This window comes from Martes martes (assembly GCF_963455335.1).
Source record: "Martes martes genome assembly, chromosome: 6".
NCBI classification, from domain to species: Eukaryota; Metazoa; Chordata; class Mammalia; order Carnivora; family Mustelidae; genus Martes; species Martes martes.
The window spans coordinates 21,887,606-22,031,784 of NC_137893.1; the positions used below are offsets into that span (position 1 = coordinate 21,887,606).

General features: G+C 43.8%; 2 protein-coding genes and 1 pseudogene across 5 annotated transcripts; all 3 read left to right on the forward strand.

The window, feature by feature from the left end:
• Nucleotides 1–32,357: 32,357 nt before the first annotated feature.
• SLC22A16 (solute carrier family 22 member 16) lies at nucleotides 32,358–74,163 on the forward strand. Its single transcript, XM_080806932.1, has 8 exons — nucleotides 32,358–32,471; nucleotides 45,905–46,384; nucleotides 55,422–55,539; nucleotides 60,030–60,561; nucleotides 63,811–63,938; nucleotides 66,916–67,025; nucleotides 68,062–68,161; nucleotides 73,728–74,163. The coding sequence occupies exons 1-8, from the start codon at nucleotides 32,419–32,421 to the stop codon at nucleotides 73,935–73,937; spliced, it is 1,731 nt and encodes a 576-aa protein (XP_080663058.1). The 5' UTR covers nucleotides 32,358–32,418; the 3' UTR covers nucleotides 73,938–74,163.
• Nucleotides 74,164–75,242: 1,079 nt separating this feature from the next.
• LOC308344288 (U6 snRNA-associated Sm-like protein LSm3) lies at nucleotides 75,243–75,550 on the forward strand (annotated as a pseudogene). The gene has a single exon. The product of its transcript is annotated as a U6 snRNA-associated Sm-like protein LSm3 (transcript).
• A 3,577-nt stretch (nucleotides 75,551–79,127) lies between these two features.
• Nucleotides 79,128–102,092, forward strand: DDO (D-aspartate oxidase). Of its 3 annotated transcripts, none has more exons than XM_080806933.1 (5): nucleotides 79,128–79,201; nucleotides 83,335–83,510; nucleotides 86,549–86,657; nucleotides 90,588–90,764; nucleotides 100,383–102,092. In XM_080806933.1, exons 1-5 carry the CDS (start codon nucleotides 79,194–79,196, stop codon nucleotides 100,948–100,950), a joined length of 1,038 nt encoding a protein of 345 aa, XP_080663059.1. In that variant the 5' UTR covers nucleotides 79,128–79,193; the 3' UTR covers nucleotides 100,951–102,092. The 3 variants fall into 3 exon arrangements, with proteins under 3 accessions (XP_080663059.1, XP_080663060.1, XP_080663061.1); XM_080806935.1 differs by lacking the exon at nucleotides 79,128–79,201 and adding an exon at nucleotides 81,461–81,504; XM_080806934.1 differs by lacking the exons at nucleotides 79,128–79,201; nucleotides 86,549–86,657 and adding an exon at nucleotides 81,414–81,504.
• Nucleotides 102,093–144,179: the final 42,087 nt, after the last annotated feature.

Consider the following 144,179-nt stretch of genomic DNA (forward strand, 5'->3'; position numbering starts at 1 on the left):
AATCCTCGGGCAAGGGGTGGTACCTGTGCCCACTGTCACTGGCCCCATGCCATTGCACCGTCCATCCCAGTGACTTCTGCACACCCCGCCCACACCTCTGTGGGTGGCCCCTCTGGTCTGTGCCCCCCAAGTGTTTGCACCCCGACTAACCGGGTGGAAAGCCTTTCCCAGGGGGAGGCTGGAAGAGGCAGCTCATAGTCTGAGGACAGGAGAGACTGCCAACATGGTGTCAGCTCTGCCCATCAGTCTCTAGTGCATGGAGTGAATGCCCAATATCCTCTTTTGCTTTTATGTTTCTAAAGGAAATGTACTCTTTCCAACTTAACTCCTATCCCACACTACTTCCCACGTGGAGCATTTCATCATGCAAGAACACCAAAATAATTAAAAATTTTTTAAAAACATGCTTTACTGAGGAGCTTCTGGCTAAGGTCTCTGAATGTGTGCCCCAAGGGCTCCAGGGCAGGACTCCAGCTGGGCGGTGGAAGACTTGCTGTCCTCACGTGGGTGGCAGTTGCTAGAACAGGGACTGTTTCGTTTCATTAACGGAGCAAAGCATGCTGTCAGCGGGCAGCAGTAGCCACGGGACAAGATGCAACCAAATCCGACTCTGAAACATCCTGTCCTAGCCTCAGCCCACTTCCCCCGTGGGGGTTTTCCAGGGGCAGGATGGTAATCAGACAAGGAGGGCCCCTTTGAATAGGAATTCTGTCAAAGTTGATCTAACATGTTCCGGACATTCAGCTGCCCCCCAAACTGCCCCAAACACTGTTTGCTACAAAGCAAAGGGGTCCAGGATCCAGAGGGACCATCTTGGACTTCGCCCACGAGTTTCGTTTTTGAAGTGCCTACGGGATGGCCGGTTATCTCTAGGGTGAGCGTGAGATCCAGATCCCAAAGCATCGTGTGGTCTGCGGGAGATTTAACACCCTGCTTAGGAGAATTCAATAGAAAGAAAAGACTGTTCAGCTGGAGGAGATATATCTAAGAAGCAAACGTTTCTTAAACCCCACTCATGTGCAACCTCAAGCCACAACTGGATTCAATTACCGCGTGGAAAGAAAGGCATTTTCTCATAAAGCTGCTCTGTTTCCATGCCTGGCTGCGAGCTGGGTCAGTCATGACAAAGACAAGCCTGTGTGTTGTTTTTGGTTGTTTTTCTTTTCAAGCCCTTCCACCGGTACTGCCAGGCCCCAGGCCGTTTGGATCAGTTCTGTGGGGGCCAGTTTACTTGTTTTGGCTTTCGGCCTCTTTGTCCAGCGTTGATGACAGAGGAGCGCTAAGCCAGTGTCCTGGGTGACCGCTGGAATGGAGGGGCTACACGGCATGATTCCGTGGTTGCCCGGTGCCTGCCTGGCCCCCAGAGAACAGCACTGGGGGGAAGGTCAACATTTTATGGGAGGAGAGCAGGGGAGATTGTAAGGGACTTGCGAGGGGCCTCGCATACATCAGCCTGGGTGTATCTGTTCTCAAATATTCACAATGTTAACTGGCAGATAACTGGCTCCCCAGGGGCTCTGTGCTACCTGGTCTGCAGAGCTTTACCGTGAACTCCTTAGTCCTCCCAACAATCCTCTGAAGCAGGTACTGTCATTATCCCCACTTGCAGAAGGGAAAACCGAGGCACAGAGAGGTGATGTAATTTCCCCAGCTGACGCAATCAGTAAGTGGCTCCGAGCCGAGGCTCTTGTTTACGACATTGTCCCAAGGTATGCTGCAGAAATTTTACACCACAAGTGGCATTTATTTAACCACTAAACCTATTCATTGTTCATTATTCTTAATTCATTCCTACAGTATTCTCACTTCATTATTTTCCTTGACACAGCTAAAAGACCCATTTGTATTGTTAGATGTACATTTTAAATAACCAGACTGGGAGACCCGTTTGGCCCATCCTGCCTTCGGTAGACCAGAAACAATTCGTAAGGAAAGTCAGTGGGCTTTCGTAAAAGCTCTTGCACGCAAGGAGGCTGAGAACCAGCTCACTCAGCTATCTGCTCAGCAGCCCAGGCTCCCGGCACAGGCTTGGCTCTCTGATAGGAAATTCCAGGCCTTCCAACCTGGAATGAACATAGGTAGAGCCATCAGCTAAATTCCTTGCGGAAGTTGCCAACTGGTCACCTATCACGTCCCAATTCACCCTTGCTCTGCAATAATGGACCAGGACCCTCTTCGCGGCTCTGCTTTGCCAGCTAGTGTGGTGTGCGGTTCTGTCAGTAGATGGGGACGTTGGGAGAGGCTGGGGCTTCTCTGTCTGGTTCCGGCGGGCTTGCCTTGGCACGCTCCTGTGGCCTGCGTGGCTCTTTCTGCCCTGCCAGCTGGCTGGCCACAATGGGGCCTTCCTGTGGGCAGCTTCCCCGGGGCCATCCCTGTGAACGATTCCTGCTGGAACCCCCACCGGAGGGTCACAATAGAGTGCCAGAGGTGGGCTACCTCACATTGGATGGCTTCCCCGGCACCCCACTGGAGAGCTCTGTCATGATTTCTAGGACATGGTATCTTGTTCAATGGATGGTTTCCTCACTACTCCAGACAGCAGGTCTCTGGAAAGTCTCACCAGTGCATCCCCTTATGAACTCTTCCAGACCGCCATGGCTGTACCTTCTCCAATAAGGTCTAGATCTTAGCCTTAGGAAGAGGTGGTCTCTTCCTGAATGTTCTGTCTCAGCCAGAAGGGTGACAGCTATTCTCTGTGTCTGTTATTCCTGTTTTCTGTAGAGCAGTCTTTACTTCTTACTAGCCAATCTCTTGTACTCCAATTCCCTGTTAATAATTCCTTATAGTTAACTTCCCTTGTAGATTACTGTGTGGTTTCTCTCTCCTGTTTAGACTCTAATATATTTACCACAATATATATATATATTTTTTAGTCTGCCATTTTAAATAAGGATACATCTCTTCTATGGAAAAACATGTAAAAACTCATGGAGCATTGGAAACAACATAAAAACCCTTTCACTATAAATTTACTAATAAGTAACAAATTATTAAGTTAGAAAAATCTGTATCTTTTCTTAATTCTTAGCCCTCTATCTGCATGACCAGTTGTAACCCTGGTGCACAATTGAGTCTGTGATCTATGTTTATCAGTTTGACATGAGTTTACATAAGCAGTTGGATGCAATCCCATAAGCCACATGGACCCAGAGTCCACAGAGGCTTGCACTTGTCATCAGCCATGGCAAGATCAGATTCCATTTTTTTTTTCAGATGCTAAAGTTTGCTAAAATTTGCTTAGCTGGATCCTAACTGGTGGAGACTTGGGTTGGTCCCTGCTTTTCCATATTACAAAAACTGCAGCTTAAAATATCTTCGTTGGACTTGTGTCAACCCCAGCTAAGTTTTGCTCTTGTCTCCCCCTTTCTCTTCTCTTAACAGCTGAGCTCACACATTTCCCCACTAGTAGACAAGAGATTATAGGGAAAGGAATGAGAAATACAGGAAGAATGTCTGCCCATGTTGGAGCTTTTTAGGGAAGTAAAGGCTTCAAGAAGCACTAGGTTGTATTCTGGAGGTATCTTTTGTCCAGAATAGAGCCAGTGTCAGAGGTAGGGGACAATAATTGGTTGGGTGGGAGGGTTGGGGGGACAGGGGACTAAGTATTGGGAAGAGAGTCATTCCAGAGACCAAGACTGTCTTTTCTTGAGTGTCTCATATTATAACTTGTGACTAATGCATTAGTCATACTGAGCACGTGGAAACTGCACAATATATACTAGAAAAACATTTAGTTCTCAAGAATAGCCTAAAAATCAGACAATACTTGAAGTAATTGAGAGTGGGAAGCACATTGTGATTACTGCTCTCTGACATTTTAAACCACCAATAACTCAATTGTTTCCTGAATTCCCAGGGAGTCAGGGAACACCAAAAACCCTCTTTGTCACTCAACTAAGTAAATGTTAAACTCCTGCTTAAATCTTTTTTTTTCTTCACAAAAAAGCATTCCTGGTATGATGCCCAGAAGGAGGCTTAAGCATAGCATCCTTCATATTGTTCATTTTTTCCTTCATATATCATGTTTATCTAAAAATGATTTATTCCACACTCATTCTTTTTTTTTTTTAAGATTTTATTTATTTATTTGATAGAGATCACAAGTAGGCAGAGAGGCAGGCAGAGAAAGAGGGGGAAGCAGGTTCCCTGCTGAGCAGAGAGCCTGATGCAGGGGCTCAATCCCAGGACCCTGAGATCATGACCCAACCCCCTGAGTCACCCAGGCGCCTCTTCCATACTCATTCTTAAAAGCAGCTTTTGCCACACATGCATGTCTGGGTTCTTTTCTCTTATCACTTTGAAGATATTATTCTACCTGTTTTCTGGTTTCCGTTTCTCTTGACGCCTTTATAGGTTTCTTTGTCAGTGATCTGCCTTTTTTCCTGCTTGTTGCCTTTAAGATCTTCTTTTTGAGTTTAGCATTCTGCAGTTTGACTACTATGTGTCTTAGTTAGATTTAATTTTTTTTTAAATCCTGCATAGTTTCTCTTGTGCTCCCCTCTCTGTGGATTCCTATCACTCATCAGTGTTGGACTTTCTCATTCATTATCTCTTCGAATAATGCCTTTCACCTATTGTCCCTAGTCTTTTCTGGGGCTCTTACGATCAGCATGAGAATGAGTTAGAGCTCATTCCGTCCTCCATGTCTTCACCCCTCTTTCATATGCTTCCTGTCTCTCTGTGCTGCATTCTGGGTAATTTCTTCAGACACACTGGTTCCCTGATTCTCTTTTCAACTGTGTCTTAGGTATTGTTTACTCCAGCCATTGAGTTGTTAATTTCAACAATTATATTTTTCATTTAAAAATGTTTTACTTAGCTCTTTTCCAAATCTGCCTGGACATATTTCATATATAGTATTTAAAAATTTGCATTTGATAATTCCAGTACCAAAGTCTTGGAAGCATGAATTTGTGCTTTCTGCTTGCTCTTACCTGTTGTGGCTTATTTTCTTGCTGTCTGGTGATGTTTGATTCTGAACTCATTTTGCTTGATCTGTGGGAGTGCTGAGGGCCTAAATCAGAGTTACTTACTCCGAAAGAGTTTTTCATTTGGTTCCTCCGGGACTCAGATGACTGATCTAGCACCATCGACAGTCAGAGTTTACTTGAGTTTGGCTTCTGCACCTTGCAATGGGCCAGGACGTAGGGGTCGATTTGGTTCTGTACTCACCTTATCACTCCTGCTTTGCTTTCAGCTTGCTGCTCATTTCTTTGGACTCTGGAGGGTTCCTTTGCTCTCTGCAGGCCCCACATTAAAAATGACATTGTGTTTAGGATCTAATAGATTTGTAGCGGGAGGGCCTTCAGAGGGTCGGCTCTGCCACAATGCTGGGAGCGGGTATCATGTGTTTATAGTATTCAGGTCATATGGACACAGAAGCAAGATATACACACGTGGAAGCAAACATAGCCTGCACATCGCCATTTTAAGATAAAATAAAGATATGGGGCGCCTGGGTGGCCCAGTGGGTTAAAGCCTCTGCTTTCGGCTCAGGTCATGGTCCCAGGGTCCTGGGGTTGAGCCCCACATCTGGCTCTCTGCTCGGCAGGGAGCCTGCTTCCCCCGCTCTCTCTCTGCCTGCCTCGCCCCCTACTTGTGATCTCTGTCTGTCAAATAAATAAATAAAATCTTTAAAAAAAAAAAAGATAAAATAAAGATATGAGAAAGAGAACATTTCAAAGCTCTCTCTGTCACTCCTCACATACACGTATGTGTATATACATATATTACACTTTTATAATAGAAAAGTTAGAGATGAGTGAAGAGCTAATACCCAATGTAGGTATAATACTTCCTTTAAGGGACCGAAGCCGGTGTTCAGGGTGGAGTAAACAGCATTAACAGAGGCACCGAGAGGGAATAAGTAAGGCCTTATCTTTGAGTCTCTGTTTATAAACCAGGCCTCGCCTCACCGTTATTTTATTCCTTTGGTTTCATAATTATAAGACTTAGCTAGTAATTTTTCATCTGAATATCCCTTTTAAAAGTTCCCTGTAATTTCCTTATTTACAAGATGGGTGCTCATTAGAGTCCTCCTGGTCTTATCAGGTGGCTTTCATATGTGGACAACAAAAGAACAAACCATGTCATTTACTCTCCTTGATGATTTTGTAATTCAGGGTCCTGAAATCAAACAACAATACCTCAAAGACACACACCTTGTTTCCTACTTCTTTTTTTTTTTTAATTTATTTTTTTTTAAAGATTTTATTTATTTATTGGACAGGCAGAGATCACAAGTAGGCTGAGAGGCAGGCAGAGAGAGAGAGGAGGAAGCAGGCTCTCCGCTGAGCAGAGAGCCTGATGCGGGGCTCGATCCCAGGACCCTGGGATCATGACCCGAGCCGAAGGCAGAGGCTTTAACCCACTGAGCCACCCAGGTGCCCCTTGTTTCCTACTTCTGCATGCAAAGTGAACATCTCTTTCTTACAATATGCAGTTACTGAGGAGCGTTTTGAGAGGACTGGCTTCTGGCTTTTATTTTTTTTTTATTTTTTATTATTTTTTAAGATTTTATTTATTTATTTGAGAAAGAGAGAGAGAATGAGAATGAGAGGGAGAGGTCAGAGGGAGAAACAGACTCCCTGCTGAGCAGAGAACCCTATGTGAGACTGGATCCTGGGACTCCAGGATCATGACCTGAGCCCAAGGCAGTCGCCCAACCAACTGAGCCACCCAGGTGCTCCTGGCTTCTGGTTTTTAATACTAAAATTCCCTTGGACACGTATATGCCTTCCCCATGGCATGGCAAGTCTGTTTGGCTCAGCCTCCATCCAGATCTGTGCAGTCACACTAAACATTGTCCTTTTCTCTGGTCTTCAAAACAAGACGATCCAAAACAGAACCTACTTCTGGGTTGGAAATTAGTTGTAGAAAATCTGGGCTCTGAACAAAAACCACATTTGAAAGAGTACGTCTTTTCTTTTATTGGCTTTTGCTCTAAAAAGCAGAGGCTGAAAAACAGCTGTTGGCTGTTTATACAGTATTTCTGATTTAAGTGTTAGACAATAGCCGTTTTCTTCTCCCCTTAGAATGACACATTTTTTCTCGGGCCATCTAAGTCCTCTCTCCGTGTGGCCACAAGTATTGGTATGTACCTCCTCCCTCTCCCTGGGTTTCTGGAGGAGATTAAGGGTTCTTTTCTCTTTTTTCTTCCTTCTTTCCTTCCTTCTCTCTCTCTCTCTCTCTCCTCTTCTCTCTCTCTCTCTCTCTCTTCAGTTTCTGTTTTTTTCATCTCGAAGTCAGACTTTGGTTTCTCAGAATAGATGGCTGAGTTTCATGGCGGGTCACAGTTCTGTAGGTTACCTTTTAGGCCAATCTGACACAGGTACTCACACAAGACACTCTAGAGGAAGTTTCTATAGGTGCAAAGTGTCTATAGGTTTATGGCTAGATCACATGAACCAAATTCAATATATACTGAGTTATTGTCATTTATTCTTGAGCCCTGAAGACTGATGGTTGGTTTCCTCCATTTGGAATTCAGATGGTAACTCCTGGCTCTCCCCACTTACTCAGACATGCTCTAAGGACAATATTCTTCATCATCACCCTCACAGTGCAGAGCAGAGCAAGATCAGCAGGACTCATGGAAGCCTTGTAGATCGGTAGGGAGCACTCCCTAACCTCCAAATGACCCAGCCAAAACATTTTCTTGCATGCTCATCTCCTGCGTTACCATGGCAATTATTAAAGACAATGGTAACGACACCTAGTTACGTTTTATTTCAGGTCTTCCTGATATCAGGCAGTCAGAGCCTGCCTAAAGAACATGTAACCTCTTCATCTATCAGTTTATTACATCATGGGGCAGGCAACCTCTAAACCAGTTTTTAGAACTTGGGGATTCTTACAAGATGACATCTGAGAAGCATTAAGAGCTCGTTGAGATATAGATGCAGCTGCATGAAAAGCAATTTTTGTACACTTCACTAGAACCCTGGGTATTTGCAAATGTATAGGGATAATGCTATCTCCAACCCCCTAAAAACATCCTAGAGGTATTCCTCAGTCTTATTTTTTGGTCACATGTGAAAAACCATTTTTGCTCTTATTTAGTAAGGAATAACACTTACCATTTTAAAATTAAATTATTTTTATTTTAATTCCAGTATAATTAACATACAGTGTTATATTAGTTTCAGAGGTACAGTATAGTGATTCAACAATTCTATACATTATTCAGTGCTCACCATGATAAGTGTGTTCTTAATTCCCTTCACCTACTTCCCCTGTTCCCCCACCCACTTCCCAGCCTTATACCCTCTAGATCTATCCATGTCATTTCAAATGGCAAGATTTCATTCTTTTTTGTGTCTGAATAATATTTCATTATATATATACACCACATCTATCATTGGATACTTTGGCTGCTTCTGTAAATTGGCTATTGTAAATAATGCTGCAATGAACATAGCGGTCATGTATCTTTTTGAATTAGAGTTTTCATATTCTCTGGGTAAATACCCAGTAGTGGAATTACTGGATCATATAGTAATTCTATCTTGATTATTATTATTATTATTATATTGATTTTTTGAGGAACCTCCATACCATTTTCCACAGTGGCTGCCCTGGTTTGCATTCCCATTGATAGTGCGTAAGGGTTCCTTTTTCTCCACATTCTCACCAACACTTGTTTCTTGTGTTGTTGGTTTTAGTCATTCTAACAGGTATAAGGTGATAGCTCATCATGGTTTTGATTCGTATTTCCCTGATGATGAGTGATGTTCAGCATCTTTTCATGTGTCTGTTGGCCATCTGTGCATCTTCTTTAGTGAAATGTCTGTTCATGTCTTCTGCCCATTTTTAATTGGATGATTTGCTTTTTTGGTGTTGCGTTGTGTAAGTTCTTTATGTATTTTGGATATTCTCCCTTTATCATATATGTTATTTGCAAATATCTTCTCCTATTCAGTAAGTTGTCTTTTCATTTTGTTGACTGTTTCATTTGTGGTACCGAAGCTTTTTATTTTGTTGCCGTCTCAACAGTTTATTTTTGCTTTTATTTCCCTTGCCATAGGAGACATATCTAGGAAATGTTGATTTTTTTTTCTACCAAAATGGCTGCTGTCAGAGAAATTACTACATGTGTTCTCCTCTAGGATTTTTATTGTTTCAGGTCTCACATTTAGGTCTTTAATTCATTTTGATTTAATTTTTGTGTATGGTGTAAGAAAGCAGTGTAGTTTCATTCTTTTACATGTAGCTGTCCACATTTTTTTCTTTTAGATAATTGGTTCAAATTGGATGATTAGAAAAACAGTTCCCTTGTGTGCAACTTAAAACACTAGGTTTGTATGACATTATTCCAAAAACAGGTTTTGTGGTAAAATAATCTCTCCCTTTGGGAGATATAAATTTTGGCCTGTGAAAGACTCTGAGAAATCCTGTAGTGGAGAAAACTTTGTGGAACTCCATTTTCACAGGCCAAAATTCACCTCTCTTGGTATATTCATTGGGAAAAAGGGGGTCCTACAGTCCATCTTGAAATTCATGTTGTCAGCATCCTCACATCCCACTCAGCAACCCAGGACTAGGAACCACTGGGGATCCTACTTTCAACCGCCCTCTCTTATTGCTGCCAACTCTCCACTTTCCTTACCAACTCCCTTTGCTTATGGGGCAGAGCTCAAATCAGGAGCCAGTGCCCAATAATGAGACCAGTCAGACTCCCACTGACTTACCCAGAGCCTTGACTTTAGAGGAAAGTCCTGATGGTGGTAAAAGAACTGGCCTCTTCTCCATGGTTGTCTTCATCTGCCCTCTTGCCTGCGTGAAACTGTTTCTCTTTTGTGGCACATCTGCACGCATTACTAATTATTGTGTGGCTTTTCTCCCACCTGGTGCTAGATGGGTGGACCTGTGTGGTCCTAGGGTCAGAGCCGTAGCTGGTGTGAAAGAGAAAGATGTAGAACCACAACTACTCTCACAGAAAGGGGCAGACATTCCCAAAGTATAGGGGTAAGGATATTTATCTTCAGCCATGTTAATGCTGGCCAGGATGAAGTCTAAGTTGAGACGGGGAGTAGCAGCCACAAAGAAATACATGTGACTTTGCAAAGGGATAAAAGTAGATAGTGACTTAGGCCACGGCACCACAGTACCCAGGTGCCAACTTCTTGAGTGTGGAAACATCCATCTCAGCCTGGAGATCAGAAACCCTTATAAAATAGTGTGCCAAGGTTCTGCCCACTCACCCTCTAGGCGTCTGGGTGCAGGGTAGGGGGAGCAGAGGGACAAGAAGGAGGAGGAGGGAACTGGCCAGTCATTCCCTTGAGCAGAGGCCAGGGAGACTTTTCAGGAGAGGGGGATTTCCATTTGCCAATGAAATCCATCTGTGCGTGCATCACTTTCACCACGCATGCCACAGATTGCATAGTGTTGGGTCACGGGTTTATTTGGTTACATTCATGCCCATAGCCACTGTACATTGACACCCTTTGCAAGGAGGAAATAAAAAATTAGAAATGGGTTGCATAACAATCATTAGTTTCATAGCCGAGTAAGTTATGCATAACAGTGCTTTCAGCTGTTTTGTTACCAATCTGCCCCCAGGAACAAGATGAAGCTGATAAAATGTTTATGGGCTAGTAAATTTTTTCCTGCTAATTTGCAAGGCTATAATAAAACCCATGAACTTGATGGCCTGCAGGAAACATAACAAGAACTGGGAATATACAGTAATTTGGAGCTAGAAGGCCTCTTAAGGACCTACAGGAAATGACTCCAGGAAAAGAGATGAATCACTGCTTTAAACAGAGAATGATGCTAAGTTTGTACTTAACCAGTTATAGCCTGAGAAAAGATGTTCCAGAAGGAAGGGGTGGAAATATGCTGCTTTCAATTATTCTTGCTTTAAAGAAGAAAATTAATGCAAGTATATAAAAACAATCTTCAAATGAAAATGGTTACTGAGGCAGAGTATCTGTTGTGTAATACTAACCTCGCTTTCATACAGTAGACACAGTCACACTGTGCCCCCTTGTGGCAGAAATATTATTATAATTAGAATTCGGAAGATGCTCTGACCTATTTTAGTTGTTCATCAGATTTATTTTTGGCAAAGTTTATTCAAGGGAAAAGATGGTTTGCAGAAAAGGGTCATTGCTGGGGCACCTTACAGAATGTACATTTGAGTGGGGTTATTCTTACACTAAGGGGAGCAGGAATCAAAGAAATATCCATCACAGGAAGCTGGCATTTTAATTATTTGCTTAATGTTAACATGCACTCATTTTACATCTATAAATAACAGTAGATTATATACATTAACCTATTTTATCTCAAAACTGTGGGGTTATAGAGGGAAACTGAGGCTCAGGATATTAAGTACTGTTTGAGTTTACCTAACAAATAAATGGCAGAGCTGGGATTTGAATTCATCTTCCCCTTATTCCATAAGCCTGCATACTTTCTCCATTGTGCCAAGTTGACTCTCTACCCAAATGTTTCTGGAGTGTTTAAGACATGTGAGACACTGCTGCTGGGTGCCTTGAGACTGATAAAGTGTAAGATACTCCTCATTCTTCAGGAACTTATAGCCTAAATAGGGAAATAAAAACCTACATGGACACTCAACAGTGAAAAACTCAAAGCTTTACCTTTAAGATCAGAAACAAGACAAGGATATCCATTCTTGCCACTTTTATTCACATAATATTATAATCTCTAGCTGGAGTAATTAGGCATGAAAAAGAAATAAAAAGCGTCCAAATTGGGAAGGAAGAAGTAAAACTGTCATTATTTACAGATGACATAATATTACATACAGAGAACCCTAAAGACCATACTCAAAAAATCCATTAAAACAGATAAATAAATTCAGGAAAGTTGCAGGAAACAAAATCTGTTGCTTTTTTTTTTTTAAGATCATCTTTTTGTTTGTTTGTTTTTTCTTTTTTGTTTGTTTTTTGTTTTTTAATTTATTTATTTTAATAAACATATAATGTATTTTTATCCCCAGGGGTACAGGTCTGTGAATTGCCAGGTTTACACATTTCACAGCACTCATCATAGCACATACCTTCCCCAATGTCCATATCCCCACCACCCTCTCCCATCCCCCCTCCCCCCAGCAACCCTCAGTCTGTTTTTTGAGATTGAGTCTTTTATGGTTTGTCTCCCTCCCAATCCCATCTTTTCATTTTTTCTTTCCCTACCTCCCCCCAACCCCCCCACATTGTATTAAGATCGTCTTTTTAAGTAATCTCTGTACCCAGTGTGGGGCTTGTTCTTACAACTGAGATCAAGAGTCACATGCTCTATCAACTGAGCTAGCCACATGCCCTGAAGAAATCTGTTGCACTTCTATACACAAATAATGAACTATCAGAAAGAGAAATTAAGAAAACAACAATTCCATTTACAATTGCATCAAAAATAGCAAAATATATAGGAATAAATTTAACTAAGGAGATGAAAGACCTGTACTGACAAGAACAAGACATTCATAAAAGAAACTGAAGACCACACAAATAAATGGAAAGATATTCATGTTCATGAATTGGATGAATATTGTTAAAATGTCTGTACTAGGGGTGCCTGGGTGGCTCAGTGGGTTAAAGCCTCTGCCTTCGGCTCAGGTCATGATCCCAGGGTCCTGGGATCAATCCCCGCATCGGGCTCTCTGCTCTGCAGGGAGCCTGCTTCCTCCTCTCTCTCTGCCTGCCTCTCTGCCTACTTGTGATCTTTGTCAAATAAATAAATAAATATTAAAAAAATGTCTGTACTATCCAAAGCAATCTATGTTCAATGCAATCTCTACCAAAATTCCAATGGCATTTGTCAGGGAAATAGAACAAACAGTCTTAAAATTTGTATAGAACCAGAAAAGACCCGGAATAGTGAAAGCAGTCTGAGAAGAACAAAACTCAAGGCATCACTAACCCTGATTTGAAACTATATTAAAAAGGAATAGTAATCAAGACAGGAGGGTACTGGCATGAAAAGAGACACATAGATCAATGGAAGAGAACAGAAACCCAAGATATAAACCTATGTATGTACGGAAGATTAATATATGACAGGAGGCAAGAACATACAGTGGAAAAAGGAACATCCCTACAATAAATGGTGTTGAGAAAACTGGACAGCCACATGCAAAAGAATGAAACTGGACCACTGACTTATGACTTACACCACACACAAAAATTAACTCAAGATGGATTAGACTTGAATGCAAGACTTGAAACCATAAAACTCCTAGAAGAAAACATAAGGATAAGCTCCCAGACATCAATCTCAGTGATGATTTCTTGGATTTGACACCAAAAGCAAAGGCAACAAAGGCAAAAATAAACTACATCAAACTAAAAAGCATCTGCTCAGCCAAGGAAACCATCAACAAAATGAAAAGGCAACCCACTGGGTGGGAGAAAATATTTGCAAATAATATATCCAATAAGGGGTTAATATCCAAAATATATAAAGAACTCATATAACTCAATAGCAAAAACCCAAACTATCTAATTAAAAAGTGGGCAGAGGATCTGAATAGACATTTGTCCAAATAAGATACATAGACAGCAAAAAAAAAAAAAAAGATACATAGCCAATGGGTACATGAAAAGATGCTCAACATTACCAATTTTGAGGGAAATGCAAATCAAAATCATTGTGAGAAAGTATCTCACACCTGTTAGAATACCTATTTTCAAAAAGACAAGAGGTAACAAATGTTGATGAGAATGTGGGGTAAAGGGAGCCCTTGTGCACTGTTGGTGAGAATGTAAATAGGTGTGGCCACTGTGGAAAACAGTTTGGAGGTTCCTCAGAAAGTTAAAAATGGAGCCACCATGTGACGCAGCAATTCTACTCTGGGTATCTATCCAAAGAAAACAAAAACACTAACTCAAAAAAGATCTAATATGCACCACCATGTTCTCTGTAGCATTATTTACAGTAGCTGGACATGGAAACAAAGTGTCCATTGATGGATAAAATGGGCAAAAAAAAAAAAATTGCGTCAATTGTATACAGGGCACCTGGCTGGCTCAGTCAGTAGAACATGGGACTCTTGATCCTGGGGTCATGAGTTCAAGCCCCACATTGGGCGTGGAGCTAGCTTCAAAAAATGTACACACACAAACACACACACACACACACACACTCACACACACACAGAGATATTATTCAACCATAAAAAAGAACAAAATCTTACCATTTGTGACAACATGGATGGAACTTGAAAGCATTCTGCTAAGTGAGATGAGTCAGACAGTGAAAGACAAATATTGTATGATCTCACTTACATATGGAATCTAAAAGAAGGAAAACCAAGTTTATAGATACAGTGAACAAATTGGTGCCAGAGGTAGGGTGAATGGGGGTTGGGAGAAAATGGGTGAAGGGAGTCAAAGGTACAAACTTCTATTTATCAAATAAATAAGTCACAGGGATGTAATGTACAGCATGGTGAGTAAAGTTGATACTATATTGCGTATTTGAAAGTTGCTAAGAGAATAAATCTTAAAAGTTCTCATCACAAGAAAAATAATTCTGTAGTGGCGATGCATATTAATTAGACTTATTGTGGTGATCATTTCCTAATAAATACAAATATTGAATCATTATGTTGTACACCTGAAACTAATATAATGTTGTATGTCAATTGTGCCTCCAAAAAAACCAACAACATACATAGAAAAGATATCACCATACAGTTCAGTATAAAAGAAACAGCAATGTAGAACTATTTTTTAAACAAAGGATTTGTAGGGTCATGCACATTTTTTCCCCTATTAGTGCAGAAAAGCTATATACTTTCTTTAATTGTTCAGTTGCTTTTGGCCTTGAGTATAGATAGGACCTATGGCTTGTTTCTCATCAACAGAATATGGCAAAACTGATGAGAAATATGTGATTACATGATTATGTAACTTAAAATTCTAACATCCACTTTGCTGGGGTCTCTTTCTCTCTGGCTTTGAGGAAGCAAGTATTCATTTGGAGAACCCCGCATTGTAAGGAACTGTGGCGGGGTGGGGGGCGTCTAGTTGCTAAGGGCAGCCTCTGGCCAATAGCCAGCAATATATGGAAGTCCTCAGTCCTACAACTGCACTGACTTCTGCCAGGAACTGCCCCTAGTGGAGCCCTGAATGAGACTGCAGCCTGGCTGACATGACTGCAGTCTTATAAGACCCTAAGCAGAGGACTCATTACCGATGCCTGGACTCCTGACCCGCAGAACTTATGAGATAACAAATGTGTGTTGTTTCAAGCCACTAAGTTGGTGGTAATATTGTTACTAGACAATAGCTAGCTAGTACAGTTGTCTTTCAGAATTCATAGAATTCTAACTCTTATGTGTATGTTTTTGATCCATTTCAAGTTAATTTTTGATAGATCATCTTTTTTTTTTTTTCTTTTTTGCATAGGACCATCCATTTATCCAAGCACCAGTTGGTGAAAACATTATCCTTTCCCCACTGAACTGCTTTGGGACATTTGTCAAAAGATGATTGACTGTATAAATGTAAATCTATTTCTGGACTTTCTGTTCAGTCACTCTGTATGTCTACCTTTATGCCAACATGCACTGTCTTCATTCCTGTAGCTTTATAATATATCTTGAAATCAAATAATATAAGTTTTCCAACTATGGTTTTTTTTCCCCCCCAAAGATTTTTGGCCATTCTAGTGCTTTGCATTTTCATATAAATTTTCGAATGCAGATTCATGTCGATACAAAAACACTCCGCTTGTTTGCCTTGCTGCCCTGGACCTCTACCTTTAGCTTCCTCACCCATGAGTCACCTGTCCCCTGTGTCTCACAATTTCTGGAAACGCATATCAAGCTAAGAGGTTTCCTGGAAGCTCCTCTTACCAGACCTGGGAGAGAGGCCATCACCCCTCACAGCATTGTGAGGCTCTCACCAGTGAAGTCTTCCCACAAGCCCACCGCAATGGGGTTCCAGGTGGAAAGTCACTGCACTGTTTTTCGTCTCCAGTGGCTTGTATTCTTGGTCGCCTGTGATGAACATCTTCATCTTGGTCTGTCTCATAACTGGTTTGGTGCCTGATATTGATTGCATTTTGGTGTCTCACTCAAAACTCCCAATTTAACATTTTCTTACATATTTAAATTTAGGTAAATTAAACCACTCAAATAATTTCATCTAGCATTTTTAGTTGGTGTGTAGGGGGAGGGCTGTCCAGAGAATTGAATCTGTAATACAGAAGTCTGCACTCATTTTCCACTGCGTGATCGCTGCTATTCTTTTCCCGTTACCATTATGGTGACAGATTAATTGTAGGGAATGTACAGAGCCTTTCTATGCAGCGCGATCACACCGTAGAACACACAGAGAACTTACCTATTTGGAAGGCCAAAGAAATAGAGCAGGATTTTGCCTTTTGAATATACTGGGGAAAAGAGAAGTGATTGGAACCCAGTAAAAGCTGAAATTTTCCAAGTCTTTTTTAACACTGAGATCAGCTCCTGTGGGCCCTAGGCCCACCTGGCAGCTGGGAGTGTTATGCAGCAGCATTTAAATGGGAGATGAACAGTCCTAACCACATGCTGGTTCGGAGGCAGTTTCCTGCAAAATGACGCTATAAAACCAGGTGAATACTTGTTAAACACACAGTTATGCACCCACAGAGCTGGACTAAAAGCACATCAGCAGACAAGGAGCATGGTGGGCACAGTTTCTCAGGATTAAGAATATGGCTATAAAAGAACACATATATACTCATGGCAAAAAGTTTGCGGCACCCAAGTGTAAAGTGAAAAATAAAGGTCCTCCTCTTCATCTAACCCCTATGTTCTGTTCCCCAGAAGACACCAATTTATCCATCCTTTGTGTAACCTTCCAGAGATACTCTGTATATATTTAAGCATATGCTTATAATTCCTTTTCTTAAAGGACATTTCTACTAGGCAAAAAGGATCCTTCTGTTTACCTCTTCACAATATATCCTGAGCATCTTTTCATTAATTTTTATTTTAAAAATTATTTTATTATTTTTTTGAAAAGATTTGTTTATTTATTTTAGAGACAGTGAGAGGTAGAGAGAGCACAAGCATGCATGTGTGTGAGTAGGGGGAGAGGTCCAGGTAAAGGGACAGAGAGACTCTTAAACGGACTCCCCATTGAGTGTGGAGCCTGACGTGGGGCATGATCTCACAACCCATGAGATCATGACCTGAGCTGAAACTGAGAGTGGGACGCTCAACAGACTGAGCCACCCAGGTACCTCAACATCTTCCCATTTAGGACTTATTGTTCTACCTACTCACTATCATTGTATGGATGTGTCATAAATTATTTAACCACTTTCCTAAATTGCTATTTTTCAAAGCAATGTGTTTTCAAGATCTTCCTGTATCTCCCCTATGGATCGCCCTCACTTTTCCCCTCTTGCATGGTATTCTGCCGTAGGAATATGCCACAGTGTATTTCTCCACTGACAGGTTGGTCCCAATTTTCCTCTATCACAAACCATAACATTTCTAGTACATGTCCTCTTGAGAGAGTTTCTTTAAGGTAGCAGTTCCATATTTCCAAAGAATTTGGCTGTTGTGTTGTGAATTGACTGGGGTTAGTGAACACGAACAAAAGCAGGGAAATCGGTTGAGAGGCCACTTCAATAGCCCAGGGAAGTGGCAAGGATGGTGGTGACAAGTGGTTGGAATGGGGTATATCTGGGAGGTAGAGGTAGCATGATTTGCTGGTGCTTAGGTGTAGCAAAAGAGAAGAAAAGAAGAGTCAAAGGGATTCCAAAGTTTGGGGACTAAGTAATTAAGGGATTGAGGGTACCATACACTAAAGTTACCATTCACTAAAATACAGGACATTGGGAGATGAACAGCTTTAGGGAAATCAATGGTCACAAATTTTGTTTCGGAAAAATCAGGATTCAAGACCCATCAGATTTTCGAGTGGCGTGTCAAGAAATTGGAGTTCAGGGAAAAGCTCAGGGCCAGAGATCCTGATTTGGGAGCCACAGGTGTAAGGATAGTATTTAAAACTATGAGACCTGTGAGAGAGTGAGTGCAGAGTGAGAAGAGGTCAATGAACTCTTACAGCAATCTAACATTTAGAAATTGGAAACAGGGAAAAGATTCAGGAAAGGGCACGAGAAGGAATAGCCATCAAGACAGGAAGAAACCAGGGAGTGAGGATGCTTGGTTCATGATATTGGGACATTCTTATATGCAGATGAGAGATCCCAAGCAGAGAGGGGAATGTGGGGGAGAGAGAAGGTAACTGCATGACTGATGACCTTGAGTAAGGGAGAGGAGATGGGGACACAGCTCACAGGTTGCAGGGGTGCCTGAGTTGGAACAGAGTCTGTCCTTCACAGTGGTGAGAAAGCAGAGTATGTGTATGAGGCAGGAGAGAGGTTAGATGTGGTGCTGGGAATGTGTACAAGACCTTTACGAATTCTTCTCTACTGTGTCCTTGGTGAAATAAGAAGTGTCAGCTGAGACTGAAGGGCTGGGTGATTGAAGGCAGTCACACCAGGGGTGAGGGAAAAGTTCTGCCTATGATGGAGTCCAGCTGGTCCAAGTTGTGTCGTAGAAGATAAATGAAATGGCAAGTAAAAGACCATTGTGCCTACTGCAAGGCAGGCTGGTGAGCTGTCTTAGGAAACCCAAGAAACTGAAGGCCAGCTAACAGGAGGAGCCTTTACTTGGAAAGTCAGTTACCTTTTGTAGCACGGCAGTCGTTCCACAAACATTGGCTGAGGGCCACCACCAGGCTAGGAGGTCAAGACATGATGGTGGATGAGATCCCTCCTGGAACACATAACCTATGGAGGTATATTTTCCTGTAAGAATAAATCTCAAATTTTGTAACTGAAGTAACTGGGGGAAAGGGGATATTCTCAGGTATCTGCTGAGGGTAGGTGGAGAAAAGGAAGGTGGCAAGAACTGATGGAGAATTTGCAGGGGGATGGGAAGCACACATTCTGTAACTTGGAACATTTCTCCTTAAGCTTAACTATCTCTTTGACCAAGGTTACACAGGGTTAGTTACTGCCCACTGGGCTACCAACTCACAGCGTGGTCTTCAACAAGTCCTTTAATTTATGGGCAAAGTACATTCTAGATGAGGTGCTCGCTGAGGCCCCACCCCCCGGTGCTGTGATTCTGCCAAGGAACCCATTTTTTCATTATGAGCAGTAACTGGAGAAGTTGTTTTGCCAAATTGCTGTAAAGAAAATTCATCCCCAATATTAACTGTTTTTGCAGACCTCTCAAGTTATCCTGTCCTTTTCTCCTTTTTAAGGTTCTAGGCAAACACAAGGTCATCATTAAATGAACCGTAATTGTAGAAGACATGCTAAAACTTAGTGTGCTTTGCCTTCTCTGTTATTTAGCAGGCAGTAATTAAGCCATGAATCCCAGCAGGATTCCTTTCCATCATATTCTGCAATTATTGTTTTGGTTTCTTTCTTTCATTATTCCAAACAGACCCATGCTGAGCTCACACAGTTTCAAAATGACCATTTGTTTCCCCATACTGCAAAAAGTTGTATAAAGTTTTCTATTCAGAGCTGCTGTTTTCCCACAGCACATTTATGTTTCAAAGCTATATTACCTAATGCTTGTTTGTATGTTATGATTTCTGCTTGCTGCTTTCAAATGTTCTCACTTAATGGATTTTAAGTAAATAGAGTTTTAGCCAATTAAACTTTTTCCCACTTTTTTTTCATCTTTACACAGATCAATTATTTCTTTATTCCATTGGAAATAAAACAGTATTAGGCAATGATTAATTCTAGGCAACCACATCAAAGGTGCCATTTAACCATTTCTCATTAAGTGCTAATTAATAAGTACTTAGCAAAGGCAATAACAATCTTTTTGTTTTATTGTTCTGGCCTTACAAGTGTTTTTATTCTCTCATATATCCTTTGAGTGATTTAATTATATTTATTGTGCTGTACTAAAAATTAAGTGATTCTAAGTTCTTTCTGCTAATGGAGGCAATTGTATGATTGCACAAATCATTCTATATTTTGTAAGCTGTGCTTTGCAAGTGCTTTTCCTTGTGCATGGAGATCCATTTACCCTTAAGGTTTATTATGAGTTTTTCATTATCTCTGTATCAGTTAGTATCCTGTGTTGCAAATAATTCCAAGTAGCTTAGACAACAAAGAGAAATATTGGCTTATGTAACAGAAAAGTCCAGATGTGGTTACGTTCAGGTAAGGTTTGATCCAGCACACAACATTATGGAGGATAAAAGGATTCTAAAGAGTGTCAGAGCATTCAGTAATAAAAATATTAGGTTAGTTTTTGAGATTTTGTTTTTTTATATTTGTCAGCTTTTTGAAATTTGTAATGCAAGATGCATTGAATTTTTTTTCTCATTCTAAATAATTTTTTTTATCCTCTATAGTGGTTTCTCCAAATTCCATAAACTTCAAATTTCACAAAACCTGTATCTATCCCTGCTGAAGGAGGGGTGAGAAGGTTGCTCCCGGAAGAAAGTATTTTATAAAAATGAGGGTGAAAGGACATCTAGTGACACAAACGAGACATGACCACTAGGTTTCAAACTTATTTTGAATTTTCTTAGCTTTCAGTTCTGCCTGTATGGGTCTGATGAATAGTTTTGTTGGTAATGAAGCTATTTAAGGCAGGTACTGTGTGTTAAACTTCTCTCATTGTGCCCCCAGTGATCAGCAAAGTAGTTGTCATTGGTCTGGAAAGGTGAAGATCTTACTCTCATAGAATCTTCGGCTTCTTCCAGAACTTCTCCATTTGGCAGTGTGGGTGACACTTCGGTACAAGTAACCATAGTTTGGGGCCTCTTGTGGTCTAATGGGAACAAATTCAAACAAACAAGCTCCCACCTTGTTTGTACTTTGCTGTTTGCCAAGTTGCCTCTCTCAGCACAGTGTTTTTATTAGTAAAAAGCGTGGGTTGTTCCAGAATGATCTCCAAGGTCAAAGCAGCTGCGATAGTCTGTTATTCTAGATCCTACTATAGGATATATATATCCTACTATAGGATATATATATGTATATTCTATAGTACTCTATATAGTATATAGATATTCTCAGACAAATGTTAAAGGCTTGATTAACACAAGTCCTGGAAATTCAGAGCTGCTGCACTAGGCAGCCCAGCAGATGGTGGGTACTCAATTTCCAAAGCGGGGGGTGGGGGGGTGGGACTAGAAAATACTTTCTACTTTCGCCAGTGGTTGGTACTGGGAGTTTTATTTGGGTAGACTAGAGCCAGCATTCTGACCTTTCATCTGGTTAATTCTATAAGGGTTCTTGTTCAATCCTGAAATACTGCGTTTCATCCATCTATTTATCTATTTGCCCATCCACCCTACTATTTTATAATCACTCTAGGAAAATGGAAACTACATGTAAATTAAAAACGGGTGCCTGGGTGGCTCAGTCCATTAAGTGACTGACTTGGTTTCATCTCAGGTCATGCTCTCAGGGCTCTGAGATTAAGCCTCATGTGGGTCTCCCCACTCAGCTCAGGTCATGATTCCAGAGTATTATTATTTTTAGATTTTACTTATTTATTTGAGATAGAGACACAGTGAGCATGAGTTGGGAGTGGGTAGAGGGAGGGGAAGAAGCACCCAATGTGGGGCTCAGGGCTCGATCCCAGGACCCTGAGATCATGACCTGAGATGAAGGCAGATGCTTAACCTACTCAGCCACCCAGGTTCCCCAAACATCCAAATTATTTTATATGAAGCCAACATAATACTGATAATATGCAATGATGATCATAAAAGAAGACCATAGAGTAATCAATCCAACAATCCAATATAAACATTAACAATAAAACTTCAGTAGCATATTAAAAGAATACCAACATTAACAATTAGGAATTCCAGGAATGCAAGGGCTATTCAATATTAGGAGATCTATTATTATGATAGGAGAAAATTAGTTATTATCTGTCCAGTCGGTACTAGATAGGCATTTGATAAAATTCAGTATCTATTCCTGGTAAGATGTAGTAAACTTAGCAATAGTTGGATACTTTCTTAACACAATTAAGTAGATCTATCTCTAAAGCCAGCATTGAGTTTAATGGAGAAATAATATGTTCCCATTAAAGTCAGAAATGACACAAGGATGTCTAGTAACACTACAATTATTTAACATCATTCTGCAGGTATTAGCTAATTCAATTAGATAAAAGAGAAGAATTAGAGGTATATTTAAAAAAAAGAAGAGGATAGCATAACCACTACTTGAAAATGAGGTAATGTTATCCTTTGAAAGTTTAAGGGAATCACCTGAAAAATGATGTCAAATGTATGGAAAGTAATTTGGCTTGGTTGAAAAAAATACATGCACACACAGAATAAGTAGCCTTTTAATATAAAATTATTGATTACTGGTGAGAAAAATAATCAGGAGATGCAATGGAAGCCTACACTGTAACTGAAAAAAATAAATAAAATATGGAAGTTCTAATTAAAGAAAAGCTTAAGGCAAACAGCTACATGAAAAGATGTCCAACACTGCTTATCGTCAGGGAAATGCAAATTAAAACCGTAGTGAGATATCACCTCATACTTGTTAGAACGGCTGGTATCAAAAAAATAATAACAAGTGTTGGTGACGATGTGGAGAAAAGGGAACCTTTGTGCACTGTTGGTGGGAATGTAAATTGGTGCAGTCACTATGGAAAATAATATGGAGGTTCCTCGAAAAATTAAAAATAGAAATACCATGTGATCCAGCAATTCCACCAACTGGAAAACATTAACTTAAAAAGCTACATGGACCTCTGTGTTCATTGTAGCATCATGTTCAACAACAGAATTTGGATAAATGGACTACAGTGGGAAAATATCATGCAGCTATTTAAAATAAAATATAGTGACTTGAACTGTTCTCCAGGATACAGTATGGTAAGTTGCAGAATCATCTATGTAAAAAAAGGATGGAAACCAATATATTTACTTTTGCTTGTTTATGCATAAACAATTTCTGAAAAGATACCCAAGTATTGGTCTGCCATAAGAAAATACCATAGACTGGGTGGCTTAAGTAACAGCTTCTTCCAGATGGTTTCAGTGCACCTTACCCTGCAACCCTCCTCTTAGCGTTCCGGGCCCATAAGGAACAAAGTTTAGATGTAGGACTAAGAAAATCTCTCTCCTTCCTTCCTCAGACTTGCTCCTCACTTTCTGAATGCTTTGGTCAGTATCACTGTGACATGTAGCTGCTTCCAGCATGTTCGTTGTTCTTCAGCTCACTCACAGACTTGGAAATACAAACACAGAAACAACACACACACACACACACACACACACACACACACACACACACACCTCTTGCAACTTTCTCCTGAAGCTGGAGAAATCTATCTTCTGCTATGCTCACCATTTCTTTTCTTTTTCTTTTTTTAAAAATATCTTTTTTAAAAAAATCGATTGATTTATTTATTTTAGAGAGAGGGGGAGGGGCAGAGGGAGCCGGTAAGAGAATCTCACACCCTGAGCGCCAGCCCATGGGGGGCTGGATCTCACCGCCTTGAGATCATGACCTGAGCCAAACTGAAGAGTCCCATGCATGCTTAACCGACTGAGCCACCAGGCGCACCTATATTTCTAACACAGATATATTATAACACTCAAGGTTCTTAGCCATAACTTTTATTCATTTCATGCTCTTAAAAGAGACCTACAACGGTTACTCCAAATCTTTTACACATCCTGCAGATCCCGTTTGTTTGTTTATCTTTTATGGCGAAAGGGAAAACATTTCACTCACTTGAATCTTTGTCAACATATTGCATTTGTTTATGAACCAAACCTTTCAAAGCTGTTCCCGCTGGAGCCCTCAGTGGGTATGCCAGTGAAATGCACCAAAGCCTCCGCTTTCTAGGATGAGAGAGATTTGCATCTTTCCCAAAAGAGTAGGGAAGGAGGAGGAGGATGGAAAGAGGAGGAAAGAGAGGAGCCCATACGTCCAGGCCATCATCCTCAGTCACTCAGGCTTGTAAGCGCCGGGACTCCTCATCCCCTCTATGTACTATGTACGTGTCCTCTCCAGGCAGCCAGTCACCAGAGCTGGCAGTTCTGCCTTCTCCGCCACTTGAATGGGAATCCCCTTCATTCTGTTTCTACTATTACCTCTTTAAAAAAATTTTTTTATTATTATTTTTATAAACATATAATGTATTTTTATCCCCAGGGGTACAGGTCTGTGAATCGCCAGGTTTACACACTTCACAGCACTCACCATAGCACATACCCTCCCCAATGTCCATAACCCCACCCCCCTCGACGGACCCGCCTCCCCCCAGCAACCCTCAGTTTGTTTTGTGAGATTAAGAGTCACTTATGGTTTGTCTCCCTCCCAATCCCATCTTGTTTCATTTATTCTTCTCCTACCCCCCTAACCCCCCCCCCCATGTTGCATTTCCACTTCCTCATATCAGGGAGATCATGTGTACTATCACCTCTTTAATTTGCATCCTCAACACTGGGCTCCAAGCGTATCACCCTCCCAATGGACTTTTCTACCACCACTTTCCCATCTTCCTCCTCCTCCTGTCACACCCCCATCATCAGACCAATTTTCACAAAACATACCTTGTTCACCACACGGGACAAAGCCTTCCTTGGCTCCTTACTGCCCATTAACTAAGCTCAATAGTCGCTGCCTGGAATTCAAGGCTCTGAGCACTGTGGCCTTAATTTACCTATCCTTCTTGGCCTATCTTCATAACATTAGCTTTTATTAAGCGCTTACCACGGGTTAAGCACACTGTTAAAAGTTTCTAAATGTTATTCATCTGTAATCCCTTTCCCAGAAGCTGTGCCTCCCTTTTTCCTGAGGTACTGTCTAGCTGTTTCTAATGAGAATCGAACATGTGACATAGGCCAGCCAATCAGAGGATTCCCTGCCCTGCCACAGGCCAGCCAATCAGAGAATTCCCTGTGCCGCCCGTCCGCCAGTGGAGCTGAGCACTCTGGTTTCCCCCACCTCCACCCTTGGCTTTGAAAAATTGACTTGTAGGTGGGAAGGAGTGGATTTCTCTCCTCTGGGATTCAGATCTACGCAAAGAAGCAGAGAAGAGCACAGGAAAGAGATGGAGAATGAGAGAAAGGGAAACCCGAGACATTGTTCTTCCATATCCCATGGCACCTGCAGCTAGCTCTAGCTCTGGACTTCTCCCGCAGTAAGTCAAAAAAAGTCCCTTTCTTACTTTAGTTGGTTGAGTGTGGTCTGCTGCTCTTTGCAACTGAAAGGGTGGCTAGAGCACTTGCAGTTCATTTGACCTCACCGCTGACTTCAAACCTTTTGACCAGGTAGTGATCCCAGAGAGATGTGAGTTGGGTGGGGTTTCGAGGTTTTTAAGTGATGAAGGTGGAATTTACAACCAGGTTGTCAGTTGCAGAGTGTGAGCTCTTAATGATGCCTTCCAAGGCTGTTCCGCGAAATGTTCCCATTATTTTCTGTGTGCCAGGCACGGGGCGGAGCACCAAACACGCCTGCTCTCCTCCTGTCAGCTGCACTGCCGCACACTGTGGCCTCACACATGCCTGGATTTTTATTTCTGGGCTTTTACTCAGGCTACTTTCTCCACCCAAACATGCTTTCTACCTTGCCTCTGCCAGGCAATATTCACTTACCCTTCAAATCTTGGGTCAAATATCAGATTCTTCTGGAAGCCTTCAAGGTTGCCTCGCCCTGGAGCAATTACTTCCTTCTTGGAGCTTTAAAGTCTTTGACTTGAACACCCTGCCGGATGGGTGTCTCTGAGGGCTAATGGCATACTAACGTCAGGCGTTCTTAAGGAGGTTGGGGCAACTGGTGGTTTGAAGTCACCAGATTTCCACACCAGTCATTTCCACACCAGTCATTTTAAGGGTAACTCTGCACAATTCTACACTTTTTTTGGTAACAAGCAGTGCCAGTGTCATGGTTATGAGCAATAATTTTGGAGTCAGACAGAGCTGGGTTGGAATCGGGCTCTGCAGCCCCAGTGTGGACCACCTTAAGCAGATTGCTTATTCTCTTGGAGAATTGCATCAAGCTCTGTGTTCAGCATGGAGGCTGCTTGTCCCTCTCCCTCTGCTTCTCCCTGCCCTGCTCATGCTTGCCTGTGTTCTTTCTCTGTCTCAAATAAATAATAAAATCTCCTTCAAAAATGTGAGTTGATTTGAACTTCATTTAAAAATGCGTTTATGGGGACGCCTGGGTGGCTTAGTGGGTTAAAGCCTCTGTCTTCGGCTCAGGTCATGATCCCAGGGTTCTGGGATCGAGCCCCGCATCGGGCTCTCTGCTCAGTGGGGAGCCTGCTTCCTCCTCTCTCTCTTGTCTGCTTCTCTGCCTACTTGTGATCTCCATCTGTCAAATAAATAAGTAAAAAATCTTTTAAAAAAATAAAAATAAAAATAAAAATGCATTTATGAATGTGTGTAGATATTGGAATTATCATGAAGGTGGTCCCCAATGGCTAGATGCTAAAGTTGGGGAGACACTGATCTCATTTAATATGCATGACCAGGTAGGCACTATTACGACCTTCAAGAGAAAACTTAGAGCAGTTAAAAGAAAACTTAGGTGGAATAACTTGCCCTAGATCACATAGATGGTAAGTGGTGGTTCTGACTCCACCTTTTTAAACTGGAGAAAGGTGTTGGAACTTCATTCAGTTGTCAACAAGGATGAGGCATGAAGCAGCACCTGAGCTGGGTCCTGAAGAATTAGTGGATTTAGGGGCGCGTGGGCGGCTCAGTCATTGAGCGTCTGCCTTCCTCTCAGGTCACGATTCCAGGGTCCTGAGATTGAGCCCTGCCTTGGGCTCCCTGCTTGACGGGAAGACTGCTTTTCCCTCTCCCACTCCCCCTGCTTGTGTTCCCTCTCTTGCTTTCTCTCTCTGTGTCAAAAAATACATAAAATCTTAAAAAACAAAAACAAAAACGAATTAGTGGATTTATCCAGTCAGTGAGGTGGGGACGGATTTCCAGTCTAAAGTAGTGGCATGGGAAGAGGTATAGTGGTGTGAGTGAGCTCCCTGGGCCGTAGGGCTTTGACAAAGGAAGAGGAGGAAGTTCTCCCTGGGAGGCTTCATGTGCGGGGACCCAGAATGGGGGGGGTGGGTGGGAGTGGAAGTGGCACTTGGAGACCAGTCTCAGCAGAGCCCCTGGGGACAGAGGCGATGGGGTCCCTGAAGTCGGAGGGAAGTGAGGTCATGGAAATGAGAGGGTGCCAAAGCAAGCTTTACTCCAGAATTTCCCCTCAGGTGTGCTCTGCCGGGCTTCTGCTGAGGAAGGACTTCAGTTCCGTAGCATGTGGCCGTCTGTCTAGAGCATGGGGAGGAACAGGTGAGACAGAGCCTGTGAGAATTGCCTTGCAAACCTCCTCGGCAGGAACTCTGTGGGCAGCTGCCTGTCCCCCACCACACCAAATCCCCTTTCTGCTCTGTTGGTGATTTCTCAGCCATGGGCAGAAAATCTGTTTTCATACATTTATTACTAACCTTATAATCTGATGCATACTTAGCATTTTATAAGTGAGACTCTTGGTCAGTCTTTTTTTTTTTTTCTTTGTTTTCGAGAGAGCAAAAGAGAAAGAGTACATGCACACGTCCACACAAGCTTGGGGGGGGGTGGTGAGGGACAGAGGGAGAGAGAGAGAATCTTAGGCAGGCTCCACATCCAGCAAGGAGCCTGAGATCAGGGCTTAAGATCATGACCTGAGCCAAAATCAAGAGTCAGGCACCTAACCGACTGAGCCACCCGGGCACCACTGTGGGTCACTCTTTGCCCATCAGTTAACTTAATCACCATTTGCTCATTGATTTCTCTCTCCAGCTTGTGGATACCTCTTAGGGACCTAGATGTAGCTCCAAGGAAACTGAACAAAGTCCAGGCTGAGATGAGGGTTGGGACCTGGAAGCCACGAGGCCACAGGACATCAGAATATTTATTTCCATGCCAGGGATTTCAAGTCACCCAATTCAACAACCAATCCATCTAGATTTAGAAGGATGCACAAGGGACGCCTGGGTGGCTCAGTTGGTTAAGCGGCTGCCTTTGGCTCAGGCCATGATCCCAGCGTCCTGGGATCGAGTCTCACATCGGGCTCCTTGCTCCGCAGGGAGCCTGCTTCTCCCTCTGCCACTCTGTCTGCCTGTGCTCTCGCTCTCTCTCTCTGACAAATAAATAAATAAAATCTTTTAAAAAAAAATTTAGAAGGATGCACAAACGTTGTTTTTTCTTGGGCCCCTGCCTCTCTCCCCTCCCTATTCTACCTTGCCATTTCTGCTTACTTGAAGAAATACATCTGCCCTGTATTTGTGTTAAAATGATCTCACTGGATTTCTAAGAGGATATGTGTGTTGTTAGCGGGCTCCTTGTTAGGAAATCCTAAGACTTGCCTAAGCTGTCGGTAAGGTTTGAGCTAGGCCCTTCGTTGTCTTCCATTCATATGTAGAGAAACTGGTGCTCTTAGGAAATTGCTTAAATTTTGTTTCATTAATCCCCATTTGGATTATGTTCGTTCATTCACTCAACATGTACTTATTGAGCACTTACTATATGCCAAAGTCCTTGTCCTTATAGAGTTCATATTTTATAGCAGTGATATCATATATGTGTGTGTGTGTGTGTGTGTGTGTGTGTGTGTGTGTGTGTGTGTATACACACACACACCTCAGGTTGAAGAAAAATAAAGCAGGGTAGCATAGTAAGGGGCTAGAGTGATGAGGGCTGATGCTGTAGGAGGAGCAGAGAAATATTCCAGAAGACTCAACATCTGAACAGTGACCTGACTGAAGTAAGAAAATGAGCTCCCCAGAGACAGGGAAGTCTTAAGTGTTAAGCAGAGGAAACTGAACTCTTAGAAATAGAGAGTAGATTGGTGGTTTCCAGCAGTGAGGGTGGGGTTAGAAGAAATGGATGAAGATGGTCAAAGGGTTTAGCCTTCCAGTGATAAGGTGAATTGTACACCTTAAAATACCACAATGTTCTACCCAGATTGTTGGTGGGGATGATTGGTTTGTTTTTATTGTTGTGGCTGTTTTATTTGGGAGAGGGCATATTTTTAAGGTGAAAAATAAATAGAAAGTCAAAGTGGAAAAAAAAAGTTTCAAGTAGAGGGGACAGTAAGTGTGAAAGTGTGGGGACCGGGATGTGGTTTAGGATGAGTAAGGAGGCTGGACCAGAGTAGTGGTTGAGAAGGAGGTGGGAAGTGAATCAGATGAACAGACAGGGCCATGTCAGGACTTTGGGTTTTATTCTAATAGTGACAAAAAGCTGCCGAGGAAGGGAATGTCTTGCTCTGAATTGTTATAAGGAGCTGTGTGGGCCAAGGAGGGGAAGCATGGAGACCACTTAGGAGGATGTTGCATAATCCAGCTGGAGGTGATGATTTGGACAAGAAGATTAGCAGTGGAGGTAGAGAGAAGTGTTCAGAATCAGGTTTTATCATCGAGGCAGAGCAACCAGAATTTTCTAATGGAAAAGGGTGTGGAGTGTGAAAACAAGAGGGGGATGAAAGAAGACACCAGGGGTTTTGGCCCAAAGCAACTGATGCAAGAAGTGCCATTTACCGAGATGGGAAATGCTCGAGGTGAGTGGGAATGAAGGTGGCCATGGTAAGTTTGAGGTGGCTTTTAGACCTGCAGACGAGGTATGGAGAAGATGGTGGTATTTGCAAATCTGGAGTTCTGGGCTGAGGTCAGTTTGGACATGTGGATCTGGGAGTCATTAATCTATGAAAGCCGTAGAAGTAGATCATGGGTTGGCAGGCTTTTTCTGTAAAGGGCCCCATAGTAAATATTTGAGGCTTTGTAGACCATACACTCTGCCACAACTATTCAAGTCTGGCATTGTGGTATGCAGGCAAGCCACAGACAATATATGAAGGAATGAGCATGACTGTGTTCCAATAAAACTTTATTGAATGAGCATGACTGTGTTCCAATAAAACTTTATTTGCTAGAGCAGTAGCAGACCAGATTTGGCCTATGGACTGTAGTTGGCCAACTCTTGGACTACGTTATGCTATGGAGAGAGAATGTAAAAATAAAAGAGCTCAGAGCCCTGGGGCCCTCTAACATTTAGGAAAAGTGGGAAAAGGAGGAGGATCAAAGTGACTAAGATAATAGCAAGCAGGAAAATAAGAGGGAAATCACGAGACTGGGGAAGTATAGGTGCCAAAGAAGATGTTTTAAGAAAGACAAACTGGTATTGTGGTACCAGGAAACATTGTGAAACACTTTGAGATGGGAAAAAATTTTTTTTGGAATGCTCTTTGGATCATTCTCGGACTTTTGGCTAAGATCAAGTGTGGAATGCTCTTTGGGGTTATCCTCATGTTTCATTATTTTTGAACTATTTTGTGACTCTGTAAGTTGTAGAAAAATGACAATAATGCAAATGATTCTTGTCCATAGAAATGAATTGTGTTTAGTGGAATGCAACTGATGCATTGGTGGAATTGGTTAGATACAGTTGCCTGGTGGATAGACCATTTCTGCATCTATTTGTAGATTCGTACTAGCATTTTTTACCATGTTTATATGGCAGGGTTGTTGAATTCTTCTTTGAACAGAATGTAATATCTTATTGGTTCCCTTGCTAATTAATGAATAAAGTTACCGACTTGTTCATTTTATATTTTTATGTGAGTCATGATGATAACTTTTAAAAATACCTTTTAAACTTTTTCTTTACAATGAGCATTAAATAAAATAAGGACTGAGAATTGACCATTGGATTTGGCAACATGGAGATTATGGTGACTTTGGTTAGAGCTCTTTTGGAGTAGTAGTAAAAGATTGATTGGAGCAGATTGTATAAAACTATAATAATAAAGACACTTGGGCACAGGGAAAAGGAAATAGATCAATGGAACAGATTCAGAGAGCCCAGAACAAACCCACACATATAAAGAAACTATAGAAGTTGAGGGGGCAATGCAGAGAAAAGGGTAACATATTCAATAAATGGGGCTGGGACAATTGTTTTTTTAAAGATTTTATTTATTTATTTGACAGAGAGAGAGAGAGAGAGAGAGACCGACCACAAGTAGGCAGAGAGGCAGGAAGAGAGAGGGGGGGAAGCAGGCTCCTCACTGAGCAGAGCCCGATGTGGGGCTCGATCCCAGGACCCTGAGATCATGACCTGAGCCAAAGGCAGAGGCTTAACCCACTGAGCTGCCCAGGCGCCCCCAATTTTTTATATGCATAGAAAAAACCCAAAATTGGATCTTCATTTTTTTTTTTAAGATCTATTCATTTATTTATTTGAAAGAGAGAGAATAGGAAGGTCAGAGGGAGAAGCAGACTCCCGGCTGAGCCAGGAACCTAATACAGGACTTGATCTTGGGACTCCAGGATCATGACCTGAGCCAAAGGCAGTCACTTAACCAACTGGATTGCCATCTTAAACCAAACAATCTCTTCTGGTGCATTTAAGACCTAAATGAGAAAAGCCGAAAGCTAAAATTTTTAGAAGAAAATATAATAATATTTTTGTAACCTCATGATAAAGCAAAATTTTTTAAACAAATTACAAAATCACAAGTTCTAAAGGAAAATATTTAGGAATTTGATTTCATTAAAATAAGAAATACCACTTCTGATCACTGAAAAACATAAATAGATTGAAAATACAATTTCTCATAACCCGCAACTGTCAGAGGAGAGGTATCTAGAATATACCAGTAGGTGAGGGAAGTAATTTGGGAATGGGCTTTCCTGTTTTTCAAATCCTGTTCGAGTACAAGTTTCTTATTGCTACTATTCTGCTTGAGTCTCTACCCAGAGAGTTCCTTTGCTTTTTGGGAAACATAAAAGCTTGAACATGGTCTGCCAGATCCTGTCACTTCTCGGGGTCATCACAGTCCATTCTTGAGGCTCTGCTCTTGGGGACTCTGTCTTGGCGCTCAAACGGTTGGCCTTCTCAGAGAAAGCGGTGTTTGTCCTGGTCAAGAGTGTAGTCCAGAGAAGATATAGAAAAGCCAAGTTCTGCAGTACACCCTTCCGCCCTCAAGTTTGAGAGCCAAGCTTGGAAGGCGCCTCTTTTCAAAGATGCTAGGTCTTTGCAGCCCCCAAACCTAACCCAGGCCTGTGCATTCCTGCCTTGGACTGTCTTCCTGCCTTGGCACTGCGTGAACCTCGAAAGAGACGGACGGGGTGTGTGCGGAGGGTCGGACGGGGATGTGGGGCGGAAGCGGGTGCGACGGTGTGCTCCCGGGACCACAGCGCTCCCGGGACGAGGCCACCGCGGCAGGGAGAGCCGGCACAGAGGAGCGAGGAAGCCAACCCGGCCCCGTGCGCGCTGCCCGCACCCTGTGGCGCGCGGGGGACACAGACTACCCGGCTGGCCCCCCGGGGCGCGGCTGGCCGGGGCGGGGCAGAGAGGGGCGGGGCGGGGCGCGGTGCCTGCGGCCCGAGGCTCTCGGCGAGCTCGGAGTGTCCAACTTGGGAGCGCAGTGCACGGCGGCACCATGCGGTCCCACAATTTGGAGCCGATTTTTGACCGCGTGGGGCACTTCGGCAGGTAGGGAGCTGGGGGTGGGGAGGAGGAGGGACGGCTGGCGGAGGGGAGCGGGAGCCACGTGGAGGAGGCGCCGGTGGGGTCTGTTTCTTTCCGTTGCGGTGGGGTTCTCGCGCGGCGCTAGAGATCCGAAAACCTCTCCCGCTGCTCTCGTGGGGAGGTCGGAAGACCCGCGTCCAGACTCCTGACTCTGACCTGGCCTTGTCCTCTCGGGCTCTGGCGCCGGGATCTCCCCTACACTGAGCAGAGGGGCCCCGGGGCTGGCCCTGGGGGTGGTGAGTGCGGGCCCCGGCCGGCCCGCCTGCTGCGACAGGTGGGACCCGGGGCGCGTCCTCTGCGGGAGCCGGAGTCCCCGGGCCCGGCCGGAGACGCCCGGTCACCCTAGTAGAGGAGTGCCTGCCTGTCCCTGGCGGCCGGTTTCTCTGGTCCGCCAAACCGGCTCCTCTTTCACTTTCCCGGACGAGCGGCTGTCCAGCTCGGCCCTATAGGGTCTCCCTCTGTGCCTGGCAGGGAGTGCCCCAGGAACAACCGTTAGTCAGATTTTGTTGCCATTTATAGAAACCTAACAAGTGCCACGTACATTGTGTCGGGTGGTTGCACACAGTGCTTCGTCTGATGCCCTTGCCGAGAAAGTGTTTGCATCCTTAATGATTGGGAAACTGAGGCTGGTCCGGCCAGGGACCCACAGACACTCTACACTGGGACCCACATGGAGCCACTTGACACCCTCCTTTCATTTGTTAAATTAATTCAAGACATTAAAATATTTCATTCACTCGTTCATGGAGAAACGCTCCTCTGTCTGACCCAAAAAGTTTTGGGGAGGAGAGGCAGCGGGGTCCGGGGCCATACAGCTTGACCATCCGAGATTGGAGCGGAGTCTGAATCCTGGCCTGCCTCTTACTTCTAATATGATTCTGGGAATACTGTGCCTCAGTTTCCTATCCCCAGAACAGGAATCGCAGTCATTCCTGCCTTACCTCCCTCCTGGGCTTGTAGTGAGGAGATGACGCAGTGCTGCTGTCCAAGTTGGATGCTGCACAGAAGCTGGCTATTCTTCTGTGTCCAGCCCCCAGAAAGGGGGTTGAGTGGTGGGCGGAGGGGCAAGAGGCCCCAGCTTCCTCCTGCTCTGCTGTGTCAGAAGCTCTTTGTACCTGTTACCTGCAGTCTTCACTACAGCTCCCCGAGGTTGGTGGCATCCCTCATTTTACACAGGAGAAAGCTGGGGCTTGTGCCTCTCTCTTGGATCTAGTAATCCGTGGGTAGGGTTGAATGTCACCGGATGTCCATTGGCTTCCACAGCCCACCCAGTCAACTGTGATGCTCTCCTGAGCACAACAGATGCCAACCCCAGGACTCTACAGGGTCTTTATACATTATCTCGTTTTATCTTTCTTGAAACAGAACAGCAGGGGGATTACAGATCGGCTCTGGGGTTGGATGTCTGAATTCCAGGCCTGGCTCTACCACATGCTAACTCTCTGGTTGTGAGCGTTTTACTAACTACGTCCTTATCTGTAGAATGGGGATAATAATAGCACTCTAGGTATTTATTACAAGGGTTCCACGGGCAGCCTCTCATTACATCCTTGTAGTAGCCCTATGAGTTAAGAGGTACTAATACCATTCTTTCCCTCTGTATTTTAGGGATTAACTCGGGTCATTATATCAGTTGGTGTCTGGCTACCAAAGAGACCCCTCAGTTGGAAGTTTGTCCCTCTCCAGTAACTGTTCAGGGTAGGTTCTGTCCCGTGGGATCATCCAGGGACCCAAGTGGCTGAGGCAGGTCTGTCATCCACAGCATGGGGGCTCTCCCTCTGTGGCTGAAGCATCTGCCCCCATTGTCCTCACCCACATGGGTCAGATGAAGCTCTGCATGGTGGGAGAAGAGGAGAATGGATTGGGGGAGACAACTCTTAGCTCCCCACGGTCATGTACACCAAAGTCTTAACATTCAGGACGTTCTCAGTAAGGCATGGCTGTTACTGTTATCTGGGTCCTCATCCTGTTGGGAACAGTTGGCTTGTGAAAGCAGCATGTAGCAAGGTAAGGGTAACAAGCTTACAGAAGAAGGTTAAAAAAAAAAAAAAACACAGCATGACCAGAGCACAGGACCCCCCGTTTTCTCTGATATTTGCTCTAATTGCACTCTTTATTGTTTATAAGTAGAAAGGGAAGTCATTGTGTTTTGTTATTAGCCTTCTTTTAAGGAAACCTAGTGACAATGTTAAGTAGAGAACCCTAATTATCTTTCATTTCTCATTAGTCATCTCTAGGGTGAAGAAGCACTATCCTAATCACCTTTAAGAGAGGAAAGCGGGGCACTTAAGAATTAAAAAGCCATTCCAGGTCTTGTCCTGCAGCTGTAACTGAAGTTGCATAAATTTTGACTTATGGCCTGGGTGAGAGGGAATTGAGGAATCACACTCAGGCACCTATGCTGGGATAGACAAAGAACCTGGATGCCCAAGTTGTCTTGATTTAAGGAGAGAAAGGATTTGAAATATCAGAGTGGGAATGTGGAGCCTATAGCTGATTTACATCTATGGACATAGGTAGTTTTGTTTTGCCTTTTTTTTCTTTTCCTTTTTCAGTATCTGAAGCTGTTTAGGTTCTTCCCTTTTGACTTTGCCTTAGGAACATCGTAGTTAGCTCTTCTATGCACTGACAGCGTGCCATAATGCTGTACACGAATTAACTGTCTTCAGTCCCAGAACAACTCATTTTTCAGATAAGGAAACTGAGGCAGAGAAAGTTTAATGAGTAAGCTTAAGGAGTTTGTAAGTAACAGACACAAGATTCAAATCTTGGCAGTCTGGCTCTGGAGTCCATACTCTTTTTTTTTTTTTTTTTAAGATTTTATTTATTTATTTGACAGACAGAGATCACAAGTAGGCAGAGAGGCAAACAGAGAGAGGAGGAAGCAGGCCCCCTGCTGAGCAGAGAGCCAGATGCGGGGCTCGATCCCAGGACCTTGGGATCATGACCTGAGCTGAAGGCAGAGGCTTTAACCCACTGAGACACCCAGGTGCCCATGGAGTCCATACTCTTAACCACACCGGGCTGCCACCCATTAGGCTTCTTTGTACAGAATAATATAAATCTAGGACTGACAGTCATTTCTTCACCTGTCACCCAAATTATAGAGGTCCATTTTCTAGGGGTTCTGGTCATCTTTGTTTTCCTTTGCTTCTGGGTTTTCTGCCTATTGTGTCTGTGTGATTGTTTTTCCATTAGTGTGTCTCTCTAGCTGTGAACATGGTGGTGTGTTGTATCTGTTAGTATTATCCTGGAGGGGCCTTAGGTTGGGAGCATGGATAACACCTGATGGACAACAGTCTTTGTAAGGGTGACAGTGATATGTCACAATGCTAGATGCCTAGGGAAGTAGGGTCTTGTTTTTTTTTAAGAAGTTCTTCTTGCAACAGGGAAAGGGAAGTTTGAATTGAAAGGATACTCCGGATCTCTCTGGCACATAGAACGTGTAGTTATGTGAACTAGCTTGGACTGTTCAGAGACTCCTAGATGGTTTATTATTTCTGGATTAGGAAGTATGAAGCTGAGAGAAGGAAGGGGAGAGGTAAGCTCACAATCATCCCCGAGAACGTTTTTGTGTGGCAGGCCAAGGGGTTCAGGTGTTAGGAAGGTCACCTTGCAGAATGGAAGGTGCGTTGGAAGGGTGGGAGTTTGGATAGAGCCCAGAGAAGACCTAGGGAAGAGCCCAGGTGGGAGATAAGGAGGGGCTGGACCGAGGCGGGGGTGGGGGGGATGTGAACAGGGAGGACTGGACAGTTTTAACAGATGAAATTGACGGGACCTCCTGCTCATGGAGGAGAAGCGGGAAGGCCCTCTCGGCTTCCACCCCACGCCCCGTATTTCTGCTTTGTGTAGATGATGGTGTCTGAAACTCAGAAACAGTTGCACGCTCCAGCTGGGGCAGGCTTGTGGCTGAGATCTATTTGAGAGTGTTCTGAGTTCCGCATGGGATTTCTGGGTTGAGACATTTAATAGGCATTTGGATAAATAATGTATTGCTCGGCAAGACACCTCCTTGTCAGCGTGGATTGGGTGGCCATTCGCGGGCTGAAATCCAACTGGTAGGCACCAGGTGGACAGGCTGGGTGTGACTTGGTACCCATTCCAATCGTGCCTCAGCAGGGCGTTGGTGACTCCTTTTCCCGCTCTCTGGGGCTTGTAGATATAAAACGTTTAAGTTGATATATTACATATACACAGAAAAGTATACACCGTAATCTACAAGCTGATGAATTACCATGAAGTACCACCGCCAGACCACCCATTCTCACACCCTCTCCCAAGCACTTCCCTCGCCCCCACCCACTACTGTCCTCATATCTGCTGCCATAGGCAAGTTTTGCCTGATTCTAAAGATTTTATTTATTTACTTAGAGAGAGAGAGAGAAAGAGAGTGTGAGCATGAGCACAGATGGAGAGGGAGTGGCAGGGAGCCTGATGTGGGGCTCGATCCCAGAACTCTGGGTTCATGACCTGAGCTGAAGGCAGATACTTAACCAGCTGAGTCACCCAGGTGCCCCTAGTTTTACCTGTTTCCAAATTTTATATACATAGGGTAAAAAATCAGGTACTTCTGGTCTGGCTTCTTTTGTTCAACAACATATATGGGAGATTCACCCACATTGTATGTCACAGTACTTTGTTGATTTCCACTGGTGGACAGTGTGTCGTGGCATGAATATTCCATGATTATTCATCTGCTGTTAATAGACATCTAGATTGTATCCAGGTTGGGCTTATCACATGTAGTCTGTCTTGTATACATCTTTTAAGGTGTAGTATGAGGGTGAGAGAAGGAAGGGAAGAGGTAAGCTCACAATCATACCCAAGAACTTTTTTTTTATGGCATGCTAAGGAGTTCAGATATTAGGGAGGTCACTTTGCAGAAGGTGTGTTGGAAGGGTGGGAGTTTTGTACCCACATTCTGTTGGGTGCCTACCAGGGAGAGGGAGCACTCTCTTGCTGAGTGTGCCTGTGGTCAGCTGCCAAGCAGAATTGCAAAGTAGTTATAACACGTTATGCCTCACAGGCTGTTTGTGAGAGTTCCAGTGGCTCCACAACAGTTGTTAAGTATTTCGGATGTCAAACCTTGGATCAACAGATTGTTCAGCCGGAGAATTTGATTTCCTAGGGTAGTGTTTCTCATCCATATCAGGATCTCTTAGGAAACTTTTTAATCTTCTATAGAGTTCAGGATCCTACCTCAGACCTGAAAAACAGTCACTAGGGGTGGGAGAAGACAAATCCTAACTTCAGAGGCCTGCCAGGGTGGGTGTTGTGTGTGTGTGTGTGGCGTGGGGGTAGTTCCAGGGTTGACCGTGGGGTTTAGGCTGCCAGGGGAAGGAATTCAAACCAGGAAGGCAGCAATGAAGTAGAGAAGCTGGTGGGATCCAAAGACTGGGCACCCGGTTGGTGCTGGGGTTGGGGTCAACGGGAAGGACTGGAGGAGCTGGGGGGGGGGGAGGTGACGGTCAGCAGAATATGAACTTTTCAATGGTGGAGCCATTCCTAGGGGATGAAACTATTTAGGTACCAACCCAGGTGCTAAAGTGCATGAGCCAACACCCAGTGACCAGGACAAGGCCGAACAAGGTTTTGTGCACATCTCGAGCAACAGGTGTAAGCTGGGGGAGGGAAACGGGAAACCTCTGCTGTCCAAGAACAGGCCCATCTAGAATCTGCCTGACAGAAGCAGAACCACTCAGACGGGATTCTCGAATAGGCCCCTTCTAGCTAGTGATCACTCTTAACAGGCTGGGAAATGCTTCCTGAGAGATGGCCAGGGAGGGAAGAGAAACCTCCTGAATTCACAAGCCTGTTGCCTGGGGGGTCGGTGACCCACCAGCCTTGCCAGGTGCTCACAGGTAGCTCAGTGTGTGCAGGCCAAGGGCAGAGCCTTGACCCTGGGGCTCTACATGACATCTAGCACCTGTGCCTGGGGGTTACTGACCTGGAGGGCTGAGGGGCTCCCGCACTACCCTTTCAAGCTGTGGTCTTAGCCTCTCGGGATCTTTTGAGTCTCAACAGGTCAGGCTTACCTTTCCAGCCTGCTGTTCCTATCCAGCCCCTCTGTGTGGACTCGGTGAGGCAGATTTCTGATAGTCTTTCCTTGGGCAGGGGCACATTTTCTGGAAAAACAGAGTTAGCTCCCCTCTAGCCCCAAGGACTCAAGCTTCGGGGCTCTAGGCTCTTCTCTTGTTTGCCCATCCCCCAAAGACCCTGAGAATAGTATCTGTGTGTTCTCCCTCCCTTTCTGCTGCTAGAAAAAAGTCACTTGATTCTGGATTACCTTTAGCTTTGTGTTTTTCTCTTCTGAACTAGCTGCCAGGACCCGTGCCAGATCCAGAGTTGAATTTTGAAACTGTGGCCAGCTCCGGCATGTGGCATCCTGATAGCTACAACCCACTAAGTTGATTCCATTTTACTTTTTTTTTATCTCCGCGGGGTTCTATGAGAAGTGAGGATGCCACGTAACATCTTGACAGTCGTCCCTGAGGACTTGGGGGGTTGCCTGCTTGCTGACTTCACATCACTACTTCTGCGACTTTGCTTAGCCTTGCCGTCTTGTGATAGCCTTCAGAGTGGGGTGTGTCCACCTCGTGGTGGGCCAAGATGATCTTTTGGAGTACCACAGAAAACACCCATTTTACATATGAACGTGTGTATACAAGTCAATATATATGCGAATTTTTATTTCAATATGCACAAGGTGTTAATTCAATATATAAATATTATATATCCATATATGCTCATTTTATACATCTCTGCACACACATACACACACTCTTTTTTTTTTTTTTTTTTTTTGCTGATGGAGAACCCAGCCAAAAAAATACTTTCTCAAAATTCTTTATACACTGGCCTCTTGAGCACCTCTCTTTACCAGAGGCATTGAGAACACATTAACCTCAGTGCTGTTCACTTGAACCCTGAGGGATTCTGGGACATTCTACAGACACCACACTACACACCAGGCAAGCTGCTATAGGAGATTCAAAAGTGGCTGCATTATAGTTTCTACCTTTATGGGACTTTCATTCAACCTTTTATGGGCCTTTTATTGTTATTGATTTCGTAGAGAAATAGAAAACGTCACCTGGTGTTCTCTAAAAACTCAACATAAAGAACAGGAAGGCACTTCAGCTGTCTGTTGTGGCCAGAGAAGAGAAAGAAAGCAATGGGAGAGAACATGAGTAAATGTATGACAGCGGAGTAGGGGAAGCAAATAGGAAGGCTGGACCTGGGAGAAGCAGGCAGTGAAGGGTGAAGAAGGGCTGAATGGGGAGGTGTTTCACGTGGGGGGGATGAGAAGAGTGGAGAGGAAATACCGCAGCGGGAACAGGCAAGGACAGCAATTCTCACAATGTGCCCTGTGCCATCTCGGTGTCTGCAAGGTCCAAACCGCTGTCATGGTAACACAGACACATTAGTTGCCATCTTTACTCTCATTTCTCATGAATAGACTTCCAGAGGCTAGCTGAAGTGTAATAATGTACCAGATGGAATGCAGACACTGACTGGAGAAACTAGGGGTCTTCTTTTAATCTAAGTGGTGTGTGGGTAGGGGGGTGTTGAAGATTTTATTTTTAGGCAACCTCCATACCCAATGTGGGGCTCAAACTCACAAACCCAAGATCCAGAGTCACACGCTCCACCAACTAATCCAGCCAGGCACCCCATTTTTATAAGTTTTAAATGCAAAATGCCACCATTCTTCTTACTAATTTTGTTTCATTTTGTTTTGAAAACTATAGCTATATGTTCTTTAATGTTAACGTGCAATGGGCTTATTAATATATTTGAGTGGATGAATAAATATTTAAAATGTTCTCCATTTTAATTTCTAATACATACTGGTAACTCACATAAAGACAAGGCCCTTGGGATCCTCAAGATTTCTAAGAATATAAACCCTCTTGAGAACAAAAAGTTTGAGAACAAGGGAGCTAAAGGATGGTCGGAAGCACCTTCCAGGGAGGGGGAGCTCCAGGACCAGGTGGGTGGGCAGCTCTGAGAAGTAGGCAGGGAGATGAAGATCATGTATGTCAACAGTGCCATTTGGCATCGGTGTGCTCTGACGGCAACAGTCTTTGTTTCCAGTTCAGTGGAATCATTGTTGTGTCTCCTGGTGGAAACATTCTTCCCTCTGGAGCTAAGATCTTTGGCTAGCAGAGCATAAGGATGTGGGAACAGGAAGCGACAATTTTGTTAATGGGTCCTTAGGTGTAACAGTGAGTGGTGTAACTCCCATTTCCACTCCTTGATTCCTAGACTCACGAGTGCAAGAAATAGCGCCATATATCGGACCCTGATTCAGAGCATACACAGCTTTCTAGAGAATCTCGTCTTAGCCCTGTATGTTGTTGCCACCTAGCTGGCTTTGTAATTGAGTCTTCAAAAGGCTAGTGTACCGTTCTCTCATATCAACTGCTTCAGGATAGTAGGGAACGTGGTAAGATCAGTAAGTGTTATGAGCAGGGGCCCGCTGCCGTATTTCTTCTGCTGTGAAGTGAGTTTCTTCATCATAAGCAATGCTGTGTGGGATACCCCAGTAGTGGATAGAGCATTCTGTAAGTATCGTAGTTTTGGCCGAAGCATTGTGCAGGTAAGGCAAGTCTATACCCAGTGTCTGTTCTAGTAAGGACAAAGTGTTGCCCACATGGTTCCGCACAGTAAGCAGACACTCACCCCAGCAGTGGTGCCATACTGGGGCTCAGTGTTGGTCTCTGCTGCTGGCAGATGTGGTTCTCAGCGGTGTCTGAGCCAGATCAGCTCACTGAGATGCTGAGCCCATGCATGACCTGTGTCCCTTCCACCATAACCACTTTGTTCATGAGCCCAATGGGCAATGACAGGATGGCTTGGGAAAGAAGCCAGCTAGTACCTGCAGGATGGATCATGCTGTCTGCTTGAGGAGGATTTTAATAATCCCTTTGGTGAGCATTCACATGGGACACAAATATTCTTCACATTTCTTGCCTCTTCCTAGAGGTCTGTCCACGTACCTCCTCTTCAGATTTCTTTGACACCCATTTTCTGATCGTGTGCCCTCCAAGTCCTGACCATCCCGCTAAGCCATCTGCCACAGCTTACGTGTTGATATATGATCACATGTCCGGCTATTTCTCCTTCCAAGCAAAGTGTAACTAGGTACCTTGCTCAAAGTTCTGTTCACTGGGAGGGTTTCCCTTCACGACTGTCCTTCAGGCCTGCGCCAGGGAGGGGCTGTCATGCTTCAGCTGTCCACTTTCGGGCAGTGCCTGCGTATCGTGTGGAACCATCTGTAAAATCAGGCCCAAGTCTTTTACTCCATCATCTGACTTTAGGAACTCCCGGGAGTTGCGCCAGTGGTGCAAGCTGGGAGAGAGAAGGCCGTGTTTAAAGACTTAAACATGAGGGGCGCCTGGGTGGCTCAGTGGGTTAAGCCTCTGCCTTCGGCTCAGGTCATGATCTCAGGGTCCTGGGATCGGGCCCCGCATCGGGCTCTCTGCTTGGCAGGGAGCCTGCTTCCTCCTCTCTCTCTCTGCCTGCCTCTCTGCCTACTTGTGATCTCTGTCTGTCAAATAAATAAATAAATAAATAAATAAAAATCTAAAAAAAAAAAAAAGACTTAAGCATGAGACCTGAAGCAGTAATTCTCCTGGTAGAAGACGGGAAAGCTTCCTGACAATGATGTTGGCACTGATTTCATAGGTATGACATCAAAAGCACAGGCAAAAAAGCCCAAAAATAAACCAATGGGGCTACATCAAACCAAAAAGCTTTCTCACAGCAAAGCAAACAGTCAACAGAATAAAAAGACCACCTACAAAATGGGAGAAAATATTTGCAAACCATATATCTGATAGGGAGCAAATTTCCAGAAAATAAGGAATGGATACAACTCCTAACCAAATAATTAATAACCTGATTTTAAAAAATGGGCCTATAACTTGAATAGACCTTCTCCAAGGAAAATCCGCAAATTGTCAGTAGGTGTAGGAAAAAGCTTTCTTTGTCATTAATCACCAGGGAAATGCAAATCAAAAGCACAATGAGATATCACCTTATACCTGTCAGGGTGGCTATTATTAAAAAACAAACAAACAAAGGACAACACGTGTTGGTGAGGATGTGGAGAAGTTGGAACACTTGCGTGCTGCCAGTGGGAATGCAAACTGTTGTAGCCGCCAAGGAAAACAGCATGGAGATTCCACAAAAAATTAAAAAATAGAACCACCATATGATCCAGCAATCCCACTTCTGGGTATATGTTTAAAAGAATTGAAAACAGGATCTTAAAGAGATATTAGCCCTTCCATGGTTATGGGTATCCCATGGGCAGCCCTAGTCACAATAGCTAAGATGCGGAAACAACCTCCGTGTATATCCACAAATGAGTGGGTAAGGAAAATGTGGTGTGTACCCTACAGTGGAATACTAGTCAGCCTTAAAAGAAAGAAGGAAATTCTGCAATACACAGCAATATGGATGAGCCTTGAGGACATTTTGCTAAGTAAAATAAGCCAGACACAAAAAGAATAACTATTGCATGACTCCAGTCATAGGAGGCATCTAAGATAGTAAAATTCCTATAAAAAATATTTATTTATTTAGTTAGTTAGTTAGTTGAAAGAGAGAGAGAGCGCATGAGAAGGGGGAGAGGCAAAGGGAAAAGCAGACTCCCTGCAGAGCAGGGAGCTTGATCCAGGACTCAATCCCGGGTCTCCAGGATCATGACCTGAGCCAAAGGCAGTTGCTTAACCAACTGAGCTACCCAGGTTGTCCCCAGAAAGTTCATTCTTTAAATTCTGTTCTGTTTAGAACTGTATTTAGTACCAAAATCTGTATTCATCAAGGTCCCCTAGAGAAACAGGACAAATAGGATATATAGAGAGATACAGATGAGAGATGTATTATAGGAATTGACTTACACAGTTATGGAGTCGCACAATGTGCTGTCTGGAGGCTGGGATCCAGGACAGCCAGTGGTGTACTTGTGAGGTCCAACTGGAGGCCTGAAAATCGGGGGGCTGATGATGTAAGTCGTGGTCTAGTTGCTACCAGGCTGGGCCTGAGGACCCAGAAGGAGTCCCGCAGGACCAGCCAAGAGAGTCCCTGACTATGCACAGGATAGAAATCAAACCTGAGCCAGTGGGAGGGGAAAGCAGAGTTTATTTATTGAAAGTATAGAGAGAGTATAGACAGAACTTCTAGGAGACTCAGAAAGGAAAGGAGGAAATCTATTCTTTGGTCAGGGTCTGGGGGTTTTTACTGAGGCTCGTGGTCTGGTGTACGTGTCTTCTTCGGCATCCAGGAACAAGTTAGTACGGAGACGAAAGCTCAGGTGTTATTCCTTAGAGGCAGGGACCTTGGCGTTGAGATGGATGTCTAGCAGTGGTGGTCTGAAATATGCCTATAACAGCTTCATCTGGTTGGTCGTTCTCACCTGGTTCTTCCTTGGATATTATCTATTCTAAAGAAACCATTAACTCTGTGTTCCTTACAAGGAGGACCTACTGTTTGCCTTCTGAGGCATGTATAAAGTGGGGGTGAGGACCTAGCAAGAATAGAAGCAAGGGGGCACCTGGGTGGCTCAGTGGGTTGGGCCTCTGCCTTCGGCTCAGGTCATGATCTCAGGTCCTGAGATGGAGCCCCGCATCAGGCTTTCTGCTCGGCTGGGAGCCTGCTTCCCCCCACCCCCCCGCCCCCCGCCTGCATCTGTGCCTACTTGTGATCTCTCTCCCTCTGTCAAATAACTGAATAAAAAAAAAAAGAATAGAAGCAGGAAAAGAAGCAAAAAGCAGGTTTTTATGGAGTCCTTCACTTTCTGTGTTTGGGTCTGAGTCCAAAACCCTGAGAACCAGGAATTCCAATGTTCAAGGGTAGGAGAAGATGGATGTCTCAGCTCCAGCAGAGAGAATGAATTTGCCCTTCCTCCACCTTTTGCTGTAGTCAGGCCCTCAGTGGGATCAGCATGCCCACCCACCAGTGAGAGTAATCTCCTTTACTCCATCTACCCATTCAAATGTTAATCTCACAGACACATCCAGAAATAATGTTTACCAGCTATCTGGGCTTAGCCCATTCTTGTTGACACATAAGATTAAACAAAACATCATAGACTTGTAGATTTATTTTACACCTTGGGATATACCATGCTATTTATTTCGTTGCTCAAATTGTGAGCTTTTTCAGATTGATTCCTGTGTCCCTGTGACATGCCCCCAACCTTTTGTATTTTTTTTTAAGATTTTATTTATTTATTTGACAGATAGAGATCACAAGTAGGCAGAGAGGCAGGCAGAGAGAGAGAGAGGAGGAAGCAGGCTCCCTGCTGAGCAGAGAGCCCGATGTGGGGCTTGATCCCAGGACCCCGGGATCATGACCCGAGCCAAAGGCAGAGGCTTTAACCCACTGAGCCACCCAGGTACTCCAACCTTTTATATATTTTACATGCCTCTTTACTTTCTGATTCTACAAGATGTTTTAGCCATACTTTTAATTTTTCCTGTTCTGTCCTCAAATCAGCCATTTTTCCTGGTTCCTTTTAATGAAAAAATGGTATTTAGAAAACAAAATCTGGGCACTGGGTGTGCGTGCTGCTATTGGGATGTTGATGCAGGTTGGCCAGGTTTGAGAACCCAGAGGATGTCCTGCAGGATCAACCAGCAGAGTCCTTGGCTTTGCACAGGCTAGAAATCACATGTGAGCCAAGAGAAAATGAGAGCAAGGTTTATTGAAGACATAGAGAGAACAGATATAGACAGAGTCTCTGGGAAAGTCGGAAAGGAAAGGAGAATGAGTTTCATCTTTGCTTGGAGTCTGGGGTTTTTATTGGGGATGGAGGTCTGGTGCAGCATCTTCTTAGGTATCCGGGAACAAAGATGAGTGTTTAGGTGTCCCCCATAAGTCACTGATGCCTTGCAGCCAGGGGTCTTGATGAGTTCGTGGTCTTGGAAAACATTCTTTATAACTCCACCTGGTCACTCCTTAGATGCTATCTACTATGCTGGAAGTCTCCAAAGAAATAATGAACTCCTTGGCCTTTACAAGGAGGATATACATTATCTGTTCTGTAAGGTGCGTATAAGGGGTGGGGTGTAGGTCCTAGGAAGACTAGAAGCAGGAAAAGTAGTTTTTCATGGGGTCCCTTTAGTTCCCCATCTCAATGTCATTGCTTGTGGGTTCACCTAACAGAGTTATATATATATGATAACAAATAACACATATATGTATGGAAACACCTAATTATTTCTGTATTTATCCATCTGTATATATATATATATTAATATATATATATATATATATATATATATATATATATTAAGCTAAATGTGACGAATACCCTTCATATTTACTTACAGTCTTTTTGAACCTGTAGGCCAGATATAGTAACTTGCTTTTTTTTCTCTTTGCAGATTTCAGAAATTCCTCTATTTTATATGTGCCTTCCAGAACATCTCTTGTGGTATCCACTACTTGGCATCTGTGTTCCTGACAGCGTCCCCTTACCATACTTGCAGGCCTCCAGGCAACGTGAGTCAGGTTCTTTTTGGAAATATCTCTATTTGGAGGTTGGAGGACATCTGGATCCTGTTTTTCACAGGCCATAAAGATCAGATTATAGTGCAGCTGCAGAATGGTGAGGTCTGGGAGCTGACAAGTTGTCACCGATTCCGGAGGGATGACAAGTCTGCTTTGAACTCTGATTATAATGGCCAGAAGAGTAGCTTTCCTTGTTTGGATGGCTACATCTATGACAAGAGCAAGTGGGACAGCACCGTGGTGACTCAGTGGGATCTGGTCTGTAACCGAGAATGGTATGCAAGGATGGTCCAGCCCGTATTTATGGTGGGAGTCCTGCTGGGAGCGATGATTTTTGGCCACTTTTCTGACAGGTAAAATGAAGTATTTTGGTTTGTTGCATCAGTGTAAGGCTCATTTTCCTATCTGGTTTTCTTAGAGGTCAGGAAAGTATGTTGAAAATTTTAGTCATATTCACACCTCCTATCTAGATACTTACCTCTTTGCTGATCTGTTATTTAGGGATACACAAAAAACCTAGTAGTTAGAGCATGCGTTCTGATGATAGCCGACCTGGGTTCAGATCTTGGCTCTACCTTACTAGCCATGAGCCCTGGGAAAATTGTATGACCTGTGTTTCAGAAACTGGTTTGTAAGTTGGTGATGAAAATAATAGCACTCACTTCAAAGGGTTATTGCAAAATTAATGCAGAAAAATTACCTTGGACATATAGCGACTCAATAAATACTTGTTATTACTTGAATATATATATATATAATATATATAATATATATATTATGTTAAAAAGCAAGTCTATTTAAACATATATATATTATATTATATTATATTATATATTATATATATATGTTTAAATAGACTTGCTTTTTAATAGATATAGCCTGGTTCTAAGCAGTACTATCTGTGAAATTGTGGATTTGATACACTAGCCATATTTTCTTAAAAAAAAACCACACATAAAAATGGGTACATAACATTTCAATAAAGCAAAGTTCCTCCCTATGGACGTGGACTACACTTTAAGTACCTGTGCTAATACACAGAGATGAATTTATTTGGTCCCATAGTTGTGAATTCTACAGGCATGTGCTGGGTCCTGGGAACCTGAAGGCAGCAGCTTAGGTCAAAATCTCTGCCGTTGGGGTGAACTAGTCTAATGGGGCCCAAAAAGGTGTCCAGAATAAAACTATAGGGCTTTGTTGTAGCCGGGGTCATACTAGAAATGAAAGCCAATGGAGGCAGAGTCTATGGAACCCTAAAGGGAGGAGTGCCTGGGTCTCCCCACCTCTCACTCACATCCCGTGAGATGCTGTTTGAATAATGAAATTAGGGAAGTGGGGTGTAGTTATTATTTGGTGGCTGAAGTTATGTTTCTATGATTAAGAATCTTCTGTTCCATAACTGCTTTCCTGGTAGTTGTGTGGAAGGTGTGGAAATGAGGCCAGTCAAAGCCAAAACACATGATCAGAAGGCACCATGAGTGAGAGTCAGCAGAAGCAGTAGGCAGCAAAAGCAGCCCTTCTGCACCAAGACTTCAAATTCTAGAATTGTCAGGGGTAGCTCAAAAATCCACTATGTTCACTGCTCTTAAAGGAATAGATGACAAGCTTAAAATTATTGATAAAAATCTGGACATTGTATTTTAACAAAATGAGAAAAATTAACTAAATTTATTTATTTATTTACTTATTTATTTAAAGTAAAGTCTTTGCCCAACATGGGGCTTGAACTCATGACCTCAAGATCAAGAATCACATGCTCCACCAACGGAGCCAGCTAGGCACCCCCTGGAAATTGTATTTTAAAATGTTATAAAATAGAAGAATAACTGCCTAGAACATCTAGAAATACAGACCAAAGTAAGTGACTGACAAATTCCTGGTAGTTGTGACAACCTGTTATATACAAGTAAAGAAAGAATGAATAAAATGGATGAGAGCTCAGAAAAAAATTATTAATAATAAACATCAGAGAGCCAGATGGAAAATATGAGAGATTAAAATTCATGACGGCGGAGGGGTAAGGTCTGAAATATACTTGGTATTAGAAACTAATCAATGGAATTTACTACATTAACAGAGTAGAGGACAAATCTCGTATTTGCAACTCAATAAATACAGGAAAAACATTTGATAAATTTCAAATTAATTCATGACAAAAACTAAAAGTAGAAGAATGTCCTTAACCTGATAACAGGTATCTACAAAAAGATCTACCATGAACATCCTAATATAAAATGTCAAAAGCTTTTGCTTTGGAATCAGGAACCTACAAAGATATATGAAACACTGCTTCTGCTTTGTTTTGTGCTGGAGGTTCTAGTACTATAAAGCAAAACAGTGAAGGAAAAAAGAGGGAGAAACAGAAGGGGAGAGAAATGCATAAGCAGAAAGAAGAAAAAAAGTCACTATTTTTAGCATACAATTGTGTATGAAGAAAATCTAGCAGATGAATTGTTAGAATTAATGAACATTTAATGAGTTTGCTTGATATGTTATCAATACATATAAATTAATTATGTTTATATCTACTAGTAGTAAATAGAAAAATTAAAAATGCCATTGCAGAGTCCAGAAATAAAGTCACACTTACACAGTTAATTAATCTATAACAAAGGAGGCAAGAATATATGATGGGGAAAAGACACTCCTTTCAATAAATAGTGCGGGGAAAACTGAGCAGCTGCATGCAAAAAAATGGAACTGGACCACCTTCTTACATCATACACAAAAATAAGTTCAAAACGACTTAAAAAACCTGAATATGAGACCTGAAACCATGAAATGCACAGAAGAAAACATAGGCAGTAATCTCTTTGACATTGGCCTTAGCAACATTTTTCTAACGATATCTCCTCAGGAGAGGGAAATAAAAAACAAAAATAAATTATCAGGGCTACCCCAGAATAAAAAGCTTTTGCATAGTGAAGGAAACCATCAACAGAATGAAAAGGCAGCCTATGGAATGGGAGAAGATATTTGCAAATGATATATACATAAGGGGTTAGTATTCAAAAGCTACAAAGAACTTATACAACTCAACATCAGAAAAACAATCTGATTAAAAAACGGGCAGAAGAAAAAAAAATGGGCAGAAGACACGCAGATGGCCAACAGACATGAGAAGATGCTCAACATCACTAAATGCAAATCAGAACCACAAAGAGATATCACCTTACACCTGTCAGAATGACTAAAATAAATTAAAAAAAAAAAAACAAGAAATAACAAGTGTTGGTGAAGTTGTGGAGAAAAGGCACCCTTATGCACTATTAGTGGGAATGTAAATTGGTGCAATCACTGTGGAAAAATAGTATGGAAGTTTCTCAAAAAATTAAAAATAGGAATATCATATGATTCAGTAATTCTACTACTGAGTATTTACCCAAAGAAAATGGAAACACTAATTTGAAAAGATATATGTATTCTTATGTTTACTGTAGCATTATTTACAACAGTCAAGATATGGAGGCAACTTAAGTGTCCATTAATAGATGAAGGGATAAAAAAGTTGTGATATGTAAATAGTATATTAATAGAATATATTTTATTTATCAATATATCATATATTAATACATTGAAATAAAATGTATCAATATGCTAATAACAGAATGCATAATGTGAACTAATATTAACAATTATATAATTATTATATAAATATGAATATATAATATATAATAAATATAAATATACAATAAGTATATAATAACTAATAATACAACATAAAATAATAAATATTAATAAAAGTAATATTAATTATAATAAAATGTAATAATAGAACTTATAATATAATATGTAATATATATAATGCTACATGGGTGAATAATATTCCAGCCATGAAAAAGAACAAGAACTTGCCATTTGCAACAACATGGATGGACCTGGAGGGTATCGTGCCAAGTGAAATAAGTCACAGAAAGTCAAATATCATATGATTTCACTTACATGTGGAATCTAAAAAACAAAACAGATGAACAAACAAATAAACAAAAAGCAGGACCAGACCCATAAATACAGAAAACAAACTGTTGGTTGCCAGAGGGGAGACAGTGCTGGTGGTGGGTGAAATGAACGAAGGCAAGTGGGAGATACAGGCTTCCAGTTATGGAATGAGTAAGTCATGGGGACAAAAGGTACAGCACAGGGAATATAATCAATGGTATTGTAATATCCTTGTGTGGGGACAGGTGGTAGCTACCCTTGCGATGAGCAGAGCATATTGTATAGTGTTGTTGAATCACTATGTTGTACACTTGAAACTAATGTAACAGATGTCAACTATGCTTCAATTTAAAAAAAAGTTTAAAAAATGGCATTATAAAAACTTAAAAATATAAAATATATATGGATAAATCTTTTTTAGATAAATTTTTTTTTGTAAATCAAAAAGTGTATAAACTCTTTATGGAGAAAATGACAAACATCAAGAATCAAATCATTAAGATAAATAGATATATCATTAGACAAACAGTTGATAGTTCCTTAGGGGACCCCAAACAGTAGTACAATTATAGATATAACTATGGAACAAATGAGGCATCGCACATCAGCAGGAAAAGGAATAATAAGTGGTACTGGGATAACTGTATAGCCATATAGAAGAAAATAGAACTGGTGTCCCTTCCTCACACCTTACAGTACAAACATCAGAAGGATTAAAACCCAGGGTTAAATTTCCAGTTAAAGTTAAAGGAAAAACTTTATAACTTTAGAAAGATAATAGGGGGAGACTATTTTCAGAACCTAATTGAAGGAAGGGAAGATCTTTTTTAAGATGCAAAAAGCACTAACCATGAAGGAAAAAATGAATAAATTTTACTTCACTAGAATTTATGTCCATGAAAAGACACCATTAAGGGAAGAAAGACAAGCTAGAGAGAAAGAGAGAGAGAATATTTGCTTTACATATAACTAAAAGATTAGAATTCAGGATACTTAAAGGTCTTTCTATCAATAGGAAAAAGAGACAAACCCAATAGAAAACTGGGAAAAAGATTTGAAGTCACTTAATAAAAGAGAAAATCCAGACAGCTGATGGAAAGATGAAAAGGGTGTCGATGATCTATAACCATACTGTTTATTTTTGACCAGTTGTCAAAAGTAGAAAGTCTTGGAATGCCAAGTGTTGGTGAGGATAATGGGTAATAGGATCTCTTGCCCTGCTGGTGTGAATGCAAATTAAGACTGCAAATCAGGAAAACTTTGAAGAATCGTTTTTCATTATACAGAAAATTTGGAGATGTGTGCAACTCACATGTCCCAGGGGTTGGGCCTTGGAGATGCCCTTGCACGTGTCCACATGGATATGCGCATCAGAAGTCTCTTACAGCATTGTTGCTACCAGCCTGGCCATGCAAGGAACCCAGATATGCTTCAGCCATGTTGTAGACACACGTATGGCAGTATTTCTTGCTGTGGGTTGTGCGGCCATGCAATGGATGAAACATCGCTCAAAACAACAGAGAGGAATCTCCAAAAATGGTATTGAGTGAAAGAAGCAAGACATAAAATAAGATGTACAGTACAGTTTGATGATAGAAAGTTCAAAAACTAGCAAAAGTAACCTATCCTCTTTTGGGCTGTCTATAAACATGGTAAAATGGAATGAAAAACAAGGAATTAATGGTTGCCAAAATTAGGATAATGGTCCCTCCAAAGAGGGGGCAAGGAGTTGGTTTGGAAACACCAAGGGAGATGTGAGAAGCTATTGGGAGGGTGGCAATGGTCCCTTTCTTACTTTGGGTTGTGAAATCATAGATGTTTGAGTCTTTATTATTCTCCAAATTGTATATATGTTTTTGTAGGCATTCTTTTGTATGTATGATGTAATAAAAAGGCAAGGAAATAAGATCTGATTCCATCCTTCTAGAGCTAACAGTGGAGGAGAAAGACTTTTAAGTAGATAATTTCAATGAAATGTGACAAATGCTTTTAAAATAACAACTCACATTTATGCACCATTTACTATGCACTAGGTGCTATTTTAAATGTCTTGTGTATTATCTCATTTAATTATTTAAAGAAGTCTGGGAGGTAGGCACTATTGGCCCTATTTTAAGTACCGGGGTGGAAAAGGAGGTACAGAAAGCTTATTTGGAGGGTAAGCAGTGGAGCTGGGATTTGAACCCAGGCCTGGACACCTGATTACTACAGTGCATTGTCTCTTCATTTCTGCTGCAAGACCCCAGAGGATGGTCAGAAAAGCCTGCACATTTGACCCGGGTTTTAGATGCTCATTGGGAATGCTTTCTAAGGGGGAGGGAACAATTTTATGTCACAAGATAGCCTAGCACATTCAGGGAATTGTGGGGAGGCCCATTTGGCAGAAGCATAGGATGGTTAAAGGTAGTAAAGTCAAACTACACCCAGGTTTGTTATTATTTCTGGGAAGTGTGGTTGGGGAGTACGCTTGTTCGACATTAGGAGGGCTAGTTGGGAGGCCTTTGGAATGAAAGAGGTAGGAAACGGTGAAGACCCAAATGAAGGCAGGGGAGGCAGAGAGGGTAAGATGGACACATATTGAGGAGGCATTTTTTTTTTTAAAGATTTTACTTATTTATTTGAAAGAGAGAGAAAGCACAAGCAGGGGGAGCAGCAGGCAGAGGGAGAAGCAGTCTCCCCGCTGAGTAAGGAGCCCGACGTGGGACTCGAGCTCAGGACCCCAGTATCTTGACCCAAGCCGAAGACAGATGCTTAAATCGACTGAGCCACCCCAGTGACCAAAAGAGGCATTTTTAAACAGACATAATTTGGTGACCACTATGCAGGAGGGAGAGGATTTGGGGAGAATACCAACCAATTCAGGAAACATGAGGGAAAGAGCCACTTTAGAAAAAAAGGAAACATGTTTGAGTATGTTTTCCAATGAGCATGTCCTATCCCTAGATTAAGAAAAAAAGGGAGAATCAAAACATCACCAGCAGCAATAATAAAAGGTGGCAGCTGTGCAGGGCATGCAAATGGAGAAGAACTAGTAGGAGCAGAAGGCAAGGGGGAAGTTAATCTTGTGTCTTTAGGAATCCGAGCCAGGCCAGTGGATGACAAGCAAGGGCAGGGAGCGTGCAGGAGAGGACTTGAGGAAATGCCAGCATTGAGGCACGTGGGCCCTCACGGCAAATGTGGAAAGGGGAGTTCTGCAAACTGACACAGGGAGTGGGCCTTCAAGAGCAAGCACGGTCACTAGACACTAGAGAGAAGCATGTGAAGACTGAGGGAGGCAGCCTGGAGGTCTGTGGGGACTGGAGAGCGATCTCAGAAAAGCCAGTGGTCACCTGGCGGTCAGTGGCTTAGGAAACGTAGGAGTTGAGGAAGTAGGGATTTCTTAGGGAGAAGCCATCAGTGGAAGAAAGGCAGGATGTAATGTGGCTGAAAGAGGGACGCGGTCCAGAGAAGGTTCTTGTCATTGGCTGGAAAAGACTTAAACTGAAAGGAAGGAGTCAGAGGAGAGAGAAAGAGAGAGGTAAACGAAGTATTTGTTAGAGAAAGTTCTCAGGGGAGGTGGGAAGAGCCATGATCCAATACAAAGATGGCAGACTGGTGTTTGGAGAGGAAAGGGTGTGTGTCTCTAGAGCGGAGGGAGGAAGAGAGAGCTGAGTGCAGACTCAGGTTGTGTTGGCAAGTGGACAGAGCGGAAAGTCGTGGGGCTTTCTCTGATGGTCTCTGTTCTGTGCAGGAGATGGGTGGTAGAGACATTGTGGGTGGTAGATGGGGTTGATGGGGGTTGGGTAAAACATATGAAATGGCATTCAGGGCTCAGATGAATTTGGAGAATGTGGTATGTAGGGCCAACCATCCCTGCTAGTATGTGTGGGAGCATAGAAGGCTGATGGTGTGCAGAGGATGGTTTTTTAAAATTTGCTTCCATATCCTCTGCTTTACCAGGCAGATGTGTTGGTTGGAATCTCAAAGCTATGTTCTTTTGCCTTGAAATGATCTCTCAGGGATAATTCACAGGGAGAAAATCTTTGAGAACCACCTATCTAGTAAGGGTCCAGTATCCTGAATGTATAAAGAACTCTTACAAGTCAACAATGAAAAGACAAAGAACCCAATTCAAAAATGGGAAAAGGATTCGGATAGATATTTCTTTAAGGAATGTATACCAATGGCCAATAAGCACATACAAAAATGCTCACCATTATTAATCATTAGGGAAATGTAAATCAAAACCCCACTGCGATACCCCTGCACACTCACTAGGATGACCATCCTCAAAAAAACAGACAATAACAGACAAGGGTTTCCACGGATGTAGAGAAATTGGTCCCCTCATATGCTGTGAGTGAGATTATAAAAATGGGGCAGCCACTTGGGAAAACAGTTTGGCAGTTCATCCAAATGGTTAAACATCGAGTTACCATGTGACCAGCCATTCCACTGCTAGATATACACCCAAGAGAACTGAAAACATAAATTCACACAAAATTTCGCTTACAAGGTGTTCATGGCAGCATTATTTTCAAGAGCCAAAACACAGAAACAATCCAAATGTCCATCAAGCGATGACTACGCAAACAAATGTAGACTAGCCAAACGACAGAGTGTTATTTAGATCCAAAAAGGAAGGAAGTGCTGCTGTACATTTCCAGCACCCAGGTACAGACAGCATACATGCCACAGCCATAGAGGCTCCAAGACAAGACTTGAAGACGCAATGCTAAGTGATAGAAGCCAGACACAGGAGGTCATATGTTCTGTGCTCTGTTCGTATAAAATCTCCAGAACAGGCAAATCTCTAGGGACGAAACTGCGGTTGCCAGGAACTGGAGGGAGCAGAAAAGGCAGAATGATGGCTCCTGGGTGCACAGTATCTTTGCAGTGATGAAAATGTCCTGGACTTAATTCGTCATGAGCGTGGTGCAACTTTGTAGATATACTACAAGCCACTGTAGTGTAGCCTTTAAAAAAAAAGGTTGAATTTCATGGTCTGCGAAATATATCTCAATTTTTAAAAACCTGTCAGGCATGCAATTTGTTTGTTTGCTTTTTAGACAAAGAAATGCCCCCTCCCCGTTAGGAAAATATGCGGCAACTAAGCACCTTGTTCTAGGAGCAGCATGTAGCAAGACCTCTGTTTTTGTTTTGTTTTGTTTTAAAGATTGTATTTATTTATTTGACAGAGAGAGAGACAGCAAGAGAGGGAACACAAGCAGGGGGAGTGGGAGAGGGAGAAGCAGGCTTTCCACTGAGCAGGGAGCCCTATGGGCTCATCCCAAGACCCTGGGTTCATGACCTGAGCCGAAGGCAGACGCTTAACAACTGAGCACCCCAGGCGCCCCAATACATAAGCTATTAAATACATAGGTAGTACTCATCTTTCGTGAATTGGAGAGGATGCTTGAACTGTTACTAACCATACCTTGGTTTTCCCGCTGTGTGATTCTTATTTTTCAGGATAGGAAGGCGGTTTGTCTTGTGGATCACAAGCACTGGAATATTTTTCTTTGGCATCGCCGTGGCGTTCTCATCTGATTTTTACAGTTTCATGATCACACGCTTTCTTCTTGCTATGGTGAGTTGTGTGTGTGCTTTTTAAAACAAACAAACAAACAAACAAACAAACAAAAAACATCTCATGAATTTTTCTGCTGTGTTTTCATCTCGAGCCTGTCTCAGTTTGGGTCATTTAGAATGTGGTGAGAGAGAGAGAGCAAGGACTGGTCTTTGTTCACTCCAGTGGGACCTTTTTTCTGTGCAATAGTAGTGCCCTGTGTTTACAGCGGAGCTCATTAACATGAAAAATGGTTGCTTACTAGGCAGAGACTTCTTGTTTGACGGCATGCCTGGCGTATGATCCACATTCCACAATCACTGAGGCATTATTTCATTTCTGAGCAATTCTGTTGGTCGAGTCAGGCCCCATTTGCAGGAGCCAAACAGACGCTTAAGGTGTGCTGTTAAGAAAGTCTTTTGTATACTGTGTGGTAGGAATGAACACTGGAAGGCCTCAGGCTCTTCTGTTACGAGGAACAGGGAAATGTAGGGAAACGGGCATGAGTTTGCACACCAACTTTGTCAAATTTTGGCTTTTTCACTGTGTGGCCTTGGGCAAACACATATTTTGGCTTTTTCACTGTGTGGCCTTGGGCAAACACTCTTTGGGCCTTAGTTTCTAAGCTGTAAACAGTAGAAAACACTACCTGCTTCACTGGGTTGTTTTTAGGAGTCAGTGAGATTAAAGTTAAATGCACGGTAGGGCACCTGACACAGCATATGCCGTCCTTCCGGTGGGGACCGTTACCGGAAGTGGACCAGTCAGTGACAAAGCATCCCCACACTTGGTGAGGCATCCAGACAGGGTCCAAATGGCCAAACAACAGAAGCAGTGAGTCCTGTGGGAGGTCACCGGTCAAGGATAGTGGAGTGAAGTTTCTACTGTGGGAGGAGCTTGTGACCTTGCTAAACTCAGGGACGGGCAAGCATCCCCTCTCACCAGGACGTATGAACCAAGATTCCGGGGAGAGGCCAAGGACTGCGATCTCAGGAGAGGTCCTGGCCCTCACAAAGCAGGCGGGTGCATTCAGTTTTGGAGTCCTCCCTGATGGCTGGACAGGGTTCCCAGGAAGCCATGTGCATGCCCAAGGATGGGGATGATGCATAAAAAGAAAAAAATTTAGGAGAATTGGAGGCATAGCCCCTTTAAAAGAAGTACTTATATCAATTTAGGAATGTAAAGTGTTTTTAACACAAAAGTTAACAACCAGCAGTCTGTGTCCATTAAGGACAGAATGAGAGGAGATGGCTCTGGGCTTGCAGAGTGAGATTTGATGAGAACTTTGGTGGGAATGATGGTTCAGTGGAAGCACAGGTATGGAGAGATTGTGAAGGTCCTCTTTTGGAAGGCTTAAGAGGATGCATTCTGAAAATAGCTGCTTCAGTCTTGCAAATACCATGTGTTTATTTCCGGAACCAAGAAAATGAGACAGCCACTCATCGAATGCATTTGTAAATGTGGCCTTAAATTTCTGTCTTTGATTTTCATGAGAAATGTAGTTGGGGTTGAATTCTGAGTAGGGAAGATGCAGACAGACTTATTTAGTCAACACATTTATTAGAATCTGCCCGCAGAGTGTCATACTAAGTAAACTGGACCAGACTCTTTCAATAACCCTATAGTGTAGTGGGAAGGCAAGGCACTCCTGGGCCATCTTATAAGATACAGTGTTGACAATGGAGACGTGACAGTGGGGAGGGGGGTCTTAAGCTGGGAAGGTGGAGAGTCTGGAGAGTCACGGGCTTTTTAGTTCTGAGAGATGGGTAAGAGACTGTTCCAGGCAGAGGCAGCAAGTAAGAAGGCCCTAAGATGAGAAGGAATTGAAGGTCCAGATGTCTGGAGAATAGAGAGGAGATAAAATATCTTGATGAGGCTGAAGGTGTCGGGGATGATTAGCCAGGGCCTCGGAGGGTGATCAAGAGTTTGCGTCATTTCCTAGAGGCAATGGGAATGTCCTGAATGGGTTGAGGTGGGGCCAAGTGGCTACTCTGCCTGCTCTGTTGGGGGCGGGGGGGGGGGGGGGGGCGGGGAGGGTGTAGTGTCAGGGGAGATGGGAAAAGCAGAGTGTTATCAGTGGAGGTGACAGGTGTGAGTGGATCCAAAGAGTGTTTTGGGATTACATAGTTGTATGGATTGTCTGAACCCAGTGACAGAAGTAACCAATAAGAAGTGGGAGTGGACTCAGAATTAATACGGAAAAAAACCCCTGCTGGGCACTGATGCTACCTCTTAACTTACTGGGGGAAATTTATAGTATTTAACAGTAATCACCATCTTTGTGTACTGTAACAGCAGCAGTTACCAAACAACTAGATTCTTGGGTGTGGGAGTCCTTATGATCAGGGTTCGCTATCTGAGTCTTGCAATTACAAGGTTGTTTGAAGAAATGGAAGCTGTTGTCACAAAAATATTAAACCAAGCATTCATGCAGGAGAGGCCCCACCACGCACATCCCTGCTTACTGCTAGTGTCAGCCTCTCTGGGCCAGGAAATCACTTGTAGGTTACCCTCTTTCTGACTCTCTGATGCAAGGAGAAATTGCAGGTCTTACAAAAGATGTTTGATTACAAAATGTCTTTGAGAGCAATGGGGAAAGCCAAATCATCCTACCAAAATCCTTTGGCCTGTTGGGATGTGGCAGAGCTAGACCAGTTAACTTTTGAAGAAATTAACATCCACAAGGATAATGACATGATGAGCTTTCAAAAGATTATGATTTGAATATCAAAGGATTAAGAGAGGCCTTTGGCTCTTAAATAATTTTGTAAAAATTAACTTTCTAATTTGTGTTATAGAAGTCAAATGTGAAATACTCTGGAAGGAAAAATTCTAATCCCCTCATCATCCACCCCCCCACACAAAAAAATCCATCATTTGATTCATTCTTTGTTTATTCCAAGAATGATCACCTATTGCCATTATAGTCTAAATTTTGTTAAAGATAGGCTTGTTTTCAAAATAAAGTTATTTTCCCCAATTTTTTAAATTGTGGTGAAATACACATAACATAAAATTTACCATCTTAGCCACTTTTAAGTATACATTTCAGTGATACTAAGCACATTAATATTGTTGTGCAGCCGTAATCACTATCCATCTCCAGAACACTTTTCATCTTGCAAAACTGGAACCCTATGCCCATTAAACACTAACTCTCATTTCCTCGTCCCTTCGGCCCTGAGCAACCACATTCTGCATTCTATCTCTATGATTTCAGCTACACTGTGTACCTCATACGAGTGGAATCATACCGTAATTTATTTTTGTGTGATTGGCTTATTTCACTTAGTATAATGTCCTTAAAGTTCAAGCCTGTTGTAACATGTGTCAGAATTTCCTTCGGTTTTAAGGCTTAATAATAGTCCATTATCTAGATAGACCACATTTTGCTTGTCCGTCCGTCTGTCCATGGATATTTGTGTTGCTTCCACATTTTAGCCTTTGTGAATAATGCTGTTACAAACATGGGTATACAAATATTTCTTTGAGACCTAGCTTTCAATTATTTTGGGTATATATCCAAAGTGGGACTGCTGGGTCATATGGTAATTCTATTTTTAGTTTTTTGGGGGGAATCCCCATGCAGTTTCCCATAAGAGGTGTATTTTATATTCCCACCAATAGTGCACAAGAGTTCCAGTTTCTCCATATCCTTGTTCAACACTTGTTATTTTCTGGGTGTTTTTTTATTTTTTATTTTTTTATTAATAGCCATCCTAATGGTTATGAGGTGGTATCTCAATGTGGTTTTGATTTACATTTCCCTAATGGTTAGTGATGTTGAACATCTTTTCATGTGCTTATCGGCCATTCATATATCTTTTTGGAAAAATCCAAATTTCTTTGCTCATTTTGAATTGGATTGCTTGTTTTGTTGTTGAGTTTTAGGAGTCTTCTATATATGCTGGTTATTAATTTCTTACCAGATACATGATTCATAAATATGTCATACCATAAGTTGTCTTTTCACTCTGTTGGTAGCCTCCTTTGACGCACCGGAGTTTCTAATTTTCATGAAGCCCAGTTTATTTTCTCTTTTGTTGCTTGTTAAAGTTTCAACCAAATCTTTTTCTTCACATTAGTTGTCAGATTTTTTGCCCCCATTTAACAGTTTAGGGTTTAATAATAAGGACCTCTTGTATGTAGAGTAATTGGTATGCACGTTTACAGTTACATTAACTGAGAAATAAACGCACGCTACAGAGGAATCCTTACATGAAACCCAAGGCAGAGTCTAATGTATATCATACATATCCTGTCATCTGTATCATACGTAGCCTCTCGAGTTTGGCCTTTTGGGGTGGCGAGGGTGGGGGATGGGTGGAAAGAACCATTTAAAGACGGATGGATTGGCTTAACCACCATTTTACAAATGTCATAAGGGTCTCAGAAAACAATTTTTGTCATTTTCCTTCTTGCCTATGTGTGATATGCAGAGAGATCAGACCCCTTAGCAGTTAATAAATGTGACCTTAAATCTGGACCACCCTCCCTGCTTTGTTTTTCAGTCTGGAAGTGGCTATCTCGTGGTGGTGTTTGTCTATGTGATGGAATTTATTGGCATGAAGTCTCGGACGTGGGCATGCATCCAGATGCATTCCTTTTTTGCCATTGGAACAATGGTGGTGGCTTTGACAGCCTACTTTGTCAGGACCTGGTGGATCTATCAGATAATCCTCTCCACAGTGACTGTCCCCTTTGTCCTGTGCTGTTGGATACTCCCAGAGACACCTTTTTGGCTTCTCTCACAGGGAAGACATGAAGAAGCACAGAGAGTAGTTGATACGATGGCCAAGTGGAATAGGGTGAGCTCCTGTAAACTGTCAGAACTTTTGTCACTGGATCTAAATGGTCCTGTTGGTAATGAACCCTCTGAAGTTAAGAAGCACAACCTGCTAGATCTGTTTTCTGACTGGAATGTTGGAACAAGGACACTTATTGTTTGGCTGATTTGGTTCACTGGGTGTTTGGGATTCTACTTCTTCTCCTTGAATTCTGTTAATTTAGGAGGCAATGAATATTTAAACCTCTTCCTCATGGGTAAGTAGTTAAATTATATTTAAGTGCGGCAATGAAGTGATGTTTCTACCATGTTTTTAGTATGTTTTTATTGTCTTTTCTCTACCAGGAACAATATTGCCAACTCTATTATTATGGTCTTGTTTAGTGTTATTATGCTGGAGTACAGGTATATATTTCTCTTTTAAAGATTTTATTTATTTATTTGACAGAGAGAGATCATAAGTAGGTGGAGAGGCAGGCAGAGAGAGAGGAGGAAGGCCGCTCCCCGCTGAGCAGAGAACCCGATGCGGGGCTCGATCTCAGGACCCTGGGACCATGACCCGAGCTGAAGGCAGAGGCTTTAACCCACTGAGCCACCCAGGCACCCCTATATTTCTCTTTTAGAACAATGCCAGCACTCAAAAGAATTGAGTCCCCCCTTCCTCTTCTGCCTCTACTCCTTGCTTGCTTCCTTCCCATAAGCCCATCCCCATCTCAGAACTCTCTTTGAGAGGTGATGTCTGTAATATCTGGCTTGTACCCTTTTAGACCTCTTTCTATGCATTTTCATACATTTGTGCAGATGAAGAGATCATTCACTAATTACTGTTCTTTGCAAGTGGCTTTCCTTTTTAAATTTAATACATCTTGGAGCTCTTCTGGTATCTTTCTACCTTCAAAAGTCCTTAATTTAGAAATTGTAGTCCATAAGGTCACTTAAATACACGCAACTATAATTTCATTTTCATGCTTCTTTATTTCAGTAGCAGGTTAAAATGGCCCCAGATATCATGACGTCTTGAGGCACGACTCCGAGGGTCAACCAAATTCACACCAGACATAAGAGAAACTTTAGAAGTCGATATGTGTCCATCTAGTCTTAACTCCTGGTCATTTTCACGAAGGCTGCCTGCATTTGCAATTATCCTCAGAAAAATCTCGCTCTTACATTTTTACACAAAGACAGCGTCCCTTCTCATTAAGGGGCTCCGATGACACATCTGTTTTTGTTTATTATAGCTCAGCAGGAATCACCAGGGGAGTCATTTTAAGAAAAAATAAAAATCCATTATTCTCTTTTTGGGGAAACCAACAAGCTTGCAGACAGAGTCTGCGTTGGCTTCAAAACCCATTCTGTATGTCAGCTTGAGAAATGATGCAGAATTCCTCGAGCAGAGTAGCAAGTGGCAGGAGGACTGGCGGGGCGGGGGGTGTGGGGGGTTATGTGTGACATGGGGAAGCTTAGGGAAGTTGGAATCTTAGTTCTCTCTGATACAGTTTCTTTGTTTTAATGGAGATATAAATTCCCAAGAAACTGGGACATCTCATAAATATAAAAATGTTTCTAAGATAAATATACATGGTTTTCTATTCTCTACTGTCTTGGATTTTTCATGTTTTTACCCTTCCCGGAAGTTCTCTTGCCGGCAGGTGCTTCCAGGCAGCATTTCTGTGCTGTGACATTTTGGAACGAGTTTCTATCTCTGGAGATGGGTCGGGGCTGGTGGGGATTTCAGTCCAGCTTCAAGACATACCCGTGGGGTCATGTGGGGATAGGAGCAGAACGGGGTCTGGATGAATGGGGAGAGTCTATATTATAGACTGAAGAAAGTAATGGCCGATTGTCCAAATCCCAGGAGGCTTGGGCCTCATTGCTTGTACCGTGTCTATCCCAGACGCGGTCACACCAAAAACTAGAGGTGGTGTCAGTATCTTGAGGCGACAACTCAAGAAAAACCCGTGTAGGACACTTTAAATGTCCCTTCAGCCATTTCACAGTTGCAGCCCTGCTTTGCTAGACCCCAGGAAGTTGGTTGGTGGCCGGGCACCCTGGCCTGAGGCACAGAGGGAGGCAGTGGGGGGAGGGAGGCTGCAGGAAAGGAGTCTTGGCTCCTGAAGACCTTACTTCCGATCCCTGAGCTGTCCCTTACTCATTTGGCTCAAAGCATTTACTCCTGGTTGTAAAGAGGGGACATGAAGCCGGTCTTACTCCCATGTGGCTTTTTTGTGGGTCATTATCTTATTTGACCTTGAAAAGTGCTTGATAAACTCTTAAAAATAATTTTAAAAAGAAGAGTAGAGTAAGAGATGTATACCCTGATCTAGACTAAAAGCATGGACTTTGCCACTGGAGGTCTGTGCAAGGGAGCATTTCCTTCAGAGCTGACTATGTTCCATGTCGATGAAAGGGGACCTCAAAGCCAGCTTGGAATGTTCTTTTTTGTCTATGCCTGAGCCACTTTTTTTTTTTTTTTTTTTTTTTTTGAGCAGTGGCGGCCGTGTAAATTTCTGATGTGCTACTGAGAATGTTCACCCGGAGTGTAGGTATCTATCCCCCCTCCCCGCACCCCCGGAGGTGCGTTCAGAAGCTGTGGGAGACAGAGAGGCTGACCTGCCCCTCCATGTGCTTGCAATGTTCTGCAGTTGCATGGACAAGGGCCCGTCACGCTGGAGCAGCGCGGGCGGGGCCCATCCTGAGATTAGGCAAGCTGCAGAGGGAGGGGAGAACCCCAGGACTGAATTACATGGAAGATCTGGCCTGGTGGATGATGGCAGTTTTCCTGAAGGAGATCGTTGGGGTTGCTCAGTTTGGCCAAAAGGTTCTGCTTGTGCCCTGTTTCGTTCTGGCTGGTAGGCATAGAGCTTTTGGGCTCTGGATCTCAGGTTCAAACTTTGGTTTTTCAAGAGAAGGGCTTTCCAGTCAGTTATGGACTCAGAGATCCAGCCCTCACTTTCATGGTGGGGCAGTAAAAAGAGGCCATCGGGGATTCATGTTAGATGTTTAGATGTTTACTTTCAGATTTAAAAATCCTTCGTGTGTTATCTTTGGTTTGTGTACCTAGCCGACAGTGAATTCCCTGCTTCAGTTCCTAACTTGGAAGTTACTGATCTAGAATTTTCCCTCGTTCTGCCAAGCGTGAGAAACCAAAGATCAGAAATTATCAATGTCGTCTATGAATTTACTCATGTAGTCGTCCAATATGCCTGGCCTCTGGGCCCCATGTTGTGTACTGGGGAACTTACAACCTAGTGGGGGGTGAGATCCCCAGGACAGGTGATAAGTGCCAGGAGGACTGTGGGTGTGTTAGTGCACTTCCGAGGACACATCCTCTTCATGCCAGGGAGTTTAAAAGGGGTCGGGCTTGAGGGACGGGCATTGGGAGCCCTTAGGAGCCCCTGGTAATGGGAAGACAGCTGATCATTCCTTTTGGGTGGTGGGTTAGAAGGTGAGGTCCCCTTGTGTGGTTGTTGCCACGGCTTATAGAGAGCCCTTTCACTCGATGACAGGTGCAGTGGAAATTCCTGCCTACATCTTCATAAGCTGGGGGATGGACAGGATAGGGAGAAGAAACGTTCTGGTCTTCTCTCTGATCTCCGGAGCACTGTTCTGTGGTGTGATTATGCTGATCCCCAAGGTGAGTTATTTTTATGTTTTATTGAAGGCACAGTTAGTTGTACCATGGCAGTAAGGACGAAGATCCATTCAGACATATGGACAGAGAAGATACATAATATTAAAAAAAATTTTTTTTAAAAACCCATTCTTTCTCTGTGATGTAAGTAATACATGTTCATGGTAAAAAAAAAAAAAAAGGAAAAAAATGTTTCCAAAAAAAAAAAGCCCATAATCCCAGTTCCCAGGGATGACCAGTGTTGTTTTTTGTAAACACAGTGGTCCTGAATGAAGGAAGTTGATCACGTCTTCCAGTGATGATTGTTGTCGTAAACATTCATTCATTGAACAAATGTATATCCAGCACCTATTATGTCATTCTAGGGGCTGAAGACACACAGTGAATCAAGTTTCTATAAGTGTGAAGAAAACCAAAAGGGGATGAGGGGTGGAGTGTGTGTGTGTATGTGTGTGTGTGACACATGTGTTTATTTTATCCAGGGTGATTGAGGATGGTGTGCTTCTCAGAGAAGGTAGAAGCTAATTAGAAACCAGAAGGAGGGAGGAAGCCAATAGAGACATCTGAAGGATATAATGAGTTTTATATTCAGGACTGTTTCAATTTAAACAGTCTTGTTTTTCATTGCAGGCGTCTAGTGGTTTCCACTTTCAAGTGTGCCTAAATCCCTCAAGGAGCTCGTTCTTAAAAATGCAGTTTCCTACTGAGAAACACTCCCAGAAACTACTGAAACCACTTTCCCATTTCTATGGTTGGGCAAACAGCATCCCCTAGAAGAACTCTCTTTTTTAAAAGATTTTATTTATTTATTTATTTATTTATTTATTTATTTATTTGCGAGAGAGACACAGAACAAGAGAGGGAACACAAGCAGGGGGAGAAGGAAAGGGAGAAGCAGGCTTCCCGCCGAGGAGGGAGCCCGATGCGGGGCTCGATCCCAGGACGCTGGGAAGACTGAGATGCCCAGGCACTACCCACCCCCCCAGAATAACTCTTGCATCCAGAAGTGCTCCTCCTCTTCCCCCTGCAAAATGTTATCAGAACTTGCGTTTTCATTCTTGATTTGGAAAATATGGTTACTCTAACAGCACTTTAAAATACCTTCTATAGGGGCACCTGGGTGGCTCAGTCGGTTAAGCATCTGCCTTCTGGTCAGGTCATGATCCCAGGGTCCTGGGCTCAAACCCCAATTTGGGCTCCCTGCTCAGTAGGAAGTCTGCTTCTCCTTCTCCCTCTGCCTCTCTCCCTGCTTGTGCTCTCTCTGTCTCTCTCTCAAATGAATAAATAAAATCTTTAAAAAAAATACTTTCTATAATTTTCTCTAGGATTATAATAGTATCTCACCATTTAGAGCAAGGCATTTTAAGTTTTGCATATTGTTTGAAATTTTCTCCAAGTTAACCAGTGACTTTTTTTTTTTTAAAGATTTTATTTATTTATTTGTCAGAGAGAGAGAGAGAGAGAGAGAGAGAGCACAGGCAGAGTGGCAGGCAGAGGCAGAGGGAGAAGCAGGCTCCCCGCCAAGCAAGGAGCCCGATGTGGGACTCGATCCCAGGACGTTGGGATCATGACCTGAGTCGAAGGCAGCGGCTTAACCCACTGATCCACCCAGGCGTCCCTTCCAGTGACTTTTTATAGTAATACTTCACTTAATTCTGAAGGATGGTGAATCAACTGTTTTATACAACTGAAGTTTCCCACTGATTGATGCACAACTAACACGAATGCAGTCAAACTACTCAGGACCAGGGCAGTTGCTGCCAATTTAGGGAACTTCATTCACACCTTTTTTTGGTTTTGTCTTTTCAAGTAGTTTACAGGTACAGTAGTTGAATTGATGGCAGCTGCCTTTGAGCTGACTGGTGAAGATTTAGGGGAACCTCAGAACCTCTGAGTCCTATAATGGTTATACGCCTGCTATAATGGGAAAAATAGGAGAATAGCCGATGGGGATTTCTAGAAACAGGCACTAACACTTAACCACAAATTTCTTCCTTCTGATGAAGTTTCTCCCCAAATGGCAATGTCAGCACCCGTCAGTGTTTTCCAGGTTACGTTAATTCATTCAGTAAACACTGTCTACAGTGTTTACTGACAGATACTGTCAACAGAGTCATCCAGCAAACACACAGGGATCAGGATGACAAGGTGACATTCGTTGCTTTATTAGAGGCGAGTTCCATCAAGTTCCAGGGACTTCGCAGAATAGATACTTATTCTTGCTCATAGAAAGGCTGATGTGGGTGTACCTGGGTGGTGGTGCTGGGGGTGGGGGGGGTGCTTTGGCTTCACGGAGTCATTCAGGGATTGAGGTTGACCGATTCACTGCCATCCTCAACACACGAACTCCAGGGTCCCCCGGGTCTCCAAGTCTAACTGGCAGACAGGAGAGGAGAGCAAAGATGGAATAGGGGAGGGCTTTGCAAGCCACAGCTGGAAGTGGAGGGACAGCAGAAACTGAGTTGGAGGCGCTGTTGAGAAATGCATCGATGAAAAGAAAAAAAGAAGAATCTGTTTTAATAATTCAGTTATCCGTCTCAGATTATTTTCCGAAGATAATTTATAAGCTAGAGGATTACCGTTGCAAAGGGCACAATTTGTTTTTATGGCTCTTTGATTCATTCTGCTCTGCTCAATTCCAGGAGTGGGTCAATGACTACGGAAGGGGTTCCATCTGGGCGTGTCTCACTCTCGAGCAGTCTTTGCAAAGGGCTTTTCTCTTTTGTTCATTTGACAACTCCAAGGCCGAGGGGAGGCGCAATTAAACTTTTCTCTAAATTTCGGGAAGATGAAAAGCTTTCACAGACCATGAGTAGAGATTACAAAATAAATTCAAACAGAGAAATGAAAGTTTTCATTGTTCCAAACAGTATTGGATAATTAGAAATAATAATAAATAATAATAATTTTTAAGATTTCACATTTTTCTTTTAAAAATGTTACTTCTGATGGTCTATTTTGCTAATATATGTTTTCTCAGGATTACTTTGTTTATACTGTGGTGGTGACTATGGCTGGAAAATTTGCCATAGGGGCCTCGTTTGGCCTCATTTACCTTTATACAGCAGAGCTGTATCCGACCATGGTAAGGTAAGAATTATTTTTCTTTTGTTTTTTTTGTCGTCCTTTGCTTACATGTCGTTTCATTATATATGACCTTTGAGTAGAAATGCTTTCTTTAGCAATTACTGGAGCTCTGAGACATGGGAAAGTCAGAAGATGATGCAAATTTTGAATCTCAGGCTTTGTCTATACCTCATTAGCAAGGATGCTAAAGAAATTGTTGTGAAATCACACTCTATTATTCTAAAACCATTTTAAATCTCAAATACAATTGACTTATACTGACTCTCCGTATGATTCAAGGCTAATTTTCTCAGGATGTGTCTCTTGATGTTCTGATGTCCGTTGTCTTAACTTTCAGGGCTTCTCTAACAAAACCCCAGAGGTTGGGTGCCTGAAACAGCAGAAATCTATTTTCTCACATATCTGGAGGCTCAAGGTCCAAGATCAAGCTGTTTGGCCGATTTAGTTTCTCCTGTGTGGGGCGTTTCTTCTTGGCTTAATTAGAGATACTTACTCACATTAAAAGCACATTCTTTCCTTCTTACTAGACATTCTATAAGGCTACCTTAAATAGCTTTTAAAGAGAAGCACATTAAGATACTGCTTGACTTTAATCAATTAAAATAGAATGTTCCACAGATATGGATCCTTTCTCCCCCATTCCTGTCCATTCCCTACCCCAACCAAATTCCTGCTCTAGAAGACCAATGTTATTCTCAATGTTAGACAGAATGAAAAAACATAAAGGCCTCATCTGCATAGCAAAGAAAGAATGGGTTATCTTTTTTTTTTTTTTTGTCTTGAAGTGTCTTGAGTTATCTGCTGTGTGCCTGTATATACCACTGTTTCACAGAATGTGGATCTAAATCCCAAGTGATTCTCAAAACTTTAGTGTAAAATTATTTTCCAGTATATTCGGCCAAGCTGAAGTTTTATTATATTTGTTCTCTGCTGGAAGTGTGGCAGGGCAGGTTGGGGTGGGGGTGCGCTGCAGGAGGTCCGCCCTCCCGGCACCCATCTGCACTTCCGGCTGCTGTCCTAATGCTCCTCCTGTTCGCAGGTCACTGGCCGTGGGAAGCGGCAGCATGGTGAGCCGTTTGGGAAGCATCGTGGCCCCGTTCTGGGTTTATCTCTCCAACGCTTGGACCTTCCTACCGCAGGTATGGATCAGTTTAGAGACCCTCACTGGAACAGCAGAGAGGCGGGGGAGCTAATTGCCTTCTGTATTTTTACTTCTTGGAAGCCAGTTTATAATGCAGTTCCGGAGGTTTATAGAAACCTTGTGAATAGCTCATGAGTCGGGAAGGAGAGTGGTGATTGCTGTTTTATATTCCATGATTGCCTTCCGCCTCTGGTGAGCCCATAATTGCATTTGTGTTTGCTGTGGATGGATCTCTGCCCACGAATCTCCTGAAGCTGCATAGGGAGAGGTCTGGTCTCCGTCCTCCCAGGGCCTGGCCCACCCCGCCCTTGCCTCTGGGTTCCCACCAGGTGCCTGCCCGGCCAAGGTCAAGGTGAATTCTGGAGGCTGCCTGCTGCTTGGAGGGTCCTGTGGTGCCTAATGGACAGGTTTAGGGGTCTGGTTTTCAGCTTACCTGAAACTTGACAGGTTCTTCACGGGGGAGGCTTCTGGTCAGGAGGAAGATGGGAGACAGGTGGGGTGGGGGCTTAGGGAGGCGGGGAGGGCTTGGGGGTGGGGGTTGGAGGTGGCCTGGGGCACTGTGGAACTTAGGGGAGGGCCCTGGGTCTCTGGCCCTCTCCCCCTTCCTCCAGATGCCCTCTCTTGCACTTACTTGCCACAGCTCACTCTAGGCTATCCCCTCTCATCTTCAGTGCTCCTCATTCATTTTCTGGTTTCCCCTTAAATAGATTCATTCTCTGAGAGCCATCCCGGCTATCCTCCCCAGTCCCTGTGTGGAAAACCTCTTCTCCATTCAGACTTCCCTTCCGTGCTGCAAACCCATCCTTTGCCTGGTCTCACGGATATTCTCCCGGGGGCGGGGGAGGGGTGTCTCACAACAGAGTCAGGTTTTCCCGGACAGGACAGGTCCCTGCCTTAACGCCCTTCTCCTCCGCCCCCCACTTTGGGGGAGAAGTCAGCAGCCTCCAGCAGGACGCTTGAGTGTCCGCATTTCATTTGCCGTGTTCTTCTATCCCCCTCGTGTCCCCATCCATGACACCAAACCTTCACCCTCCTTCTCGAAACCACCCCAGCTTGCCTGCTTCCGGTTCAATGGCCTCCGCCTTCTGCCTCCCAGATCCTCTCCCTGCGCTTCCCCCCACCCCATCAGAAGAGTCCGCTATACCACGGCAACTCCTGACTGCCACGTCACCTTCAGGGTGGGAGAAAATCTGAGCTCTGCTGGATATTGAAGTCCTTTCCAGATGGACCCCCTGCAGATACCTGCCTGCAGAGAAGCCTCCTCCCATCTCCCCTTGCTAAACTTGCCCGTATCCTTGAAGAAGCAGAGCAAACCCCACTTCTCTGAGGAAGACACCCGGATCCCAACAACCCCACGTCTCCTTTCCTCTAGTGGGTGTAGCATTTCACGTGCGCTGCTTTCCGTGCCCACAGGGAGCCAAAGTCCAGTTTCATGGTCTGTGCATGTGTTTTTGTCCCCCTAGTTAAACCGCTGGACTCTGGCTGGACAGGGCACTTTGGATCCCCAGGACTGTATCCAGCAAAGCATTTCCCTCCCTCTGTGTGCCACTCATGTTATCACTTAACTGGTATTTTAAGTCAAATAGACTGGCTTTTTAAAATGAGCTTTGTCTTTAGCAATATCATCCGCAAAAGCATGGGTGTTATGCTAGTCGTATGTTTTTCTAACATTACCATTTCTAACCATTACCATTGAACCATTGAACAAAGTGTGTGGTGCTCCCTAAAATCACCTTGCACACAGAGGTGGTGTGCACCTACTCTTTGGGAATCACTGGCTTAGCCTGGATCTCTCTCACATCCCAGTAACGGGCACTCATCAAGTTTGCTTAATTGTGGTGTTGGGATGCCAGCATCTCTCAGGGGCTAACTCAGGTTGAGAAATGATATGTGCTGTCTGGCCTGCATAGAGAAGTGTTTTGGAGAGTCCACCATCCTTTTTAGGGCATGGACTTTTCTAGAAGCATCTTCTTTGTGCTAGCACTTTGTGCGCCTCATTAAACAAATAGGAGATAGAAGCGGAAAAGGCATTTTTAAAACCAATAAGCTGAAACACACAGAAGATAGATACATCTATGAAAGCAAACTGCTCTAAAAATACTAAAACCAAATAAAGATTCAAAAAAAAAAAAGAAAAGAAAAGACATCCATAATAGTCAGTTAGGGGCTATGGAGTCAAAAGGGACTTTAAATTTTGTTTACCAGGTACTTAAATAGCACTTGTTATGCAAAACAAAAACAGAAATGGGTCTTCACAGATTACAGATACTGTTTGTTGCTATCCCCATTTTGCAGATGGGGAGACTGATGTTTAGAAAGTAATTGCTAGCTCAGGGTCACCGGGGTGACCGAGCTTGGATTCAAACCCAAATACCCTGTTTTCACACAGGTTAAACAAACAGTGCAGAAGGGAATGCAAAGAAATCAAGTCCGCCTCCCTGACCCTCAGTGCCCAGTCCTCTTTCCCCAAGACAACCTCTGTCAGCAGGGTCTTGTGTTCTTTGCAGAGATAGTCCGAATATGCTTCTTTTGGATGCAACAGCTGTTGCTGGTTTTTTGTTTTTTTTTTTTTTAAAGATTTTAGTTATTTATTAGACAGATCACAAGTGGGCAGAGAGGCAGGCAGAGAGCCGGGAGAGGGGGGGCAGGCTCCCTGCTGAGCAGAGAACCCGATGTGGGGCTCGATCCCAGGACTCTGAGATCATGACCTGAGGGGAAAGCAGAGGCTTAACCCACTGAGCCACCCAGGCGCCCTTGCTGGTTGTTTTTAATGAGTAAGAAAATAAATTATAAAATTTCTCATTAAGCTTCTTATGGGTGTCAAAGTGCCTAGGGAGCCAATATTTTCCTTTGGAGGAATGGAAATGCTGATCTAGAAGATAAGTTTGTGTTTTCTCTTCCAAAAAGAAGCATGTGAAGATCACCTGTTCTGATGCTTTTATTATAGACCATTGTTTTCTAGTAATCTGAGAAATAAGGGGACACTAATTCCTATCAGTTTTGTATTCTTCAGTTAGTCTGGCAAAGATTTGTTGAGTGTTGTATTTGAACTAGCCTCCTCGTCTGGTGCTACGGAGCAGATATGAAAGAAACAGCCTCGGTCCCGAGAGACGTCTGTCCAGTGCCTGGGGAAGGTGGAAGAACAAACCATCCCGAGCCCCAGAGATGAGGGCTGACATGGGGAATGCCAGGGTTATGGGTTATAGGAGAGGGCTACCAACCCAGGCTAGGGCCAGAGGGGAGGCTTCCTGGAGGAGTGGCCCTCCAATCTATGTCTGGAAGGGCCAGTAGAAGTCAGCCAGAGGAGAAAGAGAGAAGGGAATTCTAGGCAGGGGGAACAGGAAGCAAAGGCTTACAGAGAATAAAGAACATGACGAGTTTGGGTTTGGGGTCACGTTTATTGCTAACACCAGGGTGGGTTATGGAAGTCAGGAGAGCCTCTAGAAAAACAGGCAGGGATGTCAAAGGAGGCTGGAAGGGAACTGCATTGGTGCTAAGGGTGACTTAGAGACAATGGGATGAAAAAGTCACATCCACAGGACGTGGTGAGCAGTTGGGTGTGCTGGAGGTAGGGAGTGGGAGGGATGCCAGAGCCATTCTTGGTGGCTGGAGGGAACCCAGGAGGAGGGACAGGTTGACATGGGGGAAGGACAGTGCACTGGAATTGTGTGTGACGAGTGGGAAGCCCCCACAGGTCAGCCAGAGGAATGGGTTTGGGAGTCAGTTTATGCAGAGGTGAGGGGAGGTGAGCAGATTGAGGGGCTTGGGTAGTGTGGGCCAAGGCTGGGGGCCTCTCTGGCTTCTTTGAATGACATGATCCCACATATGGACCGCTTGCCGTGGACAGGCACTGTTTTAAGTGCGCCTTAGATGGGTCATTTAATTTAATTCGTTCAACCCTCCTCTGAGGCAGGTACTACTCTTATTTCCATTTTACAGATGAGGAAACTGAGGAGCAGGAAATTTAAGTAACCAAGTCCACACGGGGAGCAGGAGCAAGTTCCCAGGCGGAGTGGGCACAGAGATTATAAGAGGCTTGAGAACGGTTATTTTTACTGAAGGAAAGTAACTGGGAGAAAAGAAAGGGTTGAAAACATGTGAAGAAGAGGGAAGCTGTTGATAGAGGAAGCCTCCCCCACCCCCGCGGGTCCCCCCTCCCCCAGCCATCGGAGTGGGAGGCAGTGGGGTCTGGAGAGGGTGAAGCACAAGTGACGGGGGCTTGTGATGAGGACGCCTGAGGGGGCGGAGGGAGCTGGCCCCGGGTGGCAAGAGACCAGGTCTTATGTGAGAACGAGGAGGGAGGTGACAGGTTATGGGGTTTGTGTCCTGCCTGGCGATCCTTCTCACGGCCAAGCCCAAAAAGAAAAATCCAGTCCTGGTTTGGATCTTCCAGTGACTCTTTTTAGACTTACCCAGTGGCTTCCCCTGCTATGTCTGGAGGCACCAGAAGACGCCTTTAAGCGTCCTTCGGAATGTCACGTTAAATTCTGTGACCGCTTCTAGGCTTGCTCAAGGACTTCGAAGAATTAGGTTATCCGCGTTCCGCCAAACAAAATAAAAACCCACCTTCCCGGGTCCGGCGTGTTATTTATTGATGGGGCCTTGCCTCACGCCACCGAGGCGCTGTGCGCTGCGGGTCTCTCCTCCAAGTACGTAGACCTGTCAGGAAACCCATGCCTTCTTTGATTTTTATGGGCTCTTCCCAGGCAGTAATTTTGGCTGGAGGCGTTTAAATTATGTAAGGATGAGACCCATCTTTACGGACTGTGTAGAGATTTAGTTCTAGAATCCACCCAGGACCTCCATAAGGATCAACTGAGAATAGATAGGCGGTCTTTAAATCTTAATGCGATTTGCTGTTTCTTAAATTGAGGTAAAATGGGTATAATGTGATTTGCATTTTTAAAGGCAAACCACCTTGGTGCTAATCTAAAAGCTTGCCTTTTGGGTGTGAAAATTTGGAAAGTAAAGAAATACTGAATTTTTTAAGGAAATCTCATGGACCCTTACCCCCAAAGTCGCAGTTAGTTTCCATTTGCCTTTATTTGGTTCTCTCTAAATTCTGTAGGTTTGGGTTCATTGAAACATTCATTTGTGGATTCATTCATTCATTCATTCATTCTGCGTCATCTATTGAATATTGATCATGTACCGATTTGGGGGGCAGGGACAGCTTTGACTAAGACAGTCTCTGGCCATGAAGTCCCAACCCAGGGTTCAGTTGCTGGGTTTCTCTGGGATCCGAGAAGATGGGACAGGGACTTTTTTCCCCGCGTAGCTCCTAGGACAGTGTCTGCAAGGGCACTAATGTAGACACTAATGTAGACACTAACTGGGATTTGCTGAATAGGTTTCCATGGTGGTCAAATGAACGAACCAGTGACTTGACCAACTCTGCGGACCCCATAAGTAACCAAAGTTTCCCCGGGGAGTAAAAATGACAACTGCTGCCCCCAATTTAATGCTATTGCCCTCGGCAAAAGGTTCAGAAATTACTCTTCTCTCTGAAGGGTACATTTCTTTCTTGATATGTCACTTACTATTGTCCTTTTAATTCCTTCCAGCTGGTTGTTGGGATTTTGGCGTTCGTAAGTGGCACACTGTCGCTAATGCTTCCGGAAACCATGGGGAGGCCTCTGGCGACGACTTGGGAGGAGGCTGCCAAACAGGAGAGAGAAAAAGAGAGTTCAGGCAAATTATTTCCCACAGCCAGTAATACTGCGTTGGAAAAAGTAGAAGTCATTGACTCATGGGCTTCTGGTCTTTGTGAATAAATGTGCCTTGTGCTGTCTGACACCTGAACTCTTGTTTACTTTAATGACTTTGTATTAGGAGGAATATTATTCTCATCTCCCGAATGTCATTTGTATGTCTTTTAAAAATTTTTTGTAAGAAAATCTTTAAACAATTGTTTTGTAAAAGTAAAAGAAATAAAACCAAGATGAGAATTCTCATTTTTTTACACTGCTTTATCACTGCAATAAAATACTTCCCCCTGTTCTTATATGTTACTGATTCTCAACCGTCCCCCTGCCTCCAGCCATGTGGGCCTGAGGGAATGTCACACCCTCCCATCAGGACCAGGGTCCCCCTGCCCCTGGGGACCAGGAAGAGAGGGCATGGGAGGTTTCGACAAAGCCCCTAGAAGATTCTATTTCTGATATTCCTTCTCCTCTTAGGAGAATCATAGCTCTAAATTCAGATTTTATTCAGAAATGCTCTGGGCGCACCTGAGTGGTGCAGTCTGTTAAGCTTCTGACTCTTTGTTGCAGCTCAGGTCATAACCTCAGGGTCGCGGGATCGAGCCCCACTTTGGGCTCCACACTCAATGGGGAGTCTGCTTGAGATTCTCTCTCTCTCAATTAAATAAATCTTTTTAAAAATGCCCTGTCAAAAAATGTTTGTCTTCCTAACTTAACCATAAAAACAATAGCTACAGAAAAAGGTGTCTGGCTTCTCAGCACCCTGAGGCAAGAGGGCTTGAATGAGCAGACAAATGTGTTTTGTGTCCGGTCTAGTTAGAGGACAGCTGTCTGCTCAGGGCCAGGTGCAAGTTTTCTAGTCTGACATTCTTATCGTTCCTAAATTTGCCAGATTCTCTCCCTAAGTCTCCTGCACAGTACAGAGAAGCTGTGGCATTATAGTGCATCGCAAAATTTTTGTTTGCTGATCATCCAGGAAATTGACTTTAAGTACCATTTGGATGTTACCAATGTAAAAAAAAAAAAAAAAGTATTTTTACCTTGAAAAATCTTTTTTACAGGAAGATTTCACTCTTGTTTTTTAAGTACTAAATTTTGTTTCCCCAGCTTCACCTAACACCATATTTTGCACGTATGTCCAGTTTAATATCCTTAATATTTCAACAGAAAAAAATAATACCTGTTAGAGGAACACATTTCAGACAAGTCTGCCATAGGTTTGGGATTTCTCTTTCCTATCGCTTCATCATTATTTTTTTCTATGCTCTTGAAATTTAGCCGTTGGCTATGCCTATGTCTAATATATTAGAATTGGTGATGTAAGCAGCAGAGGCAAGTAGAAGGAGGATTAAGGGGAAAGGGCGCAGGGTTTGAAACATGGCAGACGACGTGGACCAGCAACAACCAACCAACACTGTAGAAGAGCCCTTGGATCTCATCAGCCTCAGCCTAGATGAGCGAATTTATGTGAAAATGAGAAATGACAGAGAGCTTCGAGGAGATTACATGCTTATGATCAGCATTTAAATATGATATTGGGAGATGTGGAAGAAACTGTGACTACCGTAGAAATTGATGAGGAAACATACAAAGCGATCTATAAATCAACAAAATGGAATATTCTGATGCTTTTTGTCCGGGGAGATGGTGTTGTACTAGTTGCCCCTCCATTAACATTCCGCTGAAACAAAGAATTTATCGTGTTTGGAATATAGGAGTTTTTGTATGATTGCCTCCTTAAATGTAGAAGACATTCAAAAGAGAAACCTGCATAAATTTTGAAAGTAAGAAATAACCAAGGATTCTTCCACTCCTGAAATGAGTTGATTTGCAGATAGCTCAGAAAAATTCTTAAGCTAACGGGTATTTTAATTTTTTTGCAACCCTTTCAATAAATGTGATTACCAAGATGCAGAACACTTTTTTCAGGAATTAATTTGTTTTGTTGTTTCCTCAGACAATTTCTGTTTTTTTCCCCTTAAATTAAACTTGATATTTCCTTAAAAAAATAAATAAAAGGAGGATTAAGACAACTACATAGATGCTATTGTTTAGAAAGCATTACTGGGCGCCTGGGTGGGTCAGTCAGTCAGGTGTCTGCCTTTGGCTCAGGTCATGATCATGGGGTCCTGGGATTGAGCCCCCTCCCACCATCGGGCTCCCTGCTCAGTGGGGAGCTCGGGTCCTGGTTCTCCCTCTCCCTCTAGCTCTGCCTCTCCCCACCCTTTGTGCTCCCTTTCCGCTCTTTGTCGCTCTCTCAAATAAATAAATAAAATCTTTTTAAAAATAAAAAACAAAAAAACATTAGTAAGAGGGAAAAAGGGATTTGATCTGAATTATTTAGGCTTTTTATATTAATTCCATTCCCTGGGTAAGTCCTCAGTTCTTCACTTGGCAAATAAAACATAACCCCCTAAACCTCTCTCCCTTTGTGAAAGAAAACAAAACAACAGGAGGATATGAGAGGGAGGTATTTCTTTATCCTTCTTCTCACCTCTTACTGTGTCGCGTTTTCTTTTTTTTTCCTTTATCCTTAGCCTGTTTTTCTACAGGTATTTGGATTTTTCCTCTTGGTTAATCTTTGATACTTTCTTGACTTTCTTTTTACTCTTGGTTTGCTCAGGCGGCCATTACAAGATACCATAGTCTGGGGAGCTTCCACCACATAAAACTTCCTTCTCACGTTCTGGAAGCTTGAAGTCCAGGATCAGGATGCCTGCAAGGTAGATTTTATCCTGAGGCCTCTTCTCTTGGCTTGCGGGCAGCCAGGATCTCTCTGTGTGCTCACATGACCTCCTCCGTGTATCTTTGCCAGGAGAGAGAGAGTGCTCTGGTGTCTCGGAAGGGCACTAATCCCATCTGGAGAGCCCCGCTCTTTCTGCCTCGTCGGACCCTACAAACGTTCAGTCTAGCACCCATGTAGGTATTTCTGTATTAGCAAGAGCCCAGTCAGCAAAACAGGAACCCTCTGAGCTATTTCAGGCATAGAAAAATTTAATACAGGGAATTAGTTACAAAAGCATGGGGAGGGCTGGTGGAACAAAATGGAGAAGGAGAAGTTAGCTAGAGGCCAGAAGACACTGTCCCCACGGGGCTGGGAGCCCCCACGCCTATACCCTCGGCCTCCACTGCTCACACAGATATCACATTTCTGCCACTGACCAGGGACCCAGGAGCCCACACTCCCACTGGCGCTACGGAAACTGCCTGGCATGGTTTCAACTTGAATCGAATTGAATTTTTAGATTAATTTAGGGAAAATTTACCTTATTCCTAGTATTGACTCTTCCATCCATTATCATGAGTTATGTCTTCCTCTACTTGGGATTTATTTATTTATTTATTTGACAGAGAGAGTCACAGCGAGAGGGAACACAAGCAGGGGGAGTGGGAGAGGGAGAAGCAGGCTTCCCCGCTGAGCAGGGAGCCCGATGTGGGGCTCTATCTCTGGACCCTGGGATCATGACCTGAGCAGAAGCAGACACTTAATGACTGAGCCATCCAGGTGCCCCAACTTGGGATATCTCTAATGTCTTTCAATGAAGTGTAATTGTCTCCACAAATCATGCACATTTCTTGTCCTACTTATATTGGGTAAATATATTTATTACTATCAGTGCTGAGTTTCTCATATATTTTCTACTGCTTATTACTGGCATCAAGGAAGGTAATTGGTTTTGGTATGTTGTTGTTATATTCCACAACCTCGATAAAAAGTGTTTTTAAATCAGTAGGGGGATAAAAAGCTGTTTTGGGAGAAAATTTGGGCTTTTCATCATAACGATTACAAATATTAGTCATACAGGAAGCCAAACATACTTTGTTCCTCCAGCATTTCTCAATATGCACAGCCTTCTGATTTTTTTTTAAAGATTTTATTGATTTATTTGACAGAGAACACAAGTAGGCAGAGAGGCAGGCAGAGAGAGAGGAGCAGGCTCCCCACTGAGCAGAGAGCCCGATGTGGGGCTCGATCCCAGGACCCTGGGATCATGACCTGAGCCAAAGGCAGAGGCTTTAACCCACTGAGCCACCCAGGCACCCCCAGCCTTCTGATTTTATACCTGAAAAATAGTGATGTTAGAAATCTTAATAGTTGTCAGGTCTGTCTCTAGTTGTAAGTATTTCAAGGAGTACCTTACTGCAGCATGGGAAAGCTCAGAGAACCAGCCACACACAAGTAGGTGACCTTGAGGCAGGTGACCTTGTCACCAGACCTGTTCAACGGAGGTCTGTGCATCCCGCTGACTTCGACAAGCAGTTATTGTGAAAAGTGGTGGAGGCTAGTGGCGGGACAAAGGTCCTCCCGCTTGGGCAAATCAACCTCTCTTTATCTCAGCCTTCTCATGGAAAAATTCAGGATGATAATAAGATGTCCCTCATGCGACTGGGAAGATAAGCTACTACATCTACATCACATATGCACCATGATTCAGCTCTGATGCTGTATGTGCTCTCTCCACTCCATAGATGATTCCATTGCTCCGTCAGGGAGTGTGGCAGGTGCCCTGCCCCTGCGACTGGTTTCGGCCCATGACAGCTGTAGGGAATGCCTCCTGCGAAGCCAACAGAGCATGAACTTCAGATTGGCTTCCCTCCCTCACACAGGCTCTCGTGAGAGACCTCCATAATGGGTTCATTCGGCCAGACGTTTTTGTAAAATTCTGTAAATTTTGCAAAAGTAAGATAAGCCCACTGCCATCAGTTAAGACCACTGTCTCTTTCCTTCTGTCATATTTCCTCTCTGTCAGATGATATAAAAATGACCAGAGGCACTTCTTCTCTCATGATTTTATAGATTTTTATCTTATAGAGGACTCTAAAAACTGTATAAGCTTCAAAACAAACAAATAAACAAACAAACAAAACTGTAAAAACTTCAGCCCCCACAGAAGCTGAGTCTGTCCCGCCTCCAGCACTGCGCCGTTAGGGAAGCTCATATTGAAAATCTACTCTGAATGTATTCTCTGGCCTTTCTCTCGTGTCGATCAAATACTTACTGAAAGCAAGCCAAACACAAAGGGTTCATTCTCTAAAATGACATATCCAAAGGGGGCGCTTCATAAATTCCTATAGATGGGGAAGAGGAACAGTTTCTTATTCAAGATTGTTTCAGCTGATATGGAAGCCAGAGTCCATGGTAACTTCCCCCAACAGAGATAAATTATCTGAATTTGCCAGAAGCCAGTAACAGCCGCTTGTTTTATCTCTAAAGTCCACATTGCACCAGTATTTACTGACAACCGCTCGTCCCCAAGTAAATTCATCTTCCTCATCCATTCCTTGCTTCTCCCGACGCTCGCCTGCTCCATCAGGAGATTTTCACGGATGTTCCCGTAAGTGAATCTTGAAAGTCAAATTATTTTACAAAGAAGAAAGGGTTCAATTATAGATTCTGCCCTAATCCCGGGTCTCGAGTCAGGGCTAGCCGGTATGTCCGACAGTCGAGTTACTCTGCGCTCCCTCCTTCCCTGTTTCCTTACCCCAGCTCGTAGCCTGTGTGGCTGAACCCCCGCCCCCAGAGCCTTGCTTCTTTAATGACGTCCTAAAACGTTCAAGTTCTGTTGGTTTGAGGCTCTTTATTTACTGGCGGACGAACACACTAACAAGGCTGACACGGCCCAAGCCACTGATGCCCCTGGAGAGCAGAGCAGGAGGCGCTGGGGGGCTCGGGAGGCCTCCGGGGCGGAGCACAGGGGAGGCTCTGGGGACTTCCGGAGCCTGCGGTAAAAAGTCTCCGAAAAATCACTGGGGAGGAGAGTGACGCTGAGCTCACCTGCAATCTCAGGGGGTCCCTTCGGCTTTTTCGACCTCAGCCACTTGCCCTTAAAATGATAAACAAGACCCCCCACTAGAGGACCCCCGATGTCGCTTTTAACTCCCGCCCTCAACGACACCTAAATCAGTTTTCCTTTCCGTTTTCTAAATGACCCCTTTTTCAGGCAACATGGCTAGAGTTCTGTGGAGCAAAAGAATAGAAGACCGATTAGCCCTTTACACACAGCTTGTGTTCTTGGTCTCATTTCTAAATGTTTCCTCTTCTTGCTTTCAGAGGAAAATGGAGTCCTGCCCCGGGAGGGGATTAAGGAGCCTTCTCAGGGATTCTCCGTGGCTGCCATTGCTTTGAAAATGGTGTCCTCCATCTTGACCAGATGTCACACTCTGCCCTTGCACACCTCCCCATGGACACACACGCTGTTTCCTCAGCTCTCTTGAAACGACCTGCCTCTGTGACTTTGCTTGCCCTCTCCTCCCTCTAGATAATTCTCTCCCTCCTCTTCTTTGTCCATCCACATCCCTCTGATTCTTTGAAACCTTCCTCATTTCCCACCCTTCCTCCTGGACTGGCCATGTGGGTCCACCAGGCTTCCCTCTCTCTGAGCCCCCTCAGCACCTACAGTAACTGCTACATATCAGAGGACTGTCTTACTCTCCCTTGTTTCCCTTCTTGAGGGAGAAAACATCAGTTTAGAAATCCTTAAATCTCTCCTTGTCCTTGCAGCATGCTTTGGACAGAGTGAGTGCTCCATGAATGTTCATTAATTTTATAGCAAGTGCTCGATAAAATATATATGCCACACTCGCAGAAAAATGTTACATATTTTAACTCAACAGATGCTTACAATAACTTGTAAGAGGAATTAGCTCACTCCCAATTTTCAAAGGGGGAAATTGAAACTTAGAAGTTAGGTGACTTGCTCAGGTAAAGCAGACAGGTCTCGATGCCCAAGTGTGCACTTTGGTTAAGACCTTGAGCCTTGGAGTCTGACACTCAGACTGGGCTTTGCTATGTAGGAGAACTTGGGCTCTTCCTTTTGCTCTTGGAGCCTCAACTTCCTCATCTATAGAATGGGGATAATCATAGTATCTCACTACCTCGGAGGGTAGTTGTGCTATATGGTATTGTATGTACACGTAACCCATGATTAATGCTAAATACATATTAGTTATGATATTATTATTACTTTGGTTCATCTGACTGCTTCCCGGTCAACAGCTTCTTGACTGTCAAGTGCCTACCACGTGGTGGACACTCAACAAATATTCTGTGGACTAAAGAATCATTTGGTTTTTATCCATTATTATCTCCTGAGTAATTTTTCCAACTGCAGTCGGGTCGTCTTCTTAGACTATCCACAACATTATTCTTCCCTCACCCTACCCCCACTCCTGCCCCAACCCGCTGACCCAGAAGAGACAAATGAAGCAACCAGTGTGGCTTCTGGCCAGAACTTGCTGGAAGCTGGACAGGTTCACCTGTTATTTACCATGCCTACAAATCAGCTGGAGAAGTCCCAGACTGGTGGCAAGACAGAGGGGTTTGTAAACTAGAAAGAGGAGAGCTGCCGAGGGTGGACCAGCCCCCAGGGGTTCGGCAGAGCCACAGATCCACCGAGCTTACAAAATGAAGTTAATCCCTCCTTTCTCCAGGGAAATAAGTTACAGAGACACAGGGGTGGGGGGGGGTTATGGGCCAATGGAGAGGAAGATTAGAGGGAATGTCCTTAATAAACTCCCCAATGGGAAGCAGTTTTACTTTCCCTCTGCCTCTCAGGGCACTAGACCAACCACTCACTGGGAAAACAAGTGTTGGTGCCAGGGCCTTCTGCGGACTCCAAGACCGCTTTCTCACAGACAGGTACTCGAATCCTTCTGTTTGCAGCGCGGGGGTCATTCTGTACGTGCTCTGGGGGGTTGGGACTGTCTTATCGGATCAGGTGACTGTGATTCACAAGTCATGGGGCCAGGACGTACCCACCTTGCTGGCTCACTTTTCTCCTCTCTGGCAGCTGGCTGTTCTCAGCCACATTACTTTCCCTCTCAACTTAATTTATTAGAGCTATTTTGAGAAAGTTGCTAGGCAGGGGAGCGTGCGAAACAGGAAAGTCAGCAAGGGGATATGTGGGTGCCTTCTACCTCCTGGGGACATGAGTGGGGCTATGCTCTCCCAGCTCGCCCTGCCTCCACTGGTCTCTCCCTCGTCCCAGACCCTTCCCTCTGTCCTGGCAATCCTGTTCCTTCTCAGCTAGTCCGCCCGTTGGGGAGGAAGCAGATTAACTAATGGCTGAGGAAATGCATATACTTCTTGAGAAATAGAAATAACACACCTTAAACCTCAATGGAGGACCTTATGTGATCATGGAGCCAGAGCCCGTCAGAACTGGAGGAAACCACTGACAGCTGAGCCCCGCCATGTTGGCCCCACTCACGGGACAACTGCCCAACGCCCTCCCGGGGAAAGGTGAATTTTATGGGCAGGTGGCCATGATTTGAACCACAGGAACTGACGCCCTGCCTATTGCTGACTGGACAGGAAAGGGCAACTGTGCCAAGAGGCACATTTATAGGTTGGCTTAGCCAAGTGAGCTCACCTGGTGCTAGAACACTGATAAAGATGACAATGAGCACCTGGAATCATTGCATTTTCTCTCTCTGGAGTTTCAGCCCGAGACCTACAGAGAGAGAGTGGGAACGAAAGTAGAAAGACAAGCAGGAGAGCAACAGTGCTTGGGGAAGCTGACAGCAGGGGGAGGCTCGGCGGGCTCCTGCTGCTCAGCGGTGAGGAGGAGGGTGGGTGTTGGGCCCTCACCAGCCCTTTCGTTCCCACACTGGGTGCCTGTCTCAGGCTCCTGGATGTCCGCCTCCTGCATTTCCATGCCAGAGCTGCCTTTGTGAGATAACCTCTGTGGGTCTTTCTTTTTTCCAACCCAAAGGAGCTAATAAAGAATTCACATGGCCTGGTTTGCTGATGAGGGAGTTGAGGCTAGGAGGACATGGGTTGGCCCCCTGAACAAATCTAGGTTCCTTTTCGAGAAAGTCTGCTCTCAGAGGGTGGGGTTTCAGGCACAGGGGTTGGGGGGCGGGGTGATGACGGGCGGTGGGTGGGAAAGCAGTGACAGAGGCAGGGAAGGGGAGACGAGAGTTGGTTTCCAGTTAGAGGGGCAGGAGAGGGAAGAAGAGGGTTTCAGTTGTTCAGACTTTTGTCTTGTCATTGTAACTAAACACCGGTTTGTAAAGAGCTGAGTTCTAAATTGGCCCCATGGGTCCTGTCCTCTCAGTGGCCACTCAGGAGGTTTCTGGGAGTAGAGAGGGTATCTCCACTCCTCTTGTCTATCTTGCAAACCTCACCAACCTTCCCTAGGCTGTGCCCATAGGAAAAGCGGCTTAGGAAGGGAGCCGAATGAGTAGAAATCTCCTCCCCCACCAGATGCAAACCCATTTACCTGTAGTGTGCTCTAAAGGCAACTTCAGGGTGATGTCTAAAACTCCATCGAGACCTTGTTGCCCAACACCCCAACATCTACCAGAAAGAGAGCTTATGGGGGGCTCTCTTTATCCCATGAGAACTGCTGATGGGAAAGACCTTTGGAGAAACTGTGGACCTAAGGAAGGAGTCGTCAGGGCCAGGCTTTATACTGGATGGAAGAACGCTTAACCGAGGTTTCTAGCTCACACTCTCTCCTCCCAGGCCCATGGACCCAGTATGGATCGCAGTTGTGGGTGCAGGCGTGGTGGGGCTCTCTACCGCCCTGTGCGTTTCCAAGCTGGTCCCAGGATGCTCCATTACAGTCATATCAGACAAGTTCTCTCCTGATACCACGAGCGATGTGGCAGCCGGCATGCTTATCCCTCATGTCTATGCAGGTAAGAGAGGGTTTTTAGCTCCTCTGTCAGATATGATAGACATTAGGAGGCTCTGAGTCGACTTCTGTGGACTAGGACAGCTGGACGTGCATGTCCCTATAATGCTCAATTTTAACATCTTATTGGTTCCTCTGTTAGGAATGTTTGAGTTACACTGCAGGACAAACACAACCGCCAAGTCTTAGCAGCTTAAAAAAACAAAGCTTCATTTCTGGCTCAAACTGTGTCTACTGAGCATCAGCAAGGGCTCTGCTCCTCACCTCGGGACCTAAGTGGCTGGGTAGCTGCTGTCTCGGATGTTGTCAGGACCTGTGTCCGGCGGGAGGCAGTTTTGCGGAGGGGCAGGGTCTCACCCTAGCAACGAAAGGCTCTGGACAGGAAGCAACTTTCATCCCTTCTGATGACAGGTCATTGGCCAGCACTAGTCACCTGCTCCCACCTCTCTGAAGGTGGCCAGGAAGTAGCCAGCCAGAAGTATTTGGAGAAGAGCACTCATGACTACCACAACTGGTAACTCCAAGGCTTATTTGTAATGGGATTAAAACTATCTTCAGTTCTTGTTCTTCTTCCTCTTCTTCAATTTATTTATTTGACAGAGAGACAGTGAGAGAGGGAACACTAGCAGGGGGAGTAGGAGAGGAAGAAGAAGGCCTCCCACTGAGCAGAGAGCCCGATGCGTGGCTCAATCCCAGGACCCTGGGATCATGACCTGTGCCAAAGGCAGACGCTCAAGGGCTGAGCCACCCAACTGCCCCTAAAACTACCCTCACTTCTAAGCCAGTATACAAACAGTCTGTCGTATGTATTCGGGCCTACAGATGCCTTGATTTTTTAAAAACACGTTCACATGTCCTTTCCATTCTGTATTCTCCACATGAAATGGAAGGAGGAGGGAAACAGCATTAAATAAAAACCAAAATCATTTTGCAGCCAATGACATTTATACTCACTATCTCCATTTCCTCATTTCTACCCCACCCCCCTTTAATTTTAGCTTTTATTTATTTATTTTTTTAAAATCAGAGTTACACGTGCATGGGAATAAGCTCAGGAACCTGGAGTGTTTTGCAGAATGCGAGTTCACCCTTTCTGAGCACCTTTCCTGTCACCAGAGTTCTTGTGCCCATTGTCCAGGAGCCCCTTGGCTTGCACCAGGCCTGGGGGAGCGGTCAGAAGGCTGAATGGGAGTCATGGAATCATCGGTAGAGGAGGCTCATCTAAGAGTCCATGTGGGCCGTGGAGGCCCAAGTTCACCCCTTGGCTGGGTGGTTGGGGCCCCTGGACAGAGGGCGCCTCTCCCTGGTGCTTCCGGATAAGGACCTCAGTCTTCTCTTTGGGCTTCTTTCAGACCAGCCCCAGCGATACTCCTGTGCTCATAAATGTCAGTTCCATCTGGGAACCACATCGGTCCTACAGGGTTGCTGGGGGATTAATGAGTTCCTACATGGAAAGTGGTTAGAACAGCGCCCGGAAGTGCCGTAGCAACGATCCCCATTATTACCCCTGCTCCAGCTGCAGTTTTCTCTTACCAGCCCTTGAACGTGACTTAGATCACCAGGCTGGCCTGCACTATCCGCCGCTGAATTGGAATCGTCCATTCTCTGGGGATGACTCCTACAGCATGTGACTTGCAGCCACTGTTTTGTTGTTAAGGTTTGAAATGGGATCAAGGGGATGCGTTTCAATAGAGCCCCAGACACTGGCGTGGACTGTCGGGGTATAATCCGTGTGAGGCCTAGTCTAGTTCTTTTTGCAGCTTATTATTCCTCCCTTATTTCCAAGCCAGTGGCCCAGTCTGCAGCTTTGGAAGACCGTGTTGAGTTCACGTGGGCTGTGTTTAAAGACGACGGCACAGATCTACTATTAAAGACATATTTATTAGCACTCTGACAAGAGAATTGTTATAAAACTCCGCTACCTGGAATGGCCGCATTGACTTGGGGACTTTGGGGGAGCAGGATGTCTCCGCAGGCCTTTTCATCTCTACCGTGAACTCTGGGGACATCTCTCCAAGGAGAGCCTACCCAGCGTCCTCTCTGTCTCAGTTCCCTGTGGCTCCTGCCATAGCGGCCCCTCAGGATTATTGTTCCCCAGTCCCTAGCCTGACCTTGGAATCTCCCTCATAACCTTCCCTAGGGATCAGATGTCCCAATTCTTCACCCCTTTTGGATTTGTCGGCACCCCCAGATTGTGCTCACTCTCGATGCCTACGCTGGACCCTATTATTTTGGGGCTTGAACCATGACCCTTATTTCCTCTCTGTTAGGATCGGGGTCCAGTCTCTTGTGTTCTGGCAGGGACGATGCCTGGCTGACAGGGAGCACTGATCCACAGAACTCTGCCAGAGAGGTGGTGCCTCGTGTGCTCCCTGCATGCCCTACTGACCTGGGGAATGCTACCCTAAGCTATCGCATGATTCCGGGGAGTGGAGGGGGATGGAGGCAATGGCAGCCTTGCACGGGGCTGCAGCAAGTCCTTCCCGAGGAGCTCAGCTCCATAATGCTGACCTTGTCTCCTTGCATCAGAGGGTAAGGACCCTGGGCTTCCTATTGTTGTGTAGTCTGTTCTCTGTTCTGGTTGCCTTGGGCCCCACAGATTTTCCCTTATTACCCACCATGTTTTCAGACCCCAGGAAAGAGGTTCTAGGTTCTTTCTTCTATTGTCTCAACTGTGTGGCCGTCTGGGTATACCTCCCTCAACCTGAACTAACTTCTGCTCAGATTGGCTATGGACCTGTCAAGCTCTGGAATATATCTAGGGCCAAAGACCACCTTCCAGATGGCTCCTATGTCAGATTTTGTTCTGATCGGCCAATTTACCCTCTGATGATTAATCTTTACATGAACAGGAGTCAACAGCTGGTGTCAACATTCGATACTCTGGTTGCTGATGGATTCTCTACCCCAATGTGGTGCCTTATCTAAATTTTCCTCCCTCCCTCTGTATTTTCTCCCAATGTCTAGGAAGGGGCTAGCTGGAAGCATAGTCATCATCACCACTTCCTTTCTGTTCTGCTTTGCTTTCCCCCGTGGTTACAGACACACCCATTGCCAAGCAGAAGCAGTGGTTTAGAGAGACCTTTGACCACCTATTTGCAATTGCCAATTCTGCAGAAGCTGAAGATGCTGGTGTTCATCTGGTATCTGGGTAAGAGAGGAAATCTGAGTTATTTTAGAATTTAGAATGATCTTAGTGGACTTGAGAATTCATCATGAAATATTGTTGAGCATCTGCTGAGTGGAGGGCTGAACTAGATGTGGGAGGATTTTGAAGAACTTTCTAGGCTTTACTCCCAAGAACTCAAGAAAGACAAGTTATTAGTACATTAATCATATATTATACATTAGTATATATAGTATTAGACTTCTAAAAAATAGATTTTTAAAATTTATTTTTAGAGTGAGAGAAGGTGAGTGACTGAGCAGGGGGAGGGACAGAGGCAGAAGGAGAGAGAGGATCCCAAGTAAACTCCACGCTGAGCACAGAGCTGAATGCCAGACCGGATCCCACGCCCCTGAGCTGAAATCAAGAGTTGGTCCCCTAACCGACTGAGCCACCTGGGCCCCTTATAGCATTAGACTTTTAAACAACCGTTACAGTTTCTTGTCACAAATACTACTTTGGGTTTCCTCAGGGATTATGCAGTGATTTGCAAATATGGCTAAAAAAACTTGGGGTGCCTGAGTGGCTCAGTCATTGGGCGTCTGCCTGTGGCTCAGGTCAGGATCCCGGAGTCCTGGGATCGAGTCCCACATTGGGATCCCTGCTCCACGGGGAGCCTGCTTCTCACTCTCCCACTCCCTCTGCTGTATTCTCCCTCTCGCTGTGTCTCTCTCTGTCAAATAAATAAATAAAATCTTAAAAAAAAACAAACCAAAAAACTTATAGCAAGTAAATACTGAACTTGGGCTTGTGTGGGGATCATGTGGCTGATGGAAAGCCAACAGGTGTGATATTGGAGAATGAGATGTCCCAAAAAAGGAAATATTGTGGGTAACTAAAGTTACCTTTTAAAGTGGCATTTAGGAGGCATATTTTTGAAATGGTTAAGACATTTCTATTTGATTCTTTTTTTTTTTTTTTTTTAGAGAGAGAGAGTGCATGAACAGTGTTGGGTGGGTTGGGGAGGGGCAGAGAGAGAGTGTGAGAGAGAGAATCTTAAGCAGCCTCCACACCCAGCGTGTGTGGAGCCAGATGCAGGACTTGATCTCATGACCCTGAGATCATGACCTGAGCTGAAACCAAGAGTCGGACACTTAACCGACTGAGCCACCCAGACGCCCCTCTATTTGATTCTCAATATCTTCAGGATATGCATAATTCAGGAGACATGCATAATTAAATGAATGACTTAAAAAAATCCTATTTGGCATTTCTAGTGTGGATTAGCACCTAGAGTGTGATAACATCTTGCCATAGCTTCTTAAAAAGAGATCACTAACCATTCTTTCACTTCTGATTTATGTCTTTAATTTATGACATAACACATATGTCATCTGTGATGTCCTATGTGATAACACAGTAATACCCCATAGCTTCCTGAAGAGCAGAGGGATGCTTGCTTTTTACTAAGTTCTCAAAACCGCTGCATCTTTTGTGAAGTGTAGAAAAGCCTGCCCTCGCTCCTCCTTTGTGATCAGGCTGTCGCTGACATTTTCTGCCGGTGAACACACCCGCTTCAGGCAGGTTTCTACCCTTTTCCTCTTGTTGCCCTCCCTCACCATCATGACTGGCGTTGACGTCACTGATTTCCCACAGTCTACACGAGCAGCAACTTTTACTTCTTTTCAACCTCCTGAACATGAGTGGATACTGTAGCTCCAAATCCAGCTGATGAATCACATAGAAAAATTGTTCTCTTTGATTTATGGCCACAATTTGCTTTTGTCCAAAACCCATGTGACCATATTTAACTCACAAACTTTGTCTCTAAGTAATTTTTGAAAACAGTTGTGTCTAAAATTCAAATGTCCTTTCAAGACTAAGATTTTGCCACCATCGACGGTATTAAGAAGAATGTACATCTACCTGGTCTAAAAGAGAGTTATTTATTTCTCTCACATGAGGGATTCTTGTCCCACTTGCTTACCTAAAAAAAGAAAATAATAAAAAAATAAAGATTTGAATCAGTCAAGTGAAGACAAGGGCACAAATGTCCGGAGCATCTTTAGCATAAGTGTGTAGCCTTATTCATTATTCATCTATGTATTTCTTCAAAATAATTTCTTCAGCATTCACCAGTATAGGCACTCTCTTCGGTATTAGTGATAGAATAAGGAGCCATTTAATACACACTGCTTGGCATATAGTAAATGCTCAATAAACGTATGTTGAGTGAATTATTGAGAAAAAAAAGACACAGTCCTGCCCTCCTATAGCTTATGGTCTGTCCTAAGTCTAACTAATTGCAAATAAGACCTGAGTTACCAAGGGAAGAGTATAGGATACTATGGAAGTGTATCACGGGAGAATAAACTTGCTCTGGGAAGTTTGAGAAGCTACCTGGAACAGAGTGATGTTTCAACAGAGACCATCTGGATGAGTGTAGGTTAGTCTGGTGACACTGCAGAAGTGAAGGGAGCGGGGCAGAGACAGGGTCAGGATCACAAGGGGCGTCATTCCAGGTAGAAGGAAGAGCATTCCTAGACCTGAGTCTAGGACAACTGTGGTGTATTGAAGGGACTGAAAACCACCAGGGTAATGGGAAGCCATTGAGATTTTACACATTGAAATGTTTATCATGTTTATGTGTGAAAATTATCCCACCTGTAGTGTGGAGAACAGATGCATGGAGAGAGAGACGGTGGTACAACCCTTTAGGTGTTGACCATGGGGACAGAGAGTAGATGGATTTGAGAAATGCTGAGAAAGAGAGTTGATGGGACTTGAGACTTGGCAGTTGATGGCATGTGGATAGGGGGAGAGAGAAAGTCTACATGGGTCTGGGTCTGGTTGTGGAGCTCAGGAGAGAAGAGAGGGCTGGAGCTGTAGCCCCCTGAGCGTCTGGCGTGTAGACGATGGTGAAGATAAGGAAGGGGCCATCTAGCCGAGGGAGAGTGTGCAGAATGAGACAGCAAGAAGACCCAGCATGGCGCCCTGCAGCAAACAGTGTTCACACCTTCCATGGGCGCCCCTTTGAATGAGCTACTTAGAGACGTATAAATTCTGGTGTGTGAATGACCACATCATGAGCTACTATGTACAGCACTCAAGTGATTTTCCTTGCTATTTTAGAGTAGCCATGATTTACAGCCCTTATATCTATTGATGAAAACAACCCAAGACTTGCAAATCCAAGCACATGCCTAGCAGCTCTTAGTAGCATTCTTGCCAGCTTGTTAACAACCAGTATCATTCCAGCCTCATCCACTCTGGCCATGCTGATGGTCCGATGGTAACTGGGCTCCTCCTGACGACTCAGCATGAGGGGATGACCCACAACTTACCCCATAATTCACACTCAGCCTCCCGTTCACCCATCATGGCTCGCTCCAATTTAGATATTTTGTTCGGAATGGAGGGCAACCTTTAAGCTTCTGATGGATGCTTGAAACTTACGTAAAATGTTCTACAAGACACCAAAAACTTTCCTCAAAAGCGCATAGTCACAAGTCAATAAAGAAAGTCTGAGAGGAGCTTTTTAGAAAAAAAGAGTTCAGTCCAATTTTTAAAACACAACTTTTTAAACATCTTATTCCCCCCCCAGTCATGAACATTTCAAACGTAGCTGCTGAATTATCTGAACCCAAGAGAATGGAAGAGTAGATCTTTTTCTTTTTAGGGGGATAGGAAGTGTGTTTTTATATTTATGTATTTATTTTTAAATATTTTATTTATTTATTTGAGAGAGAGCACAAGTAGGGGAGAGGGGTAGAAGGAGAAACAGACTCCCTGTTGAGCAGAGAGCCCGATGCAGGGCTCGATCCCAGGACCCTGGGATCATGACCAGAGCCGACTGAACCACCCAGGTGCCCCAGGAAGTGTATTTTTTAAAATGCTTTAGAGAATGTCATGTGGGGGTTCACAGGAAACATATTTCACAAAATTTCAGGAAATTTTTCCACTTATGTGTTTCAGTTGGCAAATATTTCGGAGCGTTCCTACGGAAGAAGTGCCATTCTGGGCTGATGTGGTTCTGGGGTTTCGAAAGATGACTGAGGCTGAACTGAAGAAATTCCCCCAGCATGTGTTCGGTCACGCTTTCACGACTCTGAAATGTGAAAACCCTACTTACCTCCCATGGTTGGAGAAGAGGTCAGTTGAAATGGCTCCTTGCTGCTTCCTTTATCTGTCCTAGCCATAAATAATTTCATAGCTTCTCATACAATAGATAGGAAAAATTCCCTGTTGGGCCCCCCGAGTTCTTCTGCCCTGTGTCGTGTTCGCTGCCCACAATGGACGGGGCTGGGTCAAACGATCCGAAGACGGTGTGTGTGTCACGAGCAGTAAGGGACACTACGCCGCTAGTAACACATTCATCTTCTAGCTCATGGTGCCTGATTCTTCTTCAAGCTGTATGATTGATTGGTTCCCCCGCCCACCAGTAAGTAAAACCCACTCACTGACACAGTTTCTGAGATTTCCTCATTTGTAAAATGGAGACATTTGGAGAGTAGGCTTCCTTCCGGCTATAGAATTAGATGATTTGCTCCAGTTCTTTAGATGGAGAATCTTAAGCTTATTATAAATTGTTTTTGAAATTTTTGTTCTCGTTAGTGATGAAGAAAATCGCTCTCTTATTCTCTTTGTCATAATTAAGATTTCTACACCTAAAAGGTTTTTTCTTATCTAGATTAGTTAATTGCTTCCTTGCCAAGTTCAGTCAAAAATACCTTGAACTTGCATTTTGGCTTGGTTTTCAGGACTTCTTGATCCCACTTAGTTATGAAATACATCAAGAGCTTCTTTATTTGCAATGCATCAATAAATCTCCCTTTAGTTTGGTCTGGAAATTATAAGTATATCGAGGGTTGTGAAACATTGGCCCTTTCAGTCCCCAAATCCGTATATTTGGTAGATAAATAGGGACAAGGTGAATTGTTTGTAAACGTTGGAAAAATGACTCAAGATAAGCAGTGGCAACGATGATCCAGTCCCAGGTATGATCTATAGGATAACTGATTTACACATTCATGGATCCCACAATTCTGTGTTCAACATCTGTGTCTGAACTTGGCACTGTGTTAGAAGCTGGTCCAAAAAAAAAAAAAAAGGATAAAATATGATCACTTTTCTTAAGGAATTGAGAGTCTGACAGGGGTGATGGTATGCATGCATGTGTATGTGTGTGCCCGTGCATGTTGATACATGTAAATTAACAATCATGGTAACTCACATGGTAAAGGATGTACAGATTTTGAGGGTGGATTGGGAGCACAGAGGAGGGAACCTGTCTGTTAGCCTCATGTCAGCATCACAATACATTTTTGTAGCTCTTCTCATTTTTACCTATTAGCAATTTATACGGGACATTTTCCTTTGTAAGTTCCAGTTTTCATTAAACCCACCCTTTCATGCCTTGTTCACTGGGCCTTAAACCATGTTTGCATGCCATCAGCCGATAAATGAACATTTTGGGCCATCAAGTGATCAAGTTGCCATCGGTCAACCATCAAGTTTCAGCAACATCACCATCTTTCCCTCCATGGCATTGTTGTACAGAATTCATTTTTGTCCTTATATTACAAAAATGACTGGAAATAGAAAATTGGAAGTGTTAATGCCAGTGATTTGATTTGAAGGTATCATCTACTTTATCTTAATTAAATTCAGATAAAGGGGAAATTATTAGGCATGCCACAAGGGGCAGAGCTTTACAGTCATTATGGTACATAATTTTGTTTGATTATGATAAAAAATGGAAGAACGTATATAAAACGTTGAGTCTAAGAAGTGAGGTGTCATTAGAGAGTTTTATAATTTGGAGCTGAATTTTCATGATTATACCCGTGTCTGTTGTTTGGCTCCCTGGTCCTGGACTTCTTTTCTCCATGTCCAGGAAGGTTTATAGAAAACCTGACTGGATCCCTGTGGTCTTCAGCAGATCAGGCAGAAACAGGGAAGGGAGAGTCCCTCAGAGTCTTGGTTCCCCAGCGTAGAGACTGGCAAGGGCTGGCTTCTCTGTGTGGAAATGGTGGGGGGGTCAGGGATGGTAATGGACACAGAGATAAGGGAAGTGGATGAACTCATACAACCCTTTGCCCAGACTCCTCACAGTTTCTTTGTCATTTTCACTCTCTCGTGCATATCTATACGCAGATATATTTTATATATATATATATACACACACACACACACACATACATACATACACACACACGTATATATATACACACACGTATTTTTCCCAGAACCATTTAAGAGTGCATTGCACACATGACACCCCATGATTTCTAAATATTGCCATGTAGGAACAAGGATATTCTTACATAAACAGTACTATGATAAAAATCTAGATACTTATGTTGATACTCTAATCTATGGACCTCATTCATACATCGCCCCCAGAAGGACCCAGTAAGGTCGTTTATATAGAGACACCGGGTCTCCAATCCAATCCATGGCCACCCTTACATTTACTTGCCATGTCTCTTCAGTCTGTAGTCTATCTCTGTCCCTTGTGACCTTTATGACCTTTATAACTTCGAAGAGTACAAACCAGATCAGCTGCTTTGTAGATGGTCTCTCACTTGGGGTTTGTCAGAGATTTCTTCATGATCAAACTGAGATTATATGTTTTTGGTGGAGCCCAACAGCAGGAATGTTGACTCCTTAGCAGGTCATATTAGGAAGCAAATGGTGTCGGTCTCTTCCCTTCTGGGGACGTTAACTCTGATCACCTGCCTGCCAGTTATCTCCAGTGTGAAGTCACTACATTTTCCCTTTGTGATTACTAAGTGCTTTGTCAAGGTACACCTGAGGTTGTAAGTACCCTTCTCCTCGTCAAACTTTTGCAAACTAGCTTTAGCTCTCATTCATGATTCTTGACTTGATCACTATTATAATGTTTGCCAAGTGATCATTTCATTTTTTAAAAGATTTCATTTATTTACTCGAGGCAGGAAGAACTAGAGGGGAAAGCAGGGGTGTGGAGAGGGAAGGGGAAAGAATTTTAAGCAGGCTGCCTGGATGCAGGGCTTGATCTCACGACTGATGGGATCATGACCTGAGCTGAAACCCAGAGTCGGAGGCCTAACAGACTGAGCCACCCCAGGTGCCCTGACAAGTGATAAATTTCCAACTCCTTCCACATTTAGTTTGCTTTCTCCTATAAGGAAAAACTTTTTCCCCCTATATTTATTCAGCTGCTCATTTATGTCAGTATGGACTTGGGGATTCCTATTGTATTCAATGAATTATAATCTATTACTCTTACTATTTATTTTGATGTTCAGATTGCCCAAGATTTGGCCAGTGAGAGCCCCTTCAAGCAGCTCTTATGTCTTTTTGACATTTCTGCATCTCTCTCTCTCTCTCTCTTTAGCACTTTCTTACTTTTGGGTACAACAGCATTCCACACACTCCAATTTTGAGAAGAAAAACAATTTCTTTTCATGAATATTTCTTTCCATCTTTTCCTTAAAACCAACCTGATGCAATGCTACATTTTAAATGTATCTATTCAATGTAGAAATAAACTGCCTTTACTCTGTCTCCCTTCTACTTCCCTTTGTACCCTGAAGTTTCCTTCTGTTGTGATTTTGGAATGTAGAGAACACACCCAACATCCGACCCTCCTCTACCACATCCAGCCTGGGACAAGAATACATACAGGAGCCCATACGGTATGTGTACGTATTTAAATGTTCCAAATCAAACCATTAAATAAAATATCATTTATCCCTTTACTTTAACAACTAATGTGCAACCACCCAAAGGTCAAGTTTACATAGAGCCATCTTGGATTCTCAGAAGTGCTGCACAGTAACATGGTGGCAGGGGACACCAGGTGCATGCCATGAGACACCCTAGTCCATATTTTCAAGCTCACTTTGCCCCAATAGCTGTCCTTTGGCTACCCCTTGGGCAAGGGTGCACGAAGTGACATGATCTGCCTCTCAGAGGAAGACAATGCAGTCCCTGGAAGTAGGGAGAAAATATGGGGATCGTGGGTTCCCAGCTCATGGACTGGATGTGAAGGAGGGGGGCTCTCGCTGGGTCCGTCCCTTGGCCCCACATTCTAATTTCTCATGCACAGCAGGAGAAGATCCAGAGTGGGGTCCTCTAAGCGGCCCAGTGGAAGGGAGGCACAGCTCAGATTAGCCAGGGTAAGTTCTAAGTCCTAGAAAGGGTCTTGAGCTTATGGTAATCACGTGTGTGTGTGTGTGTGTGTGTGTGTGTGTGTGTGCACGTCCATGTAGTTTCTCCTAACATTTCAATGAAGCATTGGATATAAAGTCTAGACAGAAAACCTAAACAGAAATTCTTCCTGGAAGAGAGGGCACATTGCCTTCATTTTGTTTTAAGAGATGAATAGTCAATAAGGCCCTTGGAAGATGAGGAGTTTTGGGGGGCAGAGGAAGCATGAGGGCCCGGGCTACCTGAAGAGGTGACGTTGCTATGGGAGGGGGCTAGGGCAGGGAAGCCAGCGTCACCCACAGTATATGTGTCCCTTCTCTGAGGAGTCTTCCTAAGCCTCCTAGTTGGCCTGGGGCTGCCCTGGGCAGTGGGAAGCTTCCCCCTCTGTGGGGGAGGGGCACCCCCAGGCTGACAGTGAGTGAGGGCCGGTCCCCAGCGTGGCCCCCATCCCAGCTGCCCTCCCACTCTGGCTAAGAATAAATGTCTTAGCTCTGGGAGCCAACCCCAACCACTTTCCTATGGAAACAAATATTACCTGAATGATTTGTTCTACCTGCTTCTAAAGTAACACCTTATGGAAAACAGGCCCCTTATTTCCAAAATAACCTTATTTTCAGGACTAATCTCTAACTGTGGGATGAAGACCTGGGAGAAATCCTGCTACTTTCTCATTAGCCGGAAGCCCGCTGTCAGCATTTCAGTCTACTTAAAATAACCAGGAGTCAAGTGGTACTTTGTGCCTGTGGGAGCCACCTCCTGACAGCAGTGCCATTGGCCTGATGACCAGTCAGCTAGGGTTCATGCCTTGGAGCTCGCTGCTTCCTGTCTGTTTTTAGGCGACAGTGTCGGGGAGAAGAGGCCTGAGGGGCTGCTCTTTCCCCCCCTAGAGTCCTGGGGAGGTCTTCGTCAGTCCGTTTGTTTGATAGACATGTCCGCCATGATAGTGGGCTAGGACATGGGTGCTTCAGACAGAGGGTACACATACCCTTGTCCCACCAACCCCCCTTCCATCTTTTCAGCACTGTCTTGTGCCCCTGATACCTTCCTCTTCCTCCTACTCCCTGCCAACCACCCAAGCGAGGTCTACACAGACAGCACACAGGGCCTCCCCTCTGTGGACATTAGCTGTCTTCTTCTCTTCCCTCAGGGCCTGACATCTGGCAGGAAAGCCAACATGGAAGAGGATGAGAGCCACATGTCTCCTCTCCTCCTAAGGGAGGCTTTGTAGGGCAGGGACTCCTCCATGCCCAAGGCAAGCCTATTAGGCAAGGATTTCAAGCCAAGTGAGAGGCAGGGTGGCATTGTCCTGAGGGGGTGGGACCCATGGGGCTCACTCTGTGGGCTGCCACCTGCTCTTCTCCACCAGGGCGAACCCAGCTGGGAAGCCACACAATCTTTGCTTGTTCCCCACACCCAGGTTCTGTTGTGTTGCCTCCTACACCCCTTCTACACAATGTGAGTGTTCAGCCTACAGTGTTCTGACTCAAAAACAGGCTTTTCATTCAGCAAGCCACACAAAAATGTCTCCAACCTCAGCTCTAACCTTCTGAAATAATATAAACTTCCAGGAAAGACCAAAAAAAAAAAAAAGTTTTTAACCACAATTGAGATCTTTAGCTTTTTTCAAATAACAGAAGGGATCATCTCCCTCTCAAAAAAGAAAAAAAAAAAAAAAAAAAAAGAAGCGATGCCCAACAATAACCAGAACAAGAAAAAGAACAAAAACCCCTCAGAGGTTTAATCAGCCATACAGATCATGTTTTATATCCTCAGCCGGTGGAGTCATATTCTGCTGCTTTTCACTTGCCCCGTCCAGGAAATGAATCATAGAGACAGTAAGTCAACCGAGCTTGTCTCTTTGCCAGACATCCTACCTAAATATATCATCCTGGCTGGATCAGAATCATCCTGCCTGTGACAACATCCGGAAAGCTGGATGCCTCATTTCTGTGCTAGGGACCCTGTAACTTCAGTGCATTGCTTTCTTTCAGAAGCCATGCTTTATACTGTGGCCCTGATAAGGTCCGCACTGACCAGAGCACTGATCATACTAAGCTTCTCTCTGTATTTCCTTTCCACTGGTACAACAATGCCTCACAGTTACTTTCCCTGTCTCCCATCTCCTATAACTTCTGTTCTCCCATGTGGCCTCACTCACACCAGTGCCTCAAAAAACAAAAAACCCCAAAAAACTCATGTGGCTCCCTTAGGAGTTGGGCAGAAATGTGGATCATACATCAGGAACATGACAGATTGACCCTGTGCAATGTTGTAGCCTTCGGGGTTCCCCCTGGTGTTTCAGTAGCTATCCCAAGGCAGCTCCACGGGTGACCTGTTCCTTGAAACTCCACCCACTGGTCTGACTCAGGGTGCCCAGGGGCTCCCCTCCAGGACCACCCTGCCCATAGAAACCCTGAGCTTCATCCACATAAGGAACCAGAGAACGCTGTACCCCTGAATGGAACTGAGAGACGTTCAATGAACTTGAATACAAGTTCATGGAGTGGTCAGAGCAGGGATGGATATTTTGAGAAGTGGGAAATAGAAAGCAGTTGATTTTATTAGAATATGCATTAGATTTATTAGAATATGCAAATAGGACATGACTGAGGAATATGGCCCTCAGATGAGATCATGTTGCCAGAACAACATTAGACTTTATATAAAATGCAAGAAATCCCATGTATTCTTCACCCAGATTCCCCAACTCTTAAACTTACCATATTTGCTTTATCCTTTTCTCTCCAAATATATGTCTTTTTTTCTGAACCATTAGAGTAAGCTTCAGATGTGATGCCCCATTGCCCCAAATACTGAATATGTATTTCTTAAACCCAAGGCCATTCTCTTATATAACTAAGGTCAGAATTAGGGCATTAAATTAACATGGGTACATTTCTGAAATCTACAGACCTTATTCAGATTTTGCCAATTGTCCCAATAATATACATTATAGCAAAAGAATATCCAGGATCATATATCATATGTTGCAAAAACATATATATATATATATATTTGTTTTATATATTTATATCTATGTATATATATGTGTGTCTGTGTGTATATATGATATATACATTCATTAGAAGCAAGTGACTAGGTTCAGCCAACATTCAAGGGGAGGGGAATTAGGCTTCAGCCTTGAAGAGTTCAAAGAATTTGTGGATATATTTTGAAAATATCACCATTGACCTTCTGAGTACAAATTATTTACAACATGCAAAATATGCATATATATGTAAACGTATATATGTATATTTAAAATCTAAGTATTATAAGCTATTTTAGGTATAGCCACACTCAGTGTCAAAGCAGCCTCATCCCTCCTACTAGAGCTCACAAAACCCTGTCTTTCCCTGTGTCCCCTTTCCCCCAGGGGGTCTCCACACTGAACCCCCACCTCCCTATTTCTTCTTCTTTTTTTTTTTAACTCTTTTTTTTTTAAAGATTTTATTTATTTGACAGAGAGAGCGAGCGAGCACAAGTAGGCAGAGTGGCAGGCAGAGGGAGAGAGAGAAGCAGGCTTCCCACTGAGCAGGGAGCCCAAAGCAGGGCTCAATCCCAAGACCCAGGGATCATGACCTGATCCAAAGGCAGACGCCCAATGGACTGAGACACCCAGGCACCCCACTCACCTCCTTATTTCATGCTGCCCAGGATTATTCCTCTCTTACATGGCTTAGTCTGTGCTGTGTGATGGGAGTTGGGGTATAGGGATGCCTCTAGTCCTATGAGAAGGGAGAGGATGAGGGGACTCCCCTTTGCTTCTGGGATGTGGAGTGTGTGTGTGTGTGTGTGTGTGTGTATAAAGAAGTGCTTCGTGGAGCTCCATCCCTCTCAGGGCCACACCTGCTCAATTTCCCTCTTGCTGAACACCCCCCGCCACACCCCAATTTTATGCACCAGGCTGACATGGTCTTTCAGAGGGCTGACTTTTAGGCTTGGTGAAAATGGGCATCTTGGGTTTTAACGTGATCACCAGGAGACACTCGTCTGGCGCTATTTAGTGAACTCAACTTCTTGAGTTTCCCGTCCACACATTTCCTCAGGGGAGGTCGGGACAATGCCTTCTCCCTGTTTAGAATGAGGTCTTGCTCAGTTGCAGGAAACCCTACGGGAAAAGTCACCAAGCTTATACCCCCAACCATGTCATTCAAAACCCTAAGAATAAAATAACTACTTCATATGGTTGTACAAGTGCTTGGTCAACCAACATACAGCTTCCGGTATGGTTTCCTCCTACACCCTGCTGCCCACCGACACGTTGCCTGTGGGATAACAAGAGTGAATGGGCATCACCACGAGGTTGTATTGCAACAGTGCAAGGATGACGGGTCCCTGGCACATTCAGTAAGTTCCTTCCTGGGGTCAAGGCCAGGGAGGAACTCAGCACCCCAAGCCTGCTGTGGGGGAAGAAGGGGGTGCTGGGGGGGGGGTGTTTCCAATCGCTTTGATGATTTCAGGAGCCTCCAGGTAGAGAGTGGACTTTCATCAGTAGCAACCAGTGGGGGACCCTTGAAATGGAAGAGAAGGACATTTGCATTTGTTGAATTCATGCTTAATCTTTACAAAAACCCTGTGGACTTATCAACATTTTTATCCTTTGGTGATAGTTGAGGAAACAAGTTCAGTTCAGTCAAGTCCCCAGGCTGGTAAAATTCTTTTATTTCTCTGAATTAGGAGAATAACTCTGAGTTTTAATTAGAAGAGTTGGAACCCAGAGCACAGTGTTAACTAGCAACATGTGGAATCCACAATCTGTTAAAAGCAAAACCAAGATAATGTTCAAATGATAATCAATGTAAAACATTTTCTGAAGTCCAAATGTAATTCTTACAAGCTATTAAATCATTGCATGTGAGTGATAGGTAGGTGTGGGAACAGGGAACAGGGAAACCCGGATTGCATTTTAGAGTAGCATAGCAGCTATGGGGGTGGGCGGGGCTCAATCCCAGGACCCTGAGGTCACAACGCCAGTGGAAACCAGGAGTCCCACACCCAACCTACTGAGCCACCCAGGTGCCCCCAGCCATTTCTTTTTGTTATGGATGTACTTGGTCCAAAATATCATTATCAACAGCAACTGTCAGTCCATCAGCTGCAAATACTTTGCATTTGTCTCATGCAAACATTCCTGTGGTAGACATAAAATGGGGGGTGTTACTCCTGTTTCAAACATCTAGTTAGGGAGACCATAACAATGCAAAGGAACATGCACGAGTTCACAACATGAGACATGTCTCAGGCTTCAAATTTAGGTTCTAAATAGAGGACATTTAAAAAAAGTTTAGGGGATTTAAAATACGGATTGTTTTAGTGTTTATTGAGCAGCTAGTATGATATAGGAACTTTACAAAACACCAAAAGGACATTTCTTTTGTTTTAAATCTTTGAAACAGGTGTCCATTTAGCTTCCAGTTTAGGAATCTCTAGTTTCCAAGGATGCGGGGCAGCTGATGGCTAGAATGTGGCCCGCTCGGACCCTGGCCACGGTGGTCTTGTCCGTCATTTCCCATGAGGGCTTGCACAGGAAGCCACTGAACCTCCCCTAACAGTCTCTCTCGTTCTTCCCAGGTTAAAAGGAAGTGGGGTCCCGATACTCACCCGACGAATAGGAGACCTGTGGGAACTCCATCCGTCCTTTGACATTGTGATCAACTGCTCAGGCCTTGGAAGCAGACAGCTGGCCGGAGACTCGAAGCTGTTCCCCGTGCGGGGCCAAGTGCTCAGAGTTCAGGCTCCCTGGGTGAAGCATTTCATCCGGGATGGGAGTGGGCTGACATATATTTATCCTGGCATAGCCAACGTAATCCTGGGAGGAACGAGGCAGAAAGGAGACTGGAATCTGTCCCCAGATGCAGAAATTAGCAGAGAGATTTTTTCGCGTTGTTGTGCTCTTGAGCCGTCCCTCCGTGGAGCCTGCGACATCAGGGAGAAGGTGGGCTTAAGGCCCTTCCGGCCAGGCTTGCGACTGCAGACGGAGCTCCTAGCCCAGGATGGTAGGAGGCTGCCCGTGGTCCACCACTACGGCCACGGGAGCGGGGGCATCTCCGTGCACTGGGGCACTGCCCTGGAGGCCGCCAGGCTGGTGGGCGAGTGTGTCCGAGCCCTCAGGAGCCCCACTCCCAAGTCAAAGCTGTAGGTCACATGCAAATGGCCCCGGAGACTATGATCAAAATACGATCTAAGCAGCACAACTGATTCCACTAACTTCTCCATTGCATGAAAGTTTAATTAGTGGTATCCTTCTTTTCAAAATGAGAAATGATGCAATATGAAGCCCTAGTAGCCTTAGGACTAGTTCTAACCTAATCTAGGACCGAAGCAGAACTAGGCTGAAGTCCAGTACTAACGACATAGGGCACAAAACTGTTTTTGTTAAAAATACTTGTTGGAGAGTAAGATTTCTTCTAGATCCAGTGTTCAAAGCTCTGTGCTAATTTACATGGATGCTGGGAACGATAAGGATTTTGACATCTTTTGGCTAATAAATCCACAGCGAGACATGATGTATGGAAAACACTTAACTCACTGTCAGTTACAGAGCTGCCCATGTTTGCGGGCTGTGCTCAAGGGAGCATTATAATTCCTTTAAATAAAATACACGGTGATAACGCAATACAGGCTTATTACACTTAATAGAAGACAAAGCATGATTCCTCCAAGTACTAGTGGCAACCTCTTCCTCCCCTCAGGTGGTCATGGTGGTTATAAGACAGGAATGGGGGCGCCTGGGTGGCTCAGTGGGCTAAGCCTCTGCCTTTGGCTCGGGTCAGGATCTCAGGGTCCTGGGATCAAGCCCCGCATCAGGCTCTCTGCTCAGCGGGGAGCATGCTTCCCCACCCCCACCCCCGCCTGCCTCTCTGCCTACTTGTGATCTCTCTCTCTCTCTGTCAAATAAATAAATAAAATCTTAAAAAAAAAAAAAAAAAGAAGAAGAAGAAAACAGGGATGAAGTTGCCTATGGACAGGGCATCAACTCAGTAACTGTCTGGGGTCAGTCCCCTAAGGGCGGTACTCTCCATTACCACAAGCGCTCGCTGTTGCGTGATTGACTTTGCCTAAGCATTTTTGAAGATTGAGTAGCAAGCAGGTGCAGCCAAAGAGCTAATTTGCTGATTAGGATGGAACAATCATTCAGAATGAAATATATCCAAAGAGTTTTCTGCAAGTTGTTAAAAAACAAAAAACAAAACAAAACAAAAAACCTACCGGGAATGAGGGAGAAATGTGTTATGGTAAAAATGAGTTTGGGAATCGCTGAAATAAATTGATCTAACCTGGTTTCCTGACTCGGGTTTACTCAGAGTTATTCTGTTCCTGTGTAACATGAATGCTCAGGAGGGTTTTGGCTTTAGTGAAGGGTGAAGGAGATGCCATTCACTGAGGTAAGGACGCTTTGCAGAACTAACTGTAATTTTAATTTTAGTCTTAGTTTTAATTTTGGCAGGAGATGGCTTGTGTTTACTGATAATAAGTTCTATTTTGGACATCCTGGGGTTGTGGCGGGGTGGGAGAGGGTGTGAGGGTGGAAATGAGGAGGTGGGAAAGAGAAGGCCCCCAGCATAGCTTCATTTTACTGTTTTGTTCCCTGAGTTTTTGCATATGGTTTTTTAAAAAGAGAACACTTGGCTGGAAGAGGGAGAGAGAGAGAGGGAGAGAGAGAGAGAGACGAGAATGAGAGATAGAGAGAAAAGCAGTGTACTAGATGCTCTCAATTTTCTTCTAGCATTAAAACTCCTCCCGTGAGCGTTTTCCCCATAGGTTCCCACCAGGGGGTGGTATTGTATCAAATTCGGATAAATTGGGAAATCTGAAAATTTAGAAATGACTAGAAATTAAAAAAAAAAAAAAAAAAGGACACCCGCTGTGTGGAGTGAGTGTGTGATTGTTCTCAGGTTTTGGAGTATATATGCCCTGAACGTAATTGTTCTGCGTAAGGTATTTGAGAAACCTACAAACTTAGCTAGGCTGACCCCACGTGCACGTGCCTGTCCTCATCACAGTCTGGAAGAAATACTAAGTCGGGATCAAACGGCATTTTAAAGAGGGGGAATAAAACATTTAATGGTGACAGGGAAAATCCAGACGGCTGCTCAAAGAGGGAACGTTCAGTTGTGTTTACCACGGTTTGAAATGCGCCGGTTTGCCCCTTATGCCCATGGTTTAGATGCCGCAGCATTTCCATTTGGGGGACGTAGGCTCACAACTCTGTGCTGCTGTCTATTTGCTACTCTAGGTCAGTCTGCCTTCCCCCCCCCCCCCAGTCCAATGGAAAGACTGAAAGATTGAAGGCTTCTTGATCATGGTGCCATGCCCTGATTTCATGTTCACTGATTCCTAAATATTTGCTCCCCATGTCTCTTAAAGGTTTGTTCGTTTTGGTCAACAGCCGCCAGCCTGGGCTGCACACTAGAAATCAACTAGAATCACCTGGGAGGTTTTTTAAAAAAAAAAAGACCCATTTCCGGCTTGCTAGGTTAAATTACAATCTTTGGTGGGTGGTATGGAACCCTCCCCCACCCCGCCCCCATCAATATTTGCGCAAACCTTCCCACAGCATTCTAACCTATAACTGTTGGCAGCTGAGAACTACGAAGCGCTCTTCCCTCCTCTCCCCCTAGGGCCCCAGAGCTACCATAACCGTGACCCCCCCACTTCGTCCTTCGCCATCTTGCCACATGGAGCTAGGAGGGACCTGCTCACGTAGGCAATTCTGGGCAAGGTGGCCTATTGGAATTAGCTATCTCCGTAAGTATCTCCCTAGAAATGCTGGGAGTTACCTTGTTGGCTCTGGGTCAGCTGCCTAGAGTTGGCTGTCTTTGAAAGATGAGAAACGGAATAGACAAACGGATGATGGCCAGACCACATATAAAAATACAACTCTGACCCACAACCCGAGGCAACCGGCTCAGGAAACCAACCCGCTCGTCTCCAACGAGGCGCCCAGGGTGCCTGCCTGCTCCCCGTCAGAGGAAGCCAGGAAGCCAGACCGCTGTCTCTAGTAACAAACCAGAGAGCTGAACAGTCGATTCTGAAACAATTGGCCCCACATGGCCAGGACTTGATTAATAACTGACAGCTGCCCTAATTCGTGGTCCGCGTTCAACTTAGGAGCAACTAGGGAAAACCCACACGCACCTGCTTCTAGTTAGCTCGCTTACAGCTTCCTCATGCCAACAGACAGACAGACGGACCCCACTTAGGGCATACCTCAAGTCTTCTCTTTGCTACTCTAAAGCTTCCCCACTCTTCCGCCAGCCTCAGAGCCATGGTGGCCGACTCCCTTGCTCTAGCAAACTCTGGATCAATCGTCGTCGTTTTCTCATTTTGAGCATCTTCATTTCCACAAGGATTTCCTGTTTCTGTAAGTTGTTGTCTTTGGTGATCTGTGCTAAGGCCAGAGCATAGAGTACTTCCCCTCTTCTCGCCGCCCCTCCACTTTCTATTACAGGCCACTTGAAGTTTTTTTCCAAACATGGAGAACAACTGATTTCCTTCTTAAATCTTTGCTTTCAAGGGTCTGACATTTGTGGTGAGCTCGGACCTGCTGGGCCTGTGACCAGGGGGACCTGATGGCTTTGAGGGAACGGACACCGCAAGCTAGGCGCTTCTCCAGCAAACAGAGGTGATGTATGTGCTTTTAGGCTTTTCTTCAGTTAGAAAGAAGTTAAAGCGAAAGCCCATAGCCCAGTAGGACACGGCTGTGTAGAAGAAAGGCTATTTTTAACAGTGACATCTATTCTTTTTATTGAATAGATGCATTCAAACCAACTGATATTTGAACCCATTTTTTTCTCAATCCATTAAGAGCTTTTAGAGAAAAGGAAGAAAATAACGGTGGGACCTGTGTCCTCTGGGAGTTGTAGTTAGTCTTGCAGGGAAAACCTGTTCCCAGAACTCTCCTCACTTGTCAGATACTTGAAATGAAGGTAGCACTTTTAGTATCTTTGCTTGGTTCCTCTCATCTTTCTTCTTGAGGGTGTGAATGATGGAGACACATTTCCTGTTTCCTCCGGGTATCATTCACTCCAGATTGAGATGTTTAAGTGGTCCCTTTCTTCTTGAAAAATCTCAGCAGTTTGCTACCAGGCCTGGGGGCTTTATTATCCTAAGTGACTTTGCTACCTATAAATTACAGCCCTTAGCAGCCAAAGGGAACGAGTTAACCAGATCTCTGAAAGAATTTAACCAACGTTTCTTCAATTATTAGCAGAACAATTGACTTCCATCTGCTCAGGGCACCTGCCGACCTGGCCTGCAGCCACGCTACCCATAATTTAACCACTCAGAGCCCGTTTCCCTTGAAATTATAATTTTTACCTTGGTGCCAAGCTCTAGGATATCAGCCTACCCTCAAATTTTGTATGTATCCTAGTATTTCCCTACCTTGCAGACCCCAGTGGTCTGGCAGTGGACCTCAGCCAGTGTTGGGAAGACTCCAAATTATTTGCCTGCTTTGCCCAAGTCCATTTCCCCGGCAAATCTTCTCCATTCTGGGGGTTCACTATCCGGGCAGTATCCCCCATGCCCTGCCTCTGTGGTCAGAGCTTATTGGATCAGAGGAAATTATTAGTTTAGGTTCAGTTGCAAGTCACAGAAACTCCCCCAATAGTTTCTCAAACAAGACGGGCGTGCATTTCTCTCTCATATAAAAGAAGCTTGATGTAGACAGTTCAGGGCTGGTATGGGAGTTTCAAGCTCTTCCTGCTCACACTCTGCTATCTCAAAGGTGTGGCTCTTGGGTTCTTGGCCATCACACCATCACCTCTATCCCCAAGGGAACGTCCCAGGAGACTCTATCTCATTGCATAGGATTTAGCCTCAGGCCTAACACTGAGATTCAAGGAAAGCTGGAAATGTAGTCTTTTGGCTTGGTGACAATGTAAAGGTTAAGGTTTTAGCAGGCTCTGCTAAAAAGGCCCAGCTATAAACTGATTTAAGCCAGTCAGACCTTCAGAATTTATACTACAGGATTCTAAAACTGTTTCCTGGTAATGGCAGGCTTGGGAGATGTCCAGGCTTGGGCTCACAGTCCAGGTTGTTCAGGTTTTTACAGGTGAAGCCAGGCTAGAGAGGAGGTAGAGAAGAGCAGAGGCGGAAACCCAAGGGACCATGTACTTCTGGGGAAGCATTGAGAATGACCTCAGGTCAATGACCCAGTTCCACTTCTCGTGAGGTTTGAATGGACAGTCAATTCTGCATTCATTCCTCGGAAACCTCACATTTTTAGACTGCTTTTTAAAAAATCATTTTATTAAGGAGGGAAAACACATGGGGGCTGGAGAGTTTCAGATCCCCTCCTCCCCAAAGAAGTTATTTTTCCTGCAGGAATTTTAATAAGAAGGTTGCTTTTTATGGCTATAAGAGTAAAATCGAAACATCATGGAGCAAATCCAGCATTTGGCCTAAATCCACCTTTAGCCTAAAAACCTTACCCATTCTTTTCTTATTACCAGTAGGGGACATTTTATATATCCTTATCTCCTTTACCATTGTTATCACCTATTATTAGGATAAACAAAGTCAAAACTACCGGAACAAAGCCCTGTGTTGCTCAGGCAACAGTTTTTCTTTTTTGAGTGCTAGCTCCCAAGTATGTTATTAGTTCCTGGCCGAGATCTTGTTGTAACCAATGGTGTTCTTAGTAATGCAGATTATGTTCTTTAATTACTAGACTCAGTTATGGCCAATATGTATGACAAAAGCTCATGCTGTAGGAGTAATGCCTGTATTTAATTTCCTGTCCATGGTTCCACAGGGAAATACTTTATCATAATCCTCCTTTCTCCTTGAGCCCATTTAAGGAGATTCTCTCCTTGCAACCAAAAATCCCCGACTAAGTCAGCTTATAAAAAACAAGTGGATCCTTGAGATGGGAAACTATCCACTAGTCTAGGGGTTGGCAAACTGCTTCTGTTAAGGGCCTAGTAGTAAAGATTTTAGGTTTGCAGACCATATAGTCTCTGTTGCAACCACTCAACTCTTCAACTCTGCCACTATAGTTGGAGAACAGTGAAGTAATTTGTAAACAAATGTTCATGCCTGTGTTCCAATAAAACTTTATTTATAAAAACAGAGGGCCAGATTTGGTATCAGGGCTACAGTTTGCCCTGCCCTAAACTATAACTTCCATGTGGGCATGAACATGCTGATTCATTTAACATTTTCTACCCAACTCCAAACACCAAGCCCCGTATTTGATACACCTTTGTTGAATCACTGGGTGAGTAAACTCTCAACGTACCATTAGAAGACAGATTATCTCGGCTTAAACTTGAAAAAAACTATTAAGCCTCATGCAACAAGCTCTTTTGTTAGCTTCCTAATTGATTTTCCTTAAAAACTGTGACAGTCTATCTACTGCTAATATCTCGCAGCTTGAAAATACCACAGAGAATACATTCATGGCTTGGATTCTCGGGCAATTCAATGATTTAAGCAGCCAAAAGGCATAGGACAAAGAAAATTTCCTTAGGAACAGAGCCATTACGTCAGTGCCCTCATCCAGGCCTGCACATCCCACTGGCATTATTTTATAAGGCTGGGACTAAGAAGGAGTGTAAGAGTGTCCTCTGGTAAGGGAACGATGAAAGCTAGGTCTCTCCCCTGCTTTTGTGGTCTCTGCAGTCTCCAGCCTGTTGTGCTTGGGATTTGGTTCCTACTAGGAGAGGAATGAGAGAAAAGTAAAAAACAGGGTCCTAGTGTCAGGAAACTGCATCTGCAGAAAGGCTTCTGGGTAAGCTCTATACCTTATCTCAGCTTGGCCCATCCCACATTGACCCCTGGGTCCTGCTATCTGAGTATTCCCCTCATGGCCCCTTTAGTATGTCTGGACTTCTCCCACTTTTGCACCCACTCAGATGTGAGTTAACTTCTCTGAACTAAAATCCCATTTGACTGTCTGGACCAGAGGTCTTCAGCCCTGACTGTGCATGGGAATCAAAGCAAAACAAAACAAAACAAAAATTTAATACCTAAGCCTACCCACAAACCAACAGAATTAGAAGCTCTTGGATGGGGATAGTAGGCATCCATGTTTTTTAAAAGTACCCCCACCCTCATCTTGGTGATTTTATTTTATTTTATTTTTTAATCTTGGTGATTTTAATGTGCATCCAGGATTGAGACACACTGATCTAGATTTCCAATACTGACTGTACCTCCCAATCACTGGGGAGCTTTTAAAAAAGATACAGATTCCAGACCTAATAAATCAGAATCTTAAGGGAGGGGGTGGTGGGACCTGGGAATGCATATTTTTTAGAACTATTCTGGGAGCTTTTTGGTGAACAGCCAGGCCTGAGAGGCAGGCTTTAGACCCTGCCAAGCACATGCTGTTATGACAGTCTGGGCCTGGGCACAGACATGCTAGCCCCTCAGCCGTCCGAGCCTATGGGAGGGCCAGAGAACTGCACTAGGTCAAAAGACGGAGGTGAGCTCTGGCCTGCTCATGGTAATTCAGCTCACACTGCTCAGGCCCCAAAGACCTCTGACCTGGGCCTTCAGACACAGTCCCCCAAGCAAGCCAAGGCTGATAGTGTGTGCGAGGCCCACCCTTACCCAAGCCCTGGGATATTTAAAATGGGAGACTTGAAAATGTTCAAATGCTGGAAGACACCGGCCCGTGAGTGGGAGAAACTGAAGAGCCAACCACAGAGAGTTAACTGGTGCAGAAGATCCTTGGGGAACACAGGGGGTGGGGAGATGCTAGGGAGACCTCTTCGGCTGAGATGGAAGACAAGCCAGAACAGGGGGAAGCAGATGTGGGAGCATTTGTAGGTATGGAGTTTCCATTTGATGACCTTGGAGACCTGCAAATTCTTTTGCTGATAACACGTGAGGAACTGCAGGACAGGGAAGGAGCTTGAAGCCAGGGGAGGGGGAGGAGGTGTGGGGGTGGGAGTGTGATGTTAGAAGATGTATCTGGAAGAAATCTGACCATGGGGGTATGAAACAGATCACTAAATAATGCTTGGAGGATAGTGACCCTGAATTGATGGTGCCCCAAATCTATACAATTCATTCATTGATTCAAGGCATATTTGCTAAATGCCCACAATATGTTGTTACTATTCCCAAACTGAGGAGAAAGAGTTGGGAATGAGACAAAGGTCTTGTCTTCATGGAACTTATATATTCAGTTGGGAGAGACAGAGTACACACATACATACCCTAATGTACAGAGGTGTTACAGGCTATGAAGAAAAAAATTTTTTAATATATTTTTTAAATTTTTAATTTTTTTGAAAAAAATATTCTTAAACAGGAAGGATCAGAGGTTACTATTTTATACACAGTGATGTGGTTAGGCCTCTCTAAGCAGGTGGCTCTTGGGTGGAAACCTTAGGAAAGTGAGGGAATTACAATCCATGTAAATTTCTGGAGGAAGAATATTCTAGGCAGAGGGAAGAGCAAAAGCCTTGAGCGGAGTGTGGAAGAAGTGCAGTGTGCTTGGTCTGCGTAAAGAGAAGCAAGGGGGTCAGTGTGGCTGGGTGCAATGAGCAAGAAGGAGACTGGGAGAAGATTAGGTCACAGATACAGACCCAGGTCAGATCCTTAAGGATTGGGGGCCACGATAAGGATTTCGAATTTTGTACTAAGTGCAATGGGAAGCTTCAGAGAGTTGAGAATAAGGGAATCACATGATCTGATTTTATTTTGGTTGCTGTGTGGAAAAGAAACTGAACGGAAGGCCAAGAAAGCAAAAAGGAAGACCGTACTGAGGGGAGCACTGCAATGATCTGAGGAAAAAGGAGGTGGCTTGGATGAGGGTGATGGAAGGGGTAAGAAGTGGCTGGATTCTGTACATAATAGATTCTGCATGTAGATCACTATGGGATTGGATAATGGATCTGATGTGGAATGTGAAAATCAAAGAGGAGGTAAAGCTGACTCCAAGGTTGGTGGTCTAAGCATCTGGATGGATGGAGCTTCCGTGCTCAGGAGAACACTGATGGGGGAGAAGGTTTAGTTGGAGGGTGGGAGGTACAAATAAACAGAAATGTTGGGCGTGTTCAATTTGAGACACCTATTAGACACCCAAGGGGAGATGTTGAGGGTGCAGTTAGATATATGAGCCTAGGGCTCAGGGACAGGACCAGAATGGAAGTATAAATTTGGGAGTTACCAGCATATTTAAAACTATGGTAGTTGATGAGATCTCTCAGGAAGAGACTTAAAAAAGAAAAGAAGATACCTGAGGGGAAAGAAAGAAACTAACATCTATTGAGCACCTACTGTAGACTAGGTACTTTTTTTTTTTTTTAAAGATTTTATTTATTTATTTGTCAGAGAGAGAGTACACACAAGCAGGCAGAGAGGCAGGCAGAGGCAGCGAGAGAAGCAGGCTTCCTGCTGAGCAAGGAGCCCCATGCGTAGGTACTTTTTACTTGTACTATCTCTTTAACGTTTCCTAAATTAGAGATGTTAGACTTCCCATTTTACACCTGGAGGGCTGCAGTTCAAAGGTTAAATAATATGTCCAAGGTCATACAATTAGCAAATGGTCAGAATTTGAACTGGTTCTGCCTGGTTCTGAAGCCCATACACATTCATTGTCCTTCCTTCCTTTTTGAGATATAATTTATATACAGTAAAGTGTATAAAACATACTTGTATAGTTTACAAATTATACGTACACTTAATTATCACTCAGATCAAGGTATAGAATATTTACAATACTCTAGAAGGCTCTCTCTTGCCCCTCTCAATTTACATCCTTTCAAAGGTAACCACTTGTGATAGTTAATTTAGTAGTCAACGTCATTGGATGCCCAGATATCTAGTTAATCATTATATCTGGGTGTGTCTGTGATGGGTGTTTCTGGAAGAGATTATCATGTGAATCAGTCTCAATGAAGTAGATTGCCCTCCCCAGAGGGCAGATATCATCCAATCCACTGAGGCCCGAGAGGAACAAAAAAGGTATAGGAAGGGAGGAATTGCCCTCCATCTCTCTCTCTCTCTGCCTGACTGCTTGAGCTGGGACATCAGTCTTCTCCTACCCTTGGTGCTTCCGGCTCTCAGGCCTTCAGACTGAACGAAACTGGAATCTACACCATTGGCTCTTAGGCCTTCAAACTATACCACCCTCCTTCTTGGGTCCTCAACTTGCAGAGTGCAGACTATGGGACATTTCAACCTGCATAATCATATGAGCCACCAGTCAGAGTCAGGGCTTATGGAAGTCAGGAGATCAATGGAGTATTAGCTCATATCTGTCTCACAGTGGGCCCAGTAGATCCCTAAGTCCACCCCATGATCATCTCTCCAGTTCTGGCATGCGTATTTGGAATAGATCCACTCAGCAGCTGGCAGAATCCCCACGTTGGTTGGCTGATCTGTGGAGGGCTATTAGGGTGGAAAATAGACCTAGGAAAAGAGTAAACCAAAGGAAATACCACATTTCTGGAGGGATTTCAGAGATTAGTGCCACCATCAAGGACTTGGAAGTTGCAAAGATGGTGATTCCCACCACATCCTCATTCAACTTCCCTGTTCGTCCTGTGCAGAAGATGAATGGGTCTTGGAGAATGGTGGTAGGCTGCTGTAAGCTTATCCAGGTGGTGGTTCCAACTGCAGTGGCTGTACCAGATGTGGTTTCATTGTTTTAGCAAATTAGTACATCCCCTGCTACTTGTTATGCAACTCTTGAACTGGCAAATGCTTTTTTCTGTCTCTATCTGCAAGGTCTATTAGAAACAATTTACTTGTTGCTGGCAAGGCCAGCAATACACCCTCAATTTCCTTCTTCAGAGATATATCAGCTCTCCAGCCCTATGTCATAATTTAGTTTGCAGGGATCTTTATAGCCTTTCCCTTCCACTAGACATCATACTGGCCCATTACATTGATGATATTATGCTGATTGGACCTGGTGATCAAGGAGTAGCAACTACTCTAGATCTATTGGTAAGACTTTTGCAGGTCAGAGAGCAATATAAATCTGGCAAAAATTCAGGGACCCTCTACCTTAGTGAAATTTGTGGGTGTCTATTAGTACGGCAGGTCAAGATATCCCTTCTAGGTGAAGGATAATGATTGCATCTGGCCCCTCATACAACCAAAAATGAGGCCCATCTAGTGGGTCTCTTTGGAGTTCGGAGGCAATGTATTCCTCATTTGGGTGTGTTACTCTGGCCTGTTTACTGAGTGACCTGGAAATCTACTAGTTTTGAGTGGGTCTAAAAACAAGAGAAGGCTCTGCAACAGGTCCAGGTTGCCATGTAAGTGGCTCTGCCACTTGGGCCATAGGATCCAGTAGACCCATTGGTACTTGAAGTGACAGTGGCATAGGGATGCTCTTCAGAACCTTTGACAGGCTCTTCTAAGTAAATCCCAGCACAGGTCCTTAGGATTTTGGAACAAAACCCTGCCATTCTCTGAAGAGAATGGCTCTCCTTTTGAGGAACAGCTCTTGGCTTGCCACTAAGCCTTAGTAGAGACTGCAGACTTAATTATGGCCTACCAAGTTACCATGTGACCTGAGCTGCCCCACATGAACTGGGTGTTACATGAACAACAAAACTATAAAGTTGGGCATGCATAGCAGTACTCCATCATCACATGTAAGTGGAATGGATGTGACTGGGTATAGAAGACATAATTAAGTTATACGAAGAAGTGGCCCAAATGCCTAGAGTGCCCACTCCTGCCACATGGCCTTCTGTTTCCCAGTCTGCACCTAAGGACTGATGGGGAGGTCCTTACGATCAGTGGAAGAGAAGATTTGGAAGATTTGGGCCTGGTTTACAGATAGTTCTGTATGGTGTGCGGGAACCCCCCGAAAGTAAACAGCTACCACTCTACAGCCCCTTCCTGGGACATTCCTAAAGAACAGTGGTGAAGAGAAATCCTCCCATTGGGTAGAAATGTACATAGCTGTTCAATTTGCTTGGGAGGAGAAATGGCCAGGTGTGTGATTATACACTGATTTATGGCTAATGGTTTGGTTGAATGGCCAGGGACTTGGAAGATGATTGGGAGATTTCTGGCAAAGAAATTTGGGGAAGAGGTATGTGGATAGACGTTTCTGAATGGGCAGAAAATGTGAAGGTATTTGTATCCCATGTGAATGTTCACCAAAGAGTGACCTCAGCGGAGAAGGATTTTAATAACTGAGTTGATAGGATGACCCATTCTGTGGATACTGATGTGCTTCTTTCTCCAGGCATCACTGTCATCTCTAAATGGGCTCATGAATAAAGTGGCCATGATGGCAAGGACAGAGGTTATGCACAGGCTCAGCAACATGGGCTTCCACTCACCAAGGCCAACCTGACTATGGTGACTGCTGCGAGTCCAATCTGCCAGCAGCAGAGACCAACACTAAGTCCCTGGTATGACACCATTGCCTGGGGGTGATCAGCCAGCCACCTGGTAGCAGGTTGATTACATTGGACTACTTCCATCTTGAAAGGGGCATGTTTTGTTCTTATTGAAATAGGCACTGACTGTGGGTATGGATTTGCCTTCACTGCACACAATGCTTCTGCCAAAACTGCCATCTGTGGACTTCCAGAATGCTTTATCCACTGTCATACTATTCTACACCGCATTGCTTTTGATCAAGGAACTCACTTCCCAGCAAAAGTAGCATGGCAACAGGCCCATGCTTATGGGACTCACTGTTCTTATCATGTTCCCCACTCATCCTGAAACAGCAGAGGAATGGCCTTTTGAAGACTCAGTTATAGCGCTATGTAGGTGGTAATACCTCGCAGAGCTGGGGCAAGTTTCCCAGAAGGCTGTCCTGTCTTCTGAATCATCATCCAGTGTATGGTGCTGTTTCTCTCATAGTCAGGATTCACAGATTCAGGAATCAAGGTGTGGAAATGGGCATGGCATGGCTCACTATTAACCCTAGTGACCTACTAGCAAAAGTTATGCTTCCTATTCCCACAGTTCAGCCTCTGCTGGTCTAGAAGTCTTGTCATTCCAAAAGGAAGACTACTTCCATCAGGAGACACAATGACCTTTTTGATCTGGAAGTAAAGACTGCCACCCAGCTACTCTGGGGTCCTTATACCTCTGAATTAACAGGCAAAGAAGGGGGTTATGGTGTTGCCTGCGATGATTGATCCTGACTACCAAGGGGAAATTGGGCTAGTCATCCACCGTGGATGGAAGGAAAAGTATGTTTGGAGTATAGGAGATCCTTTTGGGCATCTCACTAATACGATTCCCTATGATTAAGTTCAGCAGTATGACAACCCAATCCAGGCAGGACTTCTAATGGTCCAGACCCTGCAGGAATGAAAGTTTGGGTCACCCCACCAGGTGAAGGACCATAACCAGCTGAGGCGCTTGCTGAAGGCAAAGGGAGTATGGAATGGATAGTGGAAGAAGGAAGTTTTATAAATACTAGCTTCAACCATGTGACTAGTTATAGAAATGAGGACTGAAATAGTCATGAGTATTCCTCCTTATGTTGTTATGTTATGAATACATTGTGTGTGTGTGTGTGTGTGTGTGTGTACTGCTATTTGTAGCACAGTAAGCAATGTTTATGGTTATGGTTTTGGGTCATTGAGAGAAAAAAAAAAACAAATTGAATTTGGTCCTTTTTCTCTTTACCCAAGGCTGGGAAAAGTAGAAAGCACTTGAAAAAAGTGTTCCAGGGGCGCCCGAGTGGCTCAGTCGTCAAGCATCTGCCTTCAGCTCAGGTGATGATCCCAGGGTCCTGGGATTAAGCCCCACAAGGGAGCTCCCTGCTCAGTGGGAAGTACTTCTCCCTCTCCCTCTGCCCCTGCTTGTGCTCCGTCTCTGGCTGTCTCTCTGTCAAATAAATAAATAAAATGAGAGAGAGAGAGAGAAAGAAAGAAAGGAAGGAAGGAAGGAAGGAAGGAAGGAAAGAAAAGAAAAGAAAAGAAAAGAAAGAGTGTTTCCCAAAAAGTAGTTTAAATAAAGGTGTTTAATACTTCAAGACTGGTCTTCCGTCTTACTGGAACCTCACTCATGCAGAACACAATGTCGGACAATCGCTCAACACTTATCCTTACAATGTGCCTTTCTGTGCTGTAGAGTCTCAAAAGTGAAAACCTCCATTTCCTCGACACTCTTACAGTTTAGCGTTCCCTATGTGATTTTGGTTCTTTTGGACTGCTGCATTTCTAGGAAACTTGGATTTGGAACCGAGTAAAGTGTGGAAAGAGGCAGGGCCGGAAACATCCCCTCCTGCTCAAGCAGATGGCGGCGGATGCTTCGAGGCCCAACATCCGCTGCACCCGACGGCAATGGCAGCCACTCTCCCAACAATGCGGTGGCTGTTGTGAGTTGCTCTCAGGAGCTTGGTCTGCACCAGTTCCTCTCTTTTTCCATGATTTAGGAAGCCACAAAATACTTGGGAGTAAGTACCTTTCTGCTTCCATTAGCTCAAGGGTAGCATCGTCGTCTGCCACTGATTGCTGTGTGCCGACCAGGCTGGTGCCTGAGAAGCCATCACCATGTTTCCTGCATCGCTCAATCGCTCAGTCCCCAGTGCCTGGGAGCGCACAGCCCTGGCACTGGATTAGATTAGGTTAGATTAAAGATTAGGATTAGATTAGCCTAAAATAGAATAGGAAGCACCCAGGCAGAGCGACTTCAGAGGATGCCCTCTATTCCCCGAGTTTACAGCCCTCAAATTTCACATGCAATTCTGTTCTTAGGATTTCATTTCCTCGCCCCTCTCTAAAGTGTTTCTATGGGCATCACACCCCTGTTGCACCATCTCTTATAATACAGAATGATTTTTAATGGTAATGGCATTTCCCTCTGTTCTCCTTGGAGACGATAGGCTGTCGGGGAGAAGGGTGCATGCAGGATGGGGAGAGAAGACGTATCAGAGTCTGAAGGAGAGGAATAGGAGGTATGAATATTTAGGAAGGTATAGCTCCCTAAGCAGAGAGTAGTGACGTACAACTTAATGGGAATGTTAAGCAGATCCCAGTTGAGAGTTGGTTTTGATTGTGTAGAATTTGGGTGGGAAGCACTATGGAGGAGAAGGTGGAAATGTTTGGGAAATCCACATCTGGTAGGTCTCTGCTGGGGTTGGAGGTGTCTGTTGACAAGGGCATGGTGTATGTTGAAGATACATTTTCCTGAAGGTGGGCTATGCCTTCTCCTGTTAGGGTATAAGGAGAGGAGAGATGTGAAGGGGGTGTGTGAACAGTGGGCAATGCATTTGTTAGTTCTTACATTTGGAAGGAGACAGAGGAGAGTGTGCTTTGAGGAGAGGAAGGGAGAAGGTAACGGGTATATTTCCACTGCTTGCCCCGGCAGGGCTGCTGGAATTTCTCTTCTGACTAATCCAGGAATGGTTTGGATGGGTGGTACCATTCTTTCTTCTCGTTGTCACTCATGTATTAAATAGTTCTGGGCTTCACATTGGAATGATTGCAAAGAGCTATTCAGAGACAAGGGAGCTGCCTGCGTGGTCAGCAGAATCCTGGGCTTTTAATGGGAGAAGGCTTTGAGATGATGGATCGTTAGGAATATTTTCAAATTCCAAAGAACAAGCTTATCCCCAAAGCATTCCTCCTGTCTTTCCTCAGAGAGTTAGAAACACTTTCACAACTCTCTAATTTTAATCTTTCCAACATCCTTGTGAGGTAGGTAAGAAGATATATTCTTACACTTTTTTTTTTTTTTTTAACAGATCATGAAATTTCATGACAAGTGGTTTCCAGAGAAACCACGTGGGGCCAAAGTGTGAAGCCAGTCAGAGCAGTCTGTCTTCTGAGAGCAGAGCTGCTTTTCTTACTGCTGAAGCATTTTGTTTGGTCTGTGCTTTCCTTTTTTTATTCTGACCTTCCGGCTATGGACTGTCTTCCATGCAGTAATGCAAGACTTAGCACTGACCGATAACAGATTCAAAGAGTGCTAATGAGGAGGGCTCTCCTATGGTTCTGAGATTAGTCTGCGTATAAAACATGCTTTTCTCTCCAGGCACTGGGAGAGGTTTCAGAAGTTGCAGAAAATTTCCCTCCTACGTGACGCTGTTGAACCTTGGGAGCTGTCTTTTGTCCGGCAGCTCAAAAAGCCTTTTCTGGAACATGAACTGCTAATGAAAGGCAGAATTAAAAAAACAAAACAAAACAGAGAGAGCGAGAGAGACATTGCTAATCATTATCTTCCTAACTTCTATTGTCTGAGGAGAAAAATAATTCTATTGATCTGCCCAGCTGAGATTTACCCCTGTCAGTAACAAAGACTTAATCTCTAACCGTGGTGGATGAGTAATAGAGGAACAGCCCATTTATCCTGGGATGTGAAAGCCTGAAAGATAATGGAACTTCTCCCCTTTGTTTAGCATGGGATTTGAAACAGGCTACACAGAAAGAGTTGTGTTTCCTTAAAGCATGGTGGTCAACGAGATAAAGACTTTTACGTTAAAGGGGGTCTCTCTGTTTTAAAGAGATCTTAGTGACAGACTGCCGGTTGAGTTTTGATTTTTCTTATCAATGAAACCTTAAGGTAGCTCCTTTTTATATTTAATTTAATTGTTAAATTAATTGTTAAAAAAGCTTAGGGCTGGAGGACCCTTTTGCTTTTAAACCGGAACTAGGCAAAATGAAGGATTTGACTGGTTACATGGTGAGCTCACCAGTTACAGGAATAATCTCAACCTTATTCTGCAAGCAAATGCTAGAATAGTAGGGTATTTTGTGGTTTGCAAACTTTTTTCGTTACTGTCCACCAAACTTAGGAGGACTCTAATCTAATGTATTCACTATACGAAATCAAGATTCCCTTAAAATTTCATCAGCTTTTAAGGGATTCAAGAAAGACACTTTAGGGGCACCTGGCTGGCTCAGTTGGTAGAGTACATGACTTTTGATCCCAGGGTTGTGGGTTTGAGCTCCATTTTTTAAATAAAAAATAAAATCTTTAAAAAAAAAAAAAGGACAACTTTGGATATATTGTAGCAGTGGTCTGAAGCTATTCTCAGTGCATTTTGTGAGGCTGCAGCCAAAGAGAGAGGATTTATTCTGAATCAGGCTGCACCTAATTTTTGTGAGGAAAATGCATAGGTGGGCAATGGCTAGTTAATTTTGTTAATTTTGTTAGATCTCTGTGTTCAAGCCTTATAAAACTCTATCAGTTTCTGGGAGAATCAAGGAAGAGATCGCTGCAGTTTTGGGTGGAAAGGAAAAGCAGAGAAAGGTGGAAAAGGGTTCTCCTTTTGCAGTCAGAATTTTACATTCAGAAGATGTAGAGTCAAGTTTTTTCAATGTCCATATATCTGATGTTTTGTGTTTTGCTATTCGCTACTATTCTTATTTTGAAGTCTATAAGGAGAAGTTTGGGGAGTGCCAAGATCTGCATTCCTAGGGTCAATAACAGTCTTAAGCAGGTTCTACCTTGAATCCATACAAGTGTTTTCTGCTCAAAAACTATCCGTGGCTCCCCATTGGTCGTTAAATAAAATCCAAATAACTTGGCTTGCTCTTTTCCAAGCCTGCTCACGATCTTCCCATCTCCAGGACAGGGTGATCCTTTCAGATATTAAGAATACATAAGCAAAGTCTAGAGCCAGGAAAGTGCAATGGATGTTTGGGATATAGCCATTGGGGGGGGTGCCTGGCTTGTTGGGAGGGGGTGCGAGAAGACTGTGTTCATATATACAATATCCAGCATTGCAGGGTTCTTGAAATCCTTGGTTGTGTACATTTCACTGTGCTCCTCTTTGTGCAAGAGGCTGGTCACTGCAGGGAGACAGAAATAAATAATTCAACATCCCCTTCCCTGCATCTGCTGTGGGACCTGGGCTGGTGAAAATTGCTGCAGGGAGTTAGGGGATGGGTTACCTGGGGGCCAAAGTGAGAGCAATAACCGGAATTTGTTCCCTGGTTTTTACATAACAATTTCCCCACATGAGAAGCTGACTTAAAAACCCACAAAGATGTTAAAATAAGAACCGCGGCTATTAAAAACCTGTTCCAGTGATCTCATACTTTGCGGTTGAAGCAGCTAATGGTAGCTACACACCCACAATATTAGCAAGACACGGAAATTCATTCCCCCTTCTTTGTCGTCCAGCTTAGAGCCGCTTTTCTCTTGGCTGCCCTTTGTGAGGGGAGCTATTTCTCCCGCTTCCTCTCCTGGCAACAGCAACATTCTTTCAGACGCGTTTGTCTCCCCTCTCTGAGCAACCTTCTAAGTCACTGGGGGAGCTGGGGGTGGGGGACGGGAGGAGAGAGAAGAGTTCCCTGCAAATTCTCAGCGGGCCTCTGCCCCGGGAACATTCCTAAAGGAGGTGTCAGGGACGTAGGCTCTGAGATCAACTCTGTATCTAACACGGACGGTGCAAGCTCATGGTCAAGCGAGCAGGACTGGCAGGGTCCTGAGAGGCCGGCAATGGGCAATCAGTGTAATGGCCCTGACAAGGTCTGCAGGGCCAAGTGTAAAAGCCAGCGCAGGACAAAGGTAAACTCAGAAGTGCGGTGAGAGGCTCCTCGGCACACAAACCCCTTAGAAATCAGAAACGCAAAGGAGAAAGGACACATTTTAGAGCACTGCAGGTCAAAGTGGGAAGGAAAAGGCCCACCAGTTAACTTGGATCCAGGTGCTTTCCCCGAAAATAGTGGCAAGCTTAGTCAGCTACTCCCTGGCATGTGATGGTTGTAAAGGAAAAAAGCAGCGGGCTGGGTAGGAACAACAGGTACAGAGATGCGCTTTCATTTCCCCTCTTATGTCAGTCCAGGCTCAGTGAGCCCAAGCCCCAAACAGACACTTCAACACAAAGGCAGGAGGAGTATAAACCAATGCAAAATGAGAACCTATGTCCTTCCGACTTTCAGGGAACAATAGTAACACACGACAGACACGTGATGGCACTTACTATGCGCAGGCGAGGTAGTGTCCGTTCTTTAAGAAGATCAATTTATTTACTCATCACATAGGAAGTTACTATTATTATCCCCGTTTTACAGATGGGGAAACGGAGGCATCGAGAGGTAAGGTTAACTGGTCTGAGGCTCCACTGCCAGCGAGTAGTTTGAGGGAAGCTAAGCTTAGACTAGGGTCTTCTGCTTCACACTGACTTTTTGGCTGAGACCATGTCTCTCCAGCTCGCTGGGGTCCTCCGAGCTGAACAGTGCTGCAGTCTGGCTAGTGCTGCAGAGATCCAGGTGCTAGAGAAATCGGGGCGGGAGGGCAGGCAGGAACGAGTCATGGGGAAGAAGAGAATGGCTATGAAAGGGGCTCCTGAAGTTTTGAATATGAAGACCCTTTGTTAATTCTTAAAACTTTCTTAGTAACTGTACTTAGAGGCTTGAGAGGGAGCATTCGAAGGCATGGATACACCGACACCTTGTAGAAAGGGCTCCTTACATCCAACCCTTGACTCTCAACTGTTTCCATGGCAGAGGGACCCCTGTGCCAAGATTTCAAAAGTTTAATCATGAACCACCTGAAACACGTTAAAAATAAAGATTTGGGGACTCGCCTCTGACTTAATCTCTGGAGGTGGGGCTCCCGACCTACATTTAAACAGCTCCCCAGGTGGTTCTCCAGCAGGCATGAGTCTGAGAATCCCTGCATCATGGTCTGAAAATAATAGAGTTTTTATGCTTTCTCCAGGGCTAGAGCGGTAATGTGATGAGAAAGTAAAATGGCTTTTGACCTCGGGATTTTTAATATATTCACAAGCTAAGTTGAAATGACAGAGCCTGGAGATTTTTGCCTTTGGGTCTGCTGAGCTCCACTTTATCCTGTCAGTTCCCTGGTGATCTTATCTGACCTTCAGAGGTTTTTTTTTTTTAAGCCCTTGACTTTGGGAAAATTTCAACCAGGAATGTTTCTGACTTCAAAGTGGTCTGTAGCCAGGAGATTATTTCTGGCATGTGTCATGATAAGATGAGCCAAGGGTGAGGGAGGGGAAATGCTCCATAGGTGGTCCTAGGAAAGACGCAATGTTTTGATGATTCTTAACCTAAGCTTCTTTATTGTCATAAAATCCAGGACAGTCTCATTGTGGGAGTTAATGTCTGTAAATAAACCTATCTGACGATATCTCAGATGTGTTTTCAGAATCCAATCTGTGTGTGTGTGTGTGTGTGTGTGCGCGCGCGCGCGCGCGCGCGTGTCTGTGTGTCTGTGTGTGTGCTGTGTCTTTCTTGAACTTCATGTCCAGGTGGAGGGCTTACCTAAGAGCCATCAGCCCACAAAATTTCCACCCCATCCGTTTTCCATTCTCCCCATACCCACACTTTCATTTTAGTTCCTCTTTCCCAACAGTTTCCATGAAGCATTTCCTGACTCTTCCCAACACCCTTGGGTCAAAAATGTACCGGGTTGGAGGTAGTACCTTTGAGTCATCCAATATAGATTTGAGTATGATTCTTTTTTTGGGGTAGGTTGGCTGAGCAACAGGTACTGGAAGAAAAGTGCTGTCTTGGCTGGGTGTGATGTCCCACCTGGTTGGGTGTGATGTCCGTCTGTTGACAGTTCCAGGGTTGTGGTTGAGACCCACCCCATGCAGGGCACTGCAGGCATATGGGGGTAAGACTCCACTGTATGTTTGAGAAACAGCCTAGGTAGAAGAAAGATTAAGCAAGTCCACAAATGTTGGAGTAAGTTAAACACCAGGCCTGGGAGAACACAGTGTTAGCAGATTCAAAAGAAGCATTAAAGGCTCGTGATCTCCCTCCCAGGGCATTAAGCCATTCCCCAGGCATTTCCCATAAGGCTGGCTCAGAGTTAGCTCTATTAGGTTGGGGGCTAAGCAGGGATGTGATTTTAGACGGGGCTTCTGGCCCTAAGCATCAGTTCCAGTGTCTGTCATTCTATTCTGACTTCGTTCTTCTAGACCTTGAAAGCTTCCATCTTGGTGAGTTCTTCCTTTAACATGGATGCTTCTGAGATTGAACTGGTACTTTAACATGTAGCTATAGCCTTAGGCTGGGGAGGATGAAACTGATTGACACAGTCCTACGTAGGATACCGCTTGAGATGGGCATTTGAGGGGGAATCAAATGTGGGTTCAAGTGCAGTGATGGCAGAGTGGGAGGGAACTAAAAATAAACGGCTTGGTCCAACTGTTTGCCAGAGGCTGGCTCAAGCTATTTTTTGAGGTTTCCCACTGATGCCAATAAAGCAATAGTTGATGGCCTTTCAATGGGATAGATCTGGGCTTTTTTGGTGGGTTGAAAAATTAGTAACAGCACTTCATATCAAAAGACCTACAATTTTGCCTTAACTCAGCAATTCTACTCTTAAGAATCATCACCAATTACAAATGCACACATATTTGATTCGCTTTTTCCTCTTTATTTCAATGGTTATTTATTCAACACATATCACATGCCAAATACAGTTCTAGGAACTGGGATTGTAGAAATAACCAAAGCAAAGTTCCTGAACTCATGCTTTCATTCTAGTTGGGAAAGATGATAATAAACAAGGCATCATGGTCCAAATCTCATGAGTGGTTTTCAGCCCACATTTTTTTAGACCTCTCAGTGTCTTCTTTCTGGAAATACTTCCTTCACTTGGTTTCAGGGACAACACATTCTGTTCCCTTACTGTCTACCTCTTTCAGTATCGTTTCTTGACTCCTCCTCATCTTCCTGACCATAAACTGGTGGACCCGGAGCTAAACCTTCAAATATTTCTTCCCTCCCTTATTCAACATCAATATGATCTAAATTTTCTGATCTATGATCATGATTATTTAGATCATGATCTAAAATTTCTATTTCCATCCCTCCCTTTTCCCCTGAATTTCAGTCTTTTATTTATTTATTCAGTCTTTTATTTATTTTATTTTATTTATTTATTTATTTTTAAAAGATTTTATTTATTGATTTGACAGAGAGAGATCACAAGTAGGCAGAGGGGCAGGCAGAGAGAGGGGAGAAAGCAGGATCCCCAGTGAGCAGAGAGCCTGATGCGAGGCTCGATCCCAGGACCTTGGGATCATGACCCAAGCTGAAGGCAGAGGCTTTAACCCACTGAGCCACCCAGGCGCCCCTCCAGTCTTTTAAATGTGACTGCCTACTTCACATCTCCACTAACATGTCTAATAGGCTTCCAAAATTTAACATGACCATCAAGATCAAACTCTTGATTTCCACCCCAATCTACTCTTACTTTTAAGTCTTTTCTTTCACAGTTAACAGCAATTCCGCTCCTCCAGTTACTCAGGAAAATCTTCGGAATCATCTGTGACCTCTTTCTTTCCTTTCAGTCCATCTCGGATCCAACAGATTTAGCTACAGAGATGTGTATCTCTGCACTGTTTATAAAATGAAAACTTGGAAATGACCTAATTATTCCACCAACGAAGATTGGTTTAATTACAATACATGTGGCCATTAAAAATGATGTTGTAGGATAATAGATTACTGTTTAATGACCTTTTTATTATGGAAAATTTCAAACATGCTCAATAATAGAGATCTGTGAACCCCATCATCCAGTTACAACAATCATAAACTCAAAGCTCTTGTTGCTTCATTTATACCCCAGGCTATTTCCTATCTCTCCCACTGGATTATTTCTAACCAAATCCCAGACATCATATGATTTAATAGGTAAATATTTGTACCATATATAAGAGCAGAAGATAAAGAAATATGCATATGTTTTCATTTTCATAAACTACATGCATATATGCATAGGAAACGATCTTATGGGATAGCTATCTCTGAATCATGATATGTGAATGATTGTTGATATCTTCTTTTGCTTTGTGTACATTTTCCTCAATGAGCATGTATTACATGTATTGGGTAGGGGTGGCGTTCCAGTCCTTTCTAAATTTTATTACTTTAATTCAGGCAGGATACTTCATAGTGAAAGGGAAACAACCACTTTGGAGAGGTAAGGATCTCAGCTTCTGTTCTCTCTTTGGACAGTCTGTAATTAAAAATTGCCCTATTAATGCCTATCATGACAGCAAGGTTTCTCAACTGAGCTCTACTGACATTTGGGGCTGGATAATTCTTTGTTGCGGAATGCCATTCTTTGTGTTTGAGGCTATCTTGCAGCATACACGGTCTCTTCCCCATTAGATGGCCAGTTTTATCTTCCGCCTGCCCTCGCCCGTGGTAGCAACCAAAAATGTCTTCAGAAATTGCCAAATGGGGGCACCTGGGTGGCTCAGTGGGTTAGGCCTCTGCCTTCGGCTCGGGTCGTGGTCCCGGGGTCCTGGGATCGAGTCCCGCATCGGGCTCTCTGCTCGGCGGGGAGCCTGCTTCCCTCTCTCTCTGCCTGCCTCTCTGCCTCCTTGTGATCTCTGCCTGTCAAGTAAATAAATAAAATCTTTAAAAAAAAAAAAAAGAAATTGCCAAATGTCCCCGGGGAGGAAAAATTACCTCTGACTGAGAACCACTACACTACTGCACATGTGCTCATTTAAATGTACAGTGTCTAGGAGATTAGCGGTAAAAATGTTCTGTTTTACTCATTTTGCTGGCTGAAACCTCAAGAAGGATATAATTTGTGATCTGATGAAAACTGCTTTTGTGGTTTACTGACCTGCACATTTAAGTAACCAACCTATGATTCAGTGGCTAGTGATTATCTGCATTTTTGAAACATATCCAGAAGCAAACATGACAAGTTCAACTCCATGAGAAAAGCAAATGTTGTGGATGAAGGATGGCTTGTCAGCTACGGCAGTGATCAGATTTTCCTCTCCAGCCTACCAACTAACCCATTGCACTATTCATTATCCTCCACGACACACGGAAATGTGTGGAAGTTAAAAATGGGAAATTTCTTCCTAGAAAATTAATGATGTTGCAAACACATAAACTGTTCTTTTTTATTAGTAATAAATGCATAGAGACAGTTGTAAAAGGTGAGGGAAAAGGGCATTTAAATATTGCACTTTATTCGGATTTTTTCCTCATAATGGAAACATTATTAGAGAACCATAGAAATGAGATAAGGGAAAATATGAGGTCATCTTGCCCATTTTCTTCAAGAGCTACACTGTTCTGTGCACCCCCTCCCATCTCCAGTTCAGACTCTTGTTAAATATCCCCATTTTCATCATACAGGACACTTCTCATGTTTCCTGGAGAGTAACTCAGCACGTGAGCAGAGGGCATAAATTAGTGAGATCATAATCTTCAAAAGATTACTTATTTAGTTAGCGGCACTGTTACTGGTTGCACAGAAAATAAAACCTCTAGCAAAGTCTACATCAGACTTTGGCAATCCAGGTTGATCAAACACAATACGCATCATGTCTTTAATGGTTTTACATCATTATACAACTGAATGGAGTAGGTCTGGGAGTCTTAATGGTTGTTTTTTGCAACTGTTGGAAGCTCCTAATTCTAGACAAGGTATAAGATACTTACAAATTCCTTATACATTCTTAAGATCTACTTTGGAATCAGTGCTTAAATTTCATTTTTCATGGTAACATCAGGGTTTTCTTTAATGGTAAGTAATCAGCTGAATGCCTTCTCTGAAACAGGTATTATTTACGTTACTGAAGGTTTACTATTTTATGCAATCTCTGTATCCTACCAGATACGTAGGTCTATTTACACACGAGAGAATGGAGGCTGAGAAAGGTGAAATACTTCGTCCAGAGTCTTACAGCTTCTGAAAGGCAGAGTCCTGATTCAGCACATAGCTCCAGTCTGACACCCAAACTCATTATATAGTCACAGGATGTGAGGTTTTCTCTAAAAATTTGGGTGTGTGGGGGGGAAATATACTTGCTTGGATTCTTTAAAACAAAGCCTGAGGGCTGCATCTAAGGAAAAAACAAAAGTCCATCATAATGGAGCATCCAGGAGCCTGAGGACTCTGTGGCCCACGGAATGGACTAGATTGGGCTGTTAGATGTAGAGAGATAGCCCAAGTGCTTTGTACTGTGACAAAGAATAGATCGGCTCTTTCTGAAGCTAGACAGATTTTAGAGAGCAGGGCTCCTTAAGGAAAATTCCTGAGATTCAGGGAGTGGGGGGAAGGGAGCTCCATATTTGGTTTCTGTGTCTATGCCACAGGCTGTTAGGGAAGAGGCTAGGTGGGGGGGGGGGGTAGTTTCCTGTAGAAGTACAGAAAATAAAAGTGTAGCGCATAAAAAGAAGTGGCCACGGCTAAAGAAAACAAACCCAAATCCAAACGTAAACCCCAAGCCCAAACTTCAAACAGGTTGTGCGAAAGAATCCTAACAATTGAAAATGAACAGTCAAAACCGGACTCCAGGCTGTGAGCATTCAACCTGATTAATTAAGGTCAAGGTGGTGATGGAAATACCAGCTGGGGAGCATTTTGCCGAAAGATAAATTTGTCCTTCTGTATCTCTGCAAGACAGCAGGGAGGTGTGTTTGGAGCTAAATTAATTTGATTTACATCATGCCATGGTAACTTCTGTTCTCTCTCCCTGCTGTCAGATGTCTTCGCTGGCTCTTTCCCTCTCCTTCACCCCCACACATTTCATAACACGGAGAGAAAGCATGGATTGGCTTCAGGCAGAATTTAGAAATGGATTAACTCTAATTTGATTATTCGGTATCAGGTGCTATTCTCTCCTCCCCCTCCCCTCTTTCTTGAGGGAGAGAAGTTGTAAACCCGAGCCTAAGTGCGATATATTTTTATCTTGCGCTTAACGGCACAAACCGCTTGACAATCAGAACTTGCTCCTTGTAGCAAAACCTGGCAGCTCACCTATCCTCCTGTGTTTCTCCAACAATACTAATGCTAGAAAACGAAGTTACCACCCATTAAGGACCCTGTTAGGAATGCGCTTTTTCTGGCCATGTAGCTTTCCGACTCCGCCAGGCTCTGGAGGCCGGGGTGGAGGGCGCCCCCTGGAGACACCCGCCCCCCCAGGGCTTGGGTTCTTGCCCCTCCGAGCCGCCTGCACCCTCAAGCCCCCGCCCGGCAGGGCGCCCCTCGCCCCTTCCAGCGGCCGGGCGCGCTGGGCTGGGCAGGATAAGGTTACGCCGAGGCTGTGCTGGACCGCAGGGAGGGAGGCGGGTCCGAGCCCGCGCCCCGGCCCGCGGGGGAGTTCCCACCGTGGGCGGCTCGTCCCGGCTGCCGGCCTGGCAGGGCGCGCGGAACGCTGATCACAGCCCCGGGCCCGGGACCCCGCCATGGCGCGGGAGCGGCCTCCCGGGAGGGGCTGCGGCGCCCTGCGCCGGTGTGTGCTCGGCGCTGCGCTGCTGCTCGGCCTGCGGCTGTGCGCGGAGCTGCGGCCCTCCGGGCCCCGACCCCCGGCCCACAGCGCCCCGCTGGGCCCGGCTCCCCGGCCGCCCGGGCCGCACCTGCCGCCCGCGCCCGGCCTGCCCCGCGGCGCCAGCAGGAGGCAGGTGACCTACGTGCGCAGCGGGCGCCGAGCGCCTCCGGAGGGCGGCGGGAGCCGGACGCCGGAGCCGGGCTGCTGCGCCCCGCGCGGGCGTCCCCGCCGGAAGGTCAGTTGCAAACGGTGCAGTCTTGGGCCTGACATCCGAATCCCCCTCCCCGACGTGCCCAGAGCCCCCCGCTCGGCCCGGAAGGCCACCCCACTGGGACCTTCAGAGAAGTCTTTGCTTCTCCCACCTCAGCCCTCTCTGGTGGCGCCAGTGGTGGCATCCTTCAGTGCCCAGATACAACGCAGCAGGACCGAGCTGAGTGTGCTCCAGTCCATTCAGTGCCAGCCGGGAAGGACCAAGCCCTGCTCTCGAGGAGCTTACATTTTAGTGAGGAGAGGGTGTGAGTGATGGGCAGCGGAAGGAAAAGCAAGGTGTTGGGGTGTTGTTTCTATTCTGTGCTTCCCACCGGTTTTCTCCTTGAGGCCCGGACAAAGCCGGCTGCATAGCCACTGTGCGTGGCTTTTCCACTGTACCTTCGTCGCGGTGATGGAGATCCACTTTCCAGCCCAATTTCCCTTCAGTTCGGCCGCAGACATGGGCAGGGTGGCCGGCGCAGAGTGAGCCCCAGCTCCTCCTGATGGCCAGTGAGTGGGAGCCTCGAGGACTGAGTAATAACCTAGGTTTGTCTCCCAGCCCTCGACAGTGTTGCTCTTCCTGCCGCATTAACTTCTTGGCTCACACCTCCGTGAGTGGTTCAAGTTTAACCTCTGGTTGGTTGGTCAGCCTCTGGCCTCCTCACCCTCCTTTTGGAGCTCAAGTCATTTACTAGGTACTCGGGGATGAAAATATTAAGAACTGCAGGTCCGAGCTGGCCTGGGCCTCATAGCCCAATAACCCTAACTGCATCCTCTCCCGCAACTTCCGTCTGTTCCTGGGCGCATCCTTTTTCTTTTAAACACTTCCTGCCCCCCACCACCCTCCTCTTGGGGAGAGGGAAAACTCTTCCTTTCACTCTGCTGCTTTCTTCACTCTGCTGGCTCCCGCTCCCAGTCTAACCTACTTTCAGTGTCACAGCCCACCATTTCTTCCCGTTTTCCTTTCCCCCGGGCCTTGCCTCTGACGCACAATACCCCTGCTGTACCCAGCTGGCCATCAGTGTTATCTTCCTGGATAAACTCAAATACTTTTTTCTATTTCTGAAACCTCACTTCCCAAGTAAAGTCTTAATTTGCTCTTCGACTCCGTTCTTCATGCTCTTGATGCACTTAAATTAACATGGTACCACTTGAGGCCACCAGCACACCTTTGCCCAGGGCTTCCGGGTCCCAGACGCTGCATCAGGTGCTGGGGGCCCAGAACGAGTTCAAAGTCAGCTGAGGGAGGCCCTCACCTTAGGCCTCTAGTAATGGGACCAATACTGTACTACTTAAAGTCTTGCGCTCTGGCTGAGGAGTTAAAAAAGGCTAACTGTGAGGGGACGTTTGATGTAGGACTTGATATTTCTTTAAAGTTCAAGTTCTTTTGTTTCTCTCCATGTCCTCAGAGGTCCCGTCAACCCTTCCCTGTAGTTTTCCTCTCATATTTGCCCTCAGCCTCTGTTGTTTCTGTTGTCACCTGTCCAAGAATCACTCTTAAATCTTGGTCTCCGCTTCAGACAACAGTAACTGGAGCCTGTCCTGCAAATGGAAAAGGTTGGAATGCGCAGACTCAGAGGGTCACTCGAGGGGAAGTTCACGTCCATCCCCTGGAGGAGTCTGCTGCCGTGATTCAGGCTGGAGATGACGGTGGCTTATACGTGGTGGTGGAGGTGTGAGGAGTGGTCTGATTCTGGTTGTATTTTGAAGATGAGGGAGGAAGAAGAATTTTTGTTACTGTTCAGCTTTTGTTTTTTTGGAGGGGAGGGTGCTGGACAGAAATCAGGAGGTTGGTTTTAAACATGTTGAGTTGGAGATATCTTGTTGACATCCAGGTGGAAATATCAAACAGGCAGTTAGACATACGAGTTTGGAGTTGGAGGAAACGTCAGGGCTGAAGATAGAGATGTGGGAGTCATCAGTGTACCAGTGGGACTAAAGCCATGAGACTGTTAGAGGTCAACTAGGGAGTGAAGGTGGCTACCAGAACCGAGTCACCTGGGTCTGATCCCCGGGGCTCTGTTTTATTAAAATTAGTTGGAAAAAAAACAAAAGGAAATATATGCCTAGAGTCTGGTATGTTACAAGTACTCAATAATCATAGCTTTAACGTTCAGTCATCTGTCCTGGGTCTTTAGTCTCAGCCGTTTCCCAAATGTTACCTGTTGTAAACTACCTCCATTTCTTTGGCTTACGTGGATTCTCTTACTTGTGGGTGGGGCCATACTTCTTTCCCATGATTCGTGCCCTTTCCGTCCTTGAACGTTCAGGTCAGGGGTCATCGCTTGGAAACCTATCTGTCCTACTTCCTTCTATGCTGACCTCTCCCCAGTTGGGAATGACAACAGAGATGCATTCTGATTTGTGAATTGCTTTGTCTGTGTAACGACCTGGTAATGCATATAAGATTGAGTGTTTTGTTCCCACAGTTGTGCTTAATGGAAAGGATTGTATTTCCCAGAGTGACCCCTAGGAAATGCTTACTCCTGAGACACTGGTATGTTTAAAAAAAAAAAAAAAAAAAAAATATATATATATATATATATATATATATATATAAGAATCTTAGTATCCTCAGCCTATTATGGTAACTCTAAATGTCTTTGGTTAAAAACGTATAAGAAAGAATTAAGTTTATTGTTATTTTTAAAATATTGCTTAATTTTTTAGCTTCCTAAGGAAGAATTGTCCCTGGATTTCCTTTCTCCCAGCTATCTATTTATTTACTTTTTTTCAAGATATACATTCTAACTTCCTCACATTCCTAGATAGTGGGAATCTGGAATTTGTTTCATTTTCCCCATTTTTTTTTCAGTTGAATTAAAATGTTCCTCAAAACCGAGAAGACCAGTTATCTAATCTGTTCTCCCACTTCTGGGAACAGTTTGAGATCTCTTATCTCCCTGGGGACAAATCTTGTTCCTTTTTTAGCCTCCTATCAAGATGTGAAATGTAAGCTCCATATGGCATTAAATAATTGGTATAATGAAAGTTTGAAAGTTCTGTGCTTAAAAACCTTGGATCTCACTTTATTTAAATTTTGTTTGTTGAGAATAATGGTAAACAGTGTGATTTAGGTTCTTGGTTACTTTGTGGAAGGCACCAACCAGATTGACGAAGGAGAGAAAGTTCTGTTCTATTTTAGGACGCCTTTTGGTTTTGGGGTGGATGAAAACCTGTATGAAATAATTGGGCTGCCGAGGGTTTCTTGTCCACGTGCTTCCTTTGCAGGTGTCGGAGGCACAAAAATTCTGCAATTATATTGCCACTTTAATCACAGTTTATGCTTCTCTTCCAGAAAATAATCTGTTATAAAAAAGAGAAGTGTAGTCCTCATATAATTCTTCCCCTCTTTCCTCCATCCCTGTTTCACCAGCCATGCAAGAACTAGCTCTAAATATTACATCTTCTTTCACAGCAGAGGTTGTAACCTTAGGGCATTGTGAAATGGGGGCAGATGACACATGATGGATAAATACTGCCTTTTTGGGTTAGGACTACCCTGCAACCCATGCTCTTTTGTATATACAGAAGCCTTCCATCAGAGCTCTTAGGCTCCCAGATCTGCATACCACACACGCATAAACATTTTCTGGTAATTCTTTTTCTTTTTCTCCTCTCTGTTTCTTTCTGGTTTCTCTTAGACATGTGCCGTGATCACATGGGTGAAGTGTTTTGTGGGGGGTATTTGTTGAGCACTAAGATAGGTCTCCATGATTTATGCTTTCTTCTTTTTTTTTTTTTTTAAGATTTTATTTATTTATTTATTTATTTATTTATTTATTTAGAGTGAGGGGGAGGGGCAGAGGGAGAGGGAACAAGCAGACTCCCTGCTAAGTGTGGATCCTGAGACAGGGCTCAGTCCAAGAGATCATGACCTGAACCGAAATCAAGAGTCAGACGCTTAACCCACTGAGCCACCTGGCACCCCCCGCCCCCCGGATTTATGCTTCTTTATGCAGTCCTGGGTAGATGTTTGTCTTAGAGGTTAGCAACCCATGTAAAAGACTGCAGCACAACCTAGGGTTCCTTTAGGCAGGAGAGGCACTCAACACAGGAGCCAGGCTTCCCAAAGAAATTTCTTCTCTCTTATTGGAGGTATTTTACTTGACATTTAATGTGTTGGGGAGAAAAGTGACGTCTGAGTCACAGAGCCACAGAACCCAAGGATGTGCTATTTGGTTTGTAAGTTACAGATCCTTTGGAACAATGTGTCAGAAAAAAAAAAAAATAGCTGTTTCCTCTTCTGTAAAACCATATGGAAAAATTTGGTCTTTCTTCCTCACTTCACGACATCTTAGTTTTGTAATTCTGTGATTTTCATCAAGGGGGAAGAGGAAGATACATAGTATACCCCCTTGATAGAGCCAACTGCCCTGCAAGTCCTTATTTTTTTACCAAATACTGGCAGGTAGGTTTGAATGGTTTATAAAATACGGCCCAGCAGTAGTTTCCAGCTACCTGGATTTTTGCCCTGAACCTACATTTCTGTCCCTCAGGGAACAGCATTAATCAGTCCTCTCACACTGTCCTCAGGAGGGAAAGCATTTTCATTTTAAACAAAGTCGTTGAGGGTAATTGAATGAACCCCAGCAATATGTGGGTGTGAAATAGCAGTTGCTTGGTTTCAGAAAAAAAAGCAGGTTTTGATTAAAACTTTGATGTGCCTGAGACCGGGGAGTAGGCCTCTGCACTCCTTCCAAACCCCACAGCTCCTCACAGAGCATTCTGTGGGCGAAGGAACTGCTGACGGAAGCGCCATTGTTTTCCAACAATTTTAGGTTCTTGTGTGCCATTTGTCCAGTCCATTTTCCAAGGAAAAGAAAACCCTATCCGTTTTCTCAAATTGGATTTCCCTTTTAGTCTGTGAAGAGAATCAGAGCTGTGTAGTTAAACTGGAGACTATCAAGGGTGGTCGGCATCTGGGTTTTTCCATCTGTGCTATGACACCTTTGGAGTCCTTGTGCTTCCAAGGAGTTTGGCTCTTTATTCTGTGATTCATAGAAAGTAACAAGAGCCTGCTTCACTTGCCATGAGACCCACGAAAGCAGGAATCTACCAGCATCGATAAACTTCTTTCAAAAGCAGCCCTCGAGTTCTCTGGAGACCTCACATGGGTCGCCTTACTGGCCTGTGGAGCCTGCCTGCCTGCCTTCCTTCCTAAGATTTTATTTATTTATTTGATAGAGAGAGAGATAACAAGAGAGGGAACACAAGCAGGGGGAGTGGGAGAGGGAGAAGCAGACTTCCCGCTGAGCAGGGAGCCCGATGCGGGGCTTGATCCCAGAACCCTGGGATCATGACCTGAGCCGAAGGCAGACACTTAATGACTGAGCCACCCAGGTGCCCCCCCTGTGGAGTTTTCTCTAAGAGAGGGTGGGAAAATTCGCTGTGCAAGAAGCATTTTTATCCTATTCCAGTGACTGAAACAAAATTGAGTTGTAGGAGTCTTACAGAGTAGGACCATCTGTAACTTAAACTAATAGCCAGCTGGGTTGTTAGTGGATGGCTCAGGAGGTAGATTTGGCCCATGAGGAATTTCATTTTGAACTGTACGGTACAGTGTTTGAAGTATTTGAATGTAAAGGTCGTTAGATGGGATGCATCGTGTCCAGCGGAATCCAGCTCAGCGTTCTCTCCATCTACTCTACCTGTTTGATCTCAGAAGGCATTTGAAGTTGCAACCTCTTAGCCAGATGTCAAAATTAACAATTGTTTTTCTTAAAAAGTGACAAGCGAGGTCAATGCTGCTAAGTGCAATGGCCACAGGGCACACAAAAATTAGAGGGACAGAAGCCAAAGGTCTTTTTTTGTCATTCCTAGTAAAGAAAGATGAGTTGCCTAAGGCTGGAGTTGGTTGATGGGGAGAGTAAGACGGTAGAGGAGTATACTTAGTCAATGTAATGTTCTTTTGGTTGTAAACAAGAAAGAATGGACTGTGACCTAGCTTAAGCAAAAAAAGCCAAAACAGAAAAAAAATTGAAGAACTATATTGGGAAAACTTAGAATTTCTCACTGAATTAGAGGAAGCGTTAAGTGACCGCTCTGGGCAGAGAAGGAGCAGGGCTGCTCAGGAAATCCCCGCTCTCCTTGACCTTCTCCCTAGATAGAGTGCTACGGTAACAAGACTCCAGCTTGATGTCTTCAGATACTCACCTTGGGTCAGCCAGCTCTAGCCACAAGCCAGAAACAGAGCCCAGGAGTCCCCTTCCTGTCCCAGAAGCCATTCGTAGAGAAAAGGAAACCTTCTGTAAGTTACTCTAAGAAGCCAAGTCCTTGACATTGCTTAACGACTTTGTGTAAGTATCGTACAGTTTCACCCTTAGGGTTCTGTTTTTCTCATATTTTATTCTATTATTCTAACTAGTCCAGTTCAGGGATCTTGAACCTCAGCCCCTAGGAACAGAGTGTAGGTTTTTTGTTTGTGTGAATACGCCTAGCATCTGTGCCTCTGTATGTGTGTTTCTTTATTGGTTCACCACTCATTTGTTGGTTAGCTAGATCTCTCTAGATATATTCTTATAGATAACCTTATTTTCATGTAGCATTTGGCAATAAGTTGACATCTTCTGCATATTTGTCATTTTTTTATTCAGTTGGGTACACAAGATCTCTGTAGATGCAGTATTTTCCTTTTTTTTTTCTAAGTAAAAAGTTATTTGTGAGGACTTTTAGTAGACAAAGTAAATGTAATCATTATGCAGCCCATTATCCCAACTAGGGTTCTCAAACCAAAGTTAGAGCCTTATGTTCTTTAATTTTTTCTCCTGTGCATGTGAAGTTACTTTGCAAAAAAAAAAATAAATCTGAAAAATTCTTCAGTGCATCTGAATATTTACAGCCCTGTTTGCAACTGGCTAGCTTGAGATTTTTTAACATGAAATTACTTCTGTATTCAGAGTCTCTGGGTTGCAAGTGACAGAAGTCCACTGAGACTGGTGAAAACGGCGATTCATGGGAAGAAGGCCCGAGTGGTTCTGGGGAAGAGCTGCAGAGACCAGAAAGGGGCAGGGAACCTGATTATGGGCACCTGATTATGGGCTGAAATGAGCCTTGAAGACCTTCCTTTTTCCTATGACTCGTGACCCCATAGGGACTGGGTATTGATCATTCCTTTTGACCACACCTTTGAATTTCCCTCCTGTGTTTGAGGAATTCTCCACCTTTCCAAGAAAAAAAGCCAAACAATGATTTTCTCACTCCTTGGGCACCTGGACGGCATTCGTGATACACCTGAAGGAGAGTTTGGTTGGTACCTTAGAGATTTGAAGAAGCAAGCAGCCTGGAGGACGGCAGAGGGGCGTGGTGGCCGAGGTTCCAGTGGGGGTATCCGCCGGGGCCCAGGGTGGTGAAAGGAGCCACGGTGTCCGTGCCCAGCAGGGGCCAGTGCAGTCTACACTGGCAGGAGGGTGATACTCCTGTCCTTGACGTTCTGCAAGCTAATAAATCTTTAATCAATTCCTTTTCTACTTAAACTAGCCAGAGTGGTTTCTGTTGTTTACAACTAAGAACCTTGACAGATCGATAAATTAGAACTGGCGGTTTGGAAGGTTACAACTGTAATTTTCTCTCTCCAGTTTTGCTTGGTCTGTTTAATTCAGATTTTAGAACACGATGATTGGGGTTCAAGTGAACTATGGGCCGAGGGATCTTTCCCTGACAAGATAATTACATTTAGCTTCAGATACTAAATTACACAGATCCGCTAACTTATCACGAGAGACGTCAAGCCCTTGTTCATGGCACTGTTTGTCTGGGGTATCGGGCAGGCGGGGTGAGTCTATGCTGGGATCACAAACAACTTTCGGATCTTAGGGCTCCAACTAACGCAAGTGTGTTTCTTGCTCATGCAGTGCGTCCATTGCTGGTGGGCGGGTTTGGGGTGACGCCCGGTGCCTTTGTCATCCTCCCTTTGGACCCCAGGCTGGCAGCACAGTCCCCATCTGGAAACTTGCCGGTCCCCTTGGCAGAGGGCTGAGTACTCTGGAGGATTTTGCCTGGCATTAGTAAATGTCCCGGCTGGAAGCCATGTCCAGCACTCCTGCTCATGCTCCAGGGGCCAGAGACCCAGTAGGGGAGGACAGAGGCCGGCCGTGGGCTCAGAAGTCAGCGAGCTGGAGGAGCCGGGTAGCAGCCCTTCTGCCACCGCAGTATGGGAGCCCTTCAGTCATCTGTACCTGAATGGGCTTCGTGGAGGTCAGTTTCTCGTTCGCTGTTCTGAACGCCTCTCTGAATATGCACATTTGACAGTGTTGAATAAAGCCGGGGAGGCTCTCTTCAAGGGGCCTTGGATCTAAAATGAAGCAGACATCTGCATTTAGCAGAACAGGGAACTAAAACAAGACTCGATTTAGATCTTATAAACAGGGCTGGGGCGCGTCCTGGAGTTTGTTAAATATAATGGTTCTCGTTGACATTGTTTATGTTAGATTCCTCGCACAGGGTAGTGATGGGATCACGGTCTGCAGGTTTTTTTTTTTTTTCCTGGGAAAAGAAAAGCAAGTTTTGAGTAAATGAAGCCATGCATCTAAATGAGCCTCTGGGGAGATGACTCAAACTCCACGTTTAAAGGCATCTTCATGGAGACCACTTACTTTTAGTTGGAACAAGTTGAAAGACTTGTTCTTGGGACTGGCCCCAAATCAGAGGCCATTCTCGTGTTGTGTAGTGTTGGCTGTTGGGCACAATATGACAGCAAGTGTTTTTATTTTTCATCTACTTTGAGTGGAGCACAACAAATCACTCAAAAGTACTAATTAATGAGATGCTCCTTGAGCCCAGGGATTAGATCACATGTGGAAGGAGGCCTCATCGCCCAGCAGATTTGAGGGTAGAATATGGGGAAGCCAGTGAAGGTAACACATGAGATCCCGGAAGCCTATTTATGCGGATTTGCAAATGTCATGAAAATGCTTTGTTATGGTCAACCCTCCCCTGTGAGATGGGTGCATCTTTTTATACTTGACGTTGGAAGTTTAAATTCTGCTCTGCTTCTCACTGGATGTGGCATACCTGGTCTGAACTTCAGGTTCCTCCTCTGTGAAAAGCAGTGGTGCTTAACCCACAAGGTAGTTGTGTAGAGTAAACAAGAACATGTGGGTGGAAACCCCTAGCCTGTGGGAATAGTTCTGTCAATGAAGAAGGTCTCTGTTCAGCCTTGTGTTGCTGGCCGGGAAGCAGGCCCCTGGACATCAGAAAGCTATAGGCATGTATGTCTGTGGGGTATAAATTTAGCCCAATATTCATTGGGATATTTGATATTTCTTTTACTCTTGACATTTTATTTATTTATTTTTTAAAATTTATTTCATTTATTTATTTTTTTAAAGATTTTATTTATTTATTTGATAGACAGAGATCACAAGTAGGCAGAGAGGCAGGCAGAGAGAGAGGGGAGGGGTAAGCAGGCTCCCTGCTGAGCAGAGAGCCCAATGCGGGGCTCAATCCCAGGACCCCGGGATCATGACTTGAGCTGAAGGCAGAGGCTTTAAACCACTGAGCCACCCAGGTGCCCCTGACATTTTATTTTTATTATTATTTTTTATAATAATAAAATAATATAAATATAAAAATATAAAATAATATAAATAATATAAAAATTAAATATATTTAAATATAACATAAAATAATAAAAATGTAAAAATAAAATAATATTTATTATTGTGGTTTATTTTTATTAATTTTATATTTATTATATTATTATTAATTATTATTAATAAAATTTATTTTATTTTATTTTTATTACACCTTTATTTTAATTCCAGTATTATAAACATACAATATTGTATTAGTTGCAGGTATGCAATACAGTGATTCAACAATTCCATATAGTACTCCGTGCTCATCAGGATAAGTGTTCTGCTTAATCCCCACCAACTATATTTCACCCATCCTCTCCCCCTTCCTCCCCTCTGGTCACCATCAGTGTGTTCTCCATAGTTACGAGTCTGTTTCTCAGTTTGTCTCTCTTTTTTTTTCTTTGCTCCTTTCTTTTCTTGAAATCCTATGGTGTTTGTCTTTCTCTGACCAGCTTATTTCACTTAGCATAGTACACTGTAGTTTCGTCCCATGTTGTGGCAAACATCAAGATTTCGTTCTTTTTAATGACTGAGTGATACTCCATGGTGTATATATGCCACATCTTCTTTATCCATTCATCAGTTGGTGGACACTTGGGCTGTTTCCATAATTTGGCTGTTGTAGATAATGCTGCTATAAACATCAGGATGCATGTATCATTTTGAGTTAGTATTTTTGTATTTTTTGGGTAAATACCCAATAGTGTGATTACTGGGTCATAGGGTAGTTCTATTTTTAACTTTTTGAGGAACTTCCATACTGTTTTCCACAGTGGCTGCACCAGCTTGCATTCCCAACAGTGCAGGATGGTTCCTTTTCCTCCATATCATTGCCAATGCTCGTTGTTTCTTGCGTTTTTGGTTTTAGCCATTCTGACAGGTATTAGGTGGTATCTCATTGTGGTTTTGATTTGCAGTTCCTGGATGATGAGTGATGTTGAACATCTTTTCATGTGTCTGTTGGCCATCTGGATGTCTTCTTTGGAGAAATGTCTGTTCATGTCTTCTGCCCACTTTTAAATTGATTGTCTATTTGGGCATTGAATTGTATCAGTACTTTTTTTTTTTTTTTAAGATTTTATTCATTTGAGAGAGAGACAGAGCAGGAGCAGAGGGGCAGAGGGAGGAGAAGCAGACTCCTTGCTGAGCAAGGAGCCTGATATGAGCTCAACCCCAGGACCCTGAGATCATGACCTCAGCTGAAGGCAGACAACCAACTGACTGAGCCACCTAGGTGGCCCATATCAGTTCTTTATATATTTTGGATACTAACCCTTTATTGGATATGTCATTTGCAAATATCTTCTCCCATTCAGTAGGTTGCCTTTTTGTTTTGTTGATTATTTCCTTTGCTGTACAGAAGTTTTTTATTTTGATGTAGTCCTAATAGTTTATTTTTGCTTTTGTTTCTCTTGCCTCTGGAGACATATCTAGAAAAATGTTGCTATGGCAATGTCAGAGAAATTGCTGCCTGTGTTCTCTTCTAGGATTTTTATGGTTTCAGGTCTCACGTTTAGGTCCTTGATCCAGTTTGAATTTATTTTTGTGTTGGTGTAAGGAAGTGGTTCAGTTTTATTCTTTTGCATGTAGCTGTTCAGTTTTCCTAACATCATTTGTTTTGTGTGTGTGTGTGTGTGTGTGTGTGTGTGGACCATACTATATTTGATTACTACAGCTTTGTAATGTAACTTCAAGTCTACAGTCGTGATACTTTCTATTTTGTTTTTCTTTTTCAAGGTTGCTTTTGCTATTTGGGATCTTTTGTGGTTCCATTCAAATTTTAGGATGGCTTGTTCTAGTTATGTGAGAAATGCCATTGGTGTTTTGGTAGAGATTACATTAAATGTGTAGATTACTTTGGATAGTATAGACATTTTAACAATATTTGTTCTTCCAACCCATGAGCGTGGAAGGTCTTCCATTTCTTTGTGTTGTCTTTAATTTCTTTCTTTGTTTTTTTTTTTTTAGATTTTATTTTTTATTTGAGAGCGAGAGAGACAGCTAGAGAGAGCATGAGCTGGGAAAGAGGTAGAAGGAGAGGGAGAGGCAGACTCCCTGCTGAGCAAGGAGCCCAATGTGGGACTTGATCCTAGGCCCCAGGATCATGACCTGAGCCGAAGGCAGACACTTAACCAACAGAGCCACCCAGGCCCCTCTCATCTTTAATTTCTTTCATCAGTGTTTTATAGTTTTCAGAGTATGGGTCTTTCCTATCTTTGGTTAGGCTTATTCCTAGGTATCCTTTTATTTTTGGCGCAGATATGAATGGGATTGTTTTCTTAATTTCTTTTTTGCTGCTTCATTACTAGTGTAGAGAAATGCACCAGATTTCTGCGCATTGATTTTGTATCCTGCAACTTTCCTGAATTCATTTATCATTTCAAGTAGTTTTTTGGTAGAGTCTTGGATTTTCTATATATAGTATCATGTCTTCTGCAAATGGTGAAAGTTTTACTTCTTTGTTACCAATTTGGATGCCTTTTACTTCTTTTTGTTATCTGATTTCTGTGGCTAGGACTTCCAGTGCTATGTTGAATAAAAGTGAGAGTAGACATCTTTGTCTTATTTCTGACCTTAGGGGGAAGTTCACAGTTTTTCCCCATTGAGTATGATGTTTGCTGTGGATTTTTCATATAAGACCTTCATTATATTGAGGTATGTTCCCTGTAATTCTATTTTGTTGAGGGTTTTTATCATGAATGGATGTTGTACTTTGTCAAATGCTTTTTCTGCATCTATAGAAATGATCATATTTTTAAATATCGTTTCTCTTACTGATGTAATGTATCACACTGATTGATTTGCAAACATTGAACCACACTTGCATCCCAGGAATAAATCCCACTTGATGGTGGTGAATTATTTTTTTCAATGTATTGTTTGATTTGGTTTGCTAGTATTTTGTTGAGGATTTTTGCATGTGTGTTCATCGGCGGTACTGGCCTATAGTTCTCTTTTTTTGTGGTGTCTCTATCTGTTTTTGGTATCAAGGTAATGCTGGCCTCATAGAATGGATTTGGAAATTTTCCTTCCTTTTATATTTTCTGGAATCATTCGAGAAGAATAGGTATTAACTTTTCTTTACATGTTTGGTAGACTTCACCTGTGAAGCCATCTGGTCCTAGACTTCTGTTTATTAGGAGTTTTTGATTTCTGATTCACTTCCACTGCTGGTAATTGGTCTGCTTCAATTTTCTGTTTCTTCCTGTTTGAGTTTGGGTCTATGTTTCTAGGTATTAATGCATTTCTTCTAGGTTGTACAATTTGTTGGTATATGATTTTTCATAGTATTCTCTTACAATTATTTGTATTTCTGTGATGTTTGTTGCTCTTTCTCCTCTTTCATTAGTGATTTTATCTGAGTCTTCTCTTTTTTTCCTTGAAAAAAAAAAAAAAAGGCTAGGGGTTTCTCAGTTTTGTTGATCTTTTCAAAGAACCAGCTCCTGGTTTTATTGATCTGTTTTACTGGTTTTTGTTTGTTTGTTAGTTTGTTTTTAGATTCTAGACCATTTATTTCTGCCCTAATCTTTATTATTTCTTTCTTTCTGCTGGTTTTGAGTTTTGTTTGTTCTTTTTCTAGCTCCTTTGAAGGTATAAGGTTAGGTTGATTATCTGAGATTTTTCTGTGGGTTGAAAGTGAGGGGATGGAGAAACATTTATCATGCAATTGAAGTCAAAAGAAAGCCATGGTAGCAATACTTACTTATATTGGACAAAACAGACTTTGAAACAAAGACTGTCACAAGAGACAAAGAAGGATACTATATAATAATAAGGGGGATAAGCCAATAAGAAGATATAACAATTGCAAATACATAACCAACATGGGAGCACCGAAATACATAAAACAACAGTTAATAAACAAAGGACCTAATCAACAGTAATACAATAGTAGTAGGGAACTTTAGCACCGCACTTACATCAATGGGCAGATGATCCGAACAGAAAATCAACAAAGAAACCGGATGTAAATGACACACTGGACCAGATGGATTTAAGGGGTATATTCAGAGCATTCCCTCCTAAGACCAGCAGAATACGCATTCTTTTCAAGTGTACGTGGAACATTCTCCAGAATAGATCACACATTAGGCCACAAAACAAGTCGGAACAAATTCAAAAAGATTGAAGTCATACCGTGTATATTTTCTGATCTCAACACTATGGAACTGGAAATCAACCATAAGAAAAAAATCTGGCAAGATCACAAATACGTGGAGGTTAAACAACATGCTGCTTAACAGCAAATGGGTCAACCAGGAAATCAAGAAGAATAAAAAATTATGCGGAAACAAACGAAAATGAAAACACAGTGGTCCAAAATCTTTGGGGTGCAGCAAAAGCAGTTCTAAGAGAGAAGTTTATAGCAATATTCTTGAAATTTAAAGCATATATAATATGCTGAGTGTATATATAAAAATATATATAAAATATGCTGAGCACATTATATATGTTTTATATATATTATGTACATATATACATAATATGTATATATACACAAATGCATATATATACATATACACACATATATGTATTTTATATGTATTATTTTATATATATCATATATATTTTAAGATCTAAAAAGCTTGCAGTAACAGATAAGTTTTTGTTAGAATTTTTATTATAGATGTATTCCCTATATAGCTTATTTATTATGAAATTGTAAAGGCTTACCTGTTCACATTAGTTTGTGATATTTTTTCCCCTCAAAGCTGACCACAGATATCTTTTAAAACATGCTGTTAAATAATTTTGGTCTGTGTAATGTGACTGTATAAATGTTTCCAAGCTTTTGAAATATAATTTTGACTCAAAAGGATGTTTACAAATCTCCTATTAACTGTGCCTCTTACTTTGACCGTTATTTCTTTAGTTCAGAGGAGGCCAGTGGAGTAATCAGAGGTTAAAGAGTTAATTGCTGAATGATTTTTCTGGTCCTGTCCTCTGCGTTTTAGTCAATTGAGTGCATGCTATTATGCTTGGTGCCTTATATGCATTTAAAAGATAAACTCAATTTAACCAACACAGTAAGCAAAATCTAAGCATTGACCTTGGTAGTAGGGGAAATATAAGGCCTTCAAGAAGGTTACAATTTAAAAGTGGGGTGGGAGGGGCCCCATGCTCAGAGAGTGGCATATATTCTTTCGTTTAATTCTCACAACAAACCGATGAGGTGGGAATTGTCCTTACTTTGTGGATGAGGAAGCCAAGACTCAGAGACACATGAATTTGCATAAGACACAGCTCTAAGGGGTGAAATGAAGGTTTAAACTCGAAACCCATGACTTTTTCAATTTGCCCACTGAGATAGGTAGCTCACAACTAATTCTCACATCAGGTAGATTCTTTACCAGATAAAATTTAAAATCTTCTTCTGAACAAACCAAAAAAATATCCTACAGTAAAGGGACAAGTTGTAGACTGGGAGAGATACTGAATGCATGTTACCAATAAGGGGTTAATACCCAAAATTTTAAAACACCACTGCCAAAACCCAAAACAACCCCTCCACCACCACACACACATTAAAAAAACAAAAACAAAAACAAAAACAAAAAACAACCAAACAGGGAATTAATAGAGAATTATCTGAAAAGGAAACCTGAAAGACCGTGTGTATATAGGGGGGAGAGAGAGCAGTGTTGAGTATGCAGAAAGATCATTCCTACCAACAAACAGGGCAAGCAGATCAAAACACAGCGAAATTCTGCTTCACCCCCAGCATATCAGAAAAAATGCAAAACATCTGATAAAACAAGGATTGATGAGAATGTTGAACAAAAGGAACTCCTCACTAAATGGCTTTCTCCCCAGCAGCTCCTCATTCACAGTTTCTTTTTTTTTTTTTTTAAGATTTTATTTATTTGCCAGAGAGAGAGAGAGAGTACACACAAGCAGGCAGAGAGGCAGGCAGAGGCAGCGAGAGAAGCAGGCTCCCTGCCGAGCAAGGGACCCGATCCCAGAACCCTGGGATCATGACCTGAGCCGAAGGCAGCGGCTTAACCAACTGAGCCACCCAGGCGTCCCTCACAGTTTCTTTTGTAAAATCTTCTCTTACTTTTCCCATGGCACTCCCACTCTTCTACAATTTTTTCTTTTATTGTTTCTTTTAAGATTAAAAAAAAAATTAAGTAATCTGTACCCCTATGTGGGACTCACGAACCCTGAGGTCAAGAGTTGCAGGCTCCACGGACTGAACCAGCCAGGTGCCCTTCTTTCTTTTATTCCTGTTTGCAGTCTCATTCCCTGTGAAGGTGGCTCACCACTGTGAGCTGTCTGTCTGGTGTACCACTGTGTCTGCCATGACTCTGATAGTACCCGCACATAGTAGGTGCTCAGTAAATACTGGTTGAAAGAATGGCTATTTTAATCATTGCAGTGGTAGATCTGCGTATTTGAGGAACATCTGAATCTTTCAAAAGCTACTCCAGAGTCCCTTCCAGGTGTCTGATTTCTGAATCAGGTTATTCCACTACAGACTTGGAACAGAGCACCCGGCACTGACTTTGCTTCAGACATTGGTGAGGACAGAACGGAGGTCACAAGCCATATCCAGCCTGTACCTGTTTTTGTATGGCCCAAGAGCTAAGAGTAACTTTTATAAATGAACATTTGCATCTGACTTGATGTTAGGATTTAAACCCCAGTGAAGCCAAAAAGCTATCAAAAAAAAAAAAAAAAAGTTCCGTTCTTCTCATTGGTAGATCTGTATGATAAATAATTGTGCACAGTTGTTATATTTTGAGTTTCATCAATACAGTTGTTGTGGAAATTTGTCTTTTGTTATGTAGGTACATACTTAATATCCTTGACTTTGCTTCTTGGCTCACCATCTTAAAGTATTTACTATCTGGCTTGTTGCAGAAAACCTTTGCTGACCCCTGTTATGGGAGTGGGCTCAGCACCACTTAACTATGACCTCCACATGGGGGCCACCAATGGCCTTCATGAGAAGAATGGTCTTGCCTTCCAACAGGGACACTGAGAAAAAAGCTTTGGTCCTCTCTGACCATTCATAGGAATGTCATCATAAAGTCTTCAAGGTCTTTGTTTTAAGGTCATTGCCATTCAGTGAATGTTAAAGGGAGTTAAGTCTTGGTGCTTTGTTTACTACTGCCAGTGACGCACCTTTTGTAACACACGTCTATTTGGGGGGCAGGCTGTATTATGACAGTCAGCTGACCCCATCTTTTCCAGTTTCTGAGGTCCTGGCCCTCCATACTTAAGATGGCTTGAACCACGTGCTATGTGAGGTCCAATACTTTCCCTGCCCTCCACTGTTCTGGTAATGTCTGAGGCTTACGTCTGCTGGTCACTCTTTTTTCTGAATTCCCGTGCAGTGCTCCGCCCCAGGCCACAGCTTTCTCCTCTCTGCCCTGCCCTGCCCATTTCTTTAGTCCCCCAGCACAACCC

Bases quoted from the DNA above. Each gene is read 5' to 3' on its own strand.
- SLC22A16 (XM_080806932.1), top strand. From the start codon at position 32,419: ATGCGGTCCCACAATTTGGAGCCGATTTTTGACCGCGTGGGGCACTTC. The intron at 32,472-45,904 runs GTAGGGAGCTGG...TTCTCTTTGCAG, and splicing joins CGCGTGGGGCACTTCGGCAG to ATTTCAGAAATTCCTCTATT. The intron at 63,939-66,915 runs GTGAGTTATTTT...ATGTTTTCTCAG, and splicing joins TGATTATGCTGATCCCCAAG to GATTACTTTGTTTATACTGT.
- DDO (XM_080806933.1), top strand. The intron at 83,511-86,548 runs GTAAGAGAGGGT...CCGTGGTTACAG, and splicing joins TATCCCTCATGTCTATGCAG to ACACACCCATTGCCAAGCAG. The intron at 86,658-90,587 runs GTAAGAGAGGAA...TATGTGTTTCAG, and splicing joins GGTGTTCATCTGGTATCTGG to TTGGCAAATATTTCGGAGCG.